The sequence below is a fragment of the Haliotis rufescens genome, unplaced genomic scaffold (assembly GCF_023055435.1).
Source record: "Haliotis rufescens isolate VD_foot unplaced genomic scaffold, xgHalRufe1.0.p SCAF_20, whole genome shotgun sequence".
Lineage (NCBI taxonomy): Eukaryota > Metazoa > Mollusca > Gastropoda > Lepetellida > Haliotidae > Haliotis > Haliotis rufescens.
In genome coordinates this window covers 3,266,099-3,408,805 of record NW_025963891.1, presented here as the reverse complement: position 1 = coordinate 3,408,805, position 142,707 = coordinate 3,266,099, and the positions used below count along the sequence as shown (strand labels likewise).

At 41.2% G+C, this 142,707-nt stretch overlaps 1 protein-coding gene across 1 annotated transcript; it reads right to left on the bottom strand.

Moving 5' to 3' along the window:
* Positions 1–43,547: 43,547 nt before the first annotated feature.
* On the bottom strand, positions 43,548–120,893 carry LOC124142703 (neuronal acetylcholine receptor subunit alpha-10-like). Its single transcript, XM_046511293.2, has 8 exons — positions 120,150–120,893; positions 97,832–97,911; positions 78,879–79,078; positions 74,043–74,152; positions 69,793–70,247; positions 57,841–57,927; positions 48,378–48,493; positions 43,548–47,248 (listed from the first exon to the last, which is right to left on the bottom strand). The coding sequence occupies exons 2-8, from the start codon at positions 97,905–97,907 to the stop codon at positions 46,802–46,804; spliced, it is 1,491 nt and encodes a 496-aa protein (XP_046367249.1). The 5' UTR covers positions 97,908–97,911; positions 120,150–120,893; the 3' UTR covers positions 43,548–46,801.
* Positions 120,894–142,707: the final 21,814 nt, after the last annotated feature.

The window sequence follows — 142,707 nt, the reverse complement described above, 5'->3', positions numbered from 1 at the left end:
ACGAGAAGAATAGTCACCTTTTACGGCAAGCATGGGTTGCTGAAGACCAATTCTATGCCGGATCTTCACGGGTACTGATGCTGTTTTTGATCAAGGTTACAACATTCAAGGCTTTGGTAAAGCTTTCAAAATGTTTTATGGTTGACATGGTGACAGCATTTCCAAATTTGACAGATCAGTGACCAAAATGATGTCCAAAGGTGTTCACTCTGTTGACTTGTACCATGGGTTCGCGTGTCATTTTAGGTGCATTGACTTGCCGTTGCATGTGTTTGTGAAGCAGGATACGCTCACCTTTTACCTGGTATCATCACTATTTGATAGTGATTAATACACACATGATTATGATCGTACAATCGACACTGCTTTCAGCAGAGGTCTTATGATTATGTTTTGTCGCTCTTGATTGCACACTAGTTATTATGTATTTCTGCTCCACATTAATGCAACTACGGATTACGATTTGTGATTTCCGACCTTTCAAGCGAGTTATTTCCACATGTTGCTAGGCTTCGCGCCTCCATTCTCCCACACATACTCGACGTCATGTTGTAGTGTCATGTGGAAATGGCTTTTACTTTCAATCAGACATCACGGTCCTGTGTTTCAAGGAGCGTACAAAAGTGAAGCTATTTTCCCTAATCGATCCCTATGTCAGTTTCCTTGTACAAATCCTATTTGAAGCTCCTTGGATTTTGAATGCGGGCAATTTAGTCAAAATTGACTGTAAATATTTACCAAGATGTGAAGTATTCCATTATGTTAGTGCCGTTAGAATGATACAATAGCGCGTTCACTTCATGTCAATCACGGCCTGACAGGAGGGATGTAGCGCTATTGAAGAGCGCTCGTCTTCTGACTTGGCGGCGGTGATAAGACCGTCGGACTCTAGGGGGACAATTACAGACTCTTCCTCGCGTCAGAGTTCTGCCGGATGATGTACGCGCCTTGAATCGCAGATTGAGATACAGTCGACAACGTCTTTAATCTCACCAATCTGCCTGCCACAGATCCAATAACAGTCCTGCTATTACATACCAACGTCCAGTTACACTCGCGAGACAATGCTCTGAGGGCCAACTTGACATTCATGCTGGATCATATAACATTTCACGCTGTTAAATATACCATGATGAGAGTCAGGCTCAACGTGACGACTGTATATGAAAACATGTCACAATATGTTTTACGAGCTTCTGTTAGCAGTGCAGGTATGGTTAAGCACACGCGTACGTTCATCATTTGCTCTGTGGTTAATGATGAGTGAAATTGACATTATTTGTACTTTACTCACAGTTCATTGTTCGGAAGGATCGTTTTCTTGTGTGTAGGCATGGGGTTGTTTTACATTTAACGATCAAGATCTAAGATAACTAAAGGATTATCTGTCAGTCGGAAAACCAACTAGCTCCAGCACATCACATTTCATGCAATCCGATCCGACCTTACTAGAATGTCGACCATTATCACCTCGATGATAAATTATATATTTCCTTTGGCATTTCCTGTTATAAAACCAAGCACATCTTTATTCTCGAAGGGTGGCATATGTAGTTTGAGGACAGTTTTTTTATTTGTAAGGATGAGCCCTATCTGGTAGACGACAAGGCTGTCTTTTGAATATGGTTCAGATCAGATGACCTTTCTTATTAAAACCTATTATCACACGAGGTGAACTTCATTTTTCATATCTTGCTTCACGTCAGGCGATCATCACTCCTTAAATCTTGGCTCGGATGAGGTGATCTTTATACATGTCATTTTTTCAGACCAAGATACAAATACTGTCTGGTTTCATGTCAGTCACTTTCCGCCCTGTATATTCATTGCAGGTAAATAGCTCTGGTGTCGAGTGGTTTGTCATGCCATCTACGGGTTAGTCGGTCAATCCAAATAGGGTGAACGGAACATTCCCAACGACATCGCTGATCACAAAAGGTATTGTTGTAGCTGGCTTGAGCTTCCCAAGGGACCCTTCAGCAGCTACCTACATATTGCCGTTCCGTGGCCCCATTGTAGATCTGACACGTACTGTTCAACTCGCAAGGCCATGAGAGGTCTTTTAGTCAAAGAGCTTCTAATTAAATACACGGACATTCATGTATTGTCGCACACCCAAACATTAATTAACACAAGATTCTGTACTCCTCTAAACTGTACTGTACCTCAATCCATCCCTGAATGCACAACTAACTGGACTGATCGTTACAGAATGGACAACTGAAGGCGACCGAGCTCGACTCAATCTCAAATTCCATGAGAGGATTTGTTCGAGGTTTTTTAGCCTGGCTTGGCTATCACGTGTCCTGAGATACCATTTTGATTTGTTAAAAACATATACGACAGTGACATATTGTTTTTGTCGTCATCAGATGATTCAGAACCGGTCAATGTCTGATGTCATCATCAATCCATTGTCTAGCCTTTTCTCTAAACTTAGCGAGTTTCGGTCCCCAAATTTCAAAATTCAGTAACACTTATCAGAAAAGCGGACAAGCTATGGAGAAGGTATCCGCCATTTTTGATCTCCATTTTGTATAAATTGTCTAAGATTTTTGGAATGGAATTTTACCTTATGACAGCATATAGATAGGCAGTGTATGTTCTGACTATGTTTTATGCAATCCGTCACCGTAGGCTGATCACGTCCACATACACGTGATCGTCACACGTAGCATGGGCAAGTCGTTGTTACTTCCCTCTCCTCAGCCCTGCTTATTTTCAGAAACACACCTTTTCTCTCAATTTTCCAAAATAAATGCTAAATATTCTTATAACAATGAGCATCTGTCTATCATTAGCACAGCACGGAGATTACGAATGATGTTGTATAGATTTGTATGTATCAAATGAAGATTTGATTTTGGCCGTAACAGTATTGAATCGCGTTAGTATATCTTGTGAAAGGGTTAACGTGTCAAACGAGTTCGAGGGTGAACGGATTTGTTTAGGTAAATATATACGGTTGTATTTGCAGCAAGTTATAAAATCCTGCTCACCCATCACATCCGACTTGTTTAACATGCATTTGCTGCTAGATGAGTTGATTAATATTGTCACCAACTTGTTCAATCACTTTGTCACATACACACCAGACAGTTCTCGGGGTGGGTGGATGGTGACGGAAGGGGTTGGGGGGGGGGGGGGGGGGGGGTGTAAACGGAAGGTCGACGGAAGGGAGTGCGTGGATGGTGACAGAAAGGAATGCGCGGTTGGTGATGGAAAGGTACGGTTGGGTGTTGACGGAAGAGGGCGGGTGCGCGATTACGGAAAGGGGTGGGTGGTTGGTTATGGAAAGTGGTGCGTAGGTGGTGACGGGAGGGGTGGTTGGGTGGTGACGAAAGGTGGTGCTTTAGTGACGGGAGGAAGGCACATGAGTGGTGACATAAGGGGGTGCGTGGGTGGTTACGGTGAGGGTTGGTGTTCTTCTATGTTACAGTGCATAATCAAACTTGAAGACTCTCTTGGTCAAGTTCTATGCCTACTTTTGAATAGTTTATAGAAACACTTAGATAATTGAAAGCGAGTCCACTAACTGATGACGGACCCTGCCTTAATTCTGTATGAAAGATATCAATGTAACTCATGAAATGGAATACGTGCAGTGTTATTCCTGTCCATCAGTTACAACTCATAAAGCATCAAACGCAGACAAACATGTTCCAGAATTCAGCACGAACCAAAGGCGCCATCTTGGCCCACAATCAAATTCCAACTACCCTTCATGAGTAGATTAAATTTTCATGAAATCAGTGATCTCTATATCGTTACTTGACCATGAAATTCTAAAGTGTGATAGCGATAGCTTAACCAATATAGGATGGAATCATTTCTGGGGTGTCAGCAGCTTTGGACACTTTGTGTAGCCCAGATTTAGGAGTGATTATTTCTTGTTGAATCTCGAATGAAGCAGAGACTACTATAAGTCGAAAGCATCACGATCAGCCTTATCGGTAAATTACTCAACACGTCATATATTTGATACCGTTCACAACGTTTGAAAAAGTGTCCCTATGTTAATTTACGTGAGTGAGTGAGGAAGGTTTTACGCCGCTTACAGCAATATTCAAGCAATATCACGGCGGGGGACACCAGCAATTGGCTTCACACACATGCCCATGTCGGGAATTGAACCCGGGCCTTCAGCGTGACGAGTGAACGCTTTAACCATTAGGCTACCTGGCCGCCCCTGTTAATTTGAAACTGAAATAAACCTTTTACTTTAATGGCAATATGACAAAATATTGTAATGATATCTTCAAGCAATATGCTACAGTCCAAGCCTGCCCAAATGTAAGTGCCATTCATCACATAAGCTTACAGTTGAAGAAATATATCATCGTAATCAACACAAATTAAGCCAGTTTCAAAACTCCTACATCATTTCATTATGCAAATTACATGTTTTTGAATGACGAGTTGGAGTAGAATCAGTTTAAGGGATATTTATAGATTACAAAATACAATATATATCATCGCATGGATTTGAGAGTGTGACTTAGGTAAAATGCTAAAGGCTACAGTATTACGAAAACCAAACTTACGGTTCCAAATACCCTATCTGAAAAATGAATTATTCATTATACAACTGTTGGGACAAAAACACGATGATAAACATTCTAATTGTTTGGGATCAACTCACCGATCTCATAATATTCTGCCAAGTGAATGCACTACCTCGACTCACCACTCAAAGTGACGGTGTTGAATAATAGTAATATGTGTTGGGCGTAGTCGCTGAACCTAGCCCCGTCTTTCGTCATGTGTTTGTGAAGAGTGTCACCGGTGGGGCAGGATACGCTCACCTTTTCGAGAACACCTGGTGTCGAAAAGCATATAGCCCGAATCGTACAAAACACAGATATTTCTTAAGAGTTTCTCTTTACGTGTAAGCAGCATCTCTGTCCGTGTACGCAGTAGCGGTACTTCAACCTTACCATATCGTTTTTAATTTCAACGAAACCAGTCAACGCACAATCGTGTCACTGAAACACTGAGTTTTACATTTTCATACAAACTGTGGGAGTGGCGGCTGCAACTGATGGGGCAGGGCATGCTTACCCTTTTCGTGAACACTTGGAGACATCACTGAGTTTCATTGATCCATTCATATAATTTTAACCACAAATTTGCCTTTTACGGCCAATTGAATCTGTTTTGGAAGATATTCGAGACTGACTATTCTCAGTGGTTGGCGTTTTATATTAATGGAAAGGGTTTTCCTACTTTTATGTTGGTACATTGGGACCAGATTCGGAACAAAGTTAAAAAAATATTTTTTTCATTTATCAGTAGCCAACGCTCTGTTGTGGGTAATTCAATCAACAGGAAGCATCAACACGAGGTCGTGTTCGTGCTTTTTCAACAAGTTGACATTAAGCTATTTGATGAATGTACATGTACGTGCCAGAATGAAGTACAATGCAGTTTTATAAACGGCGCTCCACGAAACAATGTATCTAAACTGTCGCCCATGGCCACAAATAAGAATTCATGCGTCTGTCTGTCCACATTGCTATTTTAGCAGGGCATGGTGTTCCAACATGGCAAAGACAGAAACAAGCGAGCCACATGTATATCTGCTTTCATTTTGACATTTCGCAAATAAATAATTTGAATTATCAAAACGGTATAATGCTTATTTCGGATGTGTATTTATTTGAAATTGAGCACTTCAATGCAGTACAATGTCTACAATGAACGTACAGGCATTTCTATCCAATACCACAATCTGAATATTTACAAAATCTGAATATTTACTTTGACATTTGTGAGATAAACATACATTTTCTGATGTTCATCGTTCATAATTGGCTTCACATCTTGATCAAACGCATATTTGATGGCTGTAATATTTGTTCTGTGATCCGTAAACTTAAATATTGCCACAAAGGAAAAAAAATAGAATTGCTTTGTTTGTGATTGTTTTCATTTGCAAATGTCAGACTGTTGCAGTAGCGCAAGCGAATAGTCTGACATATATTATCATGCAGTCGAATGATTACATTTATATAAAAACTCGAAACTGTTAATTAAGATTCTGTTTATGCGTACAAGTATTATGTATATGGTTGACACCATCAATGCAAAAAGGCTGTTTTGCAAGAACACTGTCATAGCTCGGCGTGTCAGTTTGCTTTCCACGATGTTTTAGTCTCTCACTAGTCGTCATTCCATTGATTTCTACAACGTTTTAAGGTGTTAAATGCATTAGTGAGACAAAATAAATAACGGCTGTAGTCCAATTACAAAGTGATTATTTTTGCTCTATGCCAGTCCCTGGCGGTAGTTTCGACAATTCAACATGATGTCCTCAGATTGTATGCAATCGAGTAAGAACATCCTCAAATTAGGCAGTGTTTAACTTAAAGCAAGTGAAATGATTTTATCAGTCATTGGATATTTCTATTTAATCACCCTTTATGATCCTTCATTCCAGCAATGAAAACTTAACACCGCAAGAAACCATCTCCCACCTCCCTAATATTGGCCTTGTTGACAGCGGCATAATTAAGTCAATGTATGACAACGCAACGGAACTTTACATGCGTTCAGTACAAAACATTGCTGTTAGTATCAATATATGAGTCTATCTATTTCTCGTTTTGAGAAACTATTTGAGAGATGATATGAAAATATGGTTGATTAATACCACGTTGCACGTAAACAAAACTGACAAATAAAGCCTTATCCTTCAATAGACACAATTAAATGCTATTCTGGAACGTTTTCATAATTATTGCCGCACTTCATTTTTGTGTTTGTCATTGCATTAGGCTTCTGTAAGTACATATTCATGCCTGGTTTAAATATTTACCTTATGTATTGGTTTCTCACTGTATGTAAATACGTCCCTCTCACAGCATAATGCAATTCATCTGCAATCACTGCAGAACTGCACAACGATCGTGTTCTATTTTCACCTGGAACTCATTACATGCACGTTTCTATGGGGAGTTTGTGATTGCAGGTACGAATCGGGGATGCCATTGATTTTTGGAAGAGCAGGTATTTCTATAAGAGTCAAGACATTTCAATGTGGGTGGTATATTTATTTTCCACTTGACGTAATTGATGGTTTCCATTTGGCATAAACTACATCAGTGAGTACTCTTTCAACTTGTGCCAGATTCAAGACTTGAGCCACCCAATCAATGCAATATGTTTTTCAAACATTGTATCCCAATATATTGACATTGCCAGGCGCACCAATCCAAGTATTAGGGACTCACCATTTAATATTCTTCGGGTCCTGGAATTAGTTAGAGACAGGATATTGTTTCGGTCTTTGTTTCTAAACAAGCCGAACAATTTCACGAAAATTTATTTCTAGTGTAAAACCTGCGGGGAAAGTATTTTTTTGTTGAATTATTTATGCATCTAACCATATCAGCATATTGCAAACTTACATCCATGGTTTATGTGGCTGTTCATGTTTTTCATAACAGACGCTTCAAGATCATTGACAGATATGAACACTTGCAGCGATGCATGATTCACTTGTCGTAAGCCAGAGTAGCTGTTGAAGTAATGAGATAATATGATATTTACAATGACACGTTATTTAATATTAATACACAAATTTAAATTATTGTCGGGAATATTCTGTGTATGCCTTATTTAATTAGTTTATACCACTTCGTGGTTCTCCATCCATTATAGAATTTCGTGGAGAAATCAATGAAGCACAATATGAGATTCTTTTCTATTTCAATTTGATGTTTGGGCTTCCATGTGCAATATGAATATTAACTTATATTTCATCTGTTGTCTTCCCTCCTGTGAATTTAGACATTTACGAGGTCCATCTTTCATTGAGGTCACCTATACATACTGTTATATAAATTTGTAAAAAATGTTGTTTAACGCCGCGGAAAGCAATATTCTAGCAAAACACCGGCGATATGTAAAACCGGACGTACATTGGCTGAAGGTGTGATGGTTATCAAATCATAGAACGTGATCATCGATCCATGGTATCTCTTAGCACCTGGTACCAATACTAACATGGAACGTCCATGCGTCCCGTCATATGATATCTATTTAAGAAATAACCGTTCTTTTTGGATCGATTGTCAAAGTTTCTACGTTGATAGGGCGGAGGCAGGTTCCGACGTTCTGCCCCTTTTAAGAGGGTTCGTATTCTGATGAACTCACACATTCATTGACCAACGCCGTCGGTTCCAAATGAAATTCCCGAGAAGAATTATTCAATAACTTTCGAAATCCGGAAAACGCTTAATAGCCAAACGTTATCATTACATTTTGCATCAACTCTCTACGTGAACTCAAATAGACATAGTAAGTATATGACGTCAATCGGTAATACTGGCGTAATGGCGTAGGTGACATAATATGATCCCATGACAGAGTCGCCTGATTAGCAGCAGGACAAAGTTATTAAAACAAAGTGGTACTCATAAATATTAGTCATATACGATGTGCTTGGAATATAATATTCAAGTCGATATTCCGAATGTCACATTTTGGACTGAGAAAAATAAGCAATCTCATGCAGATTAATATATTGATTCCATTAATATTTATCTAGACAGAATGCAACAAAGATTCACATCATTCTCAATTGTATATAACACTCAGCAGTCCTGGTTTTAACTCTACTAAAGCGGCTCGTATGTTTTACAACAGGCCTGGGATCTTCTGCTACACGAGCTGTATTTTACCCCAGGACATAACCCTCTTCTATCGATCTACAGTAAAGGGCGTGTACACGGTCGAGTAGAATGTCTGACATAGCAATGGTAATGAAGGTCCATTGCTTTCCAGAGTTTGAATTAGATTCTTTGAAATTATCCAAGATGCTATCTGAACATCTTTCTTTCTGGAACTCATCAGCCGTGGCAGTTATAGCAGTTAGCCGCGTATATGGCCGTCCACGCTAACCTTTGCCCGTTGAAACAAGTGGTACTGTTAAATGTGGAAACGAATCCAGTGATAGACTCCACGGGAGTCGCACGTTGATACAAACAACTACGGCTGACAGCAATGGTCCACGGTTGTCTTTAATGTAGTTTGCAATGCACGGATAACCTTTCAACAGCCACCAACCGTCCAAGACCCTTGGTGGAGTTCATGTGTTCAAGATTTTTCAGCAAATCTTCTCCCAGAAGTAAATTTGATGTAACAGGCGTCAAAATCATATTTCAATTGCTAATTTCCCCGTAAGGCCTTAAAAGCGTCGAACAATGCTCCCCGTTTAAAAGCAAATGGAACGATTGATGTCTTCGTATGCTATAACGTTGATTGTTATTCAGGACTATTAACGCTAGACATCCACAAAATGTCGGATATATGACCGGATATTAAATTCCACGAATTCGGATATTCAAAGCACTTGCAAGGGTCAGAAGCGTCACTAGTATCCATGTCATCATCCCACCAGAAAGTATATTATGTTTTTATCACGAACAAACACGAAGCACTGTATTCGTTACTGCAGGTCATTGTGATCGCTGCTCAATTGGAATCTAAGGTTCAAATAACTGTCATGGCTCATATTCAGTGGTGTTGGCTAGGAAATTACCGTAACATTGTCATGGCATTCGCTAGGGCACGACGAGATTTTATGTTTCAGCACAATCAGACCAGACCAATTTCACCTTCTGCGTTACCTTCAGTGCCACCTTCTATTTTACCTTCAATGCCACCTTCTATTTTACCTTTAATCCCACATTCTATTTTACCTTCAATGCCACATTCTATTTTACCTTCAATGCCACATTCTATTTTACCTTCAATGCCACCTTCTATTTTACCTTCAATGCCACATTCTATTTTACCTTCAATGCCACATTCTGCGTTACCTTCTATGCCACATTCTGCGTTACATTCAATGCCACCATCTATTTTACCTTCAATGCCATGGTCTATTTTACCTTAAATGTGACCTTCGTGCCACATTCTGATTTCTCTTCAATGCCACCTTCTGTGTTATTTCCATGTCTTCCCCATGCAACATTCTGTGTTACCTTCAATGCGACCTTATGCTACAGTCTGTGATACCTTCCATGCCACCTTCATGCCACATTCTATGTTACCTTCCATGTCACCTTCATGCCACTTTCTGTGTTACCTTCCATGTCACCTTCATGCCACATTCTGTGATACCTTCCATGCCACCTTCATACCACATTCTGTGATAACGTCCATGCCACCTTCATTCCACTTTCTGTGATACCTTCCATGCCACCTTCATGCGACATTCTGAGATACCTTCCATGCCACCTTCATGCCACTTTCTGTGATACCTTCCATGTCACCTTCATGCAACATTCTGCGATACCTTCCATGTTACCTTCATGCGACATTCTGAGATACCTTCCATGCATCCTTCGTGCCACATTCTGTGTCACCTTCCATGTGGTCTTCATGCCTCATTCTGTGATACCTTCCATGCGAACCTTCATGACACATTCTGCGATACCTTCCATGTTACCCTCATGCCAAATTCTGTGATACCTTCCATGTCACCTTCATGCAACATTCTGCGATGCATTCCATTTCACCTTCAGGCCACATTCTGTGTTACCTTCCATGCCACCTTCGTGCCACATTCTGTGTCACCTTCCATGCGGTCTTCATGCCACATTCTGTGATACCTTCCATGCCACCTTCATGCCACATCCTGTGTTACCTTCCATGCCACCTTCATGCCACATTCTGTGATACCTTCCATGTCACCTTCATGCCACATTCTGTGATACCTTCCATGCCACCTTCATGCCATCTTCTATGTTACCTTCCATGGCCCCTTTATGCCACATTATGTGATACCTTCCATGTCACCTTCATGACACATTCTGTCATACCTTCCATGTCACCTTCATGCACCATTCTGTGATACTTTCCATGCCACCTTCATGCCACATTCTATGTTACCTTCCATGCCACTTTCATGCCACTTTCTGTTTTACCTTCCATGTCACCTTCATGCCACATTCTGTGATACCTTCCATGCAACCTTCATGCCACATTCTGTGATAACTTCCATGCCACCTTCATGCCACTTTCTGTGATACCTTCCATGTCACCTTCATGCCACATTCTGTGATAACTTCCATGCCACCTTCATGCTACTTTCTGTGATACCTTCCATGCCACCTTCATGCGACATTCTGTGATACCTTCCATGTCACCTTCATGCCACATTCTGTGATAACTTCCATGCCACCTTCATGCCACTTTCTGTGATACCTTCCATGTCACCTTCATGCCTCATTCTGTGATACCTTCCATGCCACCTTCATGCCACATTCTGTGATAACTTCCATGCCACCTTCATGCCACTTTCAGTGATACCTTCCATGTCACCTTCATGCCACATTCTGTGATAACTTCCATGCCACCTTCATGCCACTTTCTGTGATAACTTCCATGTCACCTTCATGCAACATTCTGCGATACCTTCCATGTTACCTTCATGCGACATTCTGAGATACCTTCCATGCCACCTTCGTGCCACATTCTGTGTCACCCTCCATGAGGTCTTCATGCCTCATTCTGTGATACCTTCCATGCCACCTTCATGCCACATTCTGTGATACCTTTCATGCCACCTTCATGCCACATCCTGTGTTACCTTCCATGCCACCTTCATGCCACATTCTGTGATACCTTCCATGTCACTTTCATCCCACATTCTATGTTACCTTCCATGCCACCTTCATGCCACATCCTGTGTTACCTTCCATGCCACCTTCATGCCACATTCTGTGATACCTTCCATGTCACTTTCATCCCACATTCTATGATACCTTCCATGCCACTTTCATGCCATATTCTATGTTACCTTCCGTGGCACTTTTATGCCACATTCTGTGATACCTTCCATGCCACCTTCATGCCACATTCTGTGTCACCTTCCATGCGGTCTTCATGCCTCATTCTGTGATACCTTCCATGCCACATTCATGCCACATTCTGTGATACCTTCAATACCACCTTCATGCCACATTCTGTCATACCTTCCATATCACCTCCATGGCACATCCTGTGTTACCTTCCATGCCACCTTGATGCCACATTCTGTGATACCTTCAATGTCACCTTCGTGCCACATTCTCTGATACCTTCCATGCCACCTTCATGCCATATTATATGTTACCTTCCATGCCACCTTCATGCCATATTATATGTTACCTTCCATGCCACCTTCATGCCACATTCTGTGATACCTTCCATGCCACCTTCATGCCATATTCTGTGATACCTTCCATGCCACCTTCATGCCACATCCTGTGATACCTTCCATACAACCTTGATGCCACATTCTGTGATACCTTCAATGTCACCTTCGTGCCACATTCTCTGATACCTTCCATGCCACCTTCATGCCTCATTCTGTGATACCTTCCATGCACCTTCATGCCACATTCTGTGATACCTTCCATGCCACCTTGATGCCACATCCTGTGTTACCTTCCATGCCACCTTCATGCCACATTCTGTGATACTTTCCATGTCACCTTCATGCCACATTCTCTGATACCTTCCATGCCACCTTCATGCCATGTTCTATGTTACCTTCCATGGCCCCTTCATGCCACATTCTGTGATACCTTCCATGTCACCTTCATGACACATTCTGTTTTAACCTACAATGGCACCTTGTATGCCACATTCTATGTTACCTTCCATGTCACCTTCATGCCCCATTGTGTGATACCTTTCATGTCACCTTCATCCCACATTCTGTGAAACCTTCCATGCCACATTCTGTGTTACCTACAATGGCACCTTAATGCCACATTCTGTGATACCTTCCATTCCACCTTCATGCCACATTCCGTGTTACCTACAATGCCACCTTCATGCCACATTATGTCATACCTTCAATACCACCTTCATGCCACATTCTGTCATACCTTCAATACCACCTTCATGCCACATTCTGTCATACCTTCCATGTCACCTTCATGCCACATCCTGTGTTACCTTCCATGTCACCTTCATGCCACATTCTGTGATACCTTCAATACCACCTTCGTGCCACACTCTCTGATACCTTCCATGCCACCTTCATGCCATATTATATGTTACCTTCCATGCCACCTTTATGCCACATTATGTGATATCTTCCATGTCACCTGCATGCCACATCCTGTGTTACCTACAATTCCATCTTCATGCCACATTCTGTGATACCTTCCATGCCACATTCATGCCACATTCTGTGTTACTTTCCATGCCACCTCCATGCCACATCCTGTGATACGTTCCATGCCACCTTCATGCCGCATTCTGTGATACCTTTCATGTCACTTTCATGCCACATTCTATGATACCCTCCATGCCACCTTCATGCCATATTCTATGTTACCTTCCATGGCACTTTTATGCCACATTCTGTGATACCTTCCATGCCACCTTCATGCAACATTCTGTGTTACCTACAATGGCACCTTCATGCAACATTCTGTGATACCTTCCTTGTCACCTCCATATCACATCCTGTGTTACCTTCCATGCCAACTTCATGCCATATTATGTGATACCTTCCATGCCACCTTCATGCCACATTATGTGTCATCTTCCATGCGGTCTTCATGCCTCATTCTGTGTTACCTTCCATGTCACCTTGATGCCATATTCTATATTACCTTCCATGCCACCTTGATGCCACATTCTATGTTACCTTCCATGCCACATTCATGCCACATTCTGTGTTACCTACAATGCCACCTTCATGCCACATTCTGTGTTACCTTCCATACCACCTTCATGCCACATTCTATGTTACCTTTCATGCCACCTTCATGCCACTTTCTGTGTTACCTTCAATGCCACCTTCATGCCACATTCTGTGTTACCTTCCATGCCCTCTTCAGGCCACCTACTGCGTTACCTTCAGTGCCACCTTCATGCCATATTCTATATTACCTTCCATGCCACCTTGATGCCAAATTCTATGTTACCTTCCATGCCACCTTCATGCAACATTCTGTGTTACCTTTAATGTCACCTTCATGAAACATTCTGTTTTACCTTCCATGTCACCTTCATGCCACATTCTGTGTTACCTTCCATGCCCTCTTCAGGCCACCTACTGCGTTACCTTCAATGCCACCTTCATGCCATATTCTATGTTACATTGTACCTTCCATGCCACCTTGATGCCACATTCTATGTTACCTTCCATGCCACCTACATGCAACATTCTGTGTTACCTTTAATGTCACCTTCATGCCACATTCTGTTTTACCTTCCATGTCACCTTCATGCCACATTCTGTGTAACCTTCCATGCGGTCTTCAGACCACCTACTGCGTTACCTTCAATGCCACCTTCAATGTGAACTTCGTGCTACCTTCTGATTTTTCTTCAATGCCACCTTCTGTGTTATTTCCATGTCACCCCTCAGCCACATTCTGTGTTACCTACAATGCAACTTTATGCTACATTCTGTGATACCTTCCATGCCACCTTGATGCCACATTCTGTGATACCTTCCATACCAACTTCATGCCACATTCTGTGTTGTCTTCAATGCCACCTTCATACCACATTCTGTCTTACCTTCCATGCCGTCTTCAGGCCATCTACTGCGTTACCTTCAATGCCACCTTCATGCCATGTTCTATAATACCTTCAATGCCACCTTTATGCCACATTCTGAGATACCTTCCATGCCACATTCATGCCTCTTTCTGTGTTACCTACAATGCCACCTTCATGCCACATTCTGTGATACCTTCCATACCAACTTCATGCCTCTTTCTGTGTTACCTTCCATGTTACCTTCATGCCACATTATGTGATACCTTCCATGCCACCTTCATGCCACATTCTGTGGCACCTTCCCTGCCACCTTCATGCCTCATTCTGTGTTACCTTCCATGTCACCTTCATGCCATATTCTATGTTACCTTCCATGCCACCTTCATGCCACATTCTGTGTTACCTTCAATGCCACCTTCATGCCACATTCTGTGTTACCTTCCATGCCCTCTTCAGGCCACCTACTGCGTTACCTTCAATGCCACCTTCATGCCATATTCTATTTTACCTTCCATGCCACCTTGATGCCACATTCTGTGATACCTTCCATGCCACCTTCATGCCACATTCTGGGTTACCTTCAGTGCCACCTTCATGCCACATTCTCTGTTACCTTCCATGCCGTGTTCAGGCCACCTACTGCGTTACCTTCAATGCCACCTTCATGCCACATTCTGAGATACCTTCCATGCCACATTCATGCCACATTCTGTGTTACCTACAATGCCACCTTCATGTCACATTCTGTGATACCTTCCATACCACCTTCATGCCACTTTCTGTGTTACCTTCCATGCCCCCTTCATGCCACATTCTGTGTCACCTTCCATGCGGTCTTCATGCCTCATTCTATGTTACCTTCCATGTCACCTTCATGCAACATTCTATGTTACCTTCCATGTCACCTTCATGACACATTCTATGTTACCTACAATAGCACGTTTATGCCACATTCTGTGATACCTTCCATGTCACCTTCATGCCCCATTGTGTGATACCTTTCATGTCACCTTCATGCCACATTCTGTGAAACCTTCAATGCCACCTTCATGCAACATTATGTGTTACCTACAATGGGACCTTTATGCCACATTCTGTGATACCTACAATGCCACCTTCATGCCACATTCTGTGATACCTTCAATACCACCTTGATGCCACATTCTGTGATACCTTCTATGTCACCTTCGTGCCACATTCTCTGATACCTTCCATACCAACTTCATGCCACATTCTGTGTTGTCTTCAATGCCACCTTCATACCACATTCTGTCTTACCTTCCATGCCGTCTTCAGGCCACCTACTGCGTTACCTTCAATGCCACCTTCATGCCATGTTCTATAATACCTTCCATGCCACCTTAATGCCACATTCTGAGATACCTTCCATGCCACATTCATGCCTCTTTCTGTGTTACCTACAATGCCACCTTCATGCCACATTCTGTGATACCTTCCATACCACCTTCATGCCTCTTTCTGTGTTACCTTCCATGTTACCTTCATGCCACATTATGTGATACCTTCCATGCCACCTTCATGCCACATTCTGTGGCACCTTCCATGCCACCTTCATGCCTCATTCTGTGTTACCTTCCATGTCACCTTCATGCCACATTCTATGTTACCTTCCATGCCACCTTCATGCCACATTCTGTGTTACCTTCAATGCCACCTTCATGCCACATTCTGTGTTACCTTCCATGCCCTCTTCAGGCCACCTACTGCGTTACCTTCCATGCCACCTTCATGCCATATTCTATTTTACCTTCCATGCCACCTTGATGCCACATTCTGTGATACCTTCCATGCCACCTTCATGCCACATTCTGTGTTACCTTCAGTGCCACCTTCATGCCACATTCTGTGTTACCTTCCATGCCGTGTTCAGGCCACCTACTGCGTTACCTTCAATGCCACCTTCATGCCACATTCTGAGATACCTTCCATGCCACATTCATGCCACATTCTGTGTTACCTACAATGCCACCTTCATGTCACATTCTGTGATACCTTCCATACCACCTTCATGCCACTTTCTGTGTTACCTTCCATGCCACCTTCATGCCACATTCTGTCATACCTTCCATACCACCTTCATGTCATATTCTGTGTTACCTTCCATGTTACCTTCATGCCACATTCTGTGTCACCTTCCATGCCACCTTCATGCCACATTCTGTGTCACCTTCCATGCGGTCTTCATGCCTCATTCTATGTTACCTTCCATGTCACCTTCATGCAACATTCTATGTTACCTTCCATGTCACCTTCATGACACATTCTGTGTTACCTACAATAGCACGTTTATGCCACATTCTGTGATACCTTCCATGTCACCTTCATCCCACATTCTGTGATACCTTTCATGTCACCTTCATGCCACATTCTGTGAAACCTTCAATGCCACCTTCATGCAACATTATGTGTTACCTACAATGGGACCTTTATGCCACATTCTGTGATACCTACAATGCCACCTTCATGCCACATTCTGTGATACCTTCAATACCACCTTGATGCCTCATTCTGTGATACCTTCTATGTCACCTTCGTGCCACATTCTCTGATACCTTCCATGCCACCTTCATGCCATATTATATGCTACCTTCCATGCGACCTTTATGCCACATTCTGTGATACCTTCCATGTCACCTGCATGCCACATTCTGTGTTACCTACAATTCCATCTTCATGCCACATTCTGTGATACCTTCCATGTCACATTCATGCCACATTCTGTGTTACGTTCAATGCCACCTTCATGCCACATCCTGTGTTACCTTCCATGTCACCTTCATGCCACATTCTGTGATACCTTCCATGCCACCTTCATGCCACTTTCTGTGATACTTTCCATGTCACCTTCATGCAAACAGTCTGTGATACCTTCCATGTTATCTTCATGCCACATTCTCTGATACTTTCCATGCCACCTTTGTGCCACATTCTGTATTACCTTCCATGCGGTCTTCATGCCTCATTCTGTGTTACCTTCCATGCCACCTTCATGCAACATTCTCTGTTACCTTCAATGCCACCTTCATGCCACATTCTGTAATACCTTCCATGCCACCTTCATGCCACATTCTCTGACACCTTCCATGCCACGTTCATGCCACATTCTGTGTAAGCTTCCATGCCACCTTCAGGCCACCTACTGCGTTACCTTCAATGCCACCTTCAATGTGACCTTCGTGCTACCTTCTGATTTTTCTTCAATGCAACCTTCTTTGTTATTTTCATGTCACCCCTCTGCCACATTCTGTGTAACCTACAATGCGACTTTATGCTACATTCTGTGATACCTTCCATGCCACCTTGATGCAACATTCTGTGATACCTTCCATACCACCTTCATGCCACATTCTGTGTTGTCTTCCATGCCACCTTCATACCACATTCTGTGTTACCTTCCATGCCGTCTTCCGGCCACCTACTGCGTTACCTTCAATGCCACCTTCATGCCATATTCTATGTTACCTTCCGTGCCACTTTTATGCCACATTCTGAGATACCTTCCATGCCACATTCATGCCACATTCTGTGTTACCTACAATGCCACCTTCATGCCACATTCTGTGATACCTTCCATACCACCTTCATGCCACTTTCTGTGATACCTTCCATGTTACCTTCATGCCACATTATGTGATACCTTCCATGCCACCTTCATGCCACATTCTGTGATACCTTCCATGCCACCTTCATGCCTCATTCTGTGTTACCCTCCATGTCACCTTCATGCCACATTCTGTGATACCTTCCATCCCACCTTCATGCCACATTCTGTGTTACCTTCCATGCCCTCTTCAGGCCACCTACTGCGTTACCTTCAATGCCACCTTTATGCCATATTCTATGTTACCTTCCATGCCACCTTGATGCCACATTCTGTGATACCTTCCATAACACCTTCATTCCACATTTTGGGTTACCTTCAGTGCCACCTTCATGCCACATTCTGTGTTACCTTCCATGCCGTGTTCAGGCCACCTACTGCGTTACCTTCAATGCCACCTTCATGCCACATTCTGAGATACCTTCCATGCCACCTTCATGCCACATTCTGTGTTACCTACAATTCCCTCTTCATGCCACATTCAAAGATACCTTCCATGCCACCTTCATGCCACATTCTGTGTTACCTTCCATGCGGTCTTCATGCCTCATTCTATGTTACCTTCCATGCAACCTTCACGCCACATTATGTGATACCTTCAATGCCACCTTCATGCCATAATCTGTGATACCTTCCATGCCACCTTCATGCCACTTTCCGTGTTACTTTCCATGTTACCTTCATGCCACATTCTGTGATACCTTCCATACCACCTTCATGCCACATTCTGTGTTGTCTTCCATGCCACCTTCATACAACATTCTGTGTTACCTTCCATGCCGTCTTCAGGCCACCTACTGCGTTACCTTCAATGCCACCTTCATGCCATATTCTATGTTACCTTCCGTGCCACTTTTATGCCACATTCTGAGATACCTTCCATGCCACATTCATGCCACATTCTGTGTTACCTACAATGCCACCTTCATGCCACATTCTGTGATACCTTCCATACCACCTTCATGCCACATTATGTGATAACTTCCATGTTACCTTCATGCCACATTATGTGATACCTTCCATGCCACCTTCATGCCACATTATGTGATACCTTCCATGCCACCTTCATGCCTCATTCTGTGTTACCCTCCATGTCACCTTCATGCCACATTCTGTGATACCTTCCATCCCACCTTCATGCCACATTCTGTGTTACCTTCCATGCCCTCTTCAGGCCACCTACTGCGTTACCTTCAATGCCACCTTTATGCCATATTCTATGTTACCTTCCATGCCACCTTGATGCCACATTCTGTGATACCTTCCATGCCACCTTCATTCCACATTCTGGGTTACCTTCAGTGCCACCTTCATGCCACATTCTGTGTTACCTTCCATGCCGTGTTCAGGCCACCTACTGCGTTACCTTCAATGCCACCTTCATGCCACATTCTGAGATACCTTCCATGCCACCTTCATGCCACATTCTGTGTTACCTACAATTCCCTCTTCATGCCACATTCAAAGATACCTTCCATGCCACCTTCATGCCACATTCTGTGTTACCTTCCATGCGGTCTTCATGCCTCATTCTATGTTACCTTCCATGCAACCTTCACGCCACATTATGTGATACCTTCAATGCCACCTTCATGCCATAATCTGTGATACCTTCCATGCCACCTTCATGCCACTTTCCGTGTTACTTTCCATGTTACCTTCATGCCACCTTCTGTGATACCTTCCATGCCACCTTCATGCCAAATTCTGTGATACCTTCCATGTTACCTTCATGCACCATTCTATATTACCTTCCATGCTGTCTTCATGCCACCTTCTGCGTTACCTACAATGCCACCTTCATGCTACATTCTGTGTTACCTTCCATGCCACCTTCATGCCACATTCTGTGTTACCTACAATGCCACCTTCATGCCATATTCTGTCATACCTTCAATTCCACCTTCATTCCACAATCTTTAACACCTTCCATGTCACCTTTCAATGTTAGACGATATCTTTGACTTGCATTTAACAACCACCTAAGACAAATGACGGGCCAGAAGTCTAAGATAGACGCTGAGGTGCTTTGAGTTGGCCTTGTTTGGGGGATTTTCCTTGACATGTTCCCATGGGTAGGCATGGAACAACTCGAAAGTGGAATAAACAATTGAGGGAGACAGATTCAATGATGGAGGCACAAAGACAGCATCTGACCAACCAATCAACTAGAACTGGTGTCCCTCGTAAAACGAATTACTGCATATTATCATGTTGTTATTATATGTCGAATGTAGATGGCCTACTTAACATTGATCATAAAGTACATGGAGCTGCATAGTTATGAGATATATGGCATTTGTGTGTGAGACATCCCCTCTGTGTCAGGAGGTTTTTCTTTGACGAATCAAGGAACCAGAATAATGGTATACATCACGAAGTCGTGACTTCTTAGAAGAAAGAGCATGCTCGATTATATCTCAATGGTTGTTAAATGTAGGCAACATAGGGCTGGAGCTGGTGGAATATTGTTCGACATTAAGGGTAAGTTGACCATTGGGAAGCCGAAGTCATCCCTCTTATTATAAGTCTTGTGGGGAGTATTTCGTCATTCTGAATCTTTATGCATAGATCTAAATATGAAATTGATGAAGCAGTCTCACTGACCTCCTTTACTATAAAACGACACACGGTGGTACGTATACATGTATACTATATAATGGCACACGATGGTACAAATGTACCATATGATGACATACGATGGTACATATATCCTAAATAATGACACACTATGGTAGATATATACTACATAACGACATCCGATGGTATAATGACACGCGATGGTAGATATATACTACATAATGACACACAATGGTACATATATACTATGTAATGGCACACGATGGTACATATACAATTGGACGACACACGATGGTGCTTATATACTATATTATGACACACGATGGTACATATATACGATATAATGACACACAAGGGTACACATGTATATTTTATTGTGACACAAGATGGTACATATATACTATATAACGACACACGATGGTACATATACGCTATATGATGACACAGGATGGTATTTATACATACTATATTATGACACACGATAGCACATATATACAATATAAAGACACAGAATAGTACATATGTATTATATAATGACACACGATGGTACATACATACTATATAACGACACACGATGGTACATATACACTGTTTTCCAATCATAAGCATGACACATACGCGTACAAAATTGAGTGGAATCCATGTCGGTCCAATTGACTTTTGTCCACGCGATAGTTGAAATACGAAAAACACTGTTTTTTCCAAATGCCTGGCAAATTGCCGATGATCTAAATATATTAAATCATGCACGTAAAATTGCAAACATATATTTTTTTCTTCTAAAGTTGTTTTTTTCTGAAGGATTGCAGAGGAAAACGTTGATGAAATATACGCACTGCGTGAGATTTTTTTTTAATGTGTAGGTGTTGTTGTTAAAGTATCAAAGAACCCAAGTAAAAAATATTTCAATTGTTTTTTTAAGAGAAATCAAATGTCAGCTTGAGTATTATCCTTTGGAGACAACACTTAGATTAAATGAATGGGTGAACAAAATGACAGAGAAAAGAAAGGACAATTTTAGCCCCACAATAAACGAGTCTTACTCGATTTGTGGAAACAAAACACCAGCAGTGCGGCTGCTTCAAGTCTGACAACATTTATGAATGGATATTATATTCAGCTCTAAACCCCAAATAATAACGAATGTGCCTAGATGTACTGCCCAATATCACCCAGCTACATGCGGCGTGTACAATTGATGTGCAAATGATAGATATTTGGTTAAAAAATCTCATAAATCATACTTTCTGAAGTAAATATTTTGTTGCTACCATTCTTCTTTTTTCCAACAGATATGGAAAAGTAATATTACAGTAGCGTTTTCGCGAAATAAATTATCATCAATCCATCATAAATGGTCATCTATTTTATTTCTTTATTTTTTATGGAATTTCTCTATGGATTTGCATGTAGCTTCGAAATGGCACACGACTACAGGGACAGTCTAGATATCCCGAGTTGCGTCCCTTTATCAAGCAGCGCTTCAGTTTCAAGACCCAGACACTGGATATTTATGATTCTCTATTGCACTTCAATAGAGATCATGAAAGCAACATAGACGGTTACATTTGAATGTTATATGTCATCTTATAACCTGAAGATGACGTCATACAGTTTCTTGTCACTTATAACCCATAGAGCATCCCTGTCATATGGATGAAGACAGAGAAGAAGCCTCTAAGTCGCACAAATTATACAAGCTCTTTCATGGAACAAATATCTCTACAGTACCAAAGCGTCCCGAATTTACCTATCTATGAAATAAATGCCAAAATAAACAAGATATCTAGCACGGAAGTATAATTGTAAATTTATCAATTGAAACCATGTCAATCACTTCCATGCTTGACGTGTCAAATAAAGCACAGTTGTTTATTTATTCTTCACACATCTGCACTTCACTGTAAACAAATGAATGTTACACACCGCCTACATGACATGTCTTTAAAGTGACGGCATAATTCTTGTCGGTTTCGATTTCCCCGACGACTTCTAGCAAAGGATGTTCGCTGGTGTGTAGTAAGAGTAGTAACGTTTTATAAGATACGTATTTCTAACACCTGTGTTATCTTAATGTCTAACTGGCCAAACGAAACATATGGAAATGTTGTTTATAATAGGTTATACACAGAGGACACTTGACAGTACTTTATCGGCAAATATAGGAGCAGATGCGAGAACCATATTCATAAACTGGCAAAGTATTGTCACGAGTCTTTGTCTGTCTCAGAACACAGCCAAATACTCGAGTACCCCGCGAATAGTTCACACATGCAAGTGAACCGGAGAGTGGTTTGATTCCTGGCCTCGTCGTAATAAAAGTAGTTAAAATATGGTACTTGTTGTTGCCCTGCCTGGCGCTCGACATTAAGGCGCCAAAACAAGGACTGGTCGATTCGGAGAGAGTATACTGTGTCTGAGTGGGGTATCCATGTTAAACTGCGGCATAGTATCGCCGTGGGCTTGCACTATATATAAAACGCTCACACACACACACACACACACACGCACGCACGCACGCACGCACGCATGCATGCATGCATGCACACAAACACGTGTAAGTGTACCATATAAATGCAATAATATTGATAACGACGCTAAACCCCATTTACCTCACCTCACTATGCAATAAACAGTTCGCGCACATGCCATTTTCCATTTTAGTACAAGGAACCACCGAATCGCGGCATCTGTGTAAATATCATACTTCACCCAGCTTCAGCAGCACCGATGTATTGGTGGGAGCTCGAGTACATTATCGGGATACAATTGCGCTGCACGTGACAAAAAAGATACGCACCCATTGGAGCTGAGCATTTAGATGTCCTCTGATAACATATAACTGTGTACGGGCCATGTTAGTATATACAGCAGCAGACATTGCCATCGCAGAAGGCATCCCTGTGACAGCAGTAGTCCAATACCAATATATACCCACCACGCCCCGCTCACTGCAATATTTACGGTAAGAGATATAAAATGTCTAGCTATGAGACTGCTGTACATTCTTCTAACACCCAATAACAATGACTTCAAGGAACCTTTGAAGCAGCTTGTTCTTGTCAGATATGACAGATGGCAATGGGCTTCCTGTCACAGGCGATGCCAGCCATTATCTCACTACATGGAGGTTATGTCGACCTGCAGTCTCTTGGGAAACGTACGTCGATTAAAGGCAGCTTTTTTGGAAGTGTCTTAAACATAATGTTCCCACTATGATGACAACGCATATGTCACAGTCAGACTGTTAAATCAGTCATTTCGTGAAACAAATAAAAGCTTCAATCATTTCGATAAATGACTATTAGGACAAGTTACGGCTGAAAGTAATTACGCACGTTCAATAAGGAACAATCAAGAAAGAAAAGAAAAGGCAATTTTATTCACATCCCTTATTAAAGTACTTGCACCTATTTGTACAACAGTGTTATGACCACTGCAGTCACACCTGACTTATTGACCCGTTAAGTTCCTGGGTAGAATAGGTCATCAGCAACCCATGTTTGCCGAAAAAGGCAACTATGCTTGTCGTAAGAGGCGACTAGCAGAACCGGGTGGTCAGGCTCGCTGACTTGGTTAAAACATGTCATCGTATCCCAAGTGCGTAGATGCCAATCATGATGCCAATCACCGGATTGTCTGGTCCAGACTTTATTATTAACAGACCGCCCGTCATATAGCTGGAATATTGCTGTGTGCGGCGCTAAACAATAAACGAACAACCAAACAAATCTAAATACGATAGTGCCAGGTGTGACCCTTCGTCCATTATGGCCTTATGTCGGTGGAATTGTCTGCCAGTGCCCAGTAACATTTACAACTTCATCATCGAAACCACAGGAGCGGTGATGCTGACACTCGATGGGAAGTTCCAATCTATTTTCTCTCGCACGCTTACACGACCGAGATCTTCGACCATTCTGACACGTCACGTGCACTTTTAATATGCCAGGTTTACAAGTGAGGATCACCAGTATCCATCAAACTTTGGAATACGTGTTTTCATCTTATTCATGTATAGATCATTTTTTACAATCCAGAAATATATTAGACTGCGACTTTGAAGTTAACTGTCATGAGGTGGGTAAATTTGCACTGTTACAAAACAATTACTTTTCTTAATACACACCAGGTTGAAAAAAATGAACGTTCAATTTATGAAAATGACAGATATTTTGGTTTACGAATCCCGACAACCCCCCAAAATGAAAAGTGGATTGATTTTATTCTGCCGAATGTAAACTGACGAGTCACCAGTGAATAATAATGTGCACTGTGTTAAACTGCAAGATGATAGGTTACACAAAGTAAATCAACGCCACAAGCGTTAGCAGCGCCGTTCAAATGGCAACATATTCGCATACACTTTAGCATGACAAAAAAAATCTCTAGTCTTTCTAGTTTTTCAATCTACCAAATAGAATTCATCACAAAAGAATCCGTAAAGCAGATGATTATAAATATTTTATCCAAAATGATTAAAATGGACAAGCTGGGACAGACAACAAGTCGATAGATGAAAGCTTCAGAAAAATAGTCCACGACGTATTCTTTACATCTTGCGGACAAGTGGGGATTCTGGATTCGAACTGGTCCCCCGCAACCGATGCTGGTCGTAGCGGCGACTTTATGGATTGGGTGGTCAATCATGGAGACTTGGTTGACGGAGTGCCATCGTACCCCGACGTCGTGGATTATTGATCATAATATAAATCACTGGATTGCATGGTCCAGACTCGATTGTTTACGTACCATCGTGGTATGGTTGTAACATTGCTGAGCGGAAGGTTAAGCAACAAAAATCAACATCTCGCGATATCCATCTTGTGGAAATAGTTTGATCTATCCGGCAGCCGATGATGAGGGGATAGTTGTTGGGATAGTATTTGATCCACAGTAGACTGTCTCTAGTTCTGTGTGAACTGACAGCAATATATCCGTAAGGTCCAATGTTACAAGGCTTCGCTGATTAAGTTTCAATGTCAACCCTTCAAACAACGGCAACGGCAATGTGTATTAGAACGTCGTGGATTATCTCCCTTTGACTAGCCGTGCCGTATGTTCAGTTGCTCACGGGGATGCACTTGAAGTTTGTTTTCTCCTCGTGCCAGGATTAGCAAGCATCAGCAACATACGTTAACGTTTGTGTTTACAGATCTCTTCCGCATATGTCTCTCTGGCGCACATTCCACACTTACATGTCTGAAAACAACTTAAAACAAATAAAACATGAGCTAGAATGTTGGATCCGGTGTCTGTGGAAATTAAAGATGTTTTAGCAGACAATTTTATCCTGATTAGTGTTATTTTTCCTGGAGATTCCACCTTGTGGGACTTGCTTGTATTAGCCGCATGCAAATGAGTGCGGTTATGATGGGTGGTTAATGGTTTGACGTTGGAGGCTGCTGGGAAATGAGCCGGATTGCGGCATTTGGGATGTGGAAGGATGTTTAGGAGATGTGGAATGTTGCTAGGGAGATGTGGAATGTTGCTAGGGAGATGTGGGACGATGCTGCGGAGGTGTGGACAGTTTCCAGGGAGATGAAGGATATTTCTAGGGAGACGTGCGGTGTTGCAGCGGGATGTTGCTGGGTAGACGGGGAATGTTGCTTGGGGACGTCGGATGTTTCTTGAGAGATGTATGAAGCTGCTAGGGAGTTGTAGATGCTGCTAGGATGATTTGCATGTTGCTAGGGAGATGTGGAAGGCAGATAGGGAGATGAAAGATGTTGTCAGGGAGATTTAAGAGACAGGAGATGTTGCTGGGGAGATGTGGAAGGCTGCTAGGATGTTGCTGGGGAGATGTGGAAGGCTGCTAGGATGTTGCTGGGGAGAGGTGGAAGGCTGCTAGGATGTTGCTAGGGAGATGTGGAAGGCTGCTAGGATGTTGCTACGGAGATGTGGAAGGCTGCTAGGATGTTGCTGGGGAAATGTGGAAGGCTGCTAGGATCTTGCTAGGGAGATGTGGAAGGCTGCTAGGATCTTGCTAGGGAGATGTGGAAGGCTGCTAGGATGTTGCTGGGGAAATGTGGAAGGCTGCTAGGATGTTGCTAGGGAGATGTGGAAGGCTGCTAGGATGTTGCTAGGGAGATGTGGAAGGCTGCTAGGATATTGCTAGGGAAATGTGGAAGGCTGCTAGGATCTTGCTAGGGAAATATGGAAGGCTGCTAGGATCTTGCTAGGGAGATGTGGAAGGCTGCTAGGATGTTGCTAGGGAGATGTGGAAGGCTGCTAGGATATTGCTAGGGAAATGTGGAAGGCTGCTAGGATGTTGCTAGGGAGATGCGGAAGGCTGCTAGGATGTTGCTAGGGAGATGTGGAAGTCTGCTAGGATATTGCTAGGGAAATGTGGAAGGCTGCTAGGATGTTGCTAGGGAAATGTGGAAGGCTGCTAGGATCTTGCTAGGGAGATGTGGAAGGCTGCTAGGATATTGCTAGGGAAATGTGGAAGGCTGCTAGGATATTGCTAGGAGATGTGGAAGGCTGCTAGGATGTTGCTAGAGAGATGTGGAAGGCTGCTAGGATGTTGCTAGGGAGATGTAGGAAACTGCTAGGATGTTCCTAGGGAGATGTGGAAGGCTGCTAGGATGTTGCTACGGAGATGTGGGAGACTGCTAGGATGTTGCTAGGAAGATGTAGGAAACTGCTAGGATGTTCCTAGGGAGATGTGGGATGTTGCTGGGGAGAAGAGGGACGTTACTGAGGAGAAATGGGTTGTGGCTAAGGATATTTTTATTTATTTATTATTATTTATTTTTATTTTATTTTATTTATTTATTTATTTTTTATTATTTTTTTTTTTTTGGGGGGGGGGATGCTGCTATTGAGATGTGGAGTTGTGACAGGCTGTTAAATTATCATGGGTAGATGGTAGGGTATACCAAGGCTGCTTGGGAATTTGGGAAAATGCTAGGGAAATATGACAGGCTGCTAGGGATTTGTTGGAAAATGCTAAGGACATTTGGGAGGATGTTAGGGAGTTGTTGGATGTTGATAAAGAGATGTGGGGTGATGTTATGGAGATGTGAAAGGAGTCTCTGGAGATGAAAGAGATGCAATGGAGGAGGATGGGGTAGATTGATTGGGAGAAGGGGCCTGATGTATTGGAGACTTGAGGTGTTTTTGTGTTTGGTGTTTCGGTATTGTGTTTTGGTGTTTCGGTATTGTGTTTTGGAAATGTGGACTGTGACTCGGAAGATGTGGGAAGCATCGCAGGTGATGTGGTGGTATTGCTTGAGGTATAGAATGTTGCAAGGGGGTGTAGGACGCTGTTACAGAGAAGGATGTCTATAGGGATGCTTCCCAGGCAGGTGGGGAAAGATGGTCCGTGGTACGAGGGATATTATTTAAGGACTAGAGGTGAGGGGTTTTACGAATTAAGGTCAGTAGAAATATATAATAAGATTAAGGACAAGATAATAATTGAAATAAGGACTTAGGGCATGATCTACGTAGGTATGCCAGCAATATCGATCACTGTGGGGAAAATCATCAATGGACTTCACACATTGTACCTTCTAGGGAATAGAACCTGGATCGTAACGAACAGACACTTTAACCACTGGACTACCCCAGTGCTTCATGAATCAAGTGATACGTTTATGATACGGCTTCCCACGCTTTTCTTAGATGGTGGGAAAGATAATTCAGTGTACAGTATGGTGCCCGTTTTGCTTCAAGATGCCGCTTCTGCTAAGTCGGTGTACGTTACAAAGTTAACATTTCTCCGTGAGAATGTAGCAAAGTGTCAGATTCGGCATGTAAAGGTTTATCATTCATTTGCTTTTTAGTAATGCATACGTGCAATTTCGGCTTTAGCTCTGTCCCAGTTGGATGCAGTGCGTCCTTTTTCTGATCGCCCTCAATTGACCTGAAGCATCATGACATCGTGCCGAGTGATGGTTCAGCCATACAGACCCATGCCTTCCATTGTTGCTGGCGTAATGGTCTGCACTGGTATGCCACCAGTCTGCTTGTTTAGCTTGCTTTAGGTGTCTGCGAATGGGTGACACCTCACATATTCCGACATGTTATCTGTTACCGTAACAATGACTGATGAATAGAACAACCGACACAGATTGCTGAATTGTGAACCATCTGTCACTGGTGGTTCGTAAATCGCATTACGAGGGAAACAACTGCACATATATTCTTTACGATTATCAATTCACACTTAATGCATGCAGTGTTTAAAACGGTCGCACATTTCCGACAGAAAGGTTACCTGGTGTGTCAGGGACCGTTCTTCAAGAACTCCACACAGATACTCACTCTAGCATGTCAGTATTGGCTTGTAGCATTGTCGCGGTGTGGATTTTGTGGGCGGTAAGCAGCAAGGTTAAGCAAGTAGGTTAGCGTTTTTTTAAGCAGGAATGAAAAATGTCGCCAAGTGTCAGCGGCTGTTCTATTATCTCGCCACGAATGTCTAGGTGCGTGGTGCTGTGATCGTGCAAGATGGAAAGACAGTGTGGGAACCACTGACAATTGCTGTTGCCATGACTGAAGGTATTGCACTGTACTCATCTGAATATCTTCAGCTATCGTGTGTCGACTGTAATATCCCTTCTCTGTCACATAACATTCCAGAAAATAATTTATGAATATCATGTTGTCGCGCAGAATGTGGCATGGCGGGCATGCCCCGGCTGGTTACTGCAGAGTATACTGCTGCCGTTGCACATCTTCAATGCAGTCTCGGAGCAAAGGCTGAATTTCAGCTGTATTCACCTGTTGGGATAAATTCGAGTGCAGTACATGTTGCTGTGAAAGTGTGTTTAGTAGCGAGTAGTGTGGACCCAAGTTGTGAATAAGTAGTGCATGAGCGAGTGTTAATGATTCCTGAGGTATAGCAGAGAGGGTTGAGGGGGTGAAAGGTGTAGGAGTGATTACTGTAGGAGCGAGAAGTGTGGGGATAAGGGTCATACGACTCTTGCTCAAAAGCTGTTTGATCAAGCTTACAACATTCACGGCCTCGGTTTTGTGGTAGACATGTGGCGTACATTTCAAAATTTGACCCATCAGTGACAAAATGATGTCCAGTGTAATTCATTTGTTTTAATTGTACCATGTGTGCCCGGTTTTTTTCAAGTGAACAATTGAATTAGTATCATCCCTGTATATAGTGATTCATAAACGCTAATGATATAACCGGAATTGTATAGTTGACTTTCAGTAGATATTCCTTATGAGTGAGTGAGTGAATATGGTTTTACGCCGCTTTTAGCAATATGACATCAATCTGGGGACACCAGAAATGGGCTTCACACATTGTACCCATGTGGGGAATCGAACCCGGGTCTTCGGCGTGACGAGCGCACGCTTTAACTACTTGGCTACCCGACCGCCCAAGATATTCCTTATGATTATGGAAATGATTTTAGTAGGTTTTGTATTTATTACAGGGGTGTGTATGTATGGTAAGCGCCAAAAGAACGTAAGAGGTTAAAGTATGAGCCAAGTGTAGGAGTGAGTGTTGTAGGAATGTGTAGTGTAGGAGTGTGTAGTGTAGGAGTGTGTAGTGTAGGAGTGTGTAGTGTAGGAGTGAGTGGTGTAGGAGTGAGTAGTGAAGGAGTGAGTGGTGTAGGAGTGTGTAGTGTAGGAGTGAGTGGTGTAGGAGTGAGTAGTGAAGGAGTGAGTGGTGTAGGAGTAAGTGATGTAGGAGTGAGTCGTGTAGGAGTGTGTAGTGTAGGAGTGTGTAGTGTAGGAGTGACTGGTGTAGGAGTGAGTAGTGAAGGAGTGAGTAGTGTAGGAGTGTGTAGTGTAGGAGTGAGTGGTGTAGGAGTGAGTAGTGAAGGAGTGAGTGGTGTAGGAGTGTGTAGTGTAGGAGTGTGTAGTGTAGGAGTGAGTGGTGTAGGAGTAAGTGGTGTAGGAGTGAGTGGTGTAGGAGTGTGTAGTGTAGGAGTGAGTGGTGTAGGAGTGAGTAGTGTAGGAGTGGGTGGTGTAGGAGTGAGTGGTGTAGGAGTGAGTAGTGTAGGAGTGGGTGGTGTAGGAGTGAGTGATGTAGGAGTGAGTAGTGTAGGAGTGTGTAGTGAAGGAGTGAGTGGTGTAGGAGTGTGTAGTGTAGGAGTGTGTAGTGTAGGAGTGAGTGGTGTAGGAGTGTGTAGTGAAGGAGTGAGTGGTGTAGGAGTGTGTAGTGTAGGAGTGTGTAGTGTAGGAGTGAGTGGTGTAGGAGTAAGTGGTGTAGGAGTGAGTGGTGTAGGAGTGTGTAGTGTAGGAGTGAGTGGTGTAGGAGTGTGTAGTGTAGGAGTGTGTAGTGTAGGAGTGAGTGGTGTAGGAGTAAGTGGTGTAGGAGTGAGTGGTGTAGGAGTGTGTAGTGTAGGAGTGAGTGGTGTAGGAGTGAGTAGTGTAGGAGTGGGTGGTGTAGGAGTGAGTGGTGTAGGAGTGAGTAGTGTAGGAGTGGGTGGTGTAGGAGTGAGTGATGTAGGAGTGAGTAGTGTAGGAGTGGGTGGTGTAGGAGTGAGTGATGTCGGAGTGAGTCGTGAAGGAGTGAGTAGTGTAGGAGTGAGTGGTGTAGGAGTGAGTGGTGTAGGAGTGTGTAGTGTAGGAGTGTGTAGTGAAGGAGTGGGTAGTGAAAGAGTCAGTGGTGTGGGAGCGTGTAGTGTAGGAGTGTGTAGTGTAGGAGTGAGTAGTGTAGGAGTGGGTGGTGTAGGAGTAAGTGATGTCGGAGTGAGTCGTGAAGGAGTGGGTGGTGTAGGAGTAAGTGATGTAGGAGTGAGTCGTGAAGGAGTGAGTAGTGTAGGAGTGAGTGGTGTAGGAGTGTGTAGTGTAGGAGTGAGTGGTGTAGGAGTGTGTAGTGTAGGAGTGTGTAGTGAAGGAGTGGGTAGTGAAAGAGTCAGTGGTGTGGGAGTGTGTAGTGTAGGAGTGTGTAGTGTAGGAGTGGGTGGTGTAGGAGCGTGTAGTGTAGGAGTGTGTAGTGTAGGAGTGGGTGGTGTAGGAGTGTGTAGTGTAGGAGTGGGTGGTGTAGGAGTGTGTAGTGTAGGAGCGTGTAGTGTAGGAGTGAGTAGTGTAGGAGTGTGTAGTGACGGAGTGGGTAGTGTAGGAGTGTGTAGTGTAGGAGTGGGTGGTGTAGGAGTGTGTAGTGTAGGAGTGAGTGGTGTAGGAGTGGGTGGTGTAGGAGTGTGTAGTGTAGAAGTGGGTGGTGCAGGAGTGGGTGGTGTAGGTGTGTGTAGTGAAGAAGTGAATGGCGTAGGAGTCAGTGGTGTAGGAGTGGGTGGTGCAGGAGTGGGTGGTGTAGGAGTGAGTGTTGTAGGAGTGGGTGGTGCAGGAGTGAGTAGTGTAGGAGCGTGTAGTGTAGGAGTGGGTGGTGTAGGAGTGTGTATTGTAGGAGTGGGTGGTGCAGGAGTGGGTGGTGTAGGAGTGTGTAGTGAAGAAGTGAATGGCGTAGGAGTCAGTTATGTAGGAGTGGGTGGTGTAGGTGTGTGTAGTGAAGAAGTGAATGGCGTAGGAGTCAGTGGTGTAGGAGTGGGTGGTGCAGGAGTGGGTGGTGTAGGAGTGAGTGTTGTAGGAGTGGGTGGTGCAGGAGTGAGTAGTGTAGGAGCGTGTAGTGTAGGAGTGGGTGGTGTAGGAGTGTGTATTGTAGGAGTGGGTGGTGTAGGAGTCAGTGGTGTAGGTGTGGGTGGTGCAGGAGTGAATGGCGTAGGAGTCAGTTGTGTAGGAGTGGGTGGTGTAGGAGTCAGTGTTGTAGGTGTGTGTAGTGAAGAAGTGAATGGCGTAGGAGTCAGTTGTGTAGGAGTGGGTGGTGCAGGAGTGGGTGGTGTAGGAGTGAGTGTTGTAGGAGTTGGTGGTGTAGGAGTGATGTGATGTAGGTGTGTGTAGTGTTGGAGTGAGTGATGTAGGAGTGTGTAGTGTTGGAGTGAGTGGTGCAGAAGTGGGTGGTGTAGGCGTGTGTAGTGTTGGAGTAAGTGTTGGAGGAGTGTGTAGTGTAGGAGTGAGTGGTGTATGAGTGAGTAGTGTAGGAGTGAGCGGCGTTGGAGTGTGTAGTGTAAAAGTGGGTGGTGTAGGAGTGAGTGGTATAGGAGTATGAAGTGTGTAGTACAGGAGTGACTGGTGTAGGAATGATTGGTGTAGGAGGGTTTAGTGTGTAGTGTAGGAGTGAGTGGTGTAGGAGTATGTAGTGAGTAGTGCAGGAGTGAGTGGTGTAGGAGTGAGTGATGTTGGGGTGAGTTGTGTAAGAATGATTGGTGTAGGAATGCGTAGTGTAAGAATGGGTAGTGTAGGAGTGAGTGGTGTAGGAGTGGGTGGTGTAGGAGTATGTAGTGTGTAGTGTAGGAGTGAGTGGTGTAGGAGTCGGTGGTGTAGGAATGATTGGTGTAGGAGTGAGTGTTGTAGGAGTGGGTGATGTAGGAGTGAGTGGTGTAGGAGTGGGTTATGTAGGAGTGGGTGGTGTAGGAGTGAGTGATGTAGGTGTGTGTAGTGTTGGAGTGCGAGGTGCAGAAGTGGGTGGTGCAGGAGTGAGTAGTGTAGGGGTGAGTAGTGTAGGAGTGAGCGGCGTTGGAGTGTGTAGTGAAGGAATGAATGTTGTTTCATTGGGTGGTGCTGGAGTGAGTAGTTTAAGAGTGGGTGGTGTAGGAGTGAGTGGTGTAGGAGGGTGTAGTGTGTAGTGTAGTAGTGAGTGGTGTAGGAGTATGTAGTGTGTAGTGCAGGAGTGAGTAGTGTAGGAATGAGTGGCTGCTGTAGGTGTGAGGGTGTAGGATTGAGTGGTGTAGGAGTGAGTTGTGTTGGAGTGAGTGGTGTAGGAATGAGTGGTTAAGGAGTGAGTAGTGTAGAAGTGAGTGATGCAGGAGTGAGTAGTGTAGGTGTGAGTGATGTAGGAGTGAGTGATGTAGGAGTGAGTGGTGTTGGAGTGAGTGGTGTAGGAGTGGCTGGTGTTGGAGTGAGTATTGTAGGAGTGAATGATGTAGGAGCGAGTTATGTAGGAGTAAGTGATGTAGGAGCGAATGGTGTAGGAGTGAGTGGTGTTGGATTTGCTGGTGTTGGAGTGAGTAGTGTAGGGGTGAATGCTGTAGGAGCGAGTTATGTATGAGTGAGGGATGTAGGAGCGAGTGGTGTAGGAGTGAATGGTGTTGGATTTGCTGGTGTTGGAGTGAGTAGTGTAGGAGTGAGTGATGTAGGAGCGATTCGTGTAGGAGTGAGTGATGTAGGAGTGAATGGTGTAGGAACGAGTGATGTAGGAGTCGCTGGTGTTGAAGTGAGTGGTGTTAGAGTGTGTGAGTGAGTACGTGAGTTGGGTTTAACTCCGCTTTTCACAGTATTGCAGTTATATCGCGGCGTGTCAGCTTAATGTGGGAGGAAATTTCGAAGTGATGCAGGTCTCAGACGTTTACCTCTTCGGTACCCACCAGCACGGGTATGGTAGGAGTGAGTGGTGTACCATTTAGTGGTCTTGGAGGGAGTGATGTTGGAGTGTGTAGTGTAGGAGTGAGTGGTGTAGAAGCAATTACTGAGGGTGTGGACTGTGCAGGAGTGAGTAGTATGAGTGCATAGCTTGTTAAGGTATGGCTTGTCCAGGGCGGGTATTGTTTACGTTGTCAAGGCTTGGAGCGTGTCGGTTACTGAGTGATCGAGACAGCATCGAGTAGCGTAACTGAAATCATGGGTGTAGAGGGGAAGAGTAAATGATTTGTTGGGTTGGGAGAAGGGTTAGAGTGTACATCTCGAGTAATGTGCTATCGAGTAGTGTTGGATTGTGTAGTGTAGGAGTGAGTAGTGAATGGGCGAGGAAATGTAGGAGCGAAGGGTATCCATGTGTGGTAGTGTGATATAATGACTATTAAAAAATCGTGTGGTTTTGAGGCAAACCATTGGCAACCAGAAGTTAGGACGGTATTCGTCATTCGAAATTCGAAAATCGAATGACGAAATGTTTCGTCATTCTTTTTTATTCTTTTTTAATAACGAGTTTCGTCTTTAAAATATCGCTACTATTCCTTCCCTTTGCAGAGTAGTAAAGGCAGTATTGAGGAGATTGGGACAGAAGAGTGGAGGAGTGTTGGTGTGAGGAGTAAAGAAGAGAAGAGCGCAGTAGTGTTGGCGTGAGGAGTAAGGAAGAGAAGAGCGCAGTAGTGTTGGAGTGAGAAGTAAGGAAGAGAAGAGCGCAGTAGTGATGGAGTGAGGAGTAAGGGGGAGAAGAGCGCAGTAGTGTTGGAGTGAGAAGTAAGGTGAAAAAAACGCAGTAGTGTTGGAGTGAAGAGTAAGGGGGAGAAGAGCGCAGTAGTGTTGGAGTGAAGAGTAAGGGGGAGAAGAGCGCATTAGTGCTGGAGTGAGGAGAAAGGGGGAGAAGAGCGCAGTAGTGTTGGAGTGAGGAGTAAGGGGGAGAAGAGCGCAGTAGTGTTGGAGTGTTGAGTAAGGAGGAGAAGAGCGCAGTAGTGTTGGAGTGAGAAGTAAGGGGGAGAAGAGCGCAGTAATGTTGGAGTGAAGAGTAAGTGGGAGAAGAGCGCAGTAGTGCTGGAGTGAGGAGAAAAGGGGAGAAGAGCGCAGTAGTGCTGGAGTGAGAAGTAAGGAAGAGAAGAGCGCAGTAGTGTTGGAGTGAGGAGTAAAGGGGAGAAGAGCGCGGTAGTGTTGGAGTGAGGAGTAAGGGGGAGAAGAGCGCGGTAGTGTTTGAGTGAGAAGTAAGGAGGAGAAGAGCGCAGTAGTGATGGAGTGAGGAGTAAGGGGGAGAAGAGCGCAGTAGTGTTGGAGTGAGAAGTAAGGTGAAAAAAACGCAGTAGTGTTGGAGTGAAGAGTAAGGGGGAGAAGAGCGCAGTAGTGTTGGAGTGAAGAGTAAGGGGGAGAAGAGCGCAGTAGTGCTGGAGTGAGGAGAAAGGGGGAGAAGAGCGCAGTAGTGTTGGAGTGAGGAGTAAGGGGGAGAAGAGCGCAGTAGTGTTGGAGTGTTGAGTAAGGAGGAGAAGAGCGCAGTAGTGTTGGAGTGAGAAGTAAGGGGGAGAAGAGCGCAGTAATGTTGGAGTGAAGAGTAAGTGGGAGAAGAGCGCAGTAGTGCTGGAGTGAGGAGAAAAGGGGAGAAGAGCGCAGTAGTGCTGGAGTGAGAAGTAAGGAAGAGAAGAGCGCAGTAGTGTTGGAGTGAGGAGTAAAGGGGAGAAGAGCGCGGTAGTGTTGGAGTGAGGAGTAAGGGGGAGAAGAGCGCGGTAGTGTTTGAGTGAGAAGTAAGGAGGAGAAGAGCGCAGTAGTGCTGGAGTGAGGAGAAAGGGGGAGAAGAGCGCAGTAGTGTTGGAGTGAGGAGTAAGGGGAGAAGAGCGCAGTAGTGATGGAGTGATGAGTAAGGGGGAGAAGCGCGCAGTAGTGTTGGAGTGAGGAGTAAAGGGGAGAAGAGCGCAGTAATGTTGGAGTGAAGAGTAAGAAGAGAAGAGCGCAGTAGTGCTGGAGTGAGGAGAAAAGGGGAGAAGAGCGCAGTAGTGTTGGAGTGAGGAGTAAGGGGAGAAGAGCGAAGTAGTGATGGAGTGATGAGTAAGGGGGAGAAGCGCGCAGTAGTGTTGGAGTGAGGAGTATAGGGGAGAAGAGCGCAGTAATGTTTTTGTGAAGAGTAAGGAGGAGAAGAGCGCAGTAGTGATGGAGTGAGAAGTAAGGAAGAGAAGAGCGCAGTAGTGTTGGAGTGAGGAGTAAGGAAGAGAAGAGCGCAGTAGTGTTGGAGTGAGGAGTAAGGGGAGAAGAGCGCTGTAGTGTTGGAGTGAGGAGAAAGGGGGAGAAGAGCGCAGTAGTGTTGGATTGAGGAGTAAGGGGGAGAAGAGCGCAGTAGTGTTTGAGTGAAGAGTAAGGGGGAGAAGAGTGCAGTAGTGTTGGAGTGAGGAGTAATGAGGAGAAGAGCGCAGTAGTGTTGGAGTGAGAAGTAAGGAAGGGAAGAGCGCGGTAGTGTTGGAGTGAGGAGTAAGGATGAGAAAATTGCGCAGTAGTGTTGGAGGTGTGGAGTAAGGGGGAGAAGAGCGCAGTAGTGTTGGTGTGAGGAGTAAGGAAGAGAAGAGCGCAGTAGTGTTGGAGTGAGGAGTAAGGGGGCGAAGAGCGCAGTAGTGTTGGAGTGAGAAGCAAGGAGGAGAAGAGCGCAGTAGTGTTGGAGTGAGGAGTAAAGGGGAGAAGAGCGCAGTAGTGTTGGAGTGAGGAGTAAAGGGGAGAAGAGCGCAGTAGTGTTGGAGTGAGGAGTAAAGGTGAGAAGAGCGCAGTAGTGTTGGAGTGAGAAGTAAGGAAGAGAAGAGCGCAGTAGTGTTGGAGTGAGGAGTAAAGGGGAGAAGAGCGCGGTAGTGTTGGAGTGAGGAGTAAGGGGGAGAAGAGCGCGGTAGTGTTTGAGTGAGAAGTAAGGAGGAGAAGAGTGCGGCAATGTTGGAGTGAGGAGTAAGGGGGAGAAGAGCGCAACATTGTTTGAGTGAGGAGTAAGGGGGAGAAGAGCCCAGTTGTGTGATGCGCATGGGAGAGAAGAACATAAGAGAGTTTGAGCAAGGAGCAAGTGAATGGTGAGCACATAAGTGTTGAAGTTGGGAGTTTCTGCCCAGGGAAAGAACACACGAGAGAGGAGAAGAATGAGGAGTGAGGCGACTATGTGAGCGGATTACACGAGGGTGGTAATACCACTAGGATATAGTCTACACCTGTCAATCGGATGACCTCTGCTGACCCTGTTGTAGTTGTGTTATTTCCGCTCCATGTCTATAGAGAACATTCTTGTCCCGATAGCTCCTATGTTTGGATGCAAGATCGACCTGTGCGTGTACGAATACCAGTTGTGTCGTAACACTTGAGCTATAGGACTCATCGTGTAGGGGAACCTATTCGTGATGCTTTGTAGATTGTTTTTGTAAGGCCCCGAGTTTCAAGAATCATCCCCCTCCCCCCGAATGTTGATGCGCATAGCGGCTCTGCAGGGGGTAGCAATGGGGAGGCGAGCGGGACTGTTTACGCAACACTGCAACACCTATTACCCCAACCACTGAGTCACGGAGAGTTCTCAGAATAGGTCCTCGGTAAAAACAACTACATATCATATCCGCAAGGCTTGTATACACACGAGAATGATCAGGAACGGGGCAACAAGTCTCAATCATCTCGACACTCACACTTAAAATGATTTGAACACTGACATGTGCGATGCCGAGTACACAGACATTGACAGTAATGAAACCAACAGTTATGTCTTTGATCTCAATTTTCTGCGATTTCCATTTTGCCCTGAAAATCATTTTGGCATTTATCTCAGCTCTGTATACTCTAATATGTGGATAATGTCGGTACGACGGAACCAAACTTCAGCAAAACAATTACTGAATGATACAGTATCATAAATATTGATATTCATCATAAAGTCATATTTATTACGTGTACATCGAAATCACATTTTACAGGCATTTGAATATTCACTGGACAAATATTGATAACAGATACGAGTCTATTTGATGGCGTCAATCCAAAGCGAAACCTCTACAAAACACGTCTCCGGGCATTGTCCCATAATCAACTCGCATTTACATTTACAACTTTTTCCTAATTAAAACTTGTAGTGTGCTCTGGGTTCCTAGCTGGCACGCTAGGCCAGATTCACTCGAGGTGGCCGAGTATTGTCAAGCCTACCAGCGCCACTCAAACAAATATTGACTAAATGTGCATCTCCAATTGCTCCGCAAAAATCAAACTAGCATTAATAACCACTACATAACCGTGTGACTTTGAATCAAGCATTGTTTGTGCTTCCATAATAGTTTAATAATGCAGAGTGGCTCAGCTTGCAATAGGACGAAACAGTGAGTCAATAGTGGCACTGGGAACTGCCGGAGCGTGGCGGTACTGGAAATTGAATCTTTGAGGCTGGCTCCAGACTCACAACTGGAGGCCGGCTCCAGACGCGCTACAGTCGACCGGCTCCAAACATGGCAATAATGACCAGGGCCCACTTGCACAAAGCGATCTTAGCGCTAAGATGATCGTAACTCCGATACTTTAACATAGGCTTACAATAGTCTTAGCGCTAAGATCGCTTTGTGCAAGTGGACCCTGTTCCGTACACAGTACTAATGACCCGTTAACGACGTGTTGGCACTGGTCGTCGCCATCACATCATCCCTCATTTTTAGAGGACGGATCCAAACTTGTAAGGATTCCATGGCTCCAAACTTGTAAGGATCACGACGGCTAAAAACTTGATAACTGGAAACCGACTCCGGACACGGTAGAAATTAAATATTGTAGTCTAGGTTGTAATGGTCAGCATCAAACAAGGTAGGAGGTGGTGACCTGGGTGCCGTTGTACAAAACAACCCTAGCGCTACATAAGTCTATGTTAAGGTATGGGAGTTACGATCACCTTAGCGCTAAGATCGCTTTGTACAACGGCACCCTGGTCGTAAATGCTGGTTAAGTTTCACAGCCATCAACTTTTCGCCAACACCTGGTGTCTTTACTGTTTAATGGTGATTCATAAACACATGCTTATGATATGGTCGGAATCGTTCAATGGACTCTGCTTTGAGCAGAAATGTGGGTTTGGTCGCTTTTGTTTAAATGAAAAACACGGTACTGGTAGCAGCACCAAACACCAGGTACTAGATGCTGGATCCAGGAGTTCAATTTGAGACTGGCTCCATGCTTTGAAGTGGGAGCTGGTTCCATATAAAGTATTCACGACCAGCTCCATGCCCCGTTAAAGCTACCGTCTTCACAGGAGAGTCGGTTTCCTGTGTCAATGTGACAAGGCCCACGATGAGGTATTGCTGATGCAGTCCTCCACCAGGTAAAAAGGTCGATAGTTTTACTGCAACTATGGTGCATACTCCTGGCCCCAAATACATCACCGCTGAGAAGCAACCATATGATTCACTGCCGGGCTTGGCTCCCAGGGGGGAGGGTATGAGCAAGCGTGAGCGTGCGTCGAACCCACTACAGCACTTGTCGGGTGTACCCACAGACCATGGAGACATCCAGAGGACACAAGGCAGGGCAGGGAGCCTGGGGGAAATCTACAACATAATGCCAGCAACCCACACAATAGCCAATATAGCCCTGTACACGTAACGAGTAGATCGTGAAAAGATTACATAATGCAATCTAGAAATACATGCAGATGTTTATTTGCACACCTTCATGGAGAGAGTAGTGTGACGGACAATCAGAAGGGAGGGAAAGGGAGGGGAAGGTAGACAGGAGGGGAAAGGGAGGGGGACGGGTGTGGTGTTGAAAGGGGGGGAGGGGGGGGTGCAGGTGTGTTTCAGTCGAAACGTGTTCTTTCTTTCAAAAATAAATTGCCTTTCCAACCAAAGAAATTACCTGAAGTACATGTTTGATTATGGCTAAAAAAGAAAAATAGGAAATGCCAATTCGATGGTGTTATTTGATACTGTTTCATGGTTGCGTTTTGGAACTCAAGTTAGTTGCGTATCGGTGACAGTTTACAGCCAAGTAACTTGTTGATAAAGTTTTTTCATTTTATAATTCAATTTCCAAGTGAATATTTTCCCCTGCCCGGTAGACCCAGCTGTAATCAGACTGCCATACTTCTGGATCCCATACTGTTTCACATCCTCTTAGCTTATTTATAATGAACACTTTATGAATGACCTCAAATATGATGTTGTCCATACAGATAAGCAAATACTTGCTATGCTCTACCCCGTAGCCATAATTCTCTTATATCTATGAATTATCACAAAATTATCAACATTTTTAACACGAAAGAAATATTTATGATCTCTGGTCCCAGTGGAAGCCATAATGTACTTTGTAGATCGTGTTTCATCTGACTGGAATATATCTTTACACCTTGCGGATAGCTCCACACTGTGTCCACGTCTTAAGTGAATACATGCTCGTACTGTGTCTCAGATTAACTCGTGTAAGTTGTACCTATCATCTTTTTGCAAGTAATATGTGGAGGTAAATACTTTAAATCTGTTATCTGCAATGTTGGAGATCCAGGTTATATATTAAGTATTTTCTTACAGAAGTAACGATGTGTACCTACCTGGTACAAGTTAAATAAGGAATAGCACTGGACATTATTTCGTTCATGATGAGTTAAATTTGAAAATGTTCTCTTCATGTCTACCATAAAACGTTTTGAAAGTTTGACTGAGGTCCTGAATGTTGTAGCCCTCATCAAACAACTGTCGAGCAAGAGTCGCATGACGCTGTTTGAAATCTGTCGTAGGAAGAACATGTATTCAAAAGTTGAGAAAGGTAGACACCAAAGTCTGAACTGCTGAAATATTGCTCGACATGAAGGGAAAGTTGACTTTTGGAACGTTGAAGTCATCACCATTATCATACAGTCTTGTGGATATCCTTTTGTCCCACAGAATCTTTATGCAGAGATCTAAAATATGAAACAGATGAGTCACTTTGACCGGTCTCTTTAATTTATAGCTCTGGGCCCATTTGCACAAAGCCACCTTAGCGTTAAGATTATCTTAACCCAATGTTAAAGTATTGGAGTTACGATCATCTTAGCGCTAAGATCGTTTTGTGCAAGTGGCCCCGGGACGGGTATTCGCAGTTAACCATTATTGGGGGATAATGATACCTGAAGCTTAAGTAAATTCTTTTCGCCAATTTTCCTTGTTTTGATTTTGCCAATCCGAGCGGAAATTCTGATTCATATGCATAGAGGAACAGATCAGCAATAATTTTGAAAAATCAAATGTTTTGACATGATTGAACTTGATTCTTTTCCGGGATTGCTAAATATTCCAGCAAATCATTTGTGGTTTTAAGAATCCACATTGTATTAATTCCACTTGTCTCAAATACTTTCTTGATTGTATTAATTTTTGCAACAGGGATTTGGTGGTACACGTGCTGAACCCAGCAGTATATCTCTCTTTGTACGGATTTGTATGTCCTATCCAGTCCTAACGAAGAATGAACATGTCTTCAGGTACTAGAGTCAAGTCAAAAGTGATAGTACTGATGCATGGTTCTCGAAGATGTTTTCTGGCCTCATATGTGACATAATGTAAAATGTCCCTCATACCAAGTTCTTTGATCAAGCAAGTATTGTAGGGTGAGGTGAGGTGAAATGGGGTTTAACGTCGCGTCCAAGATTATTGCACTTACATAGCGACGTGCATGTACGTGTGTGTCGCTGCTTGTACTAGTCCGGACTGATGCCGATTTATAGTGCTAGCTCACTGGGATACCATGCCGCAGTTTAACATGAATACCCCACTCAGACACAGTATGCTGACTCTGAGCCGACCAGTACTTGTTTTAGCCCCTTAAAGCCGAGCACCAGACAGAGTAACAACAAGTACCATCTTTTAACGTCTTTTGGTATGACGCGGACTGGGATCGAACCCCGAGCCTTCCGCTCTCCGGGCGGACGCCCTACCACTAGGGTGGCCCAGTCGTCTAAGGCGCCGCGATTCGCTGTGCAGAGTTGCGTCCCCTGGGCACGCCAGAAACCTATGATTGTGGGTTCCAATCCCGGTTCGCCCCGATTATGTTTCTAGGTTTGTCAGCACCATACCCGTGCTCGTGTGTACACGTCTGACACCTGCATCACTTCGGGCTTTCCTCCCACATTAAGCTGACACGCCGTGATATAACTGGAATACTGTTAAAAGCGACGTAAAACCCAACTCACTCACTCACTATAGTCGGAATGAGTAGATTTTTCTTTCCACAGATATGTCATATGATTATGGAAAGCATGGCTTTTGTCGTTTTTATTGTCTCTATCCGCTTACATGTTACGATGTTCACCTACACATGTGTTACACTGTCAGCTTTCAGGACGTCTACCTATATACCTTAATGTGTCTACCTATATATGGTTTGGGACCCGTGAAGATCCGGGGTAGAATAGGTCTTCAGCAACCCATGCTTGCAGTAAAAGGCGGCTATGCTTGTACGAGGCGACTAACGGGATCGGGTGGTCAGGTTCGCGGACTTGGTTGATGCATGTCATCGTATCCTAGTCGCTTATATCGATGCTCATGACGCCAGTCACTGGATTGTCTGATCCAGACACGATTATTTATAGACAGCCGTCATATAGCTGTAATATTGCTGAGTGCGGCGTTACAAAACAAACAAACAAACAGATGGTTTGGCGTATACCTACATACGTTAAGGTGTCTACCTGTTTACGATACGGTGTGTGACACTATCAATCAACATGTTCCGTAAATAGTACCTACACATATCACAGGGTCGACCACGTAAGATAAGCAGTCTACCCTCAAAGCATACGGCGTCTACTTTCACATGTTAAGGTGTCTCCCATACATTACGGCCTGTACTTACAGGTCTAGACTAAAATCTAGTCTCTGAAATGAACATATCGTACATAAAAAAAACAGTTGTTCAGTTATCTTAATAAAAATATAATAAAAAGGAGCCCAGTGACTCTCTTCATTTTCAGATACTGCAGTGATCTAGACTTGCCAAACATTATAGACTTGCATGGGCTGTATTTGATATATATGTGTATCAGGGTCTGTAAAACAGACTATTACATGTCATGCTGTACGGTAGTTACAAATATTAAGGTATATGCCTACATTAAATAATGTATCTGGCTGTATGTGTTACGATATCTACTAAGTCTTACATATCATACGTACAAAGAGGTGCCACTGTTCTGAACTGCACGATTCCTCGACTGGGGTTTGTAAATAAACTTACGTGCATAGATGTCCGGCCTCGCTTCTGCCTTAGGTCCATGCTGAAGTAAACATGTTACAAACGTCGTAGCGCTAAGATCCCTTTCTGGAAGGAGGTCTTGGTTTGAAGTGTGGTCTTATGTATGTGTATATGCACATACATAGATCATTAGGTATGCTGTCTCAGATGTCTGTCGACTTCAAGCCTCGACAACCACGTTGTATTACCATCTGGTGACAATTCACAACAAAACTCAACACAGATGTATAAAACGAGCATTTATATACAAAACATTGTGATGCATTCACAGTGATATCTTATGTTTAACCCGATGTATGTCCGTGACCTCCCTGTGTGTTACAGTGGCCACATTGATGGCGTCCGCGGCCAGTGCAGTGTTCTGTTTGATTTACAGGAACATGTCACGTAGTCTTTGCAGGGACGCGCTGCGAGTTAGTGGTCTCTGACGCACCAATACAGCGTCGAAATACTATAACTAATACAACTGTTAACATAGGATAGATATCGTTGAGGTCAAACATCCCCTTCCAAGTCCCATCAGTACCCATCATTATCCATCATTAATCATCATTAACCATTTTTTCCCACCCACCCCACCAACCCCACACACTCTACCGACAACCAGGTATGCGTCAGGCTTGACGTGAAGTGGAAGCACGCATCACTTGCCCTTGGATGAGGGATGCGTGAATCTCCCACCTTAACTCCATCCACCTCGTATCTTTAGCTGTATCTGAACAAAGTGTTTTGTTATCGTTTGGGAAGTGTGTAAGCTAGTATTGTCTACGTTTGGCTGTTCCTTAGGTCATAGTGATTGGCAGCTAGATATAATAGTATGAAAGGACAACAGTTAGTCTATAGTGAAGCTACTCAAGCCGCAACAGTGGGACCACTTCAGCTGACATATATATTGCTATGGAATACGGAACTGTACATTTTCCACACTCTGTATAAAGCTGGAGCACATCCTACGTACATGTCAACCATTGTAGTGAACAGATTAACTGGCATCAACTGACGTCGTGAGTAGATTATATAAAGCAGATCAGGATATAGCAGCAGTACTACCCAGTAGATGGATGTGTAGCAAGTCACGCCCAGACAGCGGTACTCACCAGTAGGATACGGAGCAAGTCATGCCTAGACAGCGATACTGACCAGTAGACGGAGATGGAACAAGTCACGCCTAGACAGCTGTCCAACCCAGTAGGGCATGGAGCAAGTCACGCCTAGACAGCGGGCCAACCCAGTAGGACATGGAGCAAGTCACGCCTAGACAGCGGGCCAACCCAGTAGGACATGGAGCAAGTCACGCCTAGACAGCGGGCCAACCCAGTAGGACATGGAGCAAGTCACGCCTAGACAGCGGGCCAACCCAGTAGGACATGGAGCAAGTCACGCCTAGACAGCGGGCCAACCCAGTAGGACCTGGAGCAAGTCACGCCTAGACAGCGGGCCAACCCAGTAGGACATGGAGCAAGTCACGCCTAGACAGCGGGCCAACCCAGTAGGACATGGAGCAAGTCACGCCTAGACAGCGGTCCAACCCAGTAGGACCTGGAGCAAGTCACGCCTAGACAGCGGGCCAACCCAGTAGGACATGGAGCAAGTCACGCCTAGACAGCGGTCCAAACAGTAGGATATAGAGCAAGTCACGCCTAGACAGCGGTCCAACCCAATAGGGCATGGAGCAAGTCACGCCTAGACAGTGGTCCAACTCAGTAGGACATGGAGCATGTCACGCTTAGACAGCGGTCCAACCCAGTAGGACATGGCGCAAGTCTCGCCTAGACAGCGTACTACCCAGTAGACGGACAAGCCAAGCCCACAGTGTTCTGAATACTGTCCATTATGTTAAGACGTGATGGTGGCTTGATTGCACGTCAACGCAAGAAGATACAACTGTTACAATGGGTAGCACTGCATAACCGACGGGGGGGGGGGGGGGGTAGAGAGAATGGGCACAGTTGACGCACTACTTCCCTTACACCTTATTCGGATTAGTTGGATGTGTATTTCTGAACATTTTGCAGCGGAAGCTATCTAATCCGTCAAAACATATATTTTACATATACTTTTGAACAAGAACAATGAAGTTAAAGAACATGTAATAGCGATAGTCAATGTGCCACGTCTCTGTTTGGGAGAGACAGGGAGCAATCAGTCAGTGTTATGTTTAAAGTCAATATGTGATAGTTCCATGTTTCCCTAAAGGTATCACAGCTAACGTTGGCCAGACATTCTCTATAGCAAAACAGCTTGTGAGTGTGCCAGCAGCGAAGTACAAAAATAAATTGAATACTGTATTTCTACAGTAAATCTTATCCCTACATCAAACAGATACATCAGCGAGTACATGTATCTACAGCTACGAACTGGCCTACTGCGCAGAGCGCACGTCTAGTGATAAGAGACGGCGGAATGACTGCCCACAATCTTGGACATTGCTATACAAGGGACACTGGTCAAGGGACACTGATTGAAAGATAAACAGTAATCATTCGATGTGCATTGAGAAGGGTAGATTATCTGAGGCATACATTATCAGTTTGTATAGTTAAATAATTCTCATTTAAAATGAGTTTTACTAGTCCTAAGGAACGGGTAGTGATTTAAATGTTTCGTCACCATGATAACAGTCGCTGACATGACAGCCATGATAGTCATGCATACCTGTGGGATGAACGGTAAATTCAGGTCTCCTTCCTATTCCCCATACAGCGCTAGTCTAGCGCAACCACTAGACGTCTAGGTACAGCAAGACAAACGGGCGAGTACTCACAACACAATTTCAACAGTAAACAACGTGGAACAGGTCAAAGTTCACGTGATGTTGCAATGTGCAGCTCTAGATCAGAAACGTTACTCAGCAGTGAGGCGGTCGATGACGTTCATGCAGACCTGACAGCGTAGATGGTTATGATGAGGATGCTGATGACGATGGGCTGTGATCATATATGATGCGCAAACAACACGCGCTGTCCGACAGCGAGTATCTTCAGCACACCGCTGTTCCTTCAAACATTTAAAAATTGTATAGAATCAACGTGACTGTATTTTGGGGACAAGTCTCTCAGCGAATAACGAGTTTCTTTCCGGCAATAACCTTGCCGTCTTTCTGGTTCAATACACGTATTGTACTGCTCCATCGAAACACAAAACGTTGTATCCGTGTTGCTATTTCATCGGGCACACTATATGTTTATGTAAATCTTAAACCTTCGAACTATTGGAAGTAATCCATGTGACAATCACAATCTTTTGTTACCAAATAAAGGCTTCAGTGTGAATAGCAACCCAATGAAGCGTCATCATGAGATTGTTTTTTTTGTTTTTTTTGTGTATGTGCGCTCGTGCGTGCGTGCATGCATGTGTATCTTTTTCAGGTGTGTGTGTTTTCGATTGAATGTGTGTCCGTGCTTGTGTGACAGTGTGACGGCGTTTGTGTGAGTTTCAGGTTGTGAGAGTTAGACTTTGGTGTGTCAGTGGGTATTATTTGTCCACCCTGTTGACATGGCTGAGCGTGATGATGGGGAGAAGGACGCACATGGATACAACTATTGTAGTTAAGTAGATTATGAAAAATATTCTGTCGAAGACCAGCCCCACTGCCTTCCATTCCTTGCCTATTTTGTCCTTGCGGTCTTTGTCAGCGAGCCGATCCCGGTAGCTGCGCAGGAACTCCATCACTTCAGACAGGTGATAGTCTATTAGGGACAGTTGTTGCACTGACTCGTCGTCATTCGAGCACTGTCGTGAATGTAAGAGTAAGTCAGTAGGGACGCTAGGCTCCTTCGAGCCCCAGTTTGTGCTGTCACCGTTCACACCCACAAACGGATGAGTGTCCGCCGACTGGAAGCGCCGGGCTTTGGCCGCGTCCAAATACGGCTGCACTAAATTGTCCATGCATAGAATTCTCCCGAAGAAACTAAAGATAACCTGCAAAGAGAAAGATAGCAGCGGAATTAGATATGTTGTAGGGTCAATTTTGAACTTCACATAATCGCATTACAGTAGGATAAATGATTTTAATTGTGAAATCAATAAGTACTTGGACAGAGTAATGTCTAAATAACACACACTAACTTCCCCAATATAAAACGTCAACGTCTGAGAAAAATCAGTCTCGAATATCTGCTGAAACAGATTCCGTTGGGCATAAAAGGTACAATAGCGGTGAGAAGTATATAAATGGATTACTGCATATAGGTGATGACACCAGGTGTTCGCTAGAAGGGTAAGCATGTCCTGCCCTACAAGGTGGAACGAGCCACCCGCACATTTCATAGAAAAAACAAACCATGCAAGGATTTCTGGTAGTAATCAAAGTTAACTGATTGAAAATTACAATGATTGTATACATTTTCACGTGAATCGAGTTTGACTGGCACTAATAATGCTAGTTCTATCTACGGCGACTGTTTATATGAATAGAAATGCTATCTATGTACAATTTATAGGATACATGAATATCGTGTAACTTATCTGGTTGTCTTTGTGACAGAGATCCGAAGAATTATCGACTAGATACTGACTTGAGGCCAAAAGGCGGACCACTCTATTTAGTTGCATTCCCGGAGACTAATCTTAGAGTATGTGGTTGTATACTTGTGTACAACTATCTTTCTGTATACTAGTGGACACATTAATCTGGTTGCATACCAAACTACATATCTATCTGATTACATACAAGAGGACATATTTATCTGGTTTAAAGCTAGAGGACATATTTATCAGCAATTACAAAAGACATTCTATAGATATGCATGCAGCACATTAAATGTATGAAATACCTAGGAATATACAGAAATATCCAGGAAATTACTCAGGAATATACAAAAACAAACAGGAATAAACAGAAATATCTATGGATATACAGAAATAACCAAGAATAAACAGAGATATACAAAAATACACAGGAATATACAGACATATCCATGAATATACACAAATAACCCAAAATAAACAGAAATATCTATGAATATACAGAAATGACCAAGAATAAACTGTACCCAGGAATTAATGTAAATCGATTACTTACACCCAGGAATATACACCGATTACTTACCGTTCTAAGAATGTCAGGCACCTGCCTGCGAGGACCGTAGAACGCCATGTTGACCACGAAGGCGTTAAGGAACGATGATAGAGTGATGAGGATCATGTTTAGACAGTAGTAAGTACCTGTGTACAAATAAAATTAACAGTTATTATACGTATAAGGCCAATTAAACACATGTTCACATTTTCCATCAAGTAATGGCGGGAGCTTTCAGCCTAGCTTGGAAACGAAGGGAAGGTATGTAGTACCGATAAATTCAAGATGGACTAACGTGTGGTCAGAACAGATCTTGTGGTAAACAGACAACCCACACAGATATATCAGGGTATATACCCGTGTATTTCAGGCATAGCGAGGTTCAGACACATCGCATGTTGTGTACGTGAGTTACTTATGCCCGTTCCAATGATGAGGTGAGCTACATGAAGGTGTAGTCCGTTTAACTAGGATGGCTGTGTTGTCAATGGAATTAGTTGATTTGGTGATCAGGTGAGCTACAAAGCAGCGTCAATCCGGTAAGGCCGATGGCTTTGTGGTCTTTGGAATTAGTTGATCTGTTGATCAGGTGAGCTACAAAGCAGCGTCAATCTGGTACGGGTGATGGCTCTGTGGTCTTTTGAATTAGTTGATCTGTTGCTCAGGTGAGCTTCAAAGCAGCGTCAATCTGGAAAGGACGAGCTACGGAAATGGTGTCTGTGGTCTGGACTAAGTACATACTTATGGCGGGTCTGAGATCTACTTCAGAGACATGGTGGCAGGTGCCAAATCCAGCAGAACTAGTGGGTTCGTTTTCCATAAATTTCCAACGCGAATCGTTTAGCCTTCTTCAGCAATATATATGCCAATGGAACGATATTTTCAATGAAAGACGTATGTGACATTGCTCCTCTTTATTACTAAAGGGATGATTGTAATACTGCCGACACCGCGATAATGTTCCACGTTGTGTCATAGAGGACAACCTAATATTCCTCTTGGGGGGTAATCGGTGTCCACACATAGCGCGCAACGACAAACAATGACACATTATCCTATTACACTGAATTTGACCTGAAGAAATATAGAAGCAAGGCAGTGAAGCTCACCTTTCTAAGACGTAAATATTCGACAGGTGTGAAAACAAAACACCCCTTCTATGTTCAAATTAATGTCGAAGAGTCCAATCTGTTATTTATAGTTCCAGAGATGTTAGGAAGAATATAACTTACAGCAAAAAGGTTCATGGATGACATAATCCTTTACCACAGAAAAGAAATCATCGGCCTTGTTTCTTTGGTTTAACGTTTCATACAGGTTATCCCTGTCTTGATGTAGAACCCGACTAGAATATTACTCTTGTTAGTATCCCACACTTCAGAAGGTGAGGTGAGGTGAAATGGGGTTTAACGTCGCGTCCAAGATTATTGCACTTATATTGCGACGTGCGTGCACGTGTATGTGTGTTTGAGAGGCTGCTTGTACTAGTCCGGACTGATGCCGATTTATAGTGCTAGCACACTGAGATACCATGCCGCAGTTTTACATGAATACCCCACTCAGACACAGTATACTGACTCCGAGCCGACCAGTCCTTGTTTTAGCCCCTTAATGCCGAGCGCCAGACAGGGTAACAACAAGTACCATCTTTTAACGTCTTTTGGTATGACGCGGCTGGGGATCGAACCCCGGACCTTCCGCTCTCCGGGCGGACGCTCTACCATTAGACAACGGCGGTCCACACTTCAGAAACAAAGACAGTGTAACAAAAAGACAGAAACAACAAACAGTGAGTTGAAGAAACCTGTAAGTTCAGAATTCTCAGATTAAAAAAGATGTCTGCGTATTTAATGACCATGTTATCACGCGTCTGTGTATCTGTAGGGTGTACACAACGAGCACGTGACAGGATGGATGGGAGTGCATGTGCCCAGACCATGTTGTGAAAACAAATCATGTTATGAAAATTTCATAACACGATTTTAAAGTTTGTACATATCTTTCGTCATTCGTCATGAGAACATGTTATCAGATGTGCGTGCATCTGAAGGCATGTGCATTAGGATTATGTAACACTTAGGATGGATGTGTGTCTGTGTAATAAGACCATGTTGTATGATGGATGTGTGTCTGTGTATGAAGATCATGCTATAAGATGAGATTTGTGTTATAAGATAGATGTATGGTATCCATTTAGTCCATGTTATACGATGGGTGTATGCATGACCTTTAAGTCCATGTTTTAAGATGGATGTGTGTCTGTATACTAAGTGCATGTTTTAAGATGTACGTGTCCGTGCATTAACACCATGTTATACGATCGATGTATGTCCTTGAGTTGATAATAATTCAACAATTCCTGAATGGATGTAGGATAATGTACTTGTACTTGTGTTTATGTACCTTAATTTATAGCGCCAGGCAGGGCAACAACAATATATATATATATATATATATATATATATATATATATATATATATATATATATATCCCTCATTTGAACCTTAGGTCAACTTGTTATTGCCTTAGAAACACGCAATTGAACATAACTAACTATATGAACCGTAAAAGGCACCAGTTTGGCACTATGCTTCGCAAATAAATGAGTTATGCGTTATGCTCCAGAAAGTATCCCTACCCTCGTCTGAAGTTTTACTTTTTGCCTGAGAAACATGAACATTCAAAACCCCAAATCATAAACAGGTTCCAGTTCAATGCATACCTGGAGTATTGCATATATATATATATATATATATATATATATATATATATATATATATATATATATATATATATATATATATAATGATGATCTGAATACACGTACAAATCAAATTACTTATAAATGTTTTTAATCACACCTTGTAATTAGATTTCAGATATATCCAACGCCGCTGAGCAGGGTATGATTTGAACGGTTTGAACAGCTAATATTGATAACCACGTTGTAATGTCCGCAGTGACATGCAGCTAATGATGTTTCACTCAAGCTTAGATTTGCTATTGAACCTGTAATGAACTCTTATTATACCTTGCAATTCAGCCGCAATTATGTTCTGATTATCTGAAAATATTATCTGGTTTCTGTAGCTCACCTGAATATTTGTTTTATTTTTACACCGTAACAGATTCAGATATTGAAATACCGGTTATATAATCGTAATAAAAACGATTAACTTCGACACAAAGAAAACTCAGTGATACAGGACTAAATGCCTGAATATTGCCCTATATGACATTTTCCAATATTGATTCCGCAACTGCCTTGTTAAAATCAGACCTGAATCCCAGCACTTTCCCGGAAACTATTGATGGGATCATGTGCACGTTTTTCAGTGTTGTTAGTGCAGTAGCATAAGATATATAGGATCATAGAAAATTCAATATATACTTCCGACAGAAAATAAGGGAACCAATACTTTGAATGTATCCATCGTTGAGGTGTACACTTACATTATCGTGGCGTTGCATCTGAACGCAGCATCTAATCTGAATGAATTTTCACATCATGCATGACCAGCACGTGATGCACGTGAACACAGAAGCCAACATGTGTGCGCCAATAGGGAAGTCACAATCATTAATGCATATATAAGCTCACGCTTAAAAATGCCTCCTAGACAGTATCTCAATGAAGAGACAGAATTGTGACTTTTGGATACGATAAGTGGTGGTAAATATTTCAAGTTGCCCGAATGTTCGGCAAATCAAAAGTGTAATTTCTCGACTGTGGGACAAGTGCCGTCACACGGGTGGGATTGCATGAGACCTGCACCTGGCAGGCCTAAAAAACGACACCAAGACAAAATCGTCTCATTACATTAATTGTATTGTGCAATAGTTTCAAAGATAATTAAACCTTCCACGCATGCTATCGAGAATCATGCTTCAGTTGTCTTGAATCGCTGTGATATGCCATATTTGGCCGACACGCCTGAGTGACATTATTTTAGTATAGGGCAAGAAGCATGGTTTGCCCGTAGAGCCATGCCACACGTGAACACATCATGGCATAGCCTAGTCGAATACATTATGTTGACGCACCACATCATGACGTTGACAGACAGCACACCATGGCTTCAACAGACAACACACCATGACGTTGACACAGAACAACGCGACGTTGACAATCAGCTCACCAACACGCGGACAGATAGCACATCATGACATTAACAATTGAAAAACTGCACACCATTGCACACAGCGTCGACAAACGCAGGTTTTGAAACCATTAAATTAAATTCCCGCGACATTATGATATGTGCACTTCCTCTTCCAAAGAGGTCAATGTTTACAACCTTAAACCCCGTCCATCGTCTAAACACTCTCGCACTTTTATCAGCATTGTCAGTACATATCCTCGCTGAAGGATACAGTCAATTATCTAGCCCCAGGGCACTCTAGATATTGTTTACAAAACAGGAATCACTCGGCAAGATTGCGTAGCATGTTGCTTTGTAACTGCTTATAGTTCTGAGCCTAGCCTTGCGCCAAGGCAGTACTGAAAGAAACTTCCATGGATGTGTAGTAATTCTATCTTCCCAATAGGCAAGTCTAGATATGTGGACAGTACAATGACTCCAGTCATTTATAGGGACAACTTGTTCTCATAATAAATGGGGCCGAGACGTTAACCTGGAGAAGTCATGTATTGTTGTTTTCAGAAATGGCGGATACTTGATAAATACAGAAAAATGGACTTATGATGGTAAACAGTAGAAAGTAGCATCCGTCCCACTATAAATATCTAGGTGTTGTCTTCACATCCAGATTGATTTGGTCAAAGCGTGTGCAACATTTGCACTACAATCCAGAAAGGCATTGTTTCCTATTATGACCTTATTAAAGGATTATCCAAACATTTCTCTAAAGGTAGCATCTACAATATTTGACAGTAAAACTGCTTCCATTTTTTATATGGTTCGGAAATTTGGGGTTATACTTCTCTTGCAAATATTGAAAAAAAATCAGTGTGTTTACTTTAAACGATATTTATATGTTAATAAAAAGGTATCAACCAATGCTGTACTGGGCGAAGTAGGTAGAACCTACTTATGTGTTAATTATTTTAGTCGTTTTATGAAGTATTGGTGCAGGCTGTTGTATATGGATTAGTTGTCGATACCAAAACAAAAAGCATGTTATGACACGTTGAAATCACAGGATGAAAAGGCAGCCACAACTGGGTAACGCATGTTCGTTTGCTGCTATTAGAAACCGAATTAACGTATGTTTGGATCGCACAGGAGTGTGGCAGCATATCAAATTTTAGATGTAAAGACATAGAGATTCAAAATTGGCATGCTAAAATTATTTCTCCGTCATTTCCTAACCATTATTCTACATATAAGTCTGTACTCGAACCAGAGAAATACATTATGGAGTTATGTCCAAACAAAGATCTTATCCGCATATTATTTAAATTCCGATGTTTGAGCCATAAGGTGGGTATCCAACACTTTCGTTACAATGGCAAAGTCAATACGGATTTACTTAAGTGCAAAAAATGTTATCATAATATAATTGGAAAACAGAAAGCTCTACATCCCTAGCTAATGTTACCAGTATCCATCACGAGCAACATTTCATCAACTAGTAGCAACAAAAAATGTTAAGCCAATTAAAAATATTGCTATATATCTGAAAAGAAATCTGCCTGTATAATGTATAATAAATACTGTATTGAGATACCATAACATATGCAATAATTATCTCATGTATTGTACTCTTCTTCTTCTACTTGTTCTTATTATTTACATAATCTAGAAATTATCATCTAAACTAATACTTATTGCCTTAGTGACTTTTGTGAACTTTTTAGTCTATTGTGAACTTAAAGCCTGTGGCTCCCAAACGATTTCGGACATTTTAGTCCAAATATGTAGGTGGGAAGGACGAATATATCACACAGCGAATACAGAATGCAGCGTGTGTGTGAATATGAACCATCCTTTGCAGCTGACTATGAGGCATATGCACATTCATTACCTTGCATAAGACACTGTCAAGGACTCTGCGATATTTAAGAGAATGGGAGGATGTTGTAGAATGTTACTTGTCAAACAGACATAATGTGCTGTACTAGGCTTCAGCCCCTGTCATCATGTGTGATGTTTTTGTTAATCTTAGCTATGTAACCATTTCCTAACCAGTTGTAGATCACTTGCTTGAAAAAGGCTCCATCACCAGTACAGAAACGTCGCCTTGAAATAATAAAAAAGTCGAAATCCATTTGTCAATCCTGTTTTACGTTGTCATGTTAATCTCTTTTTTCCTATTTTTAATTACACTGCTTCGACGAAGACTTAGATAAAAATGCTCTTTCGTTAAACCAATATGAAAATATCAAAATGAAACATTTTAGTGGAATGAGTCATAACACATCTTCAAAGCTGTAAGGTTTCGAAAAAAAATGTCAGCCATTTGGCATCAGCCATTTATGAAATAACAATACATACCAAGGCGTTGAGATTCAAGATCTGAATCAGTATCCATGATGGTCTAATAACTGAATAGTAATTAATTTATTACTTCGCCATTCCTGATCTCACACGGCATATATTGATGACGGGTTAGCATCCCCTCATCCTCGTCTCAAGCAATAATAACAGTTATTACAAATATGTTCTTCAGTTTGCGCAAAAATTGTCATGGACCTTTTTCAAAATGTTCTCAAGAAGTGGACACACACGCGAAACTTTCTCTTGGGAACCTTCTCTAGTTTGTAAATATTTCAAACCCACAATGCCTTAAATTAAGTTGACAGAAAACATCTCTCTGATCCTAAGATATCACCACCAACAAGTTCATTGTACGTTCCCATCAACATCATGAATATATGTTTCTGAATCACTTTCACATAGCGATATTACTACGTGTTCGCGAAACAAGGTGAGCGCATCCTGCCCCAACGGTGGCATCTGTCACACGACAGAAGTAAAACACATGACAGAAGAGAAATATTTTACCAAAACCGATTGAGGAAAATTCTGATATTTCCTTTGCAAGAAATCAGATAAATGGCAAGATGAAGACCGAACCATGGCTATTTGTATGGTTGAACATGCCTACAATGCATGAGTTATCCGTACCTATGTCTTTTTGTTGACTCCAATTCTTTTTACTCGCACGGTAAATTGATTAAACGCATAAAATTACAAAATCGAACTAGACGATGGGACATGAATGAATTCTCAAGAAATTACAGATATGATACAATTTATACGTAAATGACCTTGATGTGACATTGAACTTCACATTGGTGACATGTGGTAATATATTTCGTTATGATTTCAACCTTTCAAAGATATTTGTTAACATATTACCAGATACAGGCCTCGCTTTAGAGACGTTTTGTTTACTTAAGTAAAACCACCGACTTACTCCTCTGTAATGTTCGGTCCAAGCTTATCTCTTCATTACTTTACTTCAATCTTGTTTCCAAGGAAAGGCATAAACAGCTCCAGAGAAAGGTTCTAACTGCCAATAACAACGTGTCCTTCTCATGGCTGATGTGTGGCGCGGATAACAAAATGATAATAACTTTACAAAATCGAAAAGAAGCCGATCGTTAGTTTCAGCTGTTACGTTGTTAAACCCTCCAACACAGGCAGATGGTTTTCAGTTGGATGCGGAAGAACGCTGTCACCTCGGGTAGAAGATCATCGCCTTCACAGGCCGCAGTTGGTCCGTCCATGATTGTGCATTTGGGGCTTCTCAGCGAGAAGTGCAAGCGATGAAAATGTCTCCTTGACCAACAGTGAACCACTAAAACATCACTATACACGAGAGAGTGTATGTCGTCAAGTCCGTTACACAGTATTCATATTGGAATCGTCAATAAATCAAATAATAAAACCCAAATACCTCGCGATATGTCCGCAAACGTCGCAAATTCATGGGATATGGTTAACTAGAAAGGTAAGTCAAACTATCTATTTATGTCCGTTCATTGATCCCATATACATGAATTGGAGAGCCATCTTCTAAATGTTTTAAATTATAAATAAACAGTTGGCTTTATGAGGATTAATTATGACAGATATGTCGGTAATGTCAACTGTGCATTTGTTCATAACGTCAATGCACTTAGACTAATGATGAGCACATTCCCTACTTACAAAAGTTGTTTCTTTTTTTTATTGTTTAATCAGGTGCCGAAGGCCCGTGGTGCTTGGAGACGTTATCAATAATTCACCAATGTTCAATGACAGTTCTGAATTGAACTGAATTGGCAATACAAAATGATCAAATTCAAGGATAATGGAAGCCTATCCTCAGAGGCTTCCTTCATAAACAATTGAGTAAAAATTCAATAGCAGTGGCATATTGTGTACACAGCGACTCACCATACAGGAGCAAGTGTGTTGTGCAACGATAAAGCCATATGCAGATGACGATACAACACGGACAGTCTATGAAATCATATTGAAATAATAACATTTAGGGAAATATGACACTGTGTAACCCTCCAAACAAGGGACAGGTGTCATGTTTAACTATCCACAAATTTTGGGAAATGTGAAACTGTTGACTCACACACGCGGTACAGGTGTGTTGTGTAATATACCCACATATGCAGTAATGACATTTCTTTAATATGAAACTGTTGACTCACACACGCAGGGCAAGTGTGTTGTGTAATATACCCACATATGCAGTAATGACATTTCTTTGATATGAAACTGTTGACTCACACACACAGGGCAAGTGTGTTGTGTAATATACCCACATATGCAGTAATGACATTACTTTAATATGAAACTGTTGACTCACACACGCAGGGCAGGTGTGTTGTGTAATATACCTACATATGTCGTATTGACATTACTTTAATATGAAACTGTTGACTCACACGCGCGGGGAAGGTGTGTTGTGTAACATAACACACATATGCCGAAATGACATTTCTTTAATATGAAACTGTTGACTCACACACGCGGTACAGGTGTGTTGTGTAATATACCCACATATGCAGTAATGACATTTCTTTAATATGAAACTGTTGACTCACACACGCGGGGCAGGTGTGTTGTGTAATATACCCACATATGCAGCAATGACATTTCTTTAATATGAAACTGTTGACTCACACACGCGGTACAGATGTGTTGTGTAATATACCCACATATGCAGCAATGACATTTCTTTAATATGAAACTGTTGACTCACACACGCGGTACAGATGTGTTGTGTAATATACCTACATATGCCGAAATGACATTTCTTTAATATGAAACGTGTTGACTCACACACGCGGTACAGGTGTGTTGTGTAACATAACACACATATGCCGAAATGACATTACTTGAATATGAAACTGTTGACTCACACACGCAGGGCAAGTGTGTTGTGTAACATAACACACATATGCCGAAATAACATTTCTTTAATATGAAACTGTTGACTCATACAAGCAGTACAGGTGTGTTGTTTAACTTAACACACATGCGTTGATGACGACATATGGGAAAGATGAAACTGTTGACTCACCTAGGAGGGGCACGGAGGCGGCGGCAGGGGGCAAGCTGGATTCCATCAGAAGGAGCAGCAGGAAAAATGCCACAAAGATATTGATTCCTGTCGAGAAAAATGGATTTGTATCAGAATAATTTTGACCTAGTCGATGAAGCAATGTCCGGCTAATTGTACACTGACACCCCGAGACGACGCATGGCCCTGTGCTGTTCTGCAGTAATAGCATTATGCAAGTCAGAATAAAGACCCCTTGCACCAGTCAATTACTTCCACTCGTAGATTAATGTTCTGCAGGACACACAGTCACAAGACAATGGTAGAGATAAAGAGGGTTCCCACAAGCGGCCGCGTTACAAGATGTTGGTAGACATTCAAAAACTCACTTTACAAACCGATAGTGTACATTACAGTCAACATGGATTACTGTTTCCTTAGGAGATACAGAGCAGTAGTGCAGATACAGAAAGCATTCACGAAACTGCTTTAAGTGACGACAGTTCTATGATCCGAACAGAGCTGCAGCAGTTATTTTGCCATAGAGAACATTGTCACACAATCACTTTACAAGTGGGGAATGAAATATGAATATGAGTGAAGAGGAAGGAGGCTAGTAGACAATATTCATGTCAGAATATGAGACGTATCGAAGTTCCTTTTGGTTATATACTCTGCAAAAAAAGAAACACAAAGGCCATTTTAGCTGAATATTGTATATCGCATATAAATAATCAACAGATGGTAATCGATTGTTCACATTTGGCACACATATTTGTCATTGGCACAGGTTCCATATGGCATATATGGAACAGTAGATTTTCAAGGTAGAGATCATCTTTTTTAATGTCTTGTATGGCCACCATTATTGTCCAAAATTAACTGGCATCGTCGTCCCATGGAAGCAATCAGATCCCGAATTGTGGCCTGAGCAATGTTCACCCACCTTCAGTGCTTGTGCCAACTGTCGGAGGTTCTGTGGTTGCTGCTGACGTGCTCGCAGTCGTGAGATCCAGAGCATCTCATAAATGTTCGATTAGGTTTAAATCTGGACAATGACGTTCGCTTGTTGCATAATGGGAAGGACGTGTGGCCGGAGAATCACATCCGTGTAACGTTGTGCCGTTAAACTCCCAAGAACTTGCACCAAGTTTGTTCTATCAGTGTAGGAGATGACGGCCCAAATCATCACACTACCACCACCAAATCTGTCCACTTCCTGCAGTTTCGTGCATAATATTCCACGCGACGCCTGTAAACACGAAGTCTACCATCCGCACGGCTAAGCATAGAACGTGACTCGTCACTCAACCAAACTTGTCTTTATCGCAAATGTGATCATACTCTGTGCCCTCTGTGACGTCGCAGCCGACGCTATAATGGTTGGTTGGTTGGATTGTTGTTTTACGCGGCACTCAGCAATATTCCAGCTATATGACGACGGTCGGTAAATCGAGTCTGGACCTGACAATCCAGTAATTGATATCATGAGCATCGATCCACGCAATTGGGATTGATAACATGCTTCAACCAAGTCAGCGTGCCTGACCAGCCGATCCCGTTAGTAGCCTCTTACGACAAGCATAGTCGCCTTTTACGGCAAGCATGGGTTGCTAAAGAGTTATTCAACCCCGGATCTTCACGGGTCTAAAATGTTATAAAGGGTTATAAAGGGGAATATAGTGATAGTGCTAGTACATGGGAGACAGAGAGGGTTATAATGAGGAACATTTTGATGGGAGGATATGGGAAATTTACAGGGTTAGAGAGGAATATATTGATTGTACTGTTCGTTTATTGTTTAACGCCGCACTCATTCCAGCTATATGACGGCGGTCTGTAAATAATCGAGTAAGTGACATCATGAGCATCGATCCACACAATTGCAATACGTGGACATGCCTCAACCAAGTCAGCGAGCCTGACCACCCGATGCCGTTAGTCGCCTCTCTACAAGCATAGTCTATTCAATCTGAGACTGAGAGGGTTACAGTGGGGAATATATTGATACTACTAATAAATGGGGAGGCATAGGGTTATAGAGGGGAACATATTGATAATACTACTACATTAGATACAGAGAGGGTTATAGGGGGGGTATATTGATAGTACTAGTACATGAGAGGCAGAGAGGGTCATAGAGGGGAATATATTGATAGTACTACTACATGAGAGACAGAGAGGGTTAAAGAGGGGAATATATTGATAGTACTGGTACATGAGAGACAGAGAGGGTCATAGAGAGGAATATATTGATAGTACTACTACATGAGAGACAGAGAGGGTTACAGAGGGGAATATATTGATAGTACTAGTACATGAGAGACAGAGAGGGTCATAGAGGGGGATATATTGATAGTACTAGTACATGAGAGACAGAGAGGGTCATAGAGGGGAATATATTGATAGTACTACTACATGAGAGACAGAGAGGGTTACAGAGGGGAATATATTGATAGTACTAGTACATGAGAGACAGGGAGGGTCATAGAGGGGAATATATTGATAGTACTAGTACATGAGAGACAGAGAGGGTTACAGAGGGGAATATATTGATAGTACTAGTACATGAGAGACAGGGAGGGTCATAGAGGGGAATATATTGATAGTACTAGTACATGAGTGACAGAAAGGGTTACAGAGGGGAATATATTGATAGTACAAGTAAATGGAAAACAGGGAGGGTTATAGAGGGGAATATATTATAGTTCTAGTATATGGTAGACAGAGAGGGTTACAGAGGGGAATATATTGATAGTACCAGTACATGAGAGACAGAGAGGGTTATAATAGGGATATATATATAGTACTAGTACACGAGAGACAGGGAGGGTTATAAAAGGGATATATATATAGTACTAGTACACGAGAGACAGGGAGGGTTATAAAAGGGATATATATATAGTACTAGTACACGAGAGACAGGGAGGGTTATAATAGGGATATATATATAGTACTAGTACACGAGAGACAGGGAGGGTTATAATAGGGATATATATATAGTACTAGTACACGAGAGACAGAGAGGGTTATAATAGGGATATATATATATAGTACTAGTACACGAGAGACAGGGAGGTTTATAATAGGGATATATATATAGTACTAGTACACGAGAGATAGGGGGGGGGGGGTTATAGAGGGGAATATATTTATAGTACTAGTAAATGGGCAGACAGAGGGTTATAGAAGGGATCATATTGATAGATCTAGTACATGAGAGGCAAAAAGGGTTATAGAGGCGAATATATTTATTAAAACGATAGTTGGGGAATCAGGGGTTGGGGGTACCACTGTACATGACCAACCCACACAACAATACAAGACCTAAATGAATAAACAGTCAGTTTATTAGACAGCCACAGACGGATCTGTGACTGTCTGTCGTCCGTATTTATACCTATTCTAGCAACTACAGATAATAGCACTGGCTGATTAAAACTGACGATAAGGTTGTTATTGCGAAATTTAGTGGCGCTATCTAGACAGAATTATAATAATTTAGTTTGGCCGAGGCATTGATGATAAAGGAGTTTATGAGTGAAGTTTGGTAAGAATAATAGTTTACCAGTTGCTATTATGCAACGAATGTATACGTGGTACGGGTGATTTGATAAGGGTGGATGATAAAGATACTGACGTCTGATATTTGTTCGCCTAACTCTATCTGACCAGCACCATGAGAGATGTCCGAACTGCGTTATCGGGTCAACCCTTGGCAGTCTAAAGATAATGGAACGTGGTCGTTAGTTGTAATATTCTCTTTTTTCACAATTTCCAATTCTTAATATGTAGCATTTAACGTGATAAAATATTTGTCAAACTGTGTTCATTTTACCCATGTTAATATATTGATAGTACTAGTACATGGGAGACAGGGAGGGTTATACAGGGGAATATATTGATAGTACAAGTAAATGGAAAACAGAGAGGGTTATAGAGGGGAATATATTATAGTACTAGTATATGGTAGACAGAGAGGGTTATAGAGGGGAATATATTGATAGTACTAGTATATTGGAGCCGGAGAGGGTTATAAAGGGGAATATATTATAGTACTAGTATATGGGAGACAGAGAGGGTTATACAGGGGAATATATTGATAGTATAAGTAAATGGAAAACAGAGAGGGTTATAGAGGGGAATATATTGATAGTACAAGTAAATGGAAAACAGAGGGTGTTATAGAGGGGAATATATTATAGTACAAGTAAATGGAAAACAGAGAGTCTTATAGAGGGGAATATCTTATAGTACAAGTAAACGGAAAACGGAGAGGGTTATAAAGGGGAATATATTGATAGTACAAGGATATTGGAGACAGAGAGTGCTATAGAGGGGAATATATATTATAGTACTAGTATATGGGAGACAAAGAAGGTTATAGAGGGGAAAATATTGATAGTGCAAGTTAATTGAGAACAGGGAGGGTTATAGAGGGGAATATATTGATAGTACAAGTAAATGGAAAACAGAGCGTGTTATAGAGGGGAATATATTGATAGTACTAGAATATGGGAGACAGAGAGTGTTATAGAGGGGAATATATAATATAGTACTAGTATATGGGAGAAAAAGAAGGTTATAGAGGGGACAATATTGATAGAGTAAGTAAATAGAAAACAGAGAGGGTTATAGAGGGGAATATATTTATAGTACTAGTATATGGGAGACAGAGAGGTTTATAGAGGGGAATATATTGATAGTACTAGTATATTGGAGACAGAGAGGGTTAAAGAGGGGAATATATTGATAGTACTAGTACATAATTGATTGAGTACGGTTTTACGCCGCTTTTAGCAATATTCCAGCAATACACTAAAAAATAGGTATAGTTTCCTGATTCGGCTGCGGGCCTGACTTTCAGATGGGGTTGTGGAAAAGATTTACTTTCTGATGTGGCTGAAGAAATTAGTTTCCTGATTCGACTGTGAGGCTTGACTTTGAGATGTGGTTGTGGGAAAGATTGTATTTCTGATGTGGCTGAAGAAAATAGTTTCCTGATCCGACTGTGAGGCTTGACTCTCGGATGTGGATATAGAAAATAGTTTCCGATGTCCCGATGCGACTAGGCGGATTGTGGTGGTGGGTTTGAGAGAACCCCGCTGCCAACATCCATGCTGACTAAGGTCCTGTGTATTTCTATAAGAGACAATTAGTGAGTGTTTATGCCGTGTCGGGAGATGTGTACCTCATAACTCCTGCAAGCTATCGCGTTTAGCTGTCTCCAACTCAAATAGACAGAGAAGCCTCTTACCGGCCATATCTTCCACACTAATTCATTATTTAGCGTTTGCCTGTGCAATCTTATCACTAGCTTAAAACGTGCTTGTTTTAATCGGGGTTGGATGACGACATATGATTTATTTATAGCCGAACTCAACAGATAGGTTTAACATGACCGGGCAGCAGTAGCTTGCTGCAATACTGCAGACGACGAGATGAAAGAAGGAACAAGCAGCCTCCATCTCCGCGACTGGATGGGCTGCTATAGATGCTTGCCCTCTACACGTCTCTATTTCGGGCGGCAAACTGTAGGGGTGCCTAGACTAATCAAGCATTGCTAACTTGCATCAGCTATCTTAGTGCCTGTCGGGAGAGGGAGTCCAACTCGACTTCTTGAATATGTCAATGATAATAATGTACACACATGGACAGAAATACTTCATACTCTAGTTCGCATTTTCTCTCATCCATTCGCACTTCGTGTAGCATCTCTAAGTGGTCAGTGGGATTCAGCTGAAATGATTCGTCGCAAAGATGTGCGAGTTATCGTTCTTTGTAGACAATAACAATGTCGTCACAGCAGAGTCCAGCAATTACCATGTGAAGGTCGCCCGCGTTTGGGCACTGCCTACACTGTAAATCATTGATGAAGACACTAGGACAACACGCATGTCAGATTTAGGCTTCAGTTCACCAGCAAACGAGCTTTCCTAAAGGGCCAGGGGCTTAGACAGCTGTGACACCGGGAACCTATATGTGGAAAAACAGATAACCATTTCGGAACATTTGTATTTTTATACTAGGCGAAAAAAATAACAGAACAAGCTGAACCTCACTAAACAATATCCTTCAGAAAATGTAATCTATATTAAATTATTTGTCTAAAACCACAAAACCCAAGTTTTGGATATAAGACAATATGTGGTATCTTTAGTTAGATTATGTTCTTAATGTCCTTAAACGGTTTTTTAATTCCTTGGTCTGCGTACACGCCAGCCCAAAGATCCGCAGATGTGGAATACAATTAGAAGGGTTTTCTTTTCTTCCTGTCGCGTCTGCAAACTAAATTTAGTAATGAAAAAACTTTGAAAATAAGTCAATAGGGGGCCATAAGTAAGGCTTGGACTTGTCACTCCGAAAACACTTCTTCGTTCGTTTCATTTCTTCCTTATTTCACCCGACCGACAATTCAATTAAGAGAACATTTAAGAAACATGTTCTTTATCATGACATTTTTATTTTTACCACCTAACCGAAATCCGTAAACAGAGTTAAAAAAATATATACTAATTTTAAACTATATGGTATCTCAGTGACACACTTGCCTGATAGTTCTCAAATCCCGTGCCAGACGCCCAAACATTCAACTCACCATCTTGCTCCACAGGAAACTAACAGTAACCATCTCAATGGCTTTCGGGAGAATTGTATCTAACAACAACCATTAAAACTGTTAATTTGTTTGTTTGGAAAATAGATTGACACCGCAATATTTGAAAACTATGCAGTACGTGCCACCAAACAAACTTAGTTTGTTTTCTTATTTGTGTGTGCTGTAAGATAGTGATAGCACGGAAGCAGCTATTCTGACGCTATTGTGAGTGATCATGTTGTTGATAGGTTCTGCTTCTTTACCTCATGTCTCAAGTCACAGTTTCTGTTTATGGCTCAATTGTATAATATTGAAACATACTTTTTTTGCTCTGGTTTCTTTCTTAACATATATGTTTAACATGTTATCGTAATGACGTAATAAGGACTACAGGTGAATCATGTGCAAAGAAATGTCCTCAATACCGTCAGCAATAAGTAGATAATTCCTCTTACAAGTAATACATTATAACGAGGAAAGATTGGCGACATAGAGACAGTCAAACAATAGAAACTCTAAAGATGCTAACTGTCATTACTCTTTACGAATTCCTGACATTGTCTTAACACATACCCTGTTAAGAATTTACTTCTGTAATGTGTTTTTAAGGTATTTTTATCACTATCTTTCCAATTCAATATTTGAATTTTTTCAAATAAGGTTTACTGCATAGTGTATATGCAGTTTTAACTTGTTTAAATACCCAGATATACATTTCGAAGACACCATTTCCAAAATGATGTGCACAAATATTTATTAATTTGAATATATGGTTCGTATAAAGCTTTGTAAAGTTTGAATTTTGAAATGGAGTTGAATTAAATTTTGTGCCACTGGTTTAGACCTCCATCACAGGATTGTCTGGTTTGTTTACAGGCTGCGTCCATTGGTAGGAGTACGGCTGTGCGGCGTCAGGGAACAACCAAAAAAGTATTAATGCTTATCGACCGGTGCTAACGTTGGGCAGGCCATGCTTATCCTTTTCGCAAACACTTGGTGTCATTCAAATGATTTCCACCGTTATTTTACCTTTTACGCCCAATGGAATCTGCTTCTGCGGTTAATCGAGACTGGTTATTCTCTGGCGTTGACGTTTTATATTTTCTATAAAACCTTTGGACGGCAACAGAATCATAAAGTAGCAAGCCTGACAATATTTCCATCATTATCATATCAATCTTTTCAAATCTTATTTAAGCAAACTATTTCATGCAATACCACGCCACAACATCATTAGCCATTAACAACGTATGTTAGGTCCCGGGGCTCATTTATTACTCAATTAAGACTCTTTGAAATGCGTGTTTGATAACCGGTAATCTTATTAATCTAATTATGTAATCAAAGTTTAAGTATAAATGAATACATATTACGGGAGTAAACCACATGCACGTGTGTATATCATCATTATTATATTTCATTTATATGCCACCATGGTTCATTTAAACTCTGTTGCTCCGGCATTCACCTTGGATGAATTGAATCAAAGTGGGTGCAGCGTATGTCTGTTGAAGGGAGTGTCACGGATGGAGCCGGGGGGTTTGTGCAGCAGCGCGTGGGATGAGTGAGTGGATGTGGGAGATGGTGTTGAGTGGATGTGGGAGATGTGGGAGTTGGTGTTGACGTCAGTGGGTGCTAGGGACCCCTTCATTTAATATTCCGGGATTGAGAAATGTTGTAAGGGAAAGGATATTCTTTCGGTCACGCATCTATTTTCTGTGAAGAGCTTTTACAAGAGCAGGTTATTTGAAAACTCCTGCCCATTAACATATGCAGACATTATTACATTATGTACCCTCCGGGACCATTAGGATGTTATAGACGGCTGATTTTAGAATACGGTGAATAGGCCATGGAGTACACTCTGCAGGATTGTTCTGGGTTCACGAGTGGCCCAGTCGTCTAAGTCGCCGCAAATCGTTTTCGCGTGACAGAATCCTATGATTGTGGGTTCGAGTCTCGGTTGTCACCACCATACCCTTGCTCGTAAGTTTCAAAGATATCAGAAAGGTAAACTTCTGAGACGTTTTCCCTATTTTCCCCTCTGACTTTATGCCTTTGATAGCCATTTAGAAGTTGGAACTTCGTGTCAAAACGTGTGGTGTCACCAAGGGCAAGTCTCCGGTTTCCCCAGCAGGACCCGATATGTGAGGTGGATGTAAAAACCTTTCAGCGCCCCTTGGCAGCTGGGGTTGTATATTCCCCAGGGAGCTGACAATGGTAACTGGAATGCAAACTGACCCACTGGTCGGGGAACAAATAAAAACCGCATTTGAGCAGATACTAGTTCCTGGATACCTGCGGTATATAAATGTATCATATAATATAACAACATTTGGCGCATAACCAGATTCTTACATATCTGTATGTCGTGTACAATCATATTTTATATGGCTGCAAGTGGTGTATAAGGTGTCGAAAAGGGCTGCATGTGATGTATTGAAATATTCTTCAGTCTCTGCATATCCTGTGTAGCTGTATGCTCGAATTAACGTCTCCAGAATATACACATATATTGAGCTCGCAATTATACTAAATAGATATTCAATAGAATGTATGTTGTTTAGTATTTATGATGAATTGTATGCATTCATATGTGTACACGTCAGTGTCCATGTAAAATGGTAATTCAAGCTGTTCAGTTAAATAAATCACGAACAGCAGCTGTATACACACATTTATATAATATATTTTAGGAACGAAAGGGCAGCCTATTGGTAACAATTAAAAGCCTTCACTCGACACGTCGGAGGCCCGGGTTCAATTCCCAAGATATATACAATATGTGCAGCCGTTCCTGCTGATAGTGTTGGAGTATTGCTAAAAGCAGCGAAACACCACACCGGCTCACAAACATCACCACTACCTCTAGGGGGGTAATCCGTTAACACATTCGTTATCAGACACGTAGGGATGGTATGGTCAGCATGGTGTTAACAAATACACAACACATAGTGACTGTAGTACGTATATAAACATGACACGTAGGAGTGATGTCATCAATCAAGAAGAACAGATGCCTCTAGGAGTGTAAACATGTACATTATCACTATCATATCCGGTTCCAGTCAGGTTAACATCTGAATATGCAAAGTTTCAGATCGCGTCATAATTATGTATTGATTTGGAGTGCGCATTTTTAAACATCGCTGCCAATTTGCTTTAGTTTCAAATGACGTTTTTGTTCACACATTAATAACAGACAACGACTTGTCAATATACCATAAGGATAAATAATTTACTTTAATAAGACCTGAATCCAATGTGCAGAAAAGTATATAAACTATTGACAGATTAACAAACATCAAGGTAGACTAGTGGCCATATTTTGATAATTATGAAAGCTATCCGATATGTTCGTATGACAGAAACCAAGACTCTGTTCATTTCACCATTTTCCGTGGTTGGGACTCATGACAACATAACATGCTCAGGAAGGCCGGCTGATTTTTCATGAACATGATATTTCTCTCATATTTGAACATCGGGGAGTAATTCTTTGACTCAATCTGATTTTTCACAGCAGATGATACATAAAACATGGCATATGGCACAAATTCCTCATGGGTCTCGTACTTGGTGATACTTGAATTTTCATTTGAAATCTGCCTTTTTCCCTCATTTTAGCAACATTCGTGTATTTGACCATGCCAAAAGTCCAAATCGTGCAGGTGTACGAAAGAAAACTGGATATTTGTCAGCAATTTTGACATATCTGATAATTTCATATCTCTAATTTTAAATATTATTCACATTTGTAGATAGCTTAAAAGGACCTTCATACTACCATATCCTTACATAATTATACAATCATGTATATGGTTAATCATAATTCGTATCACTGCTATCATTGTACTTTCAGTTTCATTTGTAACAGCCCTAAGGTTTCAAAGAGTAGGTTAAAAATGTAAAACCTTCTCACCAAAGAAAGTAGAACGGAGAGTTCATATGCGCCTTCTGTCCAGGTGAACTATTATTTTGAATAGGGCTATTTTTTACTCAGTAAGCACATTGCTGGTAACCGATCAAACAGCAACATGATCAACAATTTAAGCAAGTCCGGGCTGGTTGGGAAATACTCAATTAGATTTATTTCAAATCCAATGTTCAAATAAATTAGCACTTCATCAATATGTATGACATTTGAAACGCCACACAATGTGCACGCTTCAGGACATGTCACACATCTAGCTCTGATATGGATCGGTATTTCGACCTCTGCCAGTCAGATGAAATATACATTTGCAATAGATTGATAATTTGCAAATATTTAGGTGAAGTTATTTTAACGATATGAATAAAAATAAAAGGCATTAAATTAAAATCGGTTTACGTTCAGACTGGACCAGATCAGGTGACCACATTTGATGCATATGAAACACATTGTAAATATGAACTTACACAATATGAGATACGCTTCAACAAATACGCCTTGTGCACATGAAACCTCATATGTATACATGAACTCTACCATCAAGTGATGTGCCCTGTACACATGAAACCTTTCAGCATAAGATGTGCCCTGTACACATGAACTCTACCGTCATGAAATGCGCCCTGTGCACATGATCTCTACAATCATAAGATGCGCACTGCACATATGACCTCTACCATCATAAGATGTGCCCTGCACACATGAACTCTACCATCATGATATACTCCCTGTGCACATGAACCCTACCATCATGAGATGTGCCCTGTGCACATGATCTCTACCATCATAAGATGCGCCCTGCACACATGAACTCTACCATCATGATATACTCCCTGTGCACATGAACCCTACCATCATAAGATGCGTCCTGCACACATGAACTCTACCATTATGAGATATGCCCTGTACACATGAACTCTTCCATTATGAGATGTGCCCTGTGCACATGAACTCTACCATTATGAGATATGCCCTGTACACATGAACTCTACCATTATGAGATGTGCCCTGTGCACATGAACTCTACCATTATGAGATATGCCCTGTACGCATGAACTCTACCATAATCAGATGCGCCCTGTACACATGAAATCTACCATCATAAGATGCGCCCCATGGACATGAACTCTCCCATCATGAGATGCGCCCTGAACACACATACTACCTATCCTGCATGAGATACGTATGGTGATCAGGAACCAGTACTTAAGATCCTCACTCGACAGAAGTACCGACCTAGCTTTACAATACACTGTCCCAAACTAACATAACAAAACACTATGCACAAGTACCACCCAACATGCACTGCACCATATCATCAACTGAACATTAGATATACAATGTTGACAAGTTTCCAAGCACACAAGGCACACACTGCTTTCAAGTACCCATCCAACATGACATACATAGACTCCCCTGCGAACAATGTGGTGGTACCTACCCAACATTAGCTTGGCTGGAGATTCGGGTGGGATCCAGAAGAGCACGAGTGTGAGCGAGGTGAGCAGGATACATGGTAGAATGAGAATATAGTTGTACAGTACAGAGCGACGCTGGAAGATGAGTCGGAAGGTCAGGTCGACGTATTGCTCTGGACAACACGAGTAGGACACCTCGTTCCTCTTGGCCGGAGCTGACAGTATGTTCCACGCATTAGACACCACATATTCGCTCAGGTCTATCTCCTCCGTGTTACCCACAAGTTCTAGATCCACTTTAGATTGATCATACGTCCACGAACCAAACTTTAAATGGCAATTCTGTATATCAAACGGAAATGCTGATACATCAATTTCACACGAGCTTTTATACACTGCTTGAGGCAACCATATAATGAGGCCGGTACTTTCTATTTGGCACAAGGCGTCCCTGTGTTCCTCCAGCCTCTCGTCAGCACTGAAGCAGAGCAGAATGTCTTTTAGTGGGTTATACATCAAGTTGAAGGACAATAGCATTACCGTAAATCCTTAAATAAAACTCAAAGGTGTACTTTTCGGAAGGTCCAAACACAAAACACGATTCGACGCATGCGTTTATTTTTCTCGGAGATGAGAGTGTTGAAGCTTTAAGGTAACAGACCAAAACATATAAAAACAAGAGATAAATGTACCTCATTCCATTCAGCCATAACATTAAAAGAAAAACATTTTGAAAATACACCATTACGTAATTGCATTGTTCCTGTATTCGAGGCATCGTCTTACATAAATTCAGAGCAGGCGTTTATTTTTGGGTGGATGTTTGTTGGCCCAACGTGTTACAAAGGCAGGCCTTTATTCTAGGATATTCGGTTTTTATTAGTGTTCCCCAGAATGTAAGTGACCTGCCTCCCATTTACTGTTAATTACGATCAACCTAGGATATCATTTAATAAAGTCATCTCAGGTTGATGTGTATTAGTTGCATCTATGTATCCGTGGTCAGTGACAAACAACACATCGGAAACGTAAAAAGGGCCACCCGCAATCAAAACAATGAGTAAGCGAAATGGTTTTATGCCCATATTAGTAATATTCGAGCAATATCACGGCGGGGGACACCAGAAATCGGCTTTATACATTTTCACCATCTGGAGCATCGAACCCCGGTCTTTGGCGTGACGAGCGAACGCTTTAACCATTCGGCTTCCCCACCGCCCCCAATCCAAAAAAGTAAGCTGTAGACATATATTTAATTATATGTTCGTTTAGAGCTGCCAAATCGTTTTGAGACGAGGGTATTACTGAATTGAACTTGAGCTTTGTTGGCGACATGCAACTGGACTAAATATGACACATTACGAGATTAATAATCAATGATAGTGTGTATGGCAATTATTGTGAGGTGTGAAGAAAAAGGTGCATGTGATCACTGTAGGGTATATCATGGTGAATACAGGGGCGTATCATTATCATCACGTTGGTGTGTCGTTATCAATACTGAATGTGTCATTATGAATACAGGTTGCATCATGATTAGTATACGGTATGTCACGATCAAGTAGGACGTTTTCGATAATCATTAAGTGGGTCACGTGCATGAGCTTCAATAAGATGGCAAGTATGCAGGTGAATGATAGGATGTATGATGATAATTATACAGATGTATGATGATAATTATACGGGTGTATGATGATAATTTTACGGGTGTTTGATGATAATTATACAGGTGTATGATGGTAATTATACAGATGTATGATGATAATTATACAGATGTATGATGATAATTATACAGATGTATGATGATAATTATACAGGTGTATAATGATAATTATACAGATGCATGATGATAATTATACGGGTGTATGATGATAATTAAACGGGTGTATGATGATAATTATACAGGTGTATGATGGTTATTATACGGGTGTATGATGATAATTATACGGGTGTATGATGATAATTATACGGGTGTATGATGATAATTATACAGATGTATGATGATAAATATATCGGTGTATGGTGATAATTATACGGGTGTATGATGGTAATTAAACGGGTGTATGATGATAATTATACAGGTGTATGATGATAATTATACAGGTGTATGATGATAATTATACAGGTGTATGATGATAATTATACGGGTGTATGATGATAATTATACGGGTGTCTGATGATAATTATACAGGTGTATGATGATAATTATACGGGTGTACGATGATAATTATACAGGTGTATCATGGTCAAAATGCAGGTGTATTATGATTAAAATTTAGGTGTTTGGTGGTCAATATATAGGTGTATGATGGTCAATATGCACGTGTATTTTGAGCGATTTGTTGCTGTACGTAGATCAGTAGGTAAATATGTGACGATAATCCGAATAGACAATCATTAATAGTAAATATCGATGCAACGTTTATGTGTAATCCATCTGTTTAAATTACATAATCCGTCATATTTAAGCAAACAACAATGGACACTGAACGTCAACAAAGCGTAAGTTCACTTGAGAATATGTAAGAATAGGGCGATATGCAGTGACTTGGAGTCGAGGTAGGCTCTTGGTTAAAGCGTTCGTTCGAAAGGTAGAAGCCATGGGTTCTTTTCCCACCTAAATCAATATACAATGCCCATTCGCTGTCATATTAGTTTCATATTTCAAAAAACAACGTAATACCTTACCATCTTACTCAATAAATACACATGTGATAGTAACATTAGAATCCCTGTAGGAATTTCCCTCAGCTGGCCTTACACATCCCATAATCTGAACACACATAGTTCAGGGGCAGAATTCTGTTTCAAACACATAACACGTAGTTATTGCCGCAGTGTAGAGTTTTTTCAGCAGCACAGATACGCTGTAGTATTCAAATTACTCATGTTCTTCACTTTTTATCAGTAATCTGATTAGCTTGACTCGAAGCAGAAACTAAACAAATTAATCTATCCCTCCAATTATCAAATTATACCGTTGATTGATTAACGTATCTTCTGATTAGACGTGAGATAACGTAAAGAAATACTTCACACAATAGCACTTAAATGCATTATATATTGACAACATGCAGGTGAAGGAAGTTCGTTACCTGCGTATTTTGGAACCTAAGTTGTTCTTGATTACAAGTTCTCTTTGGGTTTAATTTGGAAAATAAATATGATTAGTACCGTTATTAGCATGTCAATCAGCGTTTCACCGTGACGTAAACTGCCATTTAGTCCCAGAAATAAAATTATCTTATTAAAAAATATATATCTACAAAGTATAATCCAAAAGGAGATCAGAACAATGATCAGACCTGAAGCAAACTAGACTTGCCAAATAATTCTAGACTTGAGTTGGGATATTTAATTTATTTTCTAGGTCTTGGGTACAGACCATAGCAACCATCTCTGTGTCAGTGACACACCTGTCTTGTAGCTTATGTAATTGTGTATATAACTGACAGTTCCGTTTTCCGACGATGTAACCTAAACACTTGACACAGGATTGTCGTCCTCGTTAAAACAATTGTAAGACACTGTTTCATGAACAATAATTTCTTCAAGGGCATGCTGTATATAACCTTGACCTTCGCGCATGACGTCAAGGCATGGTGTATCGTCCTGCGAACATCTGGAGGAAATGGTTTTTTAGGTTTCAGGGCATTTGTTTTCATTGTTTTTGGATTCCGTTTCTGTTCATTAGAGTATGAATACCCAGAGGATTTAACGCTTTGATTTCAAATTACACTGAAGTAGGCAGGCTTTAAAGCTCAAATTGGATCAACAACCAAATTCAGATTTCATATGCACGAAAATATCGCTTCTCAAATACCAAAAGGGTTTAAAATGGGGGTCTCAGCATGATGGCGGACATGGTTCGTTGCAGCATCCTCATTGAAATTTAAATCAGGCGATATCCTTGATGCTTGCAATCACAATTAAAAGATAAAACGGGGTAAATAAACAAATACAGTAACGAAAACGCACTTTTACCTTATCACCCAAACATTGCATAACTGGCTCAGTAACGGAGCCGTTCAAATTTCAATGGTCCATTCTTAGGGGCAACGAACACAGGGTCATCACAATAGATCAGCTGATCTACCAGCTGAGCTATAATACAATTTGTCAAACCATAAATGCTTTGTCTGAACATATATTTCGTACCAAGGGATGTTTATTTGGTTAACCATTATTCATATTATTATATGTGTATTCCACTCAGTAATGTCGCTCTTTGAGTCAGTAATTGCCGCTGTAATATAAAATCATATACACCTACTAGTTATACAGTCGAATGTCGGGGGTCCAAATTTTACTGGGCGGTATCCTCACTTTGTTCACGCCTCCCCATTCCGAAGGAATCCATTTCAAATACTCGTCATACCAATTCTGAAAGGAAGAAACAAAGTATGAATGAAGTAAGGCTCCGCATGTACAAAATACTTAATTTTTGTTTTTTGTTTATTTGTTGTTTACGCCGCACTCAGCAATATTCCAGCTTTATGAAGGCAGTTTGTAAATAATCGAGTCTGAATCAGACAATCCAGTGACTGACATCGTTAACATCAATCCACGCAATTGGGATACGATGACTTTCATCAACCAAGTCAGCGAGCCTGACCACCCGATCCCGTTAGTCGTCTGTTTTGACAAGCATAGTTGCCTTTTACGGCAAGAATGGGTTGCTGAAGACCCGAATCTTTACGGGTCGCATAATACTTAATGTATTCCAAAACCATTTTTTCACAGAAATACCATTTTAACTGTACACCTTCGTGTATAAGTAAATAACCAAGCATAGATGAAGGAATGGCAACGATGTTGGATTACAAAACGTGTAAAATCTACTCCATTCCCTGACGTTTTGTGTAGAAGTATATAAACAAACACATGCGATTGATAGGTTCAGCATATATTGTCTCCACCGCAAATCGTATGCCCATATTTGTAAACGATTGTATGTGCGATATATCGAAATGCACTGGTACGCCATTTTACCACGTTCCTTTTTCGCAGTACTGAAATACGCCGAGCCAGGTGATGCCGAAAGTTGGAAGGTTTCGCTTAATTTTCTTTTACTTTACTTTCAGCTTACTTCCAGACTTGCTAATCTGTTGGTACTTGCCAGTGTTTCATGAAACTATGGTGGCACGGGCCGCGTAGGAATTCGCTACTCAAAGATTTATCCGTTTGTCGTCCCACGATCCGCAGTAAGTTTGTTCATATCCCAGGTCCGTACCGTTTGGTCATTGATTTGTTAGCACCATGTCCGTGGTCATTGGGTTCGCCAAAGTTACGACCTGCATCGGCTCGAGTTTCCTTCTACACTGAGCTGAAGAATAACTGTTAAAACGTCATTAAGCCCAACTCACTCACTCACTCACTCATTGAACTGCTAGAGAAGCTTCTTCAGAAGGCTTAGTGTTGAGTGTGAACTCCCCCTTCTCTACACCCCATACCTCTACGTACACACTGTCATTGGCCCTTTTCTAGGCATCCATTTAAGGGTGTTTCCTCGTGTTATTATGTTTGCACGTCCTACTCATCCTTCTCGTGTCTCTCGTAGACCTTCTACTTCTCATCTTCTTATGTCCACCCTATATTCAAACAACATTCGGACTGTGGTCTTAGCCCTCGTAATTTGAGTTGCCTCCCTCATCCGTGCAGGGATCCTCTAATTATGGGCTCGCATCACAGATATACCCTGGTTATGAGCCTTGATTTGTCAGTATTGTATCCATGCTCGTCGGTTTCCTAAAACGGTAAAAGTCTACGACCAGCGTCAACTCGGATTTTTTTCTACAGAGTTGCCTCCCTCATCCGTGCAGGGATCCTCTGATTATGGGTTCGCATTACAGATATACCCTGGTTATGAGCCTTGATTTGTCAGTATTGTATCCATGCTCGTCGGTTTCCTCAGGCGGTAAATGTCTACGACCAGCGTCAACTCCGATTTTTTTCTACAGAGTTGCCTCCCTCATCCGTGCAGGGATTCTCTGATAGATCACAGAACACCCTGATAACGATCCTTGGTTTGTTAGTATCGTAGCCATGCTCGTCGGTTTCCCTGAGGCGGTAAACAACTACAACCAACTTGAACTCGGATTTGCCTCCCAAATTGAGCTGAACGTCGTGTTATAACAGGGTTTTCTACCCCACCGACTCGTTCCTATTACTTTCGCTCTACTCTTCCTCTGTCCTCATCTTCGCGGTAACTTTTCTCTTGTATAGCTGGAAAATTGCTGATGCGGCGTAAAATAATATTCAATCATTTTTCCAGCTTCTCGCGTGTCGTACTTCTCTTTCCTGTCTTCACCCTCCCTTACTCTTCCTCTGTCCTTATCTTCTCTGTTACCTTTCTCTCCTCCCCTTCTTTCCAGCTGACCGCCTCCTTGGTCTTGTGGTAGAGTGTCCGCCCGGAGAGCAGAAGATCCGGGTCTCGACACCAAGCCGCGTCATACCAAAGGACGTTAAAAGATGATACTTGTTGTTACCCTGTCTGGCGCTCGACATTAAGGGGCTAAAACAAGGACTGGTCGGCTCGGAGTCAGTATACTGTGTCTGAGTGGGGTATTCATGTAAAACTGTGGCATGGTATCTCAGTGGGCTAGCACTATAAATCGGCATCAGTCCGAACTAGTTCTAACAGCCACACAGACACACACGTGCATGCACGTCGCTATAAAAGTGCAATAATTTTGGACGTTAAACTCCATTTCACCTCACATCTTTCCAGCTTCTCGCGTGTCCTACGTCTCTTCACTGTCATTCAACCTCCCACGTTCTATCTCCTTCTCTAAATTATCCTTAAACACAGTTTGCACATTGAAGAAAGAAACCGTATCTGTATAACAACTTGGTGAATTAATATTCTTTTCCTTACTTAATATACAACGTGTTAGGAAGCTTGTTCAAACTAGCTCCTTGTAATTGACTTGTCAAATTATTTTGAATAGAATCCTCTGGCCTGTTTCATGCACAAGCTTCGCCAATAACGGTTTCTTCATATTTCACAAACACTAACACCTTCACGAGTTTAGCTATTCAGAGCCGTGTAACGTCCGATGGAGACGATTTGAAGTGACTGGCGAAAGCCATGAATATGACCATCAATGCAAAGTGTCAGCGAGGCAAGTCGGGCGGGAGATGAAGACTACGAGGATCCCGTAATGACTAAAGCTCATCCCGGTTCGTGAACTAACAATATTACGTGAATGAGTGGCTGATAATATCTTTAATATGACGACGTACACGAAGAATGGGCTCCACTAAATGTACATGTTCACCGCTTAATCACTTCATCATTCAATGGGTAGCTATAACATGGAGGATTCTCGCTTAATTGTTTCTAGTTGACAACGCGTGAGTCATGTAACTGTTTACTGTTTTAACCCAGGGTATTCATATTGGTCTAGCAATAACATCATATTGTTGAATCCCAAGGCCACGTATGAAAAAAAACAAGAGGAAAGAATATAGATGAAACACAAGGATACGCATGTATTTGTTTAAAATGAAAACATGGTGGTATGTATGCGCTTGTTTATGCTTGAAACATGAGTCTTGTAAGTGTTTATTGTCAAAACACAAGGGTACGTATGTTTTTGGTTTTACTGAAAAAAATGATCGTACGTAACAAAAAGGTACATTATTAACCGTTCTACAGGACAGTATATAACTGTTAATGGTAATAACATGATACGTAAATAACTGTTGCACGTTATAACACAAAGGTAGCTACTAAACATGTAACCCCCCTATCCCATACCCCCTACCCCTCCCCGAAACTGGTTCAATACTGGGTTACAGTCATCTTTTAACTCCGCAGCCCAGTCAGCCTCTCTCCGGTATACAAACTAACAACACTGGAGACAGGACTTGCCCCAGGGGGGGGGCACAGAACCCATCCAAGAATATTTGGGACGTACCAACTCAACTAAACACAACTTGAGTGTGCGAAATCAACAGGACGGCCAGCAGTACTACGAATAAATGGCAAGTTAATGAATAAGCATTGGGAACAAATTTGTCAGTGGATGCCCTGCTTTGGCACAAACACAGTATCTTAAGCGACATAATGGCGTTGCTCGATCCTTTTATTACCTTCTCGCCGTGCTTGTGGTTTTGACACAGAGGTCGATCCAGAATATGTAGAGGGAAAATGATAAATATGAACTTCTTTGAAATATGCTCGTATACAGCCTCAGACGTATCCAGGCCAACAAACCTGATCTTGGCCTTTTTTTATAAATGCAATGAAATCATTCATATTATTGAATTTTCTGTCCCTTTTGACACTAATGTGACTAACAAGATTAAGGAAAAACATGGCGAATATGCTGACCTCACTTTCGAAATGTCACGCTCGCATCTCAAGTACCAAGTTATCCGACTCCCCATTGTTCTTGGTTCTTTAATACCTTTGTTGTCTGACATTGGGAGAGTACCCGGGTTTGCTGCCACAAATACAGCCCTTCTGACAATCTTGGTCATTTTCACATTCTCAGAAAAGTTCTGAATGGGTTCGACGAGACAGCGCTCCCTGGGAGAAGTCCCATTCGCTGTCTGGGCTGCGTGTACAGGAAGCAAGGGCCCTGAGCTGATGACGAGCCTAACCACCCTGACTGTGTCAGGATCACCCAAACCCCTTTTGCTGTATTTATTTTTTTTCAATCTGAATATAAAATAATTATTATATAGGGTACTTATAGTGCGCTAGCCTCCATGCACACAAAGCGCTTACATTATTACTCCAGTCACTGGATCAGTGCACTCGATTTTCATTCTCAGCTCCCTACGGAGTATACACCCAACTTCCTTGTTAGGCGCTAGAAGGTTAAAAGTTTCATTTCCATTTCATCCCATCGGGTACCCATTTTCAGTGCCGGTTGAACAGAGGCACATTTTGAAAGACATTTGCCCAAGGAGACACCACATCTGCTACATGTGCTTCAGGATGGGGCAGGGCCGAAGCCCAAGAATCTCTCAGGATTAAGTGTACGTATATAAATGTTGATAGTAATGGCACAAACGTAGCTACTAAACAGTTAGAACACATGGGTATGTATATAAAAGTACAACACACAGATGCTAAACAAGGATAAGTGGTACTCACGTATCTATCCCAGACGTTGAGCGTAAGCACTTGATTTCTCTCATCAAGGTCCATAATTTGTATAAGTTGGATGTTGAAGGAAATTTTGACGGTGTCATTGAAGTGTTTCACCGGTCGCCCGTATTTTCCTCGGCGCTTATATCGAGACAGAAGGATCTTGATGAGTCTATCCTCATCTGATGGGTGGATGTCAATCTGGGCTGCAGAAAAAATGAATCATTTTTACCATAAAAATACAGCGGTTCTACGAGACTGGGCGATAGCTGTACATATCAGTTAGAAACCTATACAAAATACATTACTACTTTTACATAGCAACACATCCTATAAATACACACTGGTATTGAAATGTACCTGTAAATACAAATACTGAACACAGGGGTAACTTATAGACGTCGATGCAACGTTTGGCACAGTTTCAGGAGCCTCCTGTGGGTGATAGAACTACTTGTACCGTAACATCGCATTAAATGAATAATATAAGTTGAAATCCGTAGATTAATCCAATCTGTACCGATACCACAGCTTTCAAAATACCACTTAGAGAGATTACAATACATGCACAGTTATGCCTACTTTAATCGAGTTCCGTTATTTATGTGCATCAGTATATATTGATTGTCATAAGTTCAGCAACACTGTATATTGTAATTACATTGCATGAACCATAATAGATCACGCTTAGGTCCCAAACCATTTCACTATTAAAGAAAAATGATCCACTGCAGGGATAGTAATTTACTGTAATTTTGGCAGATGTAACCGCAGATGATGACGTCAGTACCGCAGAGTGCTATTTCTTCTGTGGCATTTGATCTTAATGTCATAAAATGGAAGCCTGGAGAGAATGGGGACAACACATCTACGAATACATACGCACCAACTTAGCATGGATCGTTATCGTTAAAAAGTGCTTCCTTGCATCAATTTCGTTTAAGTATTCGCAGCACTGTTCAGAATATTAGTCGTTCTTTCCCATTTGAATCAGTTCCAAACGTTTTAAGGACGTGTTCGGGGAAAATATTCCGACAATTATTCGGATGAATTTTGATAATATAAGTAAAATGAAATAGAATGAGCACCATCATCACCATCATTGCATCGTCATCATCATTGCATCGTCATCATCATCATCATCATCATCATCATCATCATCATCATCATCATCATCATCATCTTCTTCGCCATCATCTACAGCCTAGTGTTAATATTCAAATAGCACACATACGGTAGTATTGTATCGTATGCTGTACGTTACATGAAGATACATAGTTTCATGTACATAACATGTTATAACGTGCAAGTATCTACCTATATATATACACTGAATGCCAGGTGGATACGTGCACATGTTATAACATGTCATGTATATGAAACTATGTATCTTCATAGCACATATATATAGCTGGGATACGACACACTGTATAACACAGGACTGGTGAACATTCACTGTTCATGCAGTTCCTGGTATATATTCTCACTTAACACGTAACGTGTGGGGTATATGTTCCTTTAACACGCGATAGTAGAATTAGAAATTTTGATTCAAAGTTTCACCGTGAATAATTGTTGTCCGTTAGGTAGAAATTCTTGGTTTGACAGACTAATGTTTTCCTTTCGCTGCAACTCGTAATCAAATTATAAAGGAAATGGACGAGGAGCCATTGCATATGTATTGTATTGCTGCGCAAGGGCCAGGCACCACTCCCTACAGAGGGACCTCCATAACGGCAGTGTTGTCACTTCGTTCTCAAACTCGTTATCAAGAGGTGGTCGTCTCCCTCAGAATTGACCACGAGAACTCATTCCTTAAAAAAACAAATGATAAACGGGCTCATGTTCATTCGAGTTGCAACAACGATTTGGGATGTTTGCTGCTGTACCCCCAGGAGATAAACGTCCAGCGGAAGCCATTGCTTCGTGCGAGGATATTTTATTGATTTTTTTCTCAATGTTAGCATACGCCTTTGTTCTCCAAAATAATCAACGGGGGACCCATTAATTCTTAATTCAGTAATTTCGTTCAAAGAGAATTAAAAGTAATTAAGATGTTGTTCAGAAGAGATATAACATGTATTTGTAAACTCTTGTCAATTACTACAGAGGACTCCTCATCCGAAGGTGCAATGTTCTGTTTAAAGCCGACAACATAAACATTGTAACAAATCTCTCCCTGGTTACACCGACTGCAGAAAGCGTAACCCAACCCACTGCAGCTGACGTAACAGGGACACAGTGTATTCAAATGGGGAATATTCAAATAAAAGAGAATCCGTTTACCCCAGTGGGACATAATCCCTCACGCATAACACGGACGTGGTGTACAAAAAATGTGGCATATTCTATATGCCATTTCAGAGACTTTGTGCACCCAAATTGTGGCATAATTCACACTTAACCAAGGTTTGGCGTACCAAATATGGGCATATTCAATGACATGACAGAGAATCCGTACACCCAAAACCTAGCATAAATGATATGAAACAGGATCCGTACACCCAAAACCTAGCATAAATGATATGAAACAGGATCCGTACACCCAAAACCTAGCATAAATGATATGAAACAGGATCCGTACACCCAAAACCTAGCATAAATGATATGAAACAGGATCCGTACACCCAAAACCTAGCATAAATGATATGAAACAGGATCCGTACACCCAAAACCTAGCATAAATGATATGAAACAGAATCCGTACACCCAAAACCTAGCATAAATGATATGAAACAGGATCCGTACACCCAAAACCTAGCATAAATGATATGAAACAGGATCCGTACACCCAAAACCTAGCATAAATGATATGAAACAGAATCCGTACACCCAAAATGTGGTATAATTCATCAGAGATTCAGCATGTCTAAATTGGACATTCGATTTCGATCTGACATTTCGCAGACTCATTATTCCCTCCGGCTGAATATGCTCAAATTGGTCATGTCATATCTGACGTCAATAGCTGTTGAGAACGCGTTTGCATAGTGACGTCATATCGTCACATTCTCTCTATCTCAGTGCCTGTCCAGGTACACATAACATAAAATTGTACGAAGTCGAGACGTTTCGTCTATCCATCCTAAAATATTTCAGCAAGGCAGGGGGTATGGAAATGCCAAAGTACTAACTCTGGTCCCAAGATATACGCCTATATTGCTCCTGGCAACCCAGCACGCTTTAAGAACACTCGGTTTGCTGCTGTGACACAAATAATTAAAACGTCAAGGAACATGTTTATGACGTTCATTAGCAGCACAATGCAATTGGAAAAGCTTAATTATGGGCAATGATTGGAGGTCAAATGTGCACGACAATATTCCTTCAGTTCGCAACTGTAACATTAATGAAATGTCTCGTCTGGTTGGCTTTCAATGTCAAATTATGATTCATTATTTCACAAAGGTGAAGCAAACTGCGCTTAAATAAGTTGATGGTAGATCAAAGAGAAGAGCTTCGAATCGATAAACAGGCCCTCCAACTCTCCAGTCAAGCTGTTCTAACAAAAGGCAGAGGCACGTCAGTAGTACTATAGTACTGCCCAGGATTAGCCTAATACTGCCATAGAATATGACCGCAGTGGTCCTTAATACCGAGTTGTGCAAAATTGTAACGGTGTTCATCGTACATCTGTCATACAATGCATTAGTACTGACTTAAAACACTGCCACACACAATACACACGATAAGTCATAAAAGTAGATCTAACGTAACATATTTCACTGGTACTGTCATGCATGCAATATTGCAGTTCCTTTATACAATACTTGACTGTTTAGTACGGTAATGTCACCATGCATTTACATTATTGGACTGAACAAAAGTGCTACTACAATGACACGCCCAAGTGCAATAACGTGAAATGTTCACTCAATGCAGCGGTATATATTACCGAACAAACACTTGCGATCTTATTCACACCACATATGCATTCATACATACAAACCTCTGCGTACTGACAATAACGTGAAATGTTCACTCAATGCAGCGGTATAAATTACCGAACAAACACTTGCGATCTTATTCACACCATATATGCATTCATACATACAGACCTCTGCGAACTGACAACCATAAGAAACCTACTGAGCCTCAATCTGTTTATTGAAATCAAGAAGCTACCAGCCATTCACAGTTACATTAACAAACGACTCTGTCAGACATACAGCAGGCGAAAAGAAGGACAACCCCCGAGGTCTCGCTCGGCATGCTTATCAAATATGTCGTCCTTTTGAATACTGATACACCTTTCAAACTGATGCAGCATAATGCCAAACTGAACAGTGAAGTGATCTCACTCGATATCTGCCCAGGTCATAAGCTGACATTTCTCAAACACCTCCCTTAAACAATGACAACAGTTATTTCCCTTCTAAACATTGACCTGATAACAGTCCCTTTAGATTAGTGAAGTGATATAATAGCCCCACAAACCACCAACCAAACAGACAGAAGTACCTTTATCATAGTGATTGTATCTATTGTTCTTATTTAACACTGACTCATTATGACGTCCATTGATAAAAGTGTTCAGACAAAGTTGGATAATATTCCCGTTTAACACTGATCCTGATTAACGTCTTTGTATTCTTGTTATATGATATAATCATATAATGTTCTAACTTTACACTGATCCAAAATAACGCATATTTATTATTGTGACATGACCTAATCATATAATGTTCTCATTTCAAACAGATCAAGAATAACGTGTTTTTATTACAGTGATATGATATACGTATATAGTGTTTTCATTTAACACTGATCGAGAATGACGTCTTTTTATTATAAGTCATGAAATATAATTATTTGGTGTTCTCATTTTACACTTATCCAGCATAACGACTTATTATTATAGTGAAATAACATCAATATGTAATGTTCTAATTTTAAACTGATCCAGAATAACATGTTTTTATTAGAGAGATATATAATTTTTTTATTATTAACAGTTTAAAATATAAAATGCAGCTAAGAGGTTGTGGGTGACCCTGACACAGTCAGGCTGGTTAGGCTCATCATCAGCTCAGGGCCCTTGCCCCCTCTACGCACAGCCCAGACAACGAATCGGACTTCTCCCAGGAAGCGCGGCCTAATCAAACCCAACTAGAACTTTTCGGAGAATGTGAAGACTCCCCAAACACTGCAGCCTTCTGCATTACCCAGATTGTCAGAAGGACTGTAATCCTGGTAGCAAACCCGGGTACTCTTCCAATGTCAGTCAACAGATTGGGAGGTACGAAACCCAAGGCACCGAGAACAATGACATTTCGAAAGCGAGGTCTGCATATTTGCCATGTTTTTCCTGTATCTTGTCAATCGCATTACGTCTGAGGCTGTAAACGGGCCCATTCCAAAGTATTTTGTATTTATCATTTTCCATGACGCCCTCTGCATATTCCGGGTCTTACCATGGATGGACCTCTGTGTCAAAACCACAAGTATGGCGAAGACGGTAATAAAATGATCGAGCCCCATCATGTCGCTTAAGATACTGAGTTTGTGCCAAAGCTGGGCATCCACTGGCAATGTGTTGGACAGTCTCATTAAATTCATTACATAATCTACATTCCATATTTACATCTTGATGCAAAATCACACATTGACGGTTTCGAGGGGGAAGTGACTGGCCCTGAGCAGCAAAATGAAAGCCTTCTGTTTCACTTTTCAGGCCATCAGACCTCATCTAAATGAAGGACTCTGCAGGGTTGCTGACCTCCTCAACACACTGTACATAAATTGATGCAGTGGTCGTTCTGATAGCCTCTCCTTGAAAAGTTGAGTCTGGGCCGATTTGATATGACACTTCACTTGGTTGAAATTCATTTCTATACCGTCCAGCACTACACAACCATCAACAAAATCAAAATTGACATTGGGATTATGTCCCACGTCCTTGGCTCATTTAAACTGTGCAATGCATTGTTTTCACAATGAGTCTTGACATGCTTCACAAGAGGATCATCAGACAAATAAATGTGTGCAAAAGTGCACAAAGCAGTTCTATCATGAAGGGTCGCAACGTTAATCAAACCACGCCCTCCAATAATGATTGGTAAATATAAGCGATTGAGGGAAGAGTGAGGGTGGTGGGATCTATTAATTATTATTATTATTATTATTATTATTATTATTATTATTATTATTATTATTATTATTATTATCAGATAAAAATAAAATATAATGGAATGAAATAATTATATAACGATCGTATATAACACGTGCTGATGTAATGGGAAGTTTGAGTTAAACACCCAAAATAATATCCTTTCTTACAGTGATGGAATATAATAGTCTCACTGGATATTGACCCAATGCAATATCCTATAATTACAGTGATGTAATATAATGATCTCATTACACACTGACCCAATGTTATGTCCTTTATAATAGTGATGTAATACCATGGTCTTACTGACGCTGATTCAGCGTAATGTCATTTTATTATGGCGACGTAATATAAAGTTCTCATTTAAGATTCGTCCACCATAACGTCCTTCCATGACACTGATCCCAAATGGTGTCCTCGTAAAACACCGATGCAAGAAGATTTCCCTCAACACTGAATCAAATTTATATCTTCTGTAACTCTGATCAAACAACGCGTCCCACTGTAACACCGATCCAATAGGTCGTTCTTTTGTACAAAATCACATCAATGCCTTAAGAGTAGTCATGTTCGTACCACTGTCACAAGAAACGAAACAACATAGTTAAAAGAAAATGGAAGAACTGAATTTACACCCACGAATCATTGTAAAGTTATTGCGATGTCCACATGTGTTCGTGAAGCATTAGAGATTCTTTTTTTCCACTGATCCAGATGGTACATTAATGACAAGAAGTTGTCTTGTACCACTTGTCCTCTACGATCCCCTCTGTAGAGGTCCATGGTCGTGATCACATAGGATGTCCGCCTATAACAACTGATCCACGTATAATGTCCTTTTTTTCCTAATACTATCAAAATACTTTACACCAATCATGATCTCCTCTTTGAAGCATGGGGCCGACTGTTTGTTCTCTGTGAAAAAATGTCCAACATGATACAATACTCCAATACGATCTCGTCTTTGAGTGAGTGAGTTGGGATTTAACGTCACATCGGCAATATTTCAGCCATATAGTGACGAGTCTCGTCTTTGAAGCACTGGTCCGACATTATGTTCTCGTTGATAAAAATTCCCTATTACAACGTCTTAAAAACTGGTAAAAATCATATTCTGCAATATGATGCCCTCTTCAGTGATTAAATATGATGTCTTCTAACAACGCTGGTCCAGCATGATATCGTTTTACAACAGGGATCAAACACGATGTCTTCTTACAGCAATCGGCCAACTTGATATCCCTCAATATTCTGACCAGGCATGTTCTTTTCTCTATACACTCATCCCACGTAATGACCTATCTCAAAACTAAGCAAACGTAATGTCCCTTTAATATCATTCCAGTATGATACCCGCTTTTTATACGATCCACTAAAATGATGTCCAAAAATCCAACATATCGCCTTTCCATAAACTGATCCAGTCGTTTCAATGCCGTGTGAACCTGTGCCTTTTCCGCGTTGTCAATGTGGTTGCTTCTTCGGAACATGTATATCTGAATATCTGATTTTTCCAACTATCAACGTGACATTTTCATATTTGAAGGCTTGAATATTTTAGCAATTTTAAAACCAAAAACCAAAGGATAGAGTATGCCATCGCTTAGTTTTTTCCTTCTGCAAGAACAGTTCTTAAAGCACTAATAACGCCCGTAATGACTTCACGACACATCGTCTGATGAAAAACGAAGTGATCAATGACTATAGTGTCAAACTGCTGATGGAGAAAAAGTGAACAAAGTTATATGTGCAACTCCCTGGATTCATGTTAATATCGCGACATGCGATAGCTTGATACGAGTGAAACATATAACTGCTCACAGTTAAAGCAGTTGAGCCACCATTCTAGTTCATGCCATAGTATACTAATGTTATTTTAAGGGTAAAACAAATATATTGGTACACTGTTTATAATTCTGTGTTGTGATGAGGGGGGTGGGGGGGGGGGGGGGGGGTGGGGGGGGGGGGGGGGGGGGGGGCACGGGTGGCCCAGTCGTTTAAGACGCAACGATTCGCTGTGCAAGGTTGTGTCCCCTGGGCACGCCAGAAACCCATGATTGTGGGTTAGAATCCCTGTTCACCCCAATTTTGTTTCTAGGTTTGTCAGCACCATACCCGTGCACGTGGGTTTCACCGAAGTGGTAAACGTCTGGGGACCTGCATCACTTCGGCTTTGCATCACTTCGGGCTTTCCGCCCACATTAAGCTGGCACGCATTATTCTCTTAGATATATACTTGTGTACACTGTTTTGTTAAGGTTACAGTGTATTTAGATTGTATAGATTAATTATGTATTTACATCGTGGTGTAAGTGTATACAAATTGCAGTGTAGTGAAACGTGTATAAACATGGTTATTGTACAGTGTATATAGATTGTTCTGAATACAGTGTATGTTGCCTGTGTAGCGTACAGAGGCTGATTCGAATGCGAATTGCACAGTGTAATATTGTGCATAAAAACATGAATATCGTAATGCACGTTGCACTTATATTGAAGTCTAATTATTTTTTGCATTTTAATGGATTTTGTAGTGTAGAGTGTATAAAGATACAGAGTGAATAGCATAGTGTGCATGCACTGTATACTGTAGAAGTGTCTGTACTTTGAATTCAACACTGAACATAGGTTGTGTACAGCATGCCTTGATGACGCTTTATCGATGACAACACGTGACTATGGTGATGTGACGGCCTGAGGGACCCCCCAGTTGGGGAAGACGACGGAAGCGGATGCTTTGTGAGTCAGCAGGATGGCAGTCGGTTTGGTGCGAAATGGGGAAGCCGAGAAGTCGCGTGGAGATACAAAGTGTTGAGGAAAAGAGGTTTAATGGATCTTCAGTGAGTGAAGTCCTGATGAGGGCTGGCGTGCTTTGCCACCGTAACACGGCCCCGCGCATTTCTGCTCCTTGGGTTAAGCACTAGCAATTTGTTCAACAGCTCCGGAGGAAGTATTCTCCTGGTAGCAAACTATCAAATTAGTACGGGCTATTATTCACTTAGTAAACGCAATAATAGCGGCAACCTGTCACGTGATCGGGCGACTAGTTTTTGCTGCGGGTTTCTCGCTGGCGACAGAGGGCGCTCCATCCCTCCAGTTCCCCGTCTTCTGTTCCAAATGCAATTAGTACACTGTATGATAGGTCCAGGATAAAAAGTACACAGAATACCAAGTACCTCTTGGGCTTTCATCTAAATCTTACTTAAGGCCCTACAGTTTCCATTTATGGGAGCAAAGATCGCTGTTTTGTTTTTGTTCGAATACCAAGCATATTATAGCTCCGTCGCAAAGCCGACTTGCCTCTAGGGTCAGTGAATGGCCTCCACCTGAGACGCCCTCTAACGTCATATACAGGTCTAATAGTCACGTGGTAGGCAGTAACTCGTACATGAAGTGTGAACTGTTAGCCCATGTAAGCTACTCTAAAATATATGTGATCGCGGTAAAAGCCATTTTGGTTATACCAGACACAGTATCTATATAGTGAACTGATAGTATTAATGATGTAAGAGCATCGTCTCACATGGTGGTTAAAGCCGTAAGTAGCGATATTTAATAGCACTAGCAGTAGTAGTGGTAGTAGTTGTAGTTGTAGTTGTTGTAATAGTAGTTTGTTTGTTTGTTGTTTAACGCCGCTATCAGCATTATTGCAGCTATATGACAGCGGTCTGTAAATAATCATGATATCATGAGCATCAATCTACGCAACAGGGATACGATGACATGCATCAACCAACTCAGCGAGCCAGGCCACCCGATCCAGTTAGTCGCCTCATACGGCAAGCGTGGGATGCTGAAGACCAATTCTAACCCGGAATCTTCACGGTTTGTACTAGTAGTACTAGTTGCTGTAGTACTAGTAGTAGAAGAAGTAGTAGTAGTATCAGTATCAGTAGTAGTAGTAGTAGTCGTACGTCGTTGGTGATGTCGCAGCGCCTGCTTATGATGAACAAGGAGTTTGTAACCTGTCCTTGGTCTTCATTAATATTATCCTGTCTATAAAGTGGTCCTCGGGCAAGCCATAAGATGCTAAGTGTCCGTTGATAGGGATGCTTCTAATATGGTTGCTTTGTGCTCTTTACGTGGATTAAATATGTCTCATCATCTCATGTCAGGTGTAATATGCATCCCCCTGGTCCTCGTGGAATACACCATATCTTAACACTAACACAATTAGGCACCTGCCACTTTGCGTTTAGACCAAGCTGTCACGGCGCACACAAAACAAACATCACTTCAGTTGGCTCAGAGCAGAAAATGTTAAGCAAATTTCCCCAGCAATATTCCAAGTGTTTCAACACGATATACCTAGCGTTGTGATTTATATCGTTCTGGAATTATACCACTCCCGCTGATCATGCGCTATGTTATTTTCATGTTGAATTTGATATTAATTTGAGTAATCAGATATCCTGCATATCTTAGAGACAACTCTTCAATAAGTCACGTGTTTAATTAGTATGGCGCCGCGTTGATGACCAGAAAGCAATGACTGAATGAATGCCTTGCGCTAAATAATGGAGGGTTGCATCCAATAGAATGTAATGTCGTGTAAAAAACACAGCCGCAAGGCAATGTAGCTCATCTGAATTTAAGGGTATTATAGATTAAATCATAAATAATTTCAAATAAAGATTTCAACACGCTAACTTTCAGTCATTGATGACTTAATTGTTGCATCGTCTTGGGAGCGACGGTATAATGTAACTAACTACAAGCAAAATGGATGGGTCTGTGAAATCAACGATCACAAACCCATGTGATTTCTTTGTTGACGTTTAATCACACAATCTTTACGTACCAAATTATGTACCAAGTCAGTCGTGACTAACACTTGCTATCTGGCATGGCTGCAATTTGTAGAGTACATATACACATGTACTTGGGTTGTAAAGATCATCCATGGTTTAATTTGTCCTTGGGTATCGAGGATGATGAAATGTTTATGCATGGACGATCCGACATTATGCGGACAGTGGGCGAACAATACGGTTTGATTAATAATTTTGCAAACAGTGCAGACATAACAATTCCGAATTTTGAACCAAATGTGTTCTAATATGCCTGACGTAACAATGCAATTTTAAATTTGATCATAATTCTGAGAGTATTTGTATAGTTTCGAGCAAGTGGCATGATCAATACTGTGGGGCTGTGTGTATATGAACCAATGCAATTATTTTCGGAACCAGTATACACCCATAATAGGCTTCATAAAACTTCACAGCCGTTATCGCATCAAAGGGGATTCGTAACAGTCATATATCATACCAAGGTAAAAGGATCAACATATGTTTCTACACATACCGATAAGTAAAAATATCCAATTGTATGTAGGTGCATTGATAATTGCCGTGTGATGAGACAAGTTGTCATTTCTTTATGGCTGCCGTTGTGGTCATGTGATCTTCCAGTATGTTTGGCATTCTGCCAGCAGATGACAGGTTAGAAAAAATATCGGGTTTATCATGAAGCAAGCGGCGTTGTTCAAGCGGTTCCTCTGACACAGCTCTTTAGAACAGCAAATGCCCCCTTGGTCTATAATTATCTCCCACACAAATTCTGACGGAGTCAATATCATTTTTGTTTTGGTTTGGTCGTATAATTTTCGGATTTACATTGGGACATATTCTAAATACGCATTGTGTGAGTTGGTGTGGTTTGTGCCGCTTTCAGCAATAGTCCAACAATAGCACGGCGGGGATGCCAGAAATAGCTTCACGCATTGTGCTCAAACCCGGATTTGAGTGACGAGTGAACGTTGTGGGTTACCCAACATCAAATCTGCTTTGCTCCCAACACGACCCATCGGCAGTGGATGCAGCATATATCAGTTGGTGCAGCATAGTGCAAAGGGTGCAGCACATTTCAGTGGGTGCAGCATATTGCAATGGATGAAACATTAAGCAGTGGGACCACCATATTGCAACGGGTTCCAACCCAAACCATGGTACATTATTGTATAATCAGAAACTCTCTGAAATGGTATACTGTCCAATATACGCAATCAAGAGAAACATCAATAATTAATTTGGATATATGAATACCCATGAAGGCATATCAAAGATTCAATAAGTGCATACCTAGTACAGATTTGAGTAGGAGATCTGTTTTATAACCTCTTTTGTGACATATCGTCTGATATAGATGGACTAAGTTCTTTGACACCATTAGCTGTGCACAGCTATTAACTGTCAAAATAAATAAACAGTATTCGTATAATTCACTTTGATGTCGGATTATTTCACAACATGTTTTGATAATGTAGTTTTGTTAATGTTACACTGGAAAATCTAGTCAGTGACATTTGGTGTCTCAAGAATATTTCATGCCATCATTTGTTTAATATTTTGTAACAGCAAATTTCCAGACAAGATTGAATATTACAGACTTTGTATCAATCGCTGTGATAGAAACCGATGCTTGACAAGCTTACGTTTCATGTATATTTATAGAGATGTCACTTAAAACAGTGCCGATGTAACGCTTTACAATTGCAGTTGCAGAGTACATGTACTTGGGTTTTAAAGATCATCATTTTAATAGGTTCTGGAGTATAGAGGACGATGAAAAGGGTTAAAGTTCATTCATGGACGAACCGACGAATTACGGATAGTGGACGAACAATACGGTTTGAGTAATTATATGAACAAACGCTGCAGGCTTGACATTGAACCAGAGGTATGTTTTAGTATGCCTGACGTCTAGATACAGTTTAAAATTTGATCATAATTCTGACGCAAGAAATGGGCTTCATACATTGTGCTCAAACCCGGACCGAGTGACGAGTGAACGCCGTTGGCTCCTAACCGCATCAATTCCTTATTGCTTACAACACGACACATTATCTTAGCAACTGACCACCGGTTGGCAGTGGATGCAGCATAATGCAGTTGGCGCAGCATATTGCAATGGGTGCAGCATATTGCAGTAGGTATAACTCTCATTGATGTCGGAATATTTCCCAAGTGTTTTGATAATGTAGTTAAGTTAATGTAACACCGGAACACTGACAAATCTATTCAGTGACAATTGGTGTTAAGGATATACAAAATATTTCACACCATCATTTTTTTATTCAGTTATAGCAAATTTCCCTAAAAGATTGAATATTATAGACTGAATATCATCCGCTGCCATAGAAACCTATGCTTGACAAGCCAACTTTTCATGTATATTTATAGAGATGCCACTTAAAACCGTCGATGTAATGCTTACAATTTTAACAAGCATCAATCATGTCAGTTGAAATAGAATACGAACGGAAAATTCTGTCAGTTGAAATAACATACAATTAGAAAATTAATGGTAACTTTTAAGCAATATATGTAAACCGGTTTTCATGTGAATAGACAGAAAAGAAGTGTTGGTTTGCCACAACAATGTACTTATTGTTATGAGTGTGTTCCTATAATGAGTCTGCGAATGAGATTTACGCCTCAGTCAGTGATCTCGTAGCTATGTCGCGACGGAATGGGATTACACGAGCTTTGCACCAAACCCTAGATAGCACGAACAACCATCGCTGCAGTCAGGTAGATACACACACAATCAGCCAGATCAGTTTCAGGGAGGCGCCAAGTGGGGGCAATTGTAACAGTGTTGGTGTCAATGCTAAACCACAACAAGATATAAGTATAAAGGAAAAGATTAACAAAAAATATATTAACAAATCCACCTGCACAGGTCAACCCACCCATGGGGACATACTGCACGCGCGAACTAACGAACTACGTGCCACTTTTGAGTCCAAGGGTCGAGGATGTTCTTCGATATGCATCCAATCATAATAATCGCCTCTCCATGTTTCTACACTGTCTTATCCAAAATACTTCTACTTCGAACAAAACGTCTACATTTTGTTAAAGGGGTGACCATTTAATATTGTTTTAAACATACATTATTAACATTAAAATGTCAGCAGAACTGGGCAACAGTTGTTTAACTTTCGAGGCCCTCTCCATCAACATATATGCACACAACGGACAATAGTTTATATATTAAACAGTGACATACGTAACGTGCATACAAAGTACGATATTTCTGTAGACCTACTCTCATTGATAATTAATAAAATTACACAAAATATATCTGTTACTGATACTGTATGCAGTCATCTGGCGAGGAGAGGTTGTAAATGGTAAAATAAAAAATGTAAACTACTAGATCTCTTCGAGTATAAGTTGGAGGTAAATAAAATGTTAATTAAATCTGTTTGTTGGCATGGAATGTTTTTGCACACTCTTAAATATAAAGATGGTATGTATGAGTGAGCATGAAATATCACTATGCAGAACTGTCTGGATCGAGAATTGACCTCCAACTGATAACATATTGTAACATAATAAAAGTTCTAATAATATTATAATTAGGACATTTCAAAAACTTGTGACAGACGTTTTAACATGGATGTTCACACAGGCACATTAAGTTTTCTGACAAATTGACTTTACATAATTTTACATTGAGAGAACTACCCATGATAAGCTCTGTAGCATGTATCAATTATGCTGAGTCAACTACAAAAGAAATGTTTCGGCCGAGACATTAAATCTGCCCCCTATTGTGTTGCAAAACCAACATATTTCTTAAACATATTTTTTTTCTTATAAGCAGCAGAATCTCTGTTCTTGCCCACAGCAGTTGTTATTCAAAATTAACATACAATTTTTAGTTTCTACAAAATCAGTAAACGGTATCGTGTATCTGAATTTCTTTCCATCACTTGATTGTCTGGTTTGATTATGAGCCCACCCTCGTATCTCAGGAGTACTGCTGTGTGTCGTCAGGCAACACACACGTCTGATTGGTGGTGATACCGGTAGGGCTTGGTACTCGACGTATGGGGTACAAATCAGCAATATTCAAGCCATATCGCGGTGGTCTGTAAATAGTCGATTCTGGACCAGACACACCACAAACTAAAAAACAAGAACGTTCCACGCCAACGAGGAATAGACAAATCACAAAGCCTGACAACCGGATGCAGTTTAGTCCCCTAATACGTTCAGCAAATGGGACACATGGGAGCTATTCCGCCTCCGAATTCCCACGGCGATCCAACGTTATTACGAGACACAAATAGCATTTTGGCATAAAGCTATGGTCAGAGAGAAAATTTCCAAATATCGCACATTTTATTCAACATGAATCCTATTGTAACACTAATAAATATTATTGAATAACTGGGGACTGCCGTATGTGTTCAGTGACCCCCTTTCTTGCCCAACGAAAATCACATAATCATTTCGAGCAATGTTTGGACAACGAAGTATTATCAAACTCTCAAAGTGTATTCAATAAGAATGTTAAATCATAACCAAAGTTTGAACAATGCCCTGTTTGTCGAATCCTATTTTTCTCCCTGTGGTAAAATTCAGAATTAATAATCAAAATGTTCCCGTTGAAATTGGTCGTTCGTCAGCTAAAGGTACTTCATGCTATTTAGCCATACGGCTCTCCGGCTATGAGATGCATTACCATTCAAATTCGAATATTTTTAAGAACTCAGATGGAAATATATTATTATGCTTAATTGAGTAAATTCAAGAATTGTCTTCGATATTTATTTGCGTTATGGAGGTATAAACCTTTAAAACCCGGTCTACCTCAATAACGCAAACATATTGAAGACAATTGTTATATATATATATAATAGTCATCTATAATACTTTCACACAAAGAATGTACACTACATTACGAAATTAGTTACATCGTTCAGCGCAATAATACAACACAAGAGACAAGAAAAATATCAAGGAAGTCCGTCAGTGGGCGTGGTTTATTTGTTCCAAGTTTATGGGCGCATACAAATTGATTGGCTAGCCAATCAAATGTCATGGCATTACTTGGAATATTTTTAATCAATGAACAATCGCGTTGAAAGAGAAAAGACAAATGTAAAATATATAGGAGTACAGTTTTCAGAATTCCAAATAATCATCAATAATAAGCTGTATGGGTAGCATTTTACAATTTACACTGCTATCATGGAAATGAAAAATAAGAAAAATAACAACTATCCATATCTTTTAAATGGTAGTATCTTTATATATTGCCATTAGATAACCATAGGAGGAAACATGGTTGGTTCAAATTAATCAGCTGATTCATTATCGATCACTTTCATATAATTGTTTCTATATTCTATACGATTCTATATTCTTTGTTTTATGTTTTTGTCAACAGAGTTCCCCGTCGTTCGTGGGCATGTGATTAGGAAACTAAATATATAATAATCTGACTCACGACTCCCTCCCAAATAAACACTAGGATATGGCAATGCTGATGAATATCAACTTATGACAAGTATACACGTGAGCACATGCAAACACGGTAAGCACTCTTATTACCTATACTTCCTCTGCAAGTAGTCCAACAGAAGTGTTTCTTTCGAGTGACGTTGATATATCTTAACCAAATGGCACATGTTCTTATCGCCATTATATCGGGTTTATACAATCAGAATTTGCATTCGATGAACGTGTCATTTGTGCATAGTTTTGCTGATAATTTACCACATATTTATAGCTCGTTTGATGACGTAATCCCTTTGACTATCATGTCTTCATGAAACGCAGCAGATATGTGAAGCACCAAAAACACGAAACGAGTCACATACCAGACATGCTGAATCCCGGTAACATCTCTCTTGAAATGCAAAACAAGTTCAAATGTCCGCCTTTCACTATCCTGCATATCTGTATCACATTCCAGAATACATCGTGTTTGACTACCTGCATGTATGTGTATCACATTCCAGAATACATCTCGTTTGACTATTTGCATGTATGTGTATCACATTCCAGAATTATTCGTGTTTGACTATCTGCATGTATGTGTATCACATTCCAGAATACATCGTGTTTGACTACCTCCATGTATGTGTATCACATTCCAGAATACATCGTGTTTGACTACCTGCATGTATGTGTATCACACTCCAGAATAAATCGTGTTTGACTATCTGCATGTATGTGTATCACATTCCAGAATACATCGTGTTTGACTACCTGCATGTATGTGTATCACATTCCAGAATACATCGTGTTTGACTACCTCCATGTATGTGTATCACATTCCAGAATACATCGTGTTTGACTACCTGCATGTATGTGTATCACACTCCAGAATAAATCGTGTTTGACTACCTGCATGTATGTGTATCACATTCCAGAATACATCGTGTTTGACTACCTGCATGTATGTGTATCACATTCCAGAATACATCGTGTTTGACTACCTGCATGTATGTGTATCACACTCCAGAATAAATCGTGTTTGACTATCTGCATGTATGTGTATCACATTCCAGAATACAACGTGTTTGACTATCTGCATGTATGTGTATCACATTCCAGAATACATCATGTTTGACTACCTGCACGTATGTGTATCACATTCCAGAATACATCGTGTTTGACTACCTGCATGTATGTGTATCACATTCCAGAATACATCGTGTTTGACTACCTGCATGTATGTGTATCACATTCCAGAATACATCGTGTTTGACTACCTGCATGAATGTGTATCACATTCCAGAATATATCGTGTTTGACTACCTGCATGTATGTGTATCACACTCCAGAATACATCGTGTTTGACTACCTCCATGTATGTGTATCACATTCCAGAATACAACGTGTTTGACTATCTGCATGTATGTGTATCACATTCCAGAATACATCGTGTTTGACTTCCTGCATGTATGTGTATCACATTCCAGAATACATCGTGTTTGACTACCTGTATGTATGTGTATCACATTCCAGAATACATCGTGTTTGACTACCTGCATGTATGTGTATCGCATTCCACATTACATCGTGTTTGACTACCTGCATGTATGTGTATCTCATTCAAGAATACATCGTGTTTGACTATCTGCATGTATGTGTATCGCAATGCAGATATTCCTGGAGATAGTGTGTAGGGTCTGCAGTTAAATACATAAGCGCGTGGCATTGTGTGGAAAGGTCTGGCTCGCTCAACAGAAATAGTCCCTTTCGCACAATTTTAAGTAATTACAATATGTTTGTCCAAAGTATATCGTTCCTAAAAACTAAAATATAGGGTTCAAACTCTACCTTAAGTTAAAACTCCACTATCAAATAGTCAGTTAACTTTGCAAGTGTCAGTCAACAATGCACTCACGCTAACTATACAAAAAAAAGTACATAATACCAAATCTATAATGTGTACTAAATCTGGCTAAAGCTGAATCGTGACTAACGGTTCAGACTGTGTATTCGAGTGCCAAAATATCCTCACACATCTTTGCCAAATTTGGTAAATTTCAGACAGTACTCTAAGGACTAAGAGCTTAAGGTATAATAAATGAATATGGTCCACATTCAAGGCTTTTATTTTCTTTCGTAGTGCAAAACAAACCTAATCTCTACTCTTAAAATACATTGTGTTAAACGGATATATAGGGCTTCAATAAATGGCATTAATGAAATATAATTACAATCACCGATGTTTATAAAAAAAGACGGTCGAAGGAAATCCCCTTAGATTTGGGATCAAGGAATAGACAATGTGATAATCGATTCAGTTGATGGTGGGAAGTTCACTACTGACGTCAGGTTAATTGGTGACAGAAAATGTCACATACTGGATCATTAGGCCTGGCAATGACTGCCTTGTCCTTATTAAGGCTCCTCAGACATTTTCAAAGGATGAAGACACTTACCCTTTATATGACGTAGACATCGTTATACGCATCAAACTTGGAACTGCGAATGGTATGTGTCCGATGTAAAGTGATGTAAAAGTTAAGTTATCAGTTTACCGTATTCGTATGCTTGATAGTGTTTAGAATAGATATCCAAACCTAACGTACCTTGAACAACGCTGGGTCCGGCGAGCATGGGCAACAGCAATAGCAGCAACATGTCCACCAAAACACGTTTTCGCATATACCTGCAAGGAAATGATGCAGGTTTCATAAGTGTTTTTATACAGATAACAAAACGAACAATTTCCTAAAACGGAAGGCAACCTTTGTTTGTTTGTTTGTTTGTTTGTTTGTTAACGCCGCACTCAGCAATATTTCAGCTATATGACGGCGGTCTGTAAGTAATCAAGTCTGGACGAGACAATCCAGTGATTGACATCATGAGCATCGATCTACGCAATTGGGAAACGATGACATGGAAATCAGCGAGCCTGACCACCCGATCCCGTTAGCAACCTAAAATAAGTGTAGTGCTGTCGTAGCTGTAATTGAGAGTGGGTTAGTATTGATGCCAACTGATCAGTATAAAAAGTTACCACAAAAAGAAACCACACATGTCAGTTATTCAGGGAAAGGGTATTTCTGCCTAAAGGCATGTTGATAGTTCAGTACGTCTGTAAATACGTTCAGATATATGAAGAATTTGTAAATGCCCTTGTGCTTGATATTTAAAACTGCAGTGATTTATTAGTGACGTCACAAGTATGATCGGGTGTATGTCCATCATGAAATTCTATATAAACAGTACATCTTAGACGACACGTGTCCATCATCACATTTCATGTAAACAGTACATATGAGATGACACGTGTCCATCATCACACTTCGTGTAAACGGTACATTTTCGACGACACGTGTCCATCATCATATTTCATTTAAACGGTACAAATTAGACACGTGTCCATCATCACATTTCATATTAGACGACACGTGTCCAGCATAACATTCTTCTAAACAGTACATATTAGACGACACGTGTCCATCATCACATTTCATTTAAACGGTACATATTAGACACGTGTCCATCATCCCATTTCATATTAGACGACACGTGTCCATCATAACATTCTGTGTAAACAGTACATATAAGACGACACGTGTCTATCATCACATTTCATGTAAACAGTACATATTAGACGACACGTGTCCATCATCACATTTCATGCAAACAGTACATATTAGACGACACGTGTCCATCATCACATTTCATGCAAACAGTACATATTAGACGACACGTGGCCATCATAACATTCTATGTAAACAGTACATATGAGATGACACGTGTCCATCATCACACTTCATGTAAACAGAACATAGCAGACACGTGTCCATCATCACATTTCATGTAAACAGTACAAATTAGCAGACAGGTGCTCATTATCGCACTTCATGTTCACAGTATGCATTACCTGCCAACATCCTATGTACTACATGTATGTATACATTACATGGCAGGTGATCTTCAGTGGTATCTCGTGGCTACAGCAAGTATCGCATAGCAGCTGTCAAGGATGGCACTTCATGGCGATCACAGAGGTCATGTATCTGAGCTGTCTTATGTGTTGGCAGCATGATGTACAATATATGATAATTCCAAGACCGCCTCCGTGGTCTAGTGGTAGAGCGTCCGCCTGGAGAGCAGAAGGTCCGGGGTTCGATCCCCGGCCGCGTCATACCAAAAGACGTGAAAAGATGGTACTTGTCGTCACCCTGTCTGGCGCTCGGCTTTAAGGGGATAAAGCAAGGACTGGTCGGCTCGGAGTCAGTATACTGTGTCTGAGTGGGGTATTCATGTTAAACTGCGGCATGGTATCTCAGTGAGCTAGCACTATAAATCGACATCAGTCCGGACTAGTACAAGGAGCCACACACACACACGTACATGCACGTCGCTATATAAGTGCAATAATCTTGGACGCGACGTTAAACCCCATTTCACCTCACCTATGATAATTCCAAACCTAATTGCATTGTATTTTCTGATATTTACATATATTTATTGCCTTCCAGATCAAACACAAGCTCTTATTAGTAACTTAATATTTCACATAAACATCTTGTTTAAAACAGTTATAATTATCATCCTATTATTTGTGAAGGTGCTGCCACGACGTCTTTACACGGATACCCAGGCAGAGGTTAGGGGTCACCTTCATGTATGTTCATTTCCCCATGTCACGGGGTTATGCCGGCTGTCAGATCTCAAGTATCCATCGTAATAATCTTTCATGCAATCAGTTCGTGCGAAGTCCAGATGCTTGTTCAGAGCTTGTCCGCTCAAGTAACTGTGGAGTGTGTTTGTTTGTTGTTTAATTCAGCAATATTCAAGCTATATGACGGCGGTCTTTAAATAATCGAGTCTGGACCAGACAATCCAGTGATTGACATCATGACCACGCAATTGGGATATGATGGCATACATCAACCTGACCACACAATCCGTTAGTCGCCTATTACGACAAGCACAGTCACCTTTACGGCCAGCGTGGGTTGCTGAAGACCTATTCTACCCCGGATCTTCACGTGTAATGTGGACTGTGGGGGAGTACAAACTTTAAAGTATGTATTCATCATACCAGATAATTGATTCCCAATTCACACAGGTGATGTATGCGAATATTAAGGAACCTTCAATGAGTTTCAGGGAATTGAAGGTAACAATTAGACAAAAAGAAGTACAACACGTGAGCACGGGTTGCTAAACTGACATGACTGCTGAAAGACGACTAATGGACACACAAGTACAAGACATCGACAAGAGAGTTATTTAACATCCTACAAGTGAACGTATCGTAAACAACATTGTGCAAGGATGGTTCTTTTGTATAATATTATATAATTCGATATTTATCATTCGATAACAAATGTCTTTGTAAAGTTTTAAAATATTTGGATTCAACACTAGATTAGCGTTTTCATAACTCACAATAATTAACGTCAGATGTTATGACATCCGTTTTAAATAGAATGGAGTATATTTAAGAACGTGTTTTAGCACAATGATCTCACTATAATGTTGTTTACAAACATGAAAATACTTGAACTAATATCTCTCTCACAAAGTTTAAGCCCTCCTACAAAGAATCTCAAAACCTCCCTGTTTGACCGAGACATTAAAACTGTGCATTGCAAAGAATATATATGTTTAGAATATATTTAGGTATACATATTTGTTGAAGGTTTTCTAAAATTATATTCAGTAAAATCCCTGCACTAATACAGAGCTGTCGATAATCGAAAGTAACATATGGCTTTAGTTTCAGCAAATCAGTAAATGTGGTGGGTGCTACCGGTAGAGCAGGGCATGCATACCATTATCACATGGTGTCATCAATGATTTTCAGTGATCCCTTCATATACTTTTTACCGTTATCTTTAACCTGTACTCCCATTGGAATCTGTTTCGGTTGATTAAACAAATCGATACTTGTTATTCTCAGGGGTTGACGTCTTATATTTCAATTATCAGATGTCCTCAATAGTGGACACATATATGTATGTCATGTTCTGGTTTGTCTTGTGTATGGTTTCAGTGGAGAATTTTTTTCGCGAACACCAGGTGTCATAACTGATTTTCAGTGGTCCATTCATATAATTTCCATAGCTATTTGCCCTTGACGCGAAGTGGAATCAGTTTCGGCAGAAGATCTTAGCTGGTTATGCTCTTGCATAGACAATTTATATTTACATAGTAAAACTGCCTTGGGTTGCAATTGTCTACAATGGTATCCCATCACTCAGGCATTACACCAATAATGGTGGCGGTAATACAATCTTAAGTTGATATTAAGTTGTAGGTGGCAAGTGACAGTACCACCTGAAGGATGTCAATCATGTCTATAGTACAGATTCACACGGCATATGTGAATCATACATGGCATATGTATGCCTGCATTAATTGTTAAAAGAACAACTGCTGATCAGTGAATCGTACGTCTGTTAAACGTATTGCATGACAGGGGTCAATCATACCTTATCATGTCTATAGTAAGTTTTATATATACCATATGTTAAGCGTACCTTCTCATGTCTATGGAACGTTTTATATATAACATATGTCAAGTATACCTACTCATGGCTATGGTATGTATCAAGAGAACAACCGCCGGCCATTGCACCCATCTCGACTACATGTTATACATGACAGGTGTCACTCACACATCATGTCTGTAGTATGTATCAAGTTAACAGCTGCCGGTCATTGCACCCATCTTGACTACACGTTATACATGACAGGTGTCACTCACACATCATGTCTGGAGTATGTATCAAGGGAACAACTGCCGGCCATTGCACCCATCTCGACACATCATGTCTGTAGTATGTATCATGGGAACAACCGCCAGCCATTGCACCCATCTCGACTACACGTTATACATGACAGGTGTCACTCACACATCATGTCTGTAGTATGTATCAAGAGAACAATCGCCAGCCATTGCACCCATCTCGACTACACGTTATACATGACAGGTGTCACTCACACATCATGTCTGTAGTATGTATCAAGAGAACAACCGCCAGCCATTGCACCCATCTCGACTACACGTTATACATGACAGGTGTCACTCACACATCATGTCTGTAGTGTGTATCAAGAGAACAACCGCCGGTCATTGCACCCATCTTGACTACACGTTATACATGACAGGTGTCACTCACACATCATGTGTGTAGTATGTATCAAGAGAACAACTGCCGGTCATTGCACCCATCTTGACTACACGTTATACATGACAGGTGTCACTCACACATCATTGCTGTAGTATGTATCAAGAGAACAACCGCCGGCCATTGCACCCATTTCGACTGCACGTTATACATGACAGGTGTCACTCACACATCATGTCTGTAGTATGTATCAAGAGAACAACTGCCGGCCATTGCACCCATCTCGACTACACGTTATACATGACAGGTGTCACTCACACATCATGTCTGTAGTATGTATCAAGAGAACAACTGCCGGTCATTGCACCCATCTTGACTACACGTTATACATGACAGGTGTCACTCACACATCATTGCTGTAGTATGTATCAAGAGAACAACCGCCGGCCATTGCACCCATTTCGACTGCACGTTATACATGACAGGTGTCACTCACACATCATGTCTGTAGTATGTGTCAAGAGAACAACCGCCGGCCATTGCACCCATCTCGACTACACGTTATACATGACAGGTGTCACTCACACATCATGTCTGTAGTATGTATCAAGAGAACAACTGCCGGCCATTGCACCCATCTCGACTACACGTTATACATGACAGGTGTCACTCACACATCATGTCTGTAGTATGTGTCAAGAGAACAACCGCCGGCCATTGCACCCATCTCGACTACACGTTATACATGACAGGTGTCACTCACACATCATGTCTGTAGTATGTATCAAGAGAACAACTGCCGGTCATTGCACCCATCTTGACTACACGTTATATATGACAGGTGTCACTCACACATCATGTCTGTAGTATGTATCAAGGGAACAACTGCCGGCCATTGCACCCATCTCGACTACACGTTATACATGACAGGTGTCACTCACACATCATGTCTGTAGTGTGTATCAAGAGAACAACTGCCGGTCATTGCACCAATCTTGACTATACGTTATACATGACAGGTGTCACTCACACATCATGTCTGTAGTATGTATCAAGAGAACAACTGCCAGCCATTGCACCCATCTCGACTACACGTTATACATGACAGGTGTCACTCACACATCATGTCTGTAGTATGTATCAAGGGAACAACTGCCGGCCATTGCACCCATCTCGACTACATGTTATACATGACAGGTGTCACTCACACATCATGTCTAAGGTAAATATGATGACAGGTGTCAATCATACCATCCTATGTCTTCAATGATTATCATGGAATATTGTTATCAATACATGACACGTGTCAGTCATGGTGTTATGGCTATAGTAAGTGAAGGATGACAGCTGTCGACCACGGCTGCCACTCGGCTGTAAATATTAGCAAACAGGTGTCGCTGATTGCATTTCCTGACTACAGTGCATATTACGTCACAGACTGCAATAAGAACATGGCAACAGGTAGTCGGGCTTGAACACCCCTCTACATGGAACTTTCACATCTTGGTTTATGTCTTCTGAGACGAAGGTACCATACTCCAGGACTTAGTCTTACGTCAACGTCTGGAGCTGCTCATACACGAGGATGTGTCTGGACTGTGAACCAATCAGACTCCGTGTAATCAGGAAAACATTACTATAGATAAGATAACAGCACAACACGCCCTACCAAATATGACTCAAAGACCCACAGGAGCGCACAATGACACTTATAAAACTATCTAGCTTCTCATTTAGTTTACAAGCAGTTCGAGGTTTTCGCAAAGAAAAAGATAAATCGGATGTTACGTAGCTCGTTTTTACTGAAGCGTAGATCGCTTAACATTGTTTATCCCATAGCAGAATCCATTCGAAACAAGAATGTGTTCTCGCCATAGGCGAGAATATATTTGTTCCTAGGAAGCATCTGCGTGAACGAAGGTCAAAATAACTATGGGGTTGGACCGAGAAAACATTTAATATAAGTGAACACATACTGCATGAAATGACACGTTTGGTTTTGTACATTACAAGATCTTCTACTAAATGGCCTTAAAACTGTGTTTTTGCGAGTAAAAACTACTTCGATATTAAAAGGTGCGTTTGGACTTATAGCAACGCAGCAGTTCAATACCACGGGCAAATAGTGAGAATTATTCGTTCTTTAATATAATGATTTCCAGTGTACACTGACTCGCCCAGAACCGCTATATAAACACTAGCGGACAAGTGTCCAAATATAGCCTTTTTAATATGTTTGCCATGGAAACCAATTTTAACTTCTAATGGAGATAATTTGAACAGGCTTCAGAAAGGCATTGCACAGATCATCCATGCAAAGATTTAGCTTAATTGCTCCTGAGGTTTTAAAGTTGTCGACAATGTGAAAAAGTTTAAGGACGCCGGGCGATATATTTGCTGCATCAAAACTGCACGACAGCAATGGGTTAAAACAAGGACAGGTGGTCAAATAGAAGGAGTCAACCCCTTCAGATTAATAATAACTGAAACTAACTTGATTTCAACCAATCGAGTGAGAGATTGGCTCAATAATAGGTCAACTGCCGAAGTACGTTTGGTATGGCACAGTTTCATAGCTAAGTCTATGAGAACCGATGAGCCAACATTACGTTGCTTGGAAGTCGACAATTTGATATTCAGGGTGGGTGTTGATTTGGGGCGGATTTGTTCGTTTTTGTGTTCGTGTTCTTAAAAAGATAATTTGTTCCAGAAAAGAAATTGAAAAAATAATTTGTCCTCGGGTATTTCCATAAAAAATATATTGTTCGTTGAACAGGGTGATATCCAGGATAAAAATGAGTTTTCAGTTCAAATTGTTCGGCACCTTCTTATACAGAAAATAATTGGATATTATGAAGCAGTGACGAAATATGTCCTGTCGCTAACAAACAACTCCCTCCCCCCTCCTAAATGCCCCTCCCCGAATAATAGATGCAAGGTCACTTAGGCTTCAGAGGACAAAGACAGATAATCACTGTTTTCCACTGTTGCGAATCTCCTGCTTTAAACAGTACCCTAAACAGCCCCGGTAGTTTCTAACCCAGCTCCTGTTCTTTCATAGCTACGCTTGACAACGTTTATGAGGAATTATACCGCGTACCGCGTGGTTAGTAGTCCGTATGTTCTTTATACTCTCCCAGCCAGCTACTGGTGACTTCATAGTGGTCCTCTTCAACATGAGATGATAGTAGTAAGTCCAGGGCTTCAGCGTTTATTCATTTGCTATTAAAATCACAATTTATAGGAACAAATGTAAGAAATCGTGTCAAAGTTAATGGTCAAGAGGTGTGTTTGTACGACTGGTGATGACCGATGGTTATGCTGAACCATGGCGATCAGCCACCACCGTGATCGTTGTAGGCAATGTTCCAAATTTCTTTTATCTTATCTTAAAAGCACTCAGGCAAATGGGCAAAAGATTACTACGAGGGTATGTCACTCCAAAGGTTTTAAGTTTGGTGAAAGAATTGAAAATTGATCTGTTTGATTGTAACCCGAATTAATTCAATTAAATGAAGAGTTTAAATCTTCTTCAAAAATAACAGAACTGAAAGGTATCGCAAATTGTAATGAGTATGAGTTCTGTTAGTTGGAGGCGTGTAGCCACGTGTCAACACCAGATTTATCAATGACGTTCCCATTGTTCACAAAATATATCCAAGTATTTCGATCCAGATTCTCAGCGATCTCCTACCACGCGTTCAACGACACCGATCCCGACGAGGCTATCATTACTGTTAATCGAATGATGGTGTCTGCACATGATTTCCAGGTTTGCACGTGCAGCAACAAACGCTTTGTTCTGGCGGACTGAAAAAGGCAACGGTGCAATAGGCCAATAATCTAATGAAAAAACACACCAGAGAGAATACCAGACTTAATAACCACGTAGAGAGAACGCGCCGAAAGTATGACGAGAGTTGACACATCACACGGTCGGAGTGCAAGAAAACGACGTTGCAACAAAGTTACCATAGGCAACGAGAGGGTTTTAGTACGTGTCATGTTCTGTCTAAGGGTCAGTGCATGCAGCGTTTGATGGGAGTGTCTATTGAACTCGTGTGACGGTTTTGTTTACTTTATTTCTTAATGTGGTTGTCGGTTGCTTCGTTGTTTTGTCTTGATGCTTAGTCTTGTTAACTTGTTACTTTTCTAGTTATTCAGCTACTTATCTTGTTGCTATGTTGCTATATTTTTGCTTAGTTGTTGCTTATTTGCGAATTGTCGTTTGCTAATCTGTTTATTGTGTTGCTTCGTTTTGATGCTTAAGGTGGTTATATGGAAATAAAAGCGACAAGACACTTTAGTGAGTGAGTGAGTGAGTATTTTTAGCAATATTCCAGCAATATCACGGCGGGGGACACCAGAAATGGGCATCACACATTGTACCCATGTCGGGAATCGAACCCGGGTTTTTGGCGTGACGAGCGAACGCCTTAACCACTAGGCTACCCGACCGCCCCGACAAGACACTTTATGTATTCATAAGATATATCTGCTAAAATCAGACTCGATTGTACGAGACGAAATGTTATGTTTTGTCCTTGTGGAAACTTTTCTCGGATTTGAGTCAAACTGCAAGTGAAAAATTCTAAATTGAAGTGTTCAAAATGATTTAGCCTTGGTTCCATTTAATGCACCAAAGCTGCAGTGCACTCTCTACTCGACACATTATTCTTTCATGCACACAGCGTTATGAAAAAACTGTCCTCGATTATTGCACAGATCATTTATCATCTGTACAGTTTCTTATGGCAGTTAGCATATGTAAAAGACATACGAGTAAAAAACGGATCTTGCGGAGGATGATAAACATGCCTTGAGAACACTGGTGGGAAGGAGCCTCATTACTCTTAGTCATGTCTGCACCGTCTTATTGTGTTCAAGTTTGAATGAAGTAATAAATACATTATCTTTCAGTCAATACCCATAGCATGCACAGTATCATTGCTATGCTTTGCTATATAAAGGCTGGGTCGCTGCTCCCATCAATCTTCTCATCGATAATCAATATGGTCTGATCTCGTCAAAACAAAACTCAATACTTATGTTACAGCCAGTGGGTCGATCTACCGGTGGGTGATTTGGTGGTTTGCATTACGGTAGTGGGAGTATACACGTGAAGGTCTATGTGTGAAAGGTTTTACACATGGCTAGTGTTGGTGTACATATTACTTGTAGGTGCATACTAGGGTTACAGGTTCTGGTGTATAGGGTAGCGGTGGGACATGCTGTCTGTACGTTTACACTTAAGCAGCGACGGTGTACTAGGGTGGTCAGGTGTACTGGTGGGTTGTCTGTAGCTTTAAATGGGGATTGCTAGGTGTACCAGTGGCTTGTCCGCAGGTATACACTGGGACTGGCTTGTCCGCAGGTTTATACTGGGACTGGTTTGTCTGCAGGGTTACACTGGGAGTGGCTTGTCCACAGGTTTACACTGGGACTGGCTTGTCCGTAGGTTTATTATAGGACTGGCGTGTCCGCAGGGTTACACTGGGACTGGCGTGTCCGCAGGGTCACTGGGACTGGCATGTCCGCAGGGTTACACTGGGACTGGCATGTCCGCAGGGTTACACTGGGACTGGCTTGTCCGCAGGTTTATACTAGGACTGGTTTGTCTGCAGGGTTACACTGGGACTGGCTTGTCCGCAGGGTTACATTGGGACTGGCTTGTCCGCAGGGTTACACTGGGACTGGCATGTCCGCAGGGTTACACTGGGACTGACTTGTCCGTAGGTTTATTATAGGACTGGCATGTCCGCAGGGTTACACTGGGACTGGCATGTCCGCAGGGTGACACTGGGACTGGTTTGTCTGCAGGGTTACACTGGGACTGGCTTGTCCGCAGGGTTACATTGGGACTGGCTTGTCCGCAGGGTTACACTGGGACTGGCATGTCCGCAGGGTTACACTGGGACTGGCTTGTCCGTAGGTTTATTATAGGACTGGCATGTCCGCAGGGTTACACTGGGACTGGCATGTCCGCAGGGTTACACTGGGACTGGCATGTCCGCAGGGTTACACTGGGACTGGCATGTCCGCAGGGTGACACTGGGACTGGCTTGCCCGCAGGGTTACACTGGGACTGGCATGTCCGCAGGGTTACACTGGGACTGGCTTGTCCGCAGGGTTACACTGGGACACTGGGATTGGCTTGTCCGTATGTTTCCACAAGGTTTGCAAGGTGTACTTGTGGGTTGTCTATAGCTTTACACTGGGATTGCGACAACCGATGGCTTATCTGTAGCTGAACAAAGCGGTTGAAGTATACCAGAGGGATGTCCAGGGCCTTACACTGGGATTGCGAAGTGTCCCGGTTGGTGCATTAGAGTATCGTGTTGGTAATGCTGTATGTAAGTTTCCACTAGCAATTCAAGCGAGGCATACTGTCTATCGGTATCCTCCCAGTGAGACTTGCTGTCAAAGGATTTACATTAGCGAACCCGCTGAGGCAGGTTGTCTGTGCGCTTACACTGGCCTTTTGGGGATGGGTCTATCGGTTGAACATATTCTTGTCAGTACATGTGCTGTATAGGTTACACTCGAGTGGTATGATGACTAATGCCAGACAGTTGTTTAGGATGAATAACACTTAACGAAAGACAGTGACATGGTTGCATTCTAATCAACACAGCCGATGGACGAACGATATAACAATTTACAATAAAACACAGAACCCGCTTTCATGAAGATGAACGTTTAGACTAGTCTGTAAACAGGTCTACATGTCGCTTAAGCAAGTATACATTGTACATTCATAGATCTAGGTCGACCACAGACTTTGTCAGCGTGGACAAGATAAACCGATAGCCGAGAAGCGGCGGCAAAAACCGTCCAGAATATCACAAGGCATCAGTGCAAATGATTGGAAATGTGCGTTTGGAAGCTAATACAATTTGATGGCATGCAGGTTTTAGCATTTCGAAGATTTCTCATGACCTTGACCTTAGAATTTATCAGTGAGAAGCTGAGTGGAGGCGCGAAGAAGCGCGCGCTGCTCTGGAGCTAGTGTCTCCTGCGGCGAGAGTCTGATGAGCTGACACATTGTTTTAGTGGTAAGCCAATTGCATCCCCCCCCCTCCCCCCCCTCCCCACACACACTGCCAACCGACCCTCCGACCGTACACCAGCCAATCTACAACCCAGGAATAACTCAAGGAAGATTCGACTAATTGCTGGCACACAGAAGCTTGGATGTTGATGAACTTCAGTGTCCATCTATATGGCTTAATTGTTTTATCTACAAGTAAACACGGAACATACAAAATATTGAATGGAAGGGAGACAGTTTCCTCGTCAAAATCTTTCACACTTTAGATTGTTGCTACATCCATGTAGAACAAACTGAAGTACACCTTTATACTAATGAAAAGAAAACAATGATCGTTCAAGAGGAATACATCACACCAACAGTAATGGGTACAGCGACAGGAACACACAACTTACACGATGAATAACGCCAAGTTGTGCTCTAGAGATACCAGAGGTGGTGGGGGATTATTTCATCTCAAGAACTCCGCGCATGTTCTCAATACTGAAATTAACATAGCAAAACAATCACCTTATCAAAATTCATTATTTGGTTAAGATATTCTTGTTTCACACAGCCGCATAACTACTCAAACACAGACTCCACGGTACATTGCAAGATAAACTGTCTCGTCAGTTTAAGTGATCTACAGTAGGTCAGGTTACAGCCAAATTCTCAGTATAGCGCTACCTCCATATTATGAGAATTATGTGCAACAGCGTTACGCATGCCTCTCATTAACACGAATGAAGATTTGTTAAATTCGACTTAGAACATAATAAGGGTCAGTGGGATATATGTAACCCTGTATAGAGGGACGGGTGTATCAATTTGCACCTATGAAACCAACATTTGTCCTTCTTTACTGCCGTTTATACGAGCCAGCCAACGACTGTGTTAGAGGCGCTCTTGCTCCAGGATCAGCATTAGCTGTAACAACGTGGACAAGATGGGCACTTCCAACTACCGCAATTCCCAGAAGGATATACACATGGGCGTTACGTCAGCGCCTCATCATGCACTTTCCTCTATTTGTCACTCCTCCGAATGCAATGAACGTGTCTTGCACTATTACCTTACATCAAACACGCTTGTTAGAAGATTAAATTTGAAACGACACAAAATCCATTACGCTTCACGGAACAGTGTTGTGAAACGTTGTGAAGGCACATCTAATCCTAGTAATGGATGATAGCCAACAGAGATTGGGAAAGATGCTTGTGTCGATATTCATTGGCAAATGTTTTCTTTGTAATGAGAAATAAAAGAAAGCGAAATATTCTCTCATATAACATCAGTGAGGGGGATTAACACAAGGCGGATGAGATCCATTGTGTTACGGTGGGCAGGGGCGTGAGTTTACGAAGCCAGAGCTCAAGTCACCCGAGAGACATAGATGGCCGCCATTCATCTGCCTATCAGTCTTGTGTTTTAATCAGCGATCTGCATACACTGCGGAATGACTCGTTAAAAGCTTTGAGGACATCACGTTCGTCGCTTATCTCTTGGCTTTTCTTATAGATGCAAAACAGGTGGTTACTTCCATACTAAACACAAAGAACATAATCCTGGACTATTATCGCTACAAGACTACATTTGTCTGAAAAGATAACAGGACATATATACTCTGTGTACTGACTATTGGATGACTGAATCGAAACTGTTTTACGCTCTAGGTACTACCATCACTACGACGTAGTCAGGATCAAGCAGGACAGAGGTTGATGTCATGAGCAAGGATAAACACAGTTGGGCATGTGCACGATGACGTTGCCAATGCTGTCACATGTAATCACCGATCCCTTATAAAATATAAGGATTTCTGTATAGGGCATGTATGTACAGCAACTGCCTCATGTGTATTGTATATACCACATGTGTAAAGCAGTTACTCATATCTATCACAATTGTACCAACTATGTCTCATCTACCACATATGTATCAATCGAGGCTCATATCTACCACACATGCCTCAATTGTCTCATAGCTAACACATACGTACAGTTGTTTCTCATATCTACCACAATTGTACCATATGTCTCATCTACCACATGTGTATCAATCGAGGCTGATATCTACCACACATGCATCAATTATGTCGCATATCTACCATACCAACCGCGTATGTATCTATTGTGCCTCATATCTACTACGTGTTCTACATATGTACCAGTTGTGTCTCATCAACTACATATGCTACAACAATTTGGTCTCATATCTATCACATATGCATCAACTGTGTCTCATATCTACGACATACGCATCAATTGTCTCATCTATCACACACATGTGGTAAGAAGTACAACATTTTCGTTAATGCGAATGTTGCAATCAATTTACTTCCCCCAAAGCTATGATAAATGCAGAAAAATGTTCACTCAAAGCTATTATTTAAGTTCCACATATACGTCATTCGTACTGCTCTTATTTATGGTACACATGAGGGACAATTGTCAGTCATAGCTATTATTTAACATCCACATACAGGTCATTCGTACTGATCTTATCAATGGTACACATGAGGAACAATTGTCAGTCATAGCTATTATTTAACATCCACATACAGGTCATTCGTACTGCTCTTATTTATGGTACAAATGAGGGACAATTGTCACTCCTTGCTATTACATATGGCTCACATATACTGCATGTTGACACACATAGCTGCGGTGCACCACTGAAAGAGAATTTTGGAATGAATGCACCAGTAACGACGTTCTTCTTTGGATAAATCCATGCATATTCAATACATTTGTAGGATATCACTGCATACTAATTGAGGGTTAGGATGTGTTATACATACTTAACACAGTGTGAGATTTCCCATGCGTATTTAACGCAGGGTTAGCATAAACCTGCATATTTAATGTACTGTTTGAATACCCCTGCATACTTAATCTAGTGTGATCATATTCCTGAATATTTTTAATGTAGTGTTAGAACGTCCGTGAATAGTCAGTGAAGTGTGAGAGTACCCCTGACTGCTGAATGGGGCGTCAAGATATCCTGCATAGTTAATGCTAGGTACGCGTAGGAATGAATATTTCATACAGCCGCGAGTACATCTTCTTGGCAGCGAGTGAGGACTGGTATTTATATAATCGATTGTTAGGAGGAAGTTACACCTACAGTTTGATGGCGAGCGATGAATATAATGGTAACATTTTAGAAGTTACATTATTTCGGCATATAAGACGCATTCCACCAAGCGCAGAAGCCGTTAGTCGCCATCACGAGGGAAGACTTAGTGTGATACAATCACCTGCCTTCTTACGCAACACTATCATAGTGTACCAGTATCCGAAGCACCATTAGAAATTCATTGTAGAATGTGTTGATCAATGGGAGGTACATTCCCCGCCTCCAGGATCAATACAGAGTTATTAATATTACACTAGTTGAGGCATAAACCTTCTCACACAATGCTGCTAGCGATACGTTGATAACATTATGGAAATGATCATATTGATTACAGAATGATTCTATCGTTGAGGAAGAGAATGACACATGGCACAAAAATGTGTACCTCGTGTAAGTCTAATTATAGAAATGAGCTACCTTATGTCAACTCGTACACGCCGCGTCACAGCTTTTCACAAAACACAGGATATTGTGATAGTTTGTAACTCATCTTCTCATTACCGTCTTGCCAAAGTGTCTTTTTATACAGAAGTACACGAGGCCGTTATATCATGCTTCGTCGTGTAGTTTTGTGTGTTGTTTATAGAAGAACATTAAGGCATTAGTTCGTCTTACTTCGTGTGGTGTCGTGCCAGGATATGTGTTAACCATGAGACACTATAGCATAATCATATTGTGTTACATTATGTAGTTTGTTGTCAACTTATGCATAAGTACGTAGAGGAATTATATTGTGTTTCATAATGTACTTTGCTGGATAATATATTGTGCATGGTACATTGCAACGTGTAGCTCTTGTATTGTGTAAGCTTAGTACATGGGTCATTGTATTGTGCCGTACAAAATGCAGTTTGATATGTTACATATTGCACAGTTTTGGGTGTTAATGCATTTAGCTTGTCTATTTGTACTAACGTAGGTCACTATATTGTGTTCCATCCTGACCTTTTTCTCTTATATATCCTACATTGGGGTATGATAGTATGTGCTAAGAGAACATCATGTATTTTGTTGTCCTCTTGTATGTTGTACTAAGCTGGAATATTGCTAATGTGACATATTTTAACTCACCCACTATATGTTGTACAATCTGTTACAACATGTATAGTTTGGTAAAGGTGATATATTTTACATGGAAGCACTATTCTGTATTACATCTGCCCATAGGAGCTCTGTTCTGTTACACCTTGTACATTATGTTGTGTTACATCATGACCACATGGGCACTATATTGTTATACATCATGTACATAGGGGCACTGCAGTGTATTAAATCATGCCCATAGGGGCACTAATATGTGTGATCACTATCTACTCAAGTACACGATCCGCTGTATTGTGTCCTAGATAAACGTAAAATAAGGCATTTTCTGTGTAGTTACAAGTACCTTGCGTCCAAAATAGACGTGCACAAGATAATATCACTGAGTTTTTAATGTGCCATATGTCTAAAATAGTCGTGCAGGAGGCAGTTTTATTTAGTTCCAGCATGTACTTGCGTCCAATCTATATTAAGAAATGAAATTTTATTGTGTTGCAGCATGTTCTTTGCGCCCAATGGAGACGTGCCCTTGGTAATTTATTATGTTATTTCATGCAACATGTGTCTTCCATTAGCGTGCAGTAAGTAACTTTATTATGTTATTTCATTTGCCACATATCCTTTGTACACGTGCAGGATGTAATTTTATGTGCTTGTGGAACTACCATCTCTCCTATGTAGACGTGTACAATATCGGTGTGTTGTAATTTGGCGTATACCACTTCTACGAAGTATACGTGTATGAGATCAGTCTGTTGTATAGCGGCATATACCATGTATACTATGTGGGTATGTATAAGATCAGCTTGTAGTGAGAAAATACAATGAAGAGACACTGAAAACATATTTATTGCATTATGTCATGTACCCATCATGCCGAATGTCCAATATTGACCTGTAAGAAGGCAGTACGCCAGGTTCTTTATAATTCTGTTGTGACACTACATCAAACGTTGTTTCTTTCAATGTTTCCAAAATGAAAGTAAATAGTTATTGTGTGTTTCACAAATTATAGTGTGTACTTTGTTGCGTATTGTTCTCACATGGTTCGAACCAGAAGTGACCAGTGCACAATATTTTGTATGTTTTTCGTTTTATTAATTATGTTATAAATATAAAATGTCATTGCAAGTAAATAACTATGATTGTCTTGATTGTTCGCAGAAACAAATTCCTTTTTGCAATGAGGGCAAATTAGCTGTGAAAATTGTATGTATGGACCACTGAAAATCAGTGATGACACCAGGTGTTCGCGAAAAGGGTAAGAATGTCCTGCCCTACCGGTAGCACCCGCGATTCACACGATTTGCATGAAACAAGTTAATTGCTTATAACAACGCATATTGCGTCCTCTTACATACATGTACATCACATTGTGTTATGTGATATCAAGTACAGTGTTTATAGAGTGTAGCCTACTGTCCTACATAAAAGAAGCGTAAAAAACGAGTTCCATAATCATAAGAAATCTCTACTAACCGCAGAATCGATTGTACGATTCCGACTGTATCATAAGCCTGTGTTTATGCATCACTATCGAAAGGTATTGATACAAGGTGTTCGCGAAAGGTTAGCGTATCCTGGTCCACCGGTGGCACTAACCACAAACACATGAGGGTGCATGTGAATTCTTTCCCCCAAAAAAACAAGGGAACAACTAGTGCAAGTCAAAATAGGGAATTGCGTCGGGAAATACAGTGTTTTCTTTTCAGAGACCTACTGTGTTACGTCAAGTACAGTGTTTACGTCCTTTCAGTATGTGAAGTACATTGTTTACATCATGTTTACATCGTCATATTACATAAAGTATTTTCTGTCTTTGTTGATGTGTAGTTTGTTATAAATTAGCGTCTTTCAAAAAATGAATATCTCGATATGACATATGATAAATGTTTACTTCTATGTTCTTAAATATTTGCATCAGTAATATTTACGCCTGCAAATCAGTGCCATATATTGTGATGCCAAGTGTATCGTGTGCTAAAGGTTGGTATTATCGTACATCAACATGTTGTCTTCTATATAGTATATAAGTGTATACTACCGAGTTACATCAGATATATATTCCATATCTGTTTAAGGTGCATTATTAATTTTTAGTGTAGCTTGAAGCATATTGTGTCATTCTTTAAAGAGGTGAACTACTATATTGTGTGAAACGTATTATAATGCGTCTTTCAGAAATAAACCAAATCAAGACTGTTGTGCTGTTGTTGGCAATGGTGCATTAATACACTGCATCCTTCATTATAGCAGCACATTGTTTTACTACATAAAGACTGTTGTGCTATTGTTGACAATGGTGCCTGAAATACACTGCATCCTTCATTATAGCAGCACATTGTTTTACTACATAAAGACTGTAGTGTTATTGTTGACAATGGTGCCTGAAATACACTGCATCCTTCATTATAGCAACACATTGTTTTACTACATAAAGATTGTAGTGTTATTGTTGATAATGGTGCATTAATACACTGCATCCTTCATTACAGCAGCACATTGTTTTTATACATCAATAATGAATGAATGAATGAATGAATGAATGAATGAATGAATGAATGAATGGTGCATAAAATACAATGAATCTCCCATTATAATAGCACATTGTTTTACTACATAAAGATTATATGTTATTGTTGACAATGGTGCATTAATACAATGCATCCATCATTATAATGGTTCATTGTTGTGTTACACCAAAACTACTGTGTCATTGTTGATAATGGTGCATGAAATACAATGCATCTCCCATTATAATGGCACACTGTTGTGTTTAATCATGATTGTGTTATCGTTGACAATGGTGCGTGAAATACAAACGGATCCTTCATTATAATCGTATATTGTTGTGTTATACCAAGACTGCTGTGTTATTGTTGATAATGGTGCATAAAATACAATGCATCTTTCAATATTATGGTATATGGCTGTGTTACACTAAGTCTGTTGTGTTATTGTTAAAATGGTGCATAAAATACAAAGGATCCTTCATTATTATGGTACATTGTTGTGTTACACCAAGACTGTTGTATTATTGTGCATAACATAGAATGCATCATTAATTCTAATAGTACATTGTTGTGTTCCTTCAATACTCATATGCTATTGATGGTAATGATGCATGAAATATAATTCATCCTTCATTATAATGGCACATTGTTGTGTTAAATCATGCCTGTTATTATTGTTGACAATGGTGCATGAAATACATTTTATCCTTCCTTTCAGTGGTACATTGTTGTGTTACATCAAGACTGTTGTGCTATTGTTGGGAATGGTGCATGAAATACAATGCATCTCCCATTATAATAGCACATAGTTTTCTGCAACAATACTATTGTGTTATAGTTGACAATGGTGCATGCAATACAACGGATAATTCATTATAATCGTACATTGTTGTGCTACACCAAGGCGGTTGTGTTATTGTTGATAATGGTGCATAAAATGCAATGTTTCCTTCATAATAATGATGCATTCTTGTTTTCCTTCAATATTCATGTGTTATTGATGGTAATGATGCATACAATACAATGTATCCTTAATTATAATGATACATTGTTGTGTTACACCATGACTGTTGTTATTGTTGATAATGATGCATAAACTACAATGCATCCTTCATTAAAATGGTACATTCTTGTGTTCCTTCAATACTCATGTGTTATTGATGGTAATGATGCATGAAATATAATTCATCCTTCATTATAATGGCACATTGTTGTGTTAAATCATGCCTGTTGTTATTGTTGACAATGGTGCATGAAATACATTGTATCCTTCCTTTCAATGGTAAATTGTTGTGTTACATCAAGACTGTTGTGCTATTGTTGGGAATGGTGCATGCAATACAACGGATAATTCATTATAATCGTACATTGTTATGCTACACAAAGACGGCTGTGTTATTGTTGATAATGGTGCATAAACTACAATGCATCCTTCATTATTATGGTATATGGTTGTATTACACTAAGTCTGTTGTGTAATGGTTACAATTGTGCATAAAATACAAAGGATCATTCATTATTATGGTACATTGTTGTGTTACACCAAGAGTGTTGTGTTATTTTTGGTAATTTTGCATGAAATAGAATGCATCCTTCATTCTTACAGTACATTGTTTTGTTACAGCAAGATTGTTGTGTTGATAATGGTGCTTCAAATGCAATGCATCCTTCATTATAATAGTGGATAAGGTGTTACAGCAAGATTGTTGTGTTATTGTTGATACTGTTGCATGAAATACATTGCGTAATTCATTATAATTGTACATTGTAGTGACACATGAACATTGTTTGTTTACTGTTGATAACAATTCATGAAATGCATCTTTCATGAGGGAATCATATTGAAGTGTTACATTACGACTATTGTGTCATTTAAGATGTTACATTACATTAAGGTACACCAAAGTCACTCAGAATGGGTCGCGTTTATTGATGACAGTATTAAATAAGGGATGTCAAAGTCTCTTTCAATACGACATTTCGGTACAAATCATAGTCCATTGATAACCCCTGTCAACGCTGTCTTCATTGATACCACAGCCACTAAATGCTACCTGATAATATGAATGTGTATCATGTCACTGTCATAGCGATGTATGGTGTCATGTATATTGTGTCACTATTTTGGCTGTATTATGTCATACTACAGAAATATTACCATTTTACTGATCATGTTTCTTGAGTTACATTACACATATGATGTATTATTCTACATCAAAGAACGTGAATGTATTAAAGAGTGGCGCATTATGTTTCTTGGATCTAGCTAACGCAAGGGCATCAAAATATGCAACACTATGTCCTTCTTTAGAAAAGTGCATTGCACTGTGTCATAAAATCCTGAATGTATCTTTGTACACTATATTCTGTTCATATCATGTGTAGTGTGTCCTTCACTATTTAAGTGATTATATTGTGTCATAACAAATGTTTTGAAACCTTTGATAACAAAATGCACTATCTTTTTGCATAAAGTACAGTGTGTTCCTCGAAATATAGGAGTGATAATATAATGTTACAGCAAGAGTATTGTGTCCCATAATTGCACTATATTTCTCCATTGAGTGTTACAGGAGACTTTCTGCATTTGGTATTGATTTGAAACAATAACATACGCGCGTCACTAACCACATTGTAGAAAATACTTTGGTATTGAAACATACTGAAAGGTTTTTGTCTCGATTTCTATCCTATTATAGAGAAGTAATGATTAGTAACTACTGGTTGATGGTCCGAGGAGCTGCTTATGGTTCGTATCAGAATCCGTTTGACCTATCAAACATTTCTATTTGTCATCAAACTATAGCTTTATCAGCTTTTCACTATAACTTCATACATGAATAACTATTGCATTATGTTTAATGTTACATGCTTGATGGATGGACAATGGAATGCATATAAACCGCGATGAAAATTAATGAGTGTAGACATAAGCCGAATTTATCAGTGTTGTGCATAATGATGTAGAATTTGAAACTCTTTCCCATGGTCTATTTTATATGCAATTAAGAAAGGTTGCTTGGCATGCTTCAGTATGTCCAAGCCCAATTACTGAGCCGAGGCTGCACACATTGCTTTAGCTGCCGAGAGTTCCACTTGATGCAGATATACGGTGCCAGGTCTCCACACTGCAGCGTCGAGTGTCCATATTTCCACAACACTGCACTAGATGAGAGACGCAGTTACAGTTGGTGTTGTATACATTTAATCATCAGGGAAATACGCCGTACATGGCCGATATCAGAAAAAAATGAGATCGGGATTACCACTTCATGTTTTGTCACACGAAGTTTTCTCGTCATTAGAACTGATACAATCAAACTAACACATTAGCTTTACTGAGCACGACTCGGCTGTGAGAGTTTCTATCGTTCAAACTGACGCATAACAGGCGAACTGCCATCTCCGATAAAGCTTTGCCTCGCTCTCGTGGCTTTCATATCAGTTCCCTCATAAAGCCGCGAGAGTAGGTACATGGAAATCAAATCTGTACCTGGAACCAATAGGCCTCCCCATTCACGGACACATTTGTATATTGAAAAAGGCCATCGAGACATAAGCGATCTGCAATGTAACAAAAGCTAAACAAAGAGGCGAGAGATTGGGTAACTGAATATAGCTAACTATTGGCGATGGTAGAGGTAGAGTTGGGAGGCCGGGCTGGCGGGCGGGGAGGGGAGGTGGTGGCGGTGGGGAGTAAGTGATCAATACGCATATCGCCACACAGCCAGGTGTAGCACCTTCTCGTTGCCGGCAATGAACTGCTTTAAACGAATCCCATGGGACTGCCTCAAAGAAATTAATAACGGAGAGACTAAATTTGTTTTATTTTCAACGAGGAAACACATAAAACGCATCTTAGAGCAAAATCACATAATCAATAATCAGAGTAACTGGAGTAGGTTGTAGTCTAGTCATAGTTGTCGAAAGTAAAATTGTATGTTAATGTGAAACAATATGTTTCAGCTCAGTCGTTATGAATCATTCGCAGCCTCAGCTGGTCACCACACGACCCCGCCAGATGTTAAAGTGCACACACCAGGGAATACTTTAAAAGGTAGCAGTATGAACGCATAGCAGTTCTTACCTTGACTGAGTAGCACGTGGTCGCAGTGTAGCTCCTGTTTGAGACAACCGTCATGTCCCTGGTGCTGACGACAACATGCCATCAGCCGGACTCTCCAACTCTCACCCTGTTGGCGTCTTGTCTTTCTAGGCTGCTCACACCACTGCTTTTAGCTCATGTATCCCAGGTACAAAGATTCCAAGTTGTCAGCGAAGTTTTCCAGTCATAAGTATCGGTTGGCAGGCTGGCTGGCAAGCAGGCAGCGGGCGAGTCACCTCGGATCTACCATGTACTGGCCTGTACACTCTCCTTGCCTCCTGCCACTTGGAGCATCGGAAGCCACTTGTGCGCAGTCTCAAACTGCTGCTTGTCCTGATAAGAACTTCATTAATTTTTTAAAACAGATAGAAACCTTCCACGGCAGTATAATAGCGATGAAATGACCTGTGAGGAGTAGCGATGGAGTCGCTCGTTCCTTCCACACACTCAGCACAGGCACCTGTCCCGCGCCGACTAGCTCACACCTCTATTTCCGACCGCCATGCAAGCGGAGGGTTACAGCCTTACGGTGCTAGATCGTTGAATTCGGCTGATCTGAGGGCTTGTTTGCTAATTAATCACGTAATTTGGGAATATCTGATACACTGCAGGCGGTGGTAGTGGCGTTAATCGACCTGGCGTACACGTCCGTCCACTGTGCACTCCCTCTCAGAGTGTGCCTCGTCTCATGCAGAACTATATTCCTTGCACTGGAGCACACGTGTAGCGGGCAGGTAGCGGTAGGCCTCAATGCAGTGCTTCCAGACCACTCGGTAAATAGACGCACATGCAGACATTTACCACCCTACTTCAGCGCATATTGTAAAAACATTTTTGTTTCACGGAACAATATTTTGCCCGGTTCTGAAATGTGAACACTGGACACTTGCCTGATTGCCAGGCTAGGCATGCCTTCCTTTCCACCCTCACCTCTCGATGTAAGTAGCTATAGATAGGGCTAAGGGTGGGATGAATTAGAGTTTATATGCATACATACATCAATGGATCTGGTGGGAGTGTAGGTCCATGTATACGTACAGTGCTCTGTACACTGTACACACGTGCGACATTGATATTGATGAAGGATCCTGGCAGACAGGAATACACGAATCATTTTTTTCAGAAACATGACATTAACTAGACGTATATTCATAATATTTCTACGGATCTTAAATGTTAATTAACAAATCGGTCACTTATCATCCAAAGAAATATAAGATGACATTATCAACTGTTGTACAAATGTTCCCGAGACGCCTGTTACCATATACAGTGGAAGCATAGCTTCCTCACAAAATGTTTTTCTTTTGTATGTGGCAGAGATAGAAATATGAACCCTCCTAAGGCACTGGCGTTTTTAATATACAAACCAGGGCGGGTGAAGACTGATTGTCACCAACGTGGCTTTCATGTTGGCGTTGCCCAAGGATTGAGTTTCTTGATTTCCTCGTAGCATGTCTGAACCCCGAGTTAGTTGAATAAACAACACTTTAAGGGAGAACGAATGAATGTGGTCATTGCTTAATGATTGAGTCTAGAAGATACAGAAGATGACCCCTTATGCACACTGTAACGTCGACAGGACATGGAATCGGGAGCAAAGAAACCAACGGTGCTGTGTGAGCATAGAACGTGATGAACAATGTAATTCATGTCCAGATTTGTCCCAGTTTTGTTTAAGCCGGATACATTGTATTCTTATTAAACAGATATGACCTAGGTTTCCACAAGTCTTGTACACACCTTGGCACACCTAGTCTGCTGACAGTTGGGTATTTTTTTATTCTCCACAACATAGGTGATGACCCCCAGTGGTTGACACAAGTCTGATAATGTGTAGGTGTAATATTTGATTCAGTTCAACATAGGTGATGACCGCCAGTGGTTGACACACAAGTCTGATAATGTGTTGGTGTAATATTTGATTCAGTTCAATATAGGTGATGACTGCCAGTGGTTGACACAAGTCTGATAATGTGTTGGTGTAATATTTGATTCAGTTCAACATAGGTGATGACCGCCAGTGGTTGACACACAAGTCTGATAATGTGTTGGTGTAATATTTGATTCAGTTCAATATAGGTGATGAACCCCAGTGGTTGACACAAGTCTGATAATGTTTTGGTGTAATATTTGATTCAGTTCAATATAGGTGATGACCGGAAGTGGTTGACACAAGTCTGATAATGTGTTGGTGTAATATTTGATTCAGTTCAACATAGGTGATGACCGCCAGTGGTTGACACACAAGTCTGATAATGTGTTGGTGTAATATTTGATTCAGTTCAATATAGGTGATGAACCCCAGTGGTTGACACAAGTCTGATAATGTTTTGGTGTAATATTTGATTCAGTTCAATATAGGTGATGACCGGAAGTGGATGACACAAGTGGTGACAATTTCCTACATACATATATGGAGAACAAGATGTACTGGCAAGGGTGGGTTTTTTTCAGATATGTAGACGTGGCTGTACTGGCAAGGTATTTTACTTTGCTTTTTGCAAGAAAAGAACCAAATTCAATTATATCAAAACATTTAAGTTTTCATTTTTTTACACCAATATCCTACATGACAAATTTAAAGGAAAACTTCATTCCTTGATACACTGGGCTTTTGTTACAAGACGTGGTGACCATAGATATAGTAACATATCTATTTTCATAGTTTGAGGACAGTTTGTCAAAAATAAATGCAAATGCCATCTGCAGGTTACTGAGAAAACCATATATAAAATGCTGGACGACATCAGTGGTAGCATCTACGTACAATTTGGGGTACGGCATTTAGGCAAGAAGCAGGCCCAATGAGGAATAATTGTGACCTCCTTTTGATGATCAGATTCTTGATGAGTATGAATTCCTAACAATTCTGCGCTGGCTGGAAAAGTAAAAAAAGATAATTTGGCCAGGACGTTTTACTTAAGCTTCAGGTATAGCGATGATCTGATATCGTTCAATAATGGTCAAATACCCAATCCCATCAACTGATTTAACCACCAGTCCCCAGACCCACAAAGCAATCTTAGCGCTACGACTGTCGTCAGTCTGTGTTAAGCTAGTGAAGTTACGTTCACCCAATTAGTGTTAAGATCTCTTTGTGGAACGGGGCCCTGAGCTAGAAATAAAACAGACCGGTGAAACCGCCTCTTCTGTTTCATTTATAGATGTATGCAGAACGACTGAGAGTGACTAAAACACTATTTACCAGATAAGAGCCATGACTTATATCGTGCAATATTCAAGCACTTCAACAATTATTTCACAAAGATTTCAAAGAGCTTTCTTAAAGAATTATTGTTGACATGTGGATAAGATTTCCAAATTGGACGCATCGTTGACTAAACTGATGTCCTATGCAATTTCCTATTTGATTTGTACCATATGTTCCATGTTTTGTCTGGTGAACGATTGACTTGCACTTGCATGTGTTTGTGGCGGATGCCACCGGTATGCCAGGATATGCTCACCTTTTCACGAACAACTGCATCATCACTATTGGATAATGATCCATAAATAAAGCGACAAAACCCTTTCCATATCCAATAAAAATTTCTGCATAAAGCAGAGTCGATTGTACAATTCCGACTATATCATGAGCATGTGTTAAACACATGCTCATGATATAGTCGGAGTCGTACAGAGGATCTGCCTTTAGTAGAGATTTCATACGATTATGGAAATGTTTCTTGTCTTTTGTATGTATGAATATGGAAATAGTTTTGTAGCTTTCATTGTTTATACATATATGTAGTGTGGGACGTTCCGACAACATGTTACTAAAAATCAGTGGCGTGAGATGGAGGTGTAGCCAAGACGTCGGACAAAAAATTGAAAATACTCAGAAATAGTGGAAGGCTATTATATCACAATCTTGTTCATAATGAAATTTCTGCAGTGGGTGTCGTTGTTCCACACACAGATTAGCTACACATGTGTACGGCTGAATACACAGTTTGTATAGGCTGAGATGCCTAATTAAATCGCGTTCTTCATTACAGTCTTCTGGCCTATGGCAGTGGGGACAGTTTGCATGTACTGCGCAATAACGCTTAACTTGAAACATTACTATTTCATTACACGACGGACCGAGTGGACGTAAGTAGATCACATGGGCGTATTTGTCAATTAAGCATACACTGGACTTATACACAACCGGTGGTGTCTTCTAAATGCGGTTAAATTTCACAGCTGAAATTGAACAACAGTAAAATCCCATGGAGGTGATGTTTGAGAAAAGTCAGCCTATATTGGAGAAATAATTTGATATGGGTTGTATTTGTATGGTTCTACACGTTTCAGTGGTACTTCTTTCCTTGATCATTCACCTTGAGACGTTCTGTACAGCAATACAGAAGTAAAAATCCATATCATCTTGTTTCTATGAACTTCAAACATCTGAAAGCTACTCAACGATCTCGGGTTTGATATTGCAAAGATGACGTTTTGAACATAAAATTACGAGCTCAATGCACTGACTTCCGTGTAATAACACTGAAACCCCCGTGTAATAATTGGAGTTCACATGATGTTATACATCGTAGTTCCTGCATAAAATCATCCACACTACTACAGAACGTCTGTTGATTGTAATGTTGATACAGAATGTTGACGTAGTGACGACACTCTGCTGGTACCTAGTTTAGATATTGTAATGCCACAATGAAATGCCGCTACCACACGTAGACGTTGTAGTGCCAGATTACGATATTGATACCGAATGAAGACGTTGAAATGCCACAATGAAATACCGCTACCAAACGTAGACGTTGTAGTTCCAGATTACGATATTGATACCGAATGTAGACGTTGAAATGCCACAAGGAAATACCGCTACCAAACGTAGACGTTGTAGCGCCAGATTACAATATTGATACCGAATGAAGACGTTGAAATGCCACAGTGAAATGCCCCTACCAAACGCAGACGTTGTAGCGCCAGATTACAACATTGATACCGAATGTAGACGTTGTGACTCCATAATGTAATTCAGAAACTTAATGTATGCAAGGTAACGCCATAATGTTACAGTCATATCGAACGTAAACGTTGTAATGTCACAATATATTACTGATACCAATTGTAGATGTTGGGACCACACAATGTGTCACTGGTACCAAATGTAAATGTTTTTGACGCCACAATGTATTACTGATACCAAATGTAAATGTCGGGAAGCCACAATGTATTACTGATACCAAATGTAAACGTTGGGACGCCACAATTGTATTACTGATACCAAATGTAAATGTTGGGACGCCACAATGTATTACTGATACCAAATGTAAATGTCGGGAAGCCACAATGCATTACTGATACCAAATGTAAACGTTGGGACGCCATAATTGTATTACTGATACCAAATGTAAATATTGGGACTCCACAATGCATTACTGATACCAAATGTAAATGTTGGGAAGCCACAATGCATTACTGATACCAAATGTAAACGTTGGGACGCCACAATGTATTACTGATACCAAATGAAAATGTTGGGAAGCCACAATGCATTACTGATACCAAATGTAAATGCTGGGACTCCACAATGTCTTATTGATACCAAATGTAGATGTAGTAGCGCCACAGTTCAATAATGATACCGAATTCCCAAATGCATGTGTTTTATGTTCACAATATCTGCTGATACCAACACTTGATCAGTGTATCCCCAACAATGTATCAGTGTATCCCCAACACTGTATCATTGTATCCCCAACACTGTATCATTGTATCCCTCAACACTATATCGTTGTATCCCCAACACTTTATCACTGTATCCCCAAAACTCTATCATTGTATCACCAACACTTTATCAGTGTATCTCCAAACTATATCATTGAATTCCTAAAACGATATCTCCCAATCTTAAAACACTTACATTTGTCCCCATAACAACACCATTGTACCCAAAGAATTTATCTATGTGTCTCCAACAACATACTCTCAAATTTTTCATCATTTTTCCCTCCAGCAATGTATAATTATATCCCCAAAATTGTATCAATGTATTCAAACACTATCAATACATCCTCAAGACCATATGATTATATCTCCAGCAACATCAACCACTCCACCTGAACACTATCACTGAACCGTAACCACTATACAATAGTAAACCTAGCATCAATGCACCCCTGATGTCATGCTGTTCCATCTACTGTACAGTATATTCCCGACATTGCATTATTGCATCCTCTGCTGCAACATGCATCCCACAACTGTATCATTGAATCCCCGACCCTGTATCATTCTACCCTAAGCGCTGTGTCATTGTAATATAGCTACCACTGCCTCACTGACAATGCACACCAGACATGTCCCAGCGCCTTCAGCAGCTCGGCGCTGTACTCCCTTGGGAGCTGCGAATGCAATTTGAATGCACACTGCTCCGTTGACTGGGGTAATAATATGTCATGCGCTTTCAACACGCATGTGTGCAATCTTGCGCTGGGGAGAAATTATCATTGTTATTATTACAGCCACTGTATCACTTTGTATGGCGGGCCCTGAATCACTGTGTATCTCTCTCATTACATGTCTCACTGTGTGAGATATCACAGCACCCTATGCCGGTACGCTGTCACAGACCATTAAAGCACTCTAGACATGACCATACCAGACACTGCTACTGCAGGCTACACCGTTCCAGGGCCCGTTACACAAAGCGATCTTAGCGCTAAGGTGACCGCAACTCTTTAACATGGGATTGCGACCGTCGTAGCGTAAAGATGACAGGGTGGAACAAGGCCCTGAATATGAATAGTAGACAGCACCGGCGCACTTCAGCATTGGCAAAACCACAATAAAATCGTAGACATTATGTATATTTTATATCAGACAATTCTATAGTAAAAACACAAACACAGACAATAGCAAAACAGAAAATGATAAAATAATCATTACACTAGCGGACCCGATACTATAGGTGATACCGCTTATATAACACAGAATAAGCCGCCTTAACAATATCAAACAGTTTTGATGCAGTCTGCACACGTATACTCGTAGGACTGTACAAAAGTTAATGGTGTCTCTATAACCCATATATACTACGATAGCATACTCCATTGTATTCTGATTCTGTACCCGAATACTGTACTATTATAATACAGGATTCTTCAGTAGACAAGATTTTTTGAAGTAACATTACAGATTTCTCTTTTCATCATTAGGTGATATCAAGAATCCTATGAACAAGACCTTCCCTAAACATGTTAGGAATGCCAACACAATTCTGAAACACGTCGTTATCTTCGTCTGCTGCACATAGTGCTGTATCAAGTCTTAATCTACATAACTTCCAACACTGTATCTGCATCAAGGTATAAGCTACTCCTTCTGTACGCATTGCCACGCAATGCCTTACTTTAACCGATCTTAACCCCCTGCAAATAGATCTCTTTCATGACATCACCTCGGCAGGGCCTCTTCTACACTTGAATGTCATAAACTGAAACCGTTTTCAGGACAAACTGCTTCCTCCTTGTTCTTAGTCCTATCAGTACATCACTAACGCCTGTTTGACAGTGTTCCTTTCATGGCAGAACCTTGACCCCTTGCACAAAGTTACCTTTTAGGGCATAACTTCAACACCTTCCACACAGTTACTAGTTATTTTTCAGGGCAGTACTTAAACAATTTGCACACAGTTACTAGTTAACTTTCAGGATATTACTTAAACACCTTCCACACAGTTACTAGTTACTTTTCAGGGCAGTACTTCAACACCTAGCACGCAGTTACTAGTTACCTTTCAGGGCATTGCTTAAACACCTTGCATGCAGTTACTAGTTACTTTTCATGGCATTACTTAAACATCTAGCATACAGTTACTATTTACCTTTCAGGACATTACTTAAACACCTTCCACACAGTTACTAGTTACTTTTCAGGGCAGTACTTCAACACCTAGCACGCTGTTACTAGTTACTTTTCAGGGCATTACTTCAACACATTGCACGCAGTTACTAGTTGCCTTTCAGGGAATTACTTCAACACCTTGCACACAGTAACTAGTTACCTTTCAGAACATTACTTCAACACCTAGCACGCAGATACTAGTTACCTTTTAGGGCATTACTTCAACGCCTTGTACACTGTAACAAGGTACCTTTCAGGGCATTACTTAAACACCTTGCACACAGTAACTAGCTACTTTTCAGGGCAGTACTTCAACACCTTGCACATAGTAGCTAGCTACCTTTCAGGGCATTACTTAAACGACTTGCACACAGTAACTAGCTACCTTTCAGGGCATTACTTCAACACCTTGCATACAGTTACTAGTTACCTTTCAGGGCAGTACTTAAACAACTTGCATACAGTTACTAGTTACTGTTCGGCGCATTACTTCAACACCTTGCACACAGTCACAAGTTATTTTTCAGGGCATTACTTCAACACCTTGCACACAGGTACTTCTCGGGGCATTCAACATCCTCAATACAGTTACTTTTCAGGGCATTACTTCAACACCTTGCATGCAGTTACTAGTTACCTTTCAGGGCATTACTTCAACACCTTGCACGCAGTTACTAGTTACCTTTCAGGGCATTACTTCAACACCTAGCATGCAGTTACTAGTGACCTTTCAGGGCATTACTTCGACACCTTGTACACATTAACTAGCTACTTTTCAGGGCAGTACTTAAACACCTTGCACACACTAACGTGCTACCTTTCAGGGCATTACCTCAACACCTTGCACGCGGTTACAAGTTACCTTTCAGGGCGTTACTTAAACACCTTGTACACAGTAACTAGCTTCCTTTTAGGACATTACTTCAACGCCTTGCATGCGGTTACTAGTTACCTTTTAGGGCATTACTGAAACACCTCGCATACAGTTACTAGTTACTGTTCGGCGCATTACTTCAACACCTTGCACGCAGTTACTAGTTACCTTTCAGGGCATTGCTCAACCATCTTGCACACAGTAACAAGTTATTTTTCAGGGCATTACTTCAACACCTTGCACACAGGTACTTCTCGGGGTATTCAACACCCTCAATACAGTTACGTTTCAGGACATTACTTCAACACCTTGCACGCAGTTACTAGTTTCTTTCAGGGCATTACTTCAACACCTAGCACGCAGTTACTAGTTACCTTTCAGGGCATTACTTCGTTACTTGTACACAGTAGATAACTAGCTACTTTTCAGGGCAGTACTTAAACACCTTGCATACAGTAACTAGCTACCTTTCAGGGCATTACTTCAACGCCTTACACACAGTTACTAGTTACCTTTCAGGGCATTACTTCAATACCTTGCATGGAGTTACTAGTTACTTTCAGGGAATTACTTCAACACCTTGCGCACAGTTACTATTTACCTTTCAGGGCATTACTTCAACACATTGCACGCAGTTACTAGTTACCTTTCAGGGCATTACTTCAACACCTTGCACACAGTAGCTAGCTACCTTTCAGGGCATTACTTCAACGCCTTGCACGCAATTATTAGTTACATTTCAGGGCATTACTTAAACACCTTGCACACAGTTACTAATTACCTTTCAGGGCAGTACTTCAACACCTTGCACACAGGTACTTCTCAGGGCATTCAACATCCTCAATACAGTTACTTTTCAGGACATTACTTCAACACCTTGCACACAGGTACTAGTTACTTTCAGGGTATTACTTCAACACCTTCCACGCAGGTACTAGTTACTTTCAGGGTATTACTTCAACACCTTGCACGCAGTTACTAGTTTCTTTCAGGGTATTACTTCAACACATTGCACGCAGTTACTAGTTTCTTTCAGGGTATTACTTCAACACCTTGCACGCAGTTACTAGTTTCTTTCAGGGAATTACTTCAACACCTTGCACGCAATTACTAGTTTTTTTCAGGGTATTACTTTAACACCTTGCACGCAGTTACTAGTTTCTTTCAGGACATTACTTCAACACCTTGCACGCAATTACTAGTTTCTTTCAGGGTATTACTTCAACACCTTGCACGCAGTTACTAGTTTCTTTCAGGGCATTACTTCAACACCTTACACGCAATTACTAGTTTCTTTCAGGGCATTACTTCAACACCTTGCACGCAGTTACTAGTTACTTTTCAGGGCATTACTTAAACACCTTGCACACAGTAACTATCTACCTTTCAGAGCATTTCTTCAACACCTTGCACGCAGTTACTAGTTTCTTTCAGGGCATTACTTCAACACCTAGCACACAGTTACTAGTTACTTTTCAGGGCATTCCTTCAACACCTTGCACACAGGTACTTCTCGGGGCATTCAACATCCTCAAACAGTTTTTTTCAGGGCATTACGTCAACACCTTGCACACAGTTACTAGTTACTTTTCAGTACATTACTTCAACACCTTGCACGCAGTTACTAGTTTCTTTCAGGGCATTACTTCAACACCTAGCACACAGTTACTAGTTACTTTTCAGGGCATTACTTCAACACCTTGCACACAGGTACTTCTCGGGGCATTCAACATCCTCAAACAGTTTTTTCCAGGGCATTACGTCAACACCTTGCACGCAGGTACTAGTTTCTTTCAGGGCATTACGTCAATACCTTGCACGCAGGTACTATTCAGGGCTTTACTTTAACCCCTGTACACAGTCCGCTCCCAGGTAAGAATTCAGCTCTTTGTAACAACATTACACCCCGAGCTATCAGGGGCCAAAAGCTAACACATTGCTAGCAGTGTCCCATCAATTTGAAAGCAGTGCCGAATGACTTCATCATCTGAACACGTGTGCGTAACACGCTTTCACATTACCATCTCAAATATTTGTCTTCCTCGTCATCTCAGCCCGTGTGCCTCATTTTTCACCATCACGCTGCTGTGAACTAACGTCCCGTCATATGTTTCTCGTAGAAACCAGATCCGACATTTACATAGGGCTCTGTAAATGACTACATTTAAACAACAGACAATAAATGTAGTGTTGTGGGTCTGTTGTTGCAGCTATTCTCTGTAAATGTTCCCCAGATGTGACATTCTAAGAATTTAGTGCAGGTGCATCTGCAGTTTGCTTACCGTGTGCCAGTACCAAGACTGTACCGCGTGTTAGTACTCCGTGTCAGTTCGTGCCAGTACCGTGTGTTAGTACCGGGTGCCAGTACTTCGTGTCAGTACCGCGTGCCAGTACCGCGTGCCAGTACCGCGTGCACATGAAAATACCGCGTGCCAGTGCCGTGTACCAATACCGTATGTCAGTAGCTGCCAGTACCGTGTACCAGTACCGTGTGTCAGTACCGTGTGTCAGTACCGCGTGCCAGTACCGCGTAACACCGTGTGCCAGTACCGCCTTTTAAAAATGTGTTTACATAATGTTATCCCTGTTACAAGAAAAGAACAGGCCGAACCAAGTGGAACTGACAAGTGCAAAAACAACTCTTAACTATATATATACACTCATGACGTCCGGCTGATCACTGCAAATTGTCAGTGAAGGTCAAGGTCATGAAACATTACATTTACAAAACATGAAAAAAATACCAACAATCAAGTATTAACTTGTAAAGTTAAACTTGTCAGGTGCACTGTTTTCTGGCTCGGTAGAATAGTCCCGTGAAGCGGCGAAAGGTCGGAATGGTATTGGTGTTACACGACCCATGAAGACATGGGTAATATATCCTTACAACCATATGTCCCAAGCAAGTTCAGTGAGTGAGTAATTATGATAATGATATTGAAACTTAAATGGCATATCATCCACGTACCAGTTACATCCTCAACAGACCACGTGCATATTAATGTTCCCCTCATAATCAACATCACATCACCCATATGATACAGTACAGATGCGTATCGCAGTAACAACATAGTTTTTGGTTACACCTACACGTAAAGAAGTAGAACTTGTACTTTATAGTTAACCTGTATAAAATGGTATTAACAATATCTCTAAGCCTATAATCTGGAGGTGCACTTAACGTCACAAAATTTATATATAATCAATTCAGACCATCTCACATGCTTCCAACAAATGTTACTAAGAGGAAAGTTAACTTGCGTGTTTACATAAAAGATAGAGTGAAATACAACGAGGATCGGATGGAAGCGCAAACGCTGGCGGGCTCTGCTAAGCAAGGACAGATTAAGTTCAAGCAATGAAAATGGAATGCGGCACTATGGCTTCTGTATGTATCTAATAATAAAAGCGGTGAAATTTCTGTTGGCAAATTGACAGAAATGGCTAACGCTGGGGCAAATTACAGAGGGCTTCGTTTATTATTCAAATTTACCGTTGCCAGATCCACTCCTATTCGTGGAATCTAATTTACCAAGAATTAACTAAATTCCGATGATTCCCAGTGGGTCATAAAACATTAACGTATCAAACAGCACAATGGGTAGGACTGAGAACTGTGTAAATATTGTGTTTAGATTGAACACAGTTCCATCTCCTTCCGAAACCACCGGTATTTGAAGCGCTGGGTATTCCAAACAATATTGTGATTTTGACAAAAACTGCCCCATAAATCTTTAATTATTTACAACTATAAACGTTATGTCACTCTACCAAAACATTTATTTTCTTTAGTTTTTATTTTACCATCTATGCCCTCCACCTGGATTAACCTCAAATAACGATGCCCCAAATTCATGTCGGCTTCATGGATAAGAAGGATGAAAATAGTACTGTTACGTGTTAATTGACTTATATTTGCAGAAGCACGATCCGTGTTTTTTAGCATGTTATTCCCCTAGATCTCTTCTCTTACCATATTCTGCTATTAAGACAAAAATAGAAACTCAACATGTATATCCACAGGCTTACCCATATCCATTACTACATATATCACGTCACACGTGGCAAGTCAAGAGAGGAAAGATGGCCCGGATACGCCATCTCACCCGTGGAGACTTAACCGACCAAACAGGTCACATGCACGACACATCACCCTTTAAGATTCCTTGGCAGAATAGATCAGTCAATTCATTCGTTGAAATGCATGCTCATGGGAAGAATAGGGCTTGGTGAGTTACCAGTTGATCACATCATACCATTCACTTCTTGGTTCAGATGGATTTCTACCATCAAAGACAAAGACCAATTCATTGATAAGCTTTTATACGTCATCACTTCCCTGTTCTGTTTATTTAGTCCCACACTTTCAACCTCCATCAGCATATGGGCTCAATTTCAACATTCATCTCCATGAATCTAATCGCAAAGTGTGTTTAACCTGAGGCTTAAAGTATTAGAGGAGTGTATCTTCACATCTATCCGGGGTCAACCACAACTTCTCGACGGATTCTAACAGCTGTTACATTTATCTCTTGAAGATTTATAACCTCCATATAAACTGCAAGGCAAATATAAGTATGCATTTAAAAAATTGGATTTGACCAAAAAACTCAAAATGTAAAAGGCTGAAAACAGTTGTCTAAACACTGTAAACATAAGCTCCAAAACACAAGTACGATACCCGTATCAAATACATCACTATGGAATAACCATTTCTTGTTTGTTTCATTTTTAGCCATCATCAAACATGGGTGTATACTTTCTTTAGGCAAAACAGTTTTGTGAGGGTCGTCTAACATCAAAACTTGTGGATCAACAAGAATGTGCTTATGTATCATCACAGATTTTAAGTGATCCGTTCATATAATTTTCACTTCTATTTAAATATTTACGCCAAATAGAATCAGATAATCGAGACAGTATTCTCCTGCGTTGAGATTTCATATTTAGATTTAAAAGAGTTTCTTTTCACTTGGGAGATTTTGATTTAAACCCGTGTTTATCAATATAGCAATTTAACGGCATGGAACACCGCGAATGAGCTTCACCCAGCTCATTGTAGTGGCAAGCCAGCGCGCCAACCACCAAGCTACCCCCTCAGCCCTACTATAACATAGTGCACTGCACCCCGATATTGTCAGCTGTGTATGCAATGTTCAGTTTAATCAGAAATGATTTTTTATGATGTTGTATATTGATCACTTACGTTTCATTACCCTCTACAGTGACATTGACCCGGCATTGAAATGATTATTGGAATACCGAGTTTCTAAAACATGAATGTTGGAATAATGGCGATCATGCAAAGCACCACTCGCTCTGTGGCGTGACGTTACCTGCGGCCTCAACAACAACACCGCGAGAACAACGCCTTCGTCTCCAACGTTTCTACTGGGAAGTCGAGCTACTGCAATGATGAGATGCTTTCTACACCCAGAGGAAGATCACACATGTGTCCTTTGCATTCCTTTCGATGTTAACATGTAGACATGAGTCTACATCTATGACTTATCAATTAGGGAGCGCGGGCTCAATTGCTCACAAAGTACACTGTTTGGACCCATGACATGTATGTATATAATGTGTATGCATGCAGCCCATATAAATAGCATCATAACTCAAGATCACATGAACATGATTGCTATAAAGGAAAACGTTTAGCCAATGATTCTAATTCAACCCTAAGATCGAAGGTACTGGCCTACATGTGAATACAAGCTATGAAAATATGTCCATAATCATAAGAAATCTCTACTAAAAGGAGCGTTCATTGTATATCATAAGCATGTGTTTATGAATCATTATAACAAGGTGATGATGTAAGGTGTTGGCAACGATGTGAGGTTTTTTTGTGTGACACACGTCACAAACACCTGCAAGGGCAACTCAATTATTCACGTGAAAAATACCCGGAATAATATGGTGCTTTACTGAGGCCTTGACCATCATCGCAACCTTGATCAAACAACTTTTTGAGCAAAAGCCGTATGACGCTCTTTGATATCTTCGTAGACGATGCATGTACCTCAACCGATTAAAATGTAGACAGCTGCTGGTATATTGCTCGACATAAAGGGAAAGTTGACTATTTAAAAGCTGTAGGCATCCCTCTTGTCATACAGTCTTGTGGAGAATCACTAATTCTCCTCACTATGGATCTTTATACATAATTTTTTTTTATGAAATGAGGCTGTTTCACTGGTCACGTGTATTTGTAGTTCAGATTGGTAAATCATTGGAAGGGATTTTGTTATTTGGCCCATATTAAACGATATCAGGTCATCGAATTACCTGAAGCTTAATTTAACCTTCTTGACCTTATTCCCGTGTTTTGATTTTGCCAATCCGAGTAGATATTCCGATTCATATGCATAAAGAACAGATCAGCCAAAGAATGAGCGCAACTGGTGCCTATGGGGATGCCTACTTCTTTTCTAATGCCCTATCCCCATTTTTTACATAGATGTTGTTAATGAGGAAGATCAACATTTCACATATTTCTTCAGTAAACTTCAGATAGCTTTTGCTTTTATTTCTGATGAATAGTCCTGAACCATTGCATGGAGAATGTTTAGAGATAGGTTCTTTGGTTCTGGCACATGGCAGTTTAACCTTAAGTTCTAATGTATATCTCCTTGTCTATGGATGAATAATGTTTACAGCTCTCGCTCATGGCGGTTTATTCTCAAGTTAGAATGTGTCTCTCCTGGCCTATATAGGAAGGATGTTCAGTGCCTAGTCCGGTCTATGGGGGTTTAACGTCAAGTTAGAATGTGTCTGGATTATATTATTACAACTGTTCAATGTTTTGTATTAGGCGACTTCTATACCTACGCGCATGCATAAAATAAGTTTAACTGGAGACTAGCAGGAACGTCAATATGAATCTGTTTTGCTACTTTGGGAATAAAGCTTAGGTAGACTATGGTGAAAATCCATTGTTTGTACGTTATGCATAAACATTATCAAAAGCTCAATAGAAAATTCCCATAGGCAGTAAATTTTCCAGACATGGTATTTGAGTAGTTACACGTCAATTCACGCTGACTGTTAAAGTATCAATTTACGTACAGAACAGTGGTCTCCTTTTACAAAATAATTCCATTAACAGGCCCCCGATTTTTATTGCACATGGTTCTGATATATAATCATGAGGCGGACTCTTTCAGTTGATAGTTTCGTGAAAAGGTTTATTCATGTTGCTAATAAACATAACGTTTTATCCTTCAATAATTCTAAAATATACCATTTTGTTTGAGCCAAATCATATACTTTCCAAAATATATTTGTATATTCAATATATTTCTATATATTTCTAACATTGCTGTACGCATGTAGGAAGGTAGGTGGGTGGGTCGGAGGGTCGGCGGGTAGGTAGGTAGGTAGGTAGGTAGGTAGGTAGGTAGGTAGGTAGGTAGGTAGGTAGGTAGGTAGGTGGGTAGGTGGGTAGGTGGGTAGGTGGGTAGGTAGGTGGGTGGGTGGGTGGGTTGGGTGGGTGGGTGGGTGGGTGGATGGGTAGGTAAGGAGGTGGGTGGGTGGGTGGGTGGCTGGCTGGGTGTGTAGGTAGGTAGGTAGGTAGGTACCTCAAATGAACGCATTTTTTATTTGTGGGAGCTACACTGTAAGAAAAAAAACATCTTACATATCACGACGTTTAGTGTTAATGTGGGATAACATCCAAAGAAACGTATGTCTTCGACGTTTCGGAGAAAGGAAGAAACATACGTTAGTGAAGTAAATCTGATACCAACAAGGTAATCACACATCAATCTTATATGGTTCTTAAAGACGGCCATAATTATAACCCAGTAATTTATTTTAGGCAATTAATGTAAGATTTAGTATGTAACTTCAGTAATCTTACCTACAATATAAAGCTTCTTAATCAATAATGTTTCCTCGAACCGATGATGCGTGTCATACGGAAGGTGAAGAAATATGCTTTTCCTTTAACATAATTAAGTTGGATGATATAGCAGAGAACCTAATCCTCTGATCCCTGCAACGTATACTTGGAAGCCATTAATATTGCGGGTTATTACAAGAACAGTTTTCTCGCAACGGCCCAAACACTCTCAGATCGAGCTGCATGATTAAGCTGGGTTACACTTTTCTACTTCATCGCCAGTGGAGAGGTACCTACAAGACTTTACTATCCTCTGACCATACAGCTTGTTCTGCATGATTGAACCGGTCATTGCTACAAGACTTGACTATTCTCTGACCATACAGCTTGTTCTGCATGATTGAACCGGTCATTGCTACAACACTTTACTATCCTCTGACCATACAGCTTGTTCTGCATGATTGAACCGGTCATTGCTACAAGACTTTACTATCCTCTGACCATACAGCTTGTTCTGCATGATTGAACCGGTCATTGCTACAAGACTTTACTATCCTCTGACCATACAGCTTGTTCTGCATGATTGAACCGGTCATTGCTACAAGACTTTACTATCCTCTGACCATACAGCTTGTTCTGCATGATTGAACCGGTCATTGCTACAACACTTTACTATCCTCTGACCATATAGCTTGTTCTGCATGATTGAACAGGTCATTGCTACAACACTTTACTATCTTCCAGCCATACAGCTTGTTCTGCATGATTGAACCGGTCACTGCTACAAGACTTGACTATCCTCCACCCATACAGCTTGTTCTGCATGATTGAACCGGTCATTGCTACAAGACTTGACTATCCTCCACCCATACAGCTTGTTCTGCATGATTGAACCGGTCATTGCTACAACACTTTACTCTCGCCTCCCTCACAGCTTGTTCTGCATGACAGAACCGGTCATTGCTACAACACTTTACTCTCCACCACCGAAACAGCTTGTTCTGCATGACAGAACCGGTCATTGCTACAACACTTTACTCTCCACCTCCCATACAGTTTGTTCTACATGAATGAACCTGTCATTGCTACAACACTTTACTCTCCACCACCAACACAGCTTGTTCTATATGATTGAACCGGTCATTGCTACAACACTTTACTCTCCACCACCCACACAGCTTGTTCTATATGATTGAACCGGTCATTGCTACAACACTTTACTCTCCACCACCCACACAGCTTGTTCTGTATGACAGAACCGGTCCTTATTGCTACAACACTTTACTCTCCACCACCCAAACAGCTTGTTCTATATGATTGAACCGGTCATTGCTACAACACTTTACTCTCCACCACCGAAACAGCTTGTTCTGTATGACAGAACCGGTCATTGCTAAAACACTTTACACTCCACCACCCACACAGCTTGTTCTATATGATTGAACCGGTCATTGCTACAACACTTTACTCTCCACCACCCTCAAAGCTTGTTCTGCATGACAGAACCGGTCATTGCTACAACACTTTACTCTCCACCACCCACACAGCTTGTTCTGTATGACAGAACCGGTCATTGCTACAACACTTTACTCTCCACCTCCCTCACAGCTTGTTCTGCATGACAGAACCGGTCATTGCTACAACACTTTACTCCCCACTGCCGATACAGCTTGTTCTATATGATTGAACCGGTCATTGCTACAACACTTTACTCTCCACCACCCTCAAAGCTTGTTCTGCATGACAGAACCGGTCTTTGCTACAACACTTTACTCTCCACCTCCCTCACAGCTTGTTCTGCATGACAGAACCGGTCATTGCTACAACACTTTACTCTCCACCACCCACACAGCTTGTTCTGTATGACAGAACCGGTCATTGCTACAACACTTTACACTCCACCACCCATACAGCTTGTTCTATATGATTGAACCGGTCATTGCTACAACACTTTACTCTCCACCACCCTCAAAGCTTGTTCTGCATGACAGAACCGGTCTTTGCTACAACACTTTACTCTCCACCTCCCTCACAGCTTGTTCTGCATGACAGAACCGGTCATTGCTACAACACTTTACTCCCCACCGCCGATACAGCTTGTTCTATATGATTGAACCGGTCATTGCTACAACACTTTACTCTCCACCACCCTCAAAGCTTGTTCTGCATGACAGAACCGGTCTTTGCTACAACACTTTACTCTCCACCTCCCTCACAGCTTGTTCTGCATGACAGAACCGGTCATTGCTACAACACTTTACTCTCCACCACCGAAACAGCTTGTTCTGTATGACAGAACCGGTCATTGCTAAAACACTTTACACTCCACCACCCACACAGCTTGTTCTATATGATTGAACCGGTCATTGCTACAACACTTTACACTCCACAACCCACACAGCTTGTTCTGCATGACAGAACCGGTCATTGCTACAACACTTTACTCTCCACCACCCACACAGCTTGTTCTGTATGACAGAACCGGTCATTGCTACAACACTTTACTCTCCACCTCCCTCACAGCTTGTTCTGCATGACAGAACCGGTCATTGCTACAACACTTTACTCCCCACCGCCGATACAGCTTGTTCTATATGATTGAACCGGTCATTGCTACAACACTTTACTCTCCACCACCCTCAAAGCTTGTTCTGCATGACAGAACCGGTCTTTGCTACAACACTTTACTCTCCACCTCCCTCACAGCTTGTTCTGCTTGACAGAACCGGTCATTGCTACAACACTTTACTCCCCACCGCCGATACGGCTTGTTCTATATGATTGAACCGGTCATTGCTACAACACTTTACTCTCCATCACCCACACAGCTTGTTCTGTATGACAGAACCGGTCATTGCTACAACACTTTACACTCCACCACCCACACAGCTTGTTCTATATGATTGAACCGGTCATTGCTACAACACTTTACACTCCACCACCCAAACAGCTTGTTCTGCATGATTGAACCGGTCATTGCTACAACACTTTACACTCCACCACCCACACAGCTTGTTCTATATGATTGAACCGGTCATTGCTACAACACTTTACACTCCACCACCCAAACAGCTTGTTCTGCATGACAGAACCGGTCATTGCTACAACACTTTACACTCCACCACCCACACAGCTTGTTCTGTATGACAGAACCGGTCATTGCTACAACACTTTACACTCCACCACCCACACAGCTTGTTCTATATGATTGAACCGGTCATTGCTACAACACTTTACACTCCACCACCCACACAGCTTGTTCTATATGATTGAACCGGTCATTGCTACAACACTTTACACTCCACCACCGAAACAGCTTGTTCTATATGATTGAACCGGTCATGGCTACAACACTTTACTCTCCACGACCCACACAGCTTGTTCTATATGATTGAACCGGTCATTGCTACAACACTTTACTCTCCACCACCCACACAGCTTGTTCTATATGATTGAACCGGTCATTGCTACAACACTTTACTCTCCACCACCCACACAGCTTGTTCTATATCATTGAACCGGTCATTGTTACAACACTTTACTCTCCACGACCAGCACAGCTTGTTCTATATGATTGAACCGGTCATTGCTACAACACTTTACTCTCCACCACCCACACAGCTTGTTCTATATGATTGAACCGGTCATTGCTACAACTCTTTACTCTCCACGACCCACACAGCTTGTTCTGTATGACAGAACCGGTCATTATTGCTACAACACTTTACTCTCCACCACCCAAACAGCTTGTTCCATATGATAGAACCTGTCACTGCTACAACACTTTACTCTACACCACCCTCACAGCTTGTTCTGCATGACAGAACCGGTCTTTGCTACAACACTTTACTCTCCACTACCCTCACAGCTTGTTCTGCATGACAGAACCGGTCATTGCTACAACACTTTACTCCCCACCGCCGATACAGCTTGTTCTATATGATTGAACCGGTCATTGCTACAACACTTTACACTCCACCACCCATACAGTTTGTTCTGCATGATTGAACCGGTCATGGCTACAACACTTTACACTCCACCACCCATACAGTTTGTTCTGCATGATTGAACCGGTCAATGCTCCAGAACTGTACTCTCCACCGTCCATATAGCGTGTTCCACAGACCCCACACCACATTTGAAAATATGTTGCTTGAAAAGAGAATGTTTTTTGTATAACATCGCTTTGATGAAGCCAATCATGCGTACATAACAATTATTGAAACAATGACCAGAAAGTAATAGGCATAACTACAATGTTTAGATCATAAATAATTTATAAAGCATTCGCAATCGTCAGCGCCTAGTCTGTTACGGCCTACCAGTTATACTTGCACGAAAGTGAACCTGTGTGTCAATGTATCTATGTATATCTCTGTACGTTTCATGTAAATATACACATGAATGACAGAATGTCATATCTGTGTGAATATGGTACGATAGCAATGTATTCTCAAGCGAAGTCTGGTAATATCAATGACTATTTATATCTATATACGTATATAGTTCCTGCAAGACAGATATTCATAATCTCTCCTCCTTGTATCCGGTTCAAGGGAACTAACGTGTTTTATGTATAAGGTCCGTTCAAGGGATCGTATGTATATAATGTACACGTATTTACAGTTACTGAAAACACTCCTTCAAGTGGGCACCTTTTATCTGTGTAGGCTCTCTTCGAGAAAGGCAGTTATACACGTGTACAACTCGCATTAAATCGCTACAACGTCCGCTAAAGGGAGCGTATATATGCGTGCGTGCCTCCTATTGCTATAACGTCCTTTAATATATATATATATATATATATATATTAAGTGATTTTTTAGCGTGAAGTAGTTTTGTCAAGACTTTGTATATTAAATACAAACGAAGAAATAACCCTGCGTGTGTGTATATGTATGTATGTGAGTGTGTGTGCGTGTGTGTATATGTGAGTGTGCTTGTTTGTTGTGTGTATGTGAGTGTGTGTGTGTCTGTGTGTGTCTGTGTGTGTCTGTGTGTGTCTGTGTGTGTGTGTGTGTGTGTGTGTGTGTGTGTGTGTGTGTGTGTGTGTGTGTGTGTGTGTGTGTGTGTGTGTGTGTGTGTGTGTGTGTCTGTGTGTGTGTGTCTGTGTGTGTGTGTCTGTGTCTGTTCGTCTGTGTCTGTGTCTGTGTGTGTTACTCTCTTATTGCCATAACGTCGTTGCAAGTAATTCTTCAGGCGAATGGCCTTGTGAGCGTGAAGGAGTTTTGACAAGCGCAAATATCTGGACTTTGTATATATAATATACCCGCAGAAATCACTCTGTGTGTGCATGTGTATGTGCGTGTGTGTGTTTGTTGTGCGTGCATGTGTGGGAATGTGAGTGTGTGTATGTGTGGGTATGTGTGCGTGTGTTTGTTGTGTGTTTATGTGTGTGTTTATGCGTGTACATGTCTGGGAATGTGAGTGTGTGTATGTGTGTGTTGTTGTGTGTGTATGAGTTTATGTGTGTTTATGCGTGTACATGTGTGTGAATGTGAGTGTGTGTGTGATCCTTGTATTATATAACACATCCTTCCAAAACCTATCTATATATGTATGACTCACACAGTAATACGTCTCCCTTTAAGGCCCACATAAGAGGTGACATGGGAGATTAAACTTTGAGAGAACCATGGATATTCGTTTGTGGACCTGATGATGAGCCTTGTACTTGTTCAATACATCGACCCATCCTCGCCACGCTGTCATAGAGAGCAAACATGATATCACTTGGAGATACATCGGATGGAAAACGGGCAATAATCTGTGTGTGAAGCGTGTCGTGAAAGGCAGGTTGGAAATGTTGCCATTACAAGCGAGCAGTGAGCCGATTAGTCATTTGCCTTGTCCTTTGTGAGGTTTTGTATACGGCTTTTATACAACAGACATCAAACATTTGAAGGTCCTCTCACGGTGGGAATAGTGAATAGATTGAATATCACGACAGACGTTACTAT

What these genes read in the sequence shown, in the direction of transcription:
- LOC124142703 (XM_046511293.2), bottom strand. Translation starts at nt 97,907, where the DNA reads ATGCGAAAACGTGTTTTGGTGGACATGTTGCTGCTATTGCTGTTGCCC. An exon ending in CGGACCCAGCGTTGTTCAAG is followed by an intron (nt 79,079 to 97,831) that starts GTACGTTAGGTT and finishes TTTTTTCTGCAG; the next exon opens with CCCAGATTGACATCCACCCA. An exon ending in CGCCTCCGTGCCCCTCCTAG is followed by an intron (nt 48,494 to 57,840) that starts GTGAGTCAACAG and finishes ATTTGTACACAG; the next exon opens with GTACTTACTACTGTCTAAAC.